Consider the following 144,179-nt stretch of genomic DNA (forward strand, 5'->3'; position numbering starts at 1 on the left):
AATTAGGATATAATATCTTGGCCAAAACAAATAGGGAAGTCTTTACTTCTAAATATCTATGCTAGAATAAGGATATATTACCCAAGGTAGGGGCCTTTGCATGGTTAGCTTATAAGGGAATAATTTTAATGATGGAAAGACTAAGGAAAGTAGGCATAATAGGTCCATCAAGATGCCCTCTGTGTGAGAAGCATGAGGAAATAGTAGATCACCTTTTAATTCAATGTTAGTATGCAAGGAAATGCTAGGATTTGGTTCAATACAAATTAAGGTGGCAAGGCTCGAGAGCCCAAAGTGTCAAGGAGGTTTTTGATGGATGGCCAAGGGAGCAAAGAAAATCAACTCTCTCAAGCATATGGTTAGTGGCCTCATTATTGATTATTTGGGAACTATGGAAGGAAAGAAATAGAAGGATTTTTCAAGGAGAAAAGGAAAATATGAGAAGATATTTAAATAGAATTATAACCACAATAGAGGAGACAGTAAGTGCCTCAGCCACAAAAAAGACAAGCAATGCAGATTCCTTACACAAAAGAAGATAGTGTGTTACAATCTTCATGGCTAGGGATAAGATTCAAATCCCCCTCGGGGGTATTGGTAACCAAAAAGAAAAAGGTTAAGCTAGAAAAGATAGAGTGGAGAGCTCCATAGGAAGGATGGGCAAAATAAATTTTTGATGGAGTTGTGAGTGGCAATCCAGGGATCTTAGGTGTTGGGTTTGTGTTGAGGGATAGTGAAGGACACATTATTTTAAAAGGAGCAAAAAGGTTATCCATTGGCACCAACAATACAGTAGAATGTCAAGCAACATTGCTAGCAGTAAGGTTAGCAAGAAAGGAGGGGATTAAGAAGTTGCATTTAGAAGGTGATTCACTAATAGTAGTGCAGGCAATCTAAAAAATGCAAATTAATGCTTGGCATCTTCAAATGGTAATTGATTTAACTATGCAAGAATTAAATACATTTGAAGATTTTAAGATCACGCACATCAAACATGAAGGAAATGTAGAGGCGAACACTTTGTCAAAATGGGCACTGTCATTAAATGATGAAATAGTAAGGGTTAAGCATTCAAATAGCGAAAAAGATTTAATATATAATTTAGATGATGAAAGAATATAAGGAACCTCAAAGCCGACCTATTAAAGGATGGGTAAGTCAGAAAAGATGATTTAGTTATAATTCATAAAGATTATAAATCTTTTGTGGAGCATGTGTGCTAGGGAATATGTGTGGCAGCAGGAGTTAATAACAAAGGAGAATGTTATGGCAATGAAAGCTTGACAGTGATGGCATCAACAAAAGCGTGCAAAGGACTTTAAAACAAGGAGGAGGGTAGCCTTTCAAAGCAAAGTCTGAATTAAGAAAATAAATTTGATCAGGTTTCATGGAGTCGAATTTCACCTTTAAGATGATGAAGCGACAAAAGGCTTTGTTTTTGTGCGTGGCGGATCATCGGCTAAGGAAAATGGTGAAGTGCCCCTCTGATGCAGTGATTCAAGCAATGCAAGAGACTTTAGGCCCTCTCTTTTATGAAGCTGACCATCATTGGAAGGTTCAGCAAGATATTGTAGCAATGTTAATGGTGTGGGGTCTGCACATGGGAGACCATGAACAAAATGTGGCATGGGTTATGAAGCGCTCTTTGAAGAGGCCTTAATACCAGATTTGGAGGCACTGCTGGAATGAGCACATCTTGGATGGGCCTTTGACTTTAGTGAAGGCTATGGAGATGATGAAGAAGGGATGGAAAAAGGGGTTTTTCCCTTTGTAAATTGGTCACACAGGCAAATTGACAAAGAAACCTACACAAATGAGTGTCGCCAAGCATGGGACAGTCTCAAGTCTACAAGCATGTCTTCCCATGACCAAAAGAAGGGGGCCACTTTCTCAATGGATTTCCCAAAGAGAAAGAGGTCGGCTAGAAATTTTTGCAGAGATTAAATTGAAGGAAGGCAACGATGAATTTTGTTGTAGTTAGTGAAAATCTTGTTTTGAAGGTTTAACGGAGTGGGAGGGCAGTTTTTTGGATGACAGTGATTGCATGAAGATAGAAGATCAATGACATTTTTTGAAAAATAGGAATGTTATTTTTTGACAAGTAGGAAGATCCGCAGAAAAGTGAGGCAGCACAAAGAAGGATATTTAACCTTGCAAATGGTAGAACTCGATTTTAACGATAAATTTCAAATATGGATGTTTTTGGAGGATTGAAACAAAGAAAGATTTTGGCAACAGTGAGGTCATAATGAGTGTAGGATTAGATATTGAGTTTCTTCAATGAAGGAAATGCCTTTTTTTAGTAAGTTAGCCTAATGAAAGGGCTTTTTGTGTAATAGATGTAAAGGGAAACATATCATATTGTAAATGATGGTCCTCTAGATAGAATTAAGGACCTCTTATCTTGATGTAAACATTATTATACTAATAATAAAATACAAACCTATTACCGACCAAAAAAAAAGTACCCTCAATATATTATAATGGTATGTATGTATATATATATATATATATATATATATATATATATATATATATATATATATATATAAAACATAAGTTGATTATTCCATATATAATAATTTTCATATATTATTTATATATCTCATATATATAATATAATTTATCCAATAGAATTATAACATTAACACTCCTTAATGAAGAAGGATAAAATACATAGATATTACACCATAGGTAATATTTCAAAAATAATACATATAAGAAATCTTTGATGAGAAGATTTCTAGAATATTAGAATATGATATCATGTAAGTATTGACCTATCAGAATATCAACACATGATATTCACCAATTACTATTTGATATCATATTAGGTAACAATGAGCATTGGTCTATCAGAACATCAATCAAATGATATTCACCAAGTAATCTGAGTAATGGCCTATTAGAACATCAACTAAATGATATTCACCAAGTACTCAATGTAGTAATGCCCTATCAAAATATCAAGGCAAGATTTTCACCAAGTACCTAAAATATATCTATACAAACAACTTGTAGATAGTCAAATTAATGACATCTAACACCTAGTTGTTAATTTATAAGATAAAGCATTTCATGATTTATTTGAACATTTACACAAAATGTATATCATGATACAAGATATTGTAAGGTTGTTACCTTTCAATAACTTCTTCAAATATAAGTGACATCATTTGGAAGTCATCACTTCCTCATGATGTACACAAGGGGCAACCCCATGCACATATTACAATAAAAGTTCACATGAAGTCACCACTTGAACTTTCATGTGGTGTTGTCATAAAATCCACCATGAAACATATCAGAGAATAAGGTTTTCACCTCAAACTTATCTCTCATAGATAAGAATGTGTTACAAGGTATTGCACTTGGAACTTCTTCTTCATGAAGAAATATTAACCTTATCACCCCTGATATCATCTTTTCAAACTCTCTTTGAATATGTTCTCACCTTTCTAACCATCTAGCAACAAGTCATGTCATGCTTCCCTAGTTCAAGAAGTATCCTGATAACATAAGGTCTTCTAATTGAAGTATACTTTCTATCTGCTCCCTCTCTTTGTCTAAGGTTGCCTCTAATGAACTGTTAGACTCCCTCTCATAATCTCAATCATCAAGGATATTCACTTCAAGAAACTCACATTATCCAACCTAATCATTAGATGATTCATGAATCCTAAATCACAGCTTCTTTGGAGCTGCTATCATAAGATTGAGTTTGCATAATATTTGTTAGCATGCCTAATGTTCCAATCTTCTTCCTTGCAAGAACATTCCAGAGAAAACAAAAAAAGATCAAGACAAATAGCTTCTTATAGTACATATAGAAATACAAATAAGATAGAGACTAAATCTTCAAGGAGATAAATACTTTAAATCTACACACCAACTTCTTTGATACAAGTTTCTCCAATCAGAAAATGCCTTCATATAAGCATTTGTCAAACAATGGGAATGGTACATTGGTTAATATTCCACCGCACAATGCAAGATTCCCACTTACACTAGTACAAAACTAGTAATATATTACTAAATAAACTACTAAAAATTGTAGATATGTGACTAATTTTGATCAAGTGACCAATGCTAGTTTATTGCTAGACATTTATCTCCCAACCAAATTTATGATTAAACTATTTTAATCATTGATTAGGTCATTGATTTAGTTGTTCATTGTTGTTACTTGGTAGTTTATATGGTAGTTTATTTGGTAATTTTGGTACTTTATTTAGTAGTATATTTGGTAGTTTTTTGGGTAGTATATATGGTAGTATATTTGGTAGTTTATTTGGTAATGTATTTGGTAGTATATATGGTAGTACATGTTTGGTAATTATTAATTTAGTCATATTAGGGCACGATGGAATTGAACCACCATCCTCCTACTTATAAAGCAGGTGCTCTTCCATTGAGCTAGTACCCTTTAAAGAATAATGCAAAAAATTGACATAGTTGTATTCCCAACATTAGATCTACCATGATCATAGTCATTATAGCATGATATACTCTTCTCAAAGAACACAAGTTTTAGTTATTATGAAAAACAATAATCTAAATCTTTATCAATAACAATTCAACAATTTTAAATTCAAAAGAAAAAAGACATCAAATCAGATCTGTTTAACTTACAATAGCGGACTAAAAACATTGTCATAGCACCACCTCAATAAGAAACTCTTATCATGAACAATAAGGATTGCAAATCATGTAGCAACAAATAAGAATAAATAAGTCTAAGGAAGCAATCTTAAGTCAGCAATCAAGTGAAAATGAGTAGTGAACAGACTAATAATAAACAACAATAACAAATAGAAAAGGTAATTAGAGTTGTTAATAGACATGGAAAGTGTTTTTTTTGTGGTTTTATTTTCTTTAACTCTTCTATTGTGATATTGAGTTTTCTCTTGTTATGAGTATAATCACTCTTATCCAGGATCTATTCTTTAACCAGAGAAGGGAGATTTCCCTGCAAGGTCATGTATCATTAGTTAGAAGGGCACCTATTCAGATGAAACCTTAAGTGCTCATCAATTTTCTTGCTTGTGAATTCATTTGCTATAGTTATAGTTATTCAAAAATTCTCAAGTTAAAAAATTGAAGCTATTTCCTTTCAGTTTTGACTCTCAACTTTTGGGGACAAGCGTATGGAAGAAGGAAATGCAGTCTTACCAAGCAATGGTTTTCAAGTATACTTGTGTCTGCGGTAATGCTTCAAGTTCTTTCTCAGTCTTTTTAACATCTTCTTGTAGATGTATAATGTGATTTCTCAACATTTGAATATTCCCCTATATTTCAGAAATGACAACTTTGTCATGATTCACATTTGTTGTCTCACCAGAATAATCTAAGCACCTACCTTCTTTTTCTCTCCTAACCTCTTCAATTTTTCTTTCAGTGTTTGCAAGTTGTTGTGCAGGTAGTTGAAGTTCATCCTGATAAGCATGCATAGATTTCACCAATCCACCAATACATAGAACTTCATTCTACAACTCTATTTTCTCCATCTTGATCTTTTCTTGTTTAAACAATGTTTCATCAAGAATTCTCTGAAGGAAAGCCTCATCATCATTTTTTGTTTTAAGTGCAAACTTCAAAACCTTTGGAGTATCAATACAATGATCTGATTGTTTTATTTCATTCAATTTCTTTTTGCTTGTTTCATTGTCACTACTAAGAAATGCAAACATTTTGTGGTTCTCTTCAGGCTCAATTTTTCGTTTGTTATCTTATTTTCAAGCTCCATAATCTCCATAGGAAACGAATCCTATTAATTGAAATGAACAATAAAAAAATCCTTACATCATTAACAAAGTTTGAAAGCAAGGAACTTACCCACTTCTCGATATTGTTAATCACTTGGTGTAAATCTTCTTTTTGTCTTCTGTGAGTTTCAAAATTGAGTGATGACAACCCAAGTTCTTCGAGTTCCTATGATAAGAGACAAACTCTCTATTACAAAAAGGGTAACCTAAATGAATGAAACAAAGAAGATAAATGGTTGAAGAGGTTGGGGAAACAAACAAAATATTTGAAACTCTATTTGCAAACTGTGAGATGCACATATAGAGATCAAAGTAACTTGTATTTTATTAGCTTTTTATGCTTTTAATATTTAAAGCTAATTAATAGGAGAGCAGAAAGATAAAACATGCTCTTCCTTGAATAATCTACATTTTTTTTTCTTTGAAATCATTAAGTTTGAATCTGAGTCCAAGTCTGAAAGCAACCTGGCAAGTCTAAGTCTCATTGCTATGACTACAAATAAAGGTGATAAGTAAGGGAAGCAAATCAACCTTAATCTTCAAAGTGTTTTTTTTATTCTAAAACTCGTGGAATACAGTATATAGGTCATCAAAAACAAAAGTCACATGGAGCAATGAACTATGCCAGAATGACCCTGTATCACTCATCCCAACATCGCTAGCTCTACAATAGATCCTACATTCACATCCCAAATTGGTGACCGATGTTGTTACAACCATAGTTGCATAACAGGGAATTGGGATTGAATTGGCAAACCAAATGGATAATTGTAATTCAATTACTTAAGGTTTAATCAACAAAGCCTTGGGGAATTATAAATAATGTTGACATCACACTCTAACTAATACTAACATCATCAACCCAATATGTAGCATAATAAAGAGGCTTACCAAATTCTGTTCACTTTGGAAATTGAGAGAATTAATCATTATTGTTGATATTAGATATAATGTTTTATTAAATATTGTACTAAAATATATCTCAAACGCACAAAAACCTCAGTTGCGTTTGAACTTTGTACGCATGTTGCTCAAATGTGGAAGTTGTGACTTTTTACCCTTATAGGATTTAGGGTGGGTGTGGTTATCCTTTTTTGGTCATCTTCACAAGTCACACCTATAAGAAAAAAGTACTATATGTGTTGACTAATAAAACTACTAATAGTCCTATTATTACATCCATGATGCTATTTATTTTCATTTTGTCTCATTACTCATGAGGTACTTGAGAAAAAAAAGGAAATTTAAGTTACAAAACAGTTCAAATCATTCAATATGGAGCCAACTTTACTTCTATTAGAAAGGCCTTGGGTGTGAATTAAATTTGACAAGTAGCAACTAATGAAAATTTTCAAGCACCATAGACTATTTTAAATCTATAAACTCGATGCCTATCCTTTTATACTCATATACTAGAAAGCTAGTGATATTCTTTCTCACCCTCCCACAAGACAGTAAGTTGAAAATAATTCTATAGTGTTCATAATGTTGCATTCTGCATGTCTTAGGTGAGATCACATAGATATAAAAACATTGTGACATCCTGACAGGTTTTCTATGTAGCAGTCATTGACTAATACATTCTCCAAAAGCATGACAAGCATCCAAAATACATCCTCTTCATTTTTCATGACAAGTAGTAAAAGTGCAACAACATAATTTAGGCCCTATTTGAGGAACAATGTTTCTCCCTTAAGTATATCATGAAGACAATATTTACAATACTTTCATAATTTAAATATATTTGGAAAAATTACACATGGTTGGAAACAGTTCCTGTTAGCATTGTCATAAAAGCATAAGTATTAAATTCAAAAAAAACTAGCCATACTTGACAATAACTAATGTGAGAGTCACAAAAAGAGTACCCCACAAGTACCCTGCGCAATGTTTCATGTCCATATGGACTATCTAGCCAGGGATGTGAAGGGAAAGTGCATGGGAGATCTTGCAAAAATATAGAAATAAATACTTTGCATTTAAAATCTAATAATTCATTTCATAAATGTAAAGATGGTATATTTGTGGACATACATTTAGTTATCAAGCCCCTTTGCTTTGTTTTATTTAGAGTGAGACCCCTCTTATTGGCTTCTTTCATTTTAAACATGTTATCAAAGATTACATCGAGAGTTTGACTTGGGGAAACATTAGAAGAGGCCATGCTTTGGAGGGAAATTCTCAGAATAACCTCTCATTTAGCCTTCATTTCAATTGTTTTTGCACTTTAATAAAAAGGTTCTCCTGCATACTACATAATTTTTTTTGTTTTCTATGTTTATGTCAATAAAAGAGAGTAACTATGAAATGGGTAACTAAATTTGGAGGCCCATAGCTTCAAAGGCTATTACAGTTCTAGGTTCGTAAGGCCTCTCTTTTGTGCAAGTTTATGGAATTGTGTTGCATTTCTTTTCCATGCATAAGATGCTCCATGAAAAAAAAACTACAGCGACAAAACACCTCATATTACAATGTGAAATCCAACTTCTACAACACTGCCACATTGCTTACTTAGTGAGCACCATCCTTTTCTTAAAATAAAAATGTAGTAACCCTGTGGCCTTCATAGCTTCCATTTTGGCACAAGCAGGGGTATGCCAATATAGGTGGTAGAATCTAGCCTTAGGCCTGCTAATTGCATTTTCTTTAAAGGTTTTTATGACTTTCCATAAATTCATTTTGTACATATCTTGTAATCATTTCATTTCCTTAGATGTGATATCTTTGAGGCATTTTGTCAAACAGTTCATTGCCTTCTCAATGCTTCCACATTTTGCATACAAGAATACTCCTACAATTGCAACATCTAACAAAACTGCAATGCGACGGATGCTTGTTCCCTATTCCAGAGCTGCCATTTTGAAATGAGCGAGGAGGATACCGACAAAGGATGTGGAGTCCAACATTACACCTATGGATTGCATTTTCTTTAATATTTCTAATTTTTCTATCAAATTTTATGCATATCCTCAAATAATTGCAATCTATGTCAGCAAACTTCTCTAGGGCATTCTATCAAAGAAGTAACTCAAACGGGAAATCATTGCATTCCATTAGATGAGATATGTTTGAGGCATTTTATCAAACAACTCACATGCCTACTCAATGGTTCCACATTTCAGATACATGCAAAAACTATAATATTTTTATTGCATTGACAGATGCCCATTCCCTGTTCAAGATCTCCCATTTTGAAATGGGCAAGGAGGATATCGAAAAGGGTTGTGGAGTCCTGCTTTATAGCTCTTCAATGTTTCTAATTTTTTTTACCCTAAAATAATTATAGTCTATGATGGTAAACTTCTTTTGGGCATTGTGTCAAACAAGTAATTCACACGAGCAGTTTCGATGAAGGATGCAAAGGCGACACAATGGTTGTAGTGAAGGAAATCAAATTGGATAATAATAAAAGAAATAGAGAACTTGTATTACCGATTCCAGGTGAAAGCATTGAATGCAAACACAAGTTGATTCCAACGAAGAGTGAATTTGATGGTAACATAGAAGACAGACATTGAGCCCCTCAGATATCGGTGAAGGAAGAATATACAAGTCAGAGAATAACACAAAAATAACAAGTAGTGTTGGAAATGAACCCAGAAACACGATGAGTCTGGGATATCTGCACATTGAATCTCAAGAATATCTGTTGAAGCCCCCAGAATGGAGGAGCCTCAAGTCTAGCTGGGGTCCCATGAGAACCCGGTTCCTTAAAAGTAAAGCGATCGTTGAGTTTTTTAGACATATTTAAAAAGGAAGCAGTCCTACAAATTTGTATGTGAATCCGCTTTCAAAATTAGTCCCTTAATTCAAGGAAGATGATTGTGTCATGAATTTTCAAAATAAAAAATATATTTCTTCATAAATTTTTTTAGTGGGATTATTTCATTTTGGTGGGAAAATGAAGAGTAGGTTTGACAAATGATAGAAATCTTCCCTAAGCTCCCCATTTTCACCCGTTCAAATTGAGAGGGCTAAAAAACCGAGGCTCATATTTTGTAGGAAAAGATTCCAATTAAAGCTTTAGCCCCCTCTAAAATATTACCATGGAGCCACTCGCTCCACAAAAATAGAGCCCAAGCCCCTCCCATGGGACCCCTACCTAAGAACTATTTCAACGACTAATTTGTATTTGTTGCAGGAATGACGAAATTCCCAATATGCCAATTATGGACAATTTGGTTTAAGATTTCTCACGGAAGGAAGCAACCCGATAAAATGACTTGTAAAAGGAGTGACTATTATAATTTTAGAAATCATAAGATATGATTAAGGTTTCATATATAAAGGGCAAATCAAAATGAAAAGAGCCGATGGTTTGAAGGGATTTTAAGGATTTGCATAAGATTAGTTTCTTTTATGAAGAGGTATGATGGTTGAGTTATGTCTCTCCATTTGCTATAAATATAAGATGCAAAATCAAATAAAATATAACAAATATTCATATAAAATTTCTAAAAAAGAAACTTTACATATTGTATAAGCACTCTAGATATCTTATATTCTTTCATTGTCAAAGGAATGAATTGTTAGTTCTTGTTGAAGGCCTGGAATTATAGGCATTGAATAGAACTTAACTCATTATTAAAAATCTAAATTTGAACCAATCAAAATGAACTAATTAATTTAATAATAATACATTCTTCTATCTTAGGTAAGAGCCTACAACACATCAATAAATTGTGAACCTCTCATTAAGGAGGTCTTGGGTTCGAATCTACTCGTGAATAACACATAATAATAACTAATCTTAATAATAATAAAAAATAACTAGGCTTGGGTCATTTACCTATCAAAAAAATAAAACAATTTAGGCTTTATGAGCCATTTTCTCAAGTTAGTTAAATTACTATTCAAATATTCAATGATGTTGAGGGTTAAATTTACACTTGATGAATGTAATTAGATTTAATGATGTTGAGGGTTAAATGTTTCTATTAAAAATTCATTTTTTGTTAATTGTTTATCTTTTTTTAAAAGAATTCAGATTGTATTGTTCAAATTATTCTATTTCACATTTGAAAACCATATTTATATTTATATTATTTTATAATATATTATAATTTATTTATATTTATATATTATTCAATAATATTTAAATATAATATTAAATAACAATATAAATATTTATATTTATATTATTTTATTAAATACTAATATAAATATTTATGTTTATATTATTTTATACTATATTTTTACATTATTATGTTTTTTAAAAATTAAATTAGATTTATTATAACATAATTATATTCATGTGTCTAATTTATGTGTCAAAGATTTACAAAAACAATTTTTTAGAACAATCTACTAATATTAAGGAGTGTCTCTAGTGCAGTTTTATTTCCTGCATGATCAGTAAGAAATATTTATTTTATTTTATGTGGATGAAGCCTTAGAGTTAAAATATTATATAGCTTCATCCTTTATAATTATTATTAATTTTATAAATAATTTATATGATAGATAAGTGGATAGGATCAATTATATCATTTTAAAATTGAACATCATAGATATTGAGAAATATTTAATTGTTTCTGAATCTATGTTTGGTTTGTCTCCCAACCACATGAGTTAAAATACATTCTAGCCTATTTTAAAATTGCTTTCATATATTTGATCTATTGCATCTTGATTACTAAATTGTTTATAATTAATGTGTGTAGAATTTTATAAAGTTGTATCTTTTAAATTTATAATACTAATTCTATCGCCCTTCAACATTGGTCTTTATATTTTTTATAATTCACAATCCATATGTTGGCAATTATTTCATATTTTCCCTTCTAAGAATTAATATATTCATTTGTTGCATTAATCTATACTTATTCTTATTTTGAAAACATCCATATATTCATTGATTATTCTTAATTCATAAATTGCAAGTGTGAAGTTTTCTATGATCCCGATTATTTAAGAAACTTTCAATACATTTGCATTCTAATCAATCTACTATTTAAGTGTCTTGGACCTAAGTGTTTCGTTCCAAGTGAAAGCATTGAATGCAAACATTCAATACATTCGCATTACAATTCAATGCTTTCACCTGAAATCGATAATACAAGAGCCCTGGAATGCTAGTAATACATTAGTTTATCTTTTTTTAAATTCAAATATGTATGTAATATTTAAAATGTTTTTCAATTAAATGATAATTTATGTAATATATCTCTTTGAAATGAATATCGTAAAGAAATAATTTCACTAAATATCATTGCATCAACATTTCTAATGTGTTTTTATTAAATAATATTTTAATGATTATAAAATTAAATATGAAGAATTATAAATAAAGCTCCCTATAGAAATGAAGAGTCTTGTGACCATTTTTACTAAAATAGAGACTTTATAAAATCATCAACTTTAATAGATAAGGATGTGGAACATAGTTACCTCTAAAAAGAAAGAATTGGTGCCAATGAGGATGGAAGGGGTATTTTGTGCAATTTGTGATAGTAAGAGACCTTGATAAGGTTTAAATTATTATTGAGATTATATAAATTAAAATATAAAATAATAACTAACTACAACAATTAATGTGCACAGGTCTAATTGATTCACTATGCATAATATAAAAAGTTTCCAATAATCAAAACAAATAAATTCCACACACTAAAATTTAAACAATAACAATTGAAAATCTTACATCTATAAATCTACAAAAAGGTTGAAGAGTGTATTAATATGATTAAAAATTCATAGATCATTCATTTAGTCATTTGTTTGGGTGATTGATTATTAATGACCCATTGTTCAGCCATTTATTTGATCATCTATTTAGTCACTTGTCTTTGTCTAACCTTGTGATTTTACTCGATGATCAAAGTAGTCATTTATTTAGTCACTTATACTTATAAATTGAAAAACATTACTAGAATTTGATCACTTTTAGTCACGTGACTAAAAATTTTAGTCGTGTGACTAAAAGTTTTAGTCACGTAGTCATTTATTTGCCAAAATTCTACTAGTGTTATATCGAGTTATTCAAAGCTTTCTAGGGATCCTTGAGACCATAATATGCTTGTAAAAAAATGTTTATTAATATTTAAGCATATATTCTAGATGACAAACATACCACTCCATCAAGGATTTGAACTATCATGATTTTCCTTGTAGTGTTCACATAATAGAGCACTTGTGTTAGATAAAGGGACCAACAACTATTAGAATGATGTATGTAACTTCATCATAGAAGAAGAAAACACTCAATATGCTCCTTAATTATTATTGTATTTTATATTATTTTGTATATTTATTTATTTTTTTGAACAAAGTCCTAAACATGAGAAGATATGTTGACTGCAAGATATGTTCTGTAATCCTATTCACATTCTTTTAAACTTTATTTGTAAGATATAAGTTATTGCAATATATGTGAAGATAGGAAAAGTTATTGTGCCATGGACAACATCTTTCTTTGTGACTAATGTAGAGTCAAGTGATCTGCTAGCATTGAGATAATAACACATTACATGCCTTGCTTGGGCCATGTAACAAGTAAGGGGGATAATTAAAGAGGAGTATTGGCCCTATGGTAAGACTGGAACAAATATAGTGGACACTCTACATTTCATGCCAACTAAAGACAAGGAGAAATAGAATTGGTACATTGGCAAAATATGTTGATGATAAGAGTCTCATTTGAGGCTCATCGTTACTGACTTGTGCATGGTTTATGTAAACCTATGACCCCTTGGCAGAACAAACAAAGTGCATTTGGTCAATGTTGAAGCCAGAGCAAAGAAGATGTCACCAACTGCATAGATGGTCCTAACAAACTATATATTTTTTTATAAAGAGATGCAAAATAGGGAGCATAGCTCAGTTGCCAACCTCCAATATTTTCACACCTTGCATACATACCTATACAGCAACCCGAGGCATTCTAAAATTTTCTTTACCCACAGGTCCCCTGGTTTCTTCACAAGCTTACACCACAGTCAAGGACATGATAACTATTAGACACAATGTCACAACACTGTGCAATCTCAGGGACTCTGAGTATGCATAAGATAACCTCGAGAAAATGCAATTTATAGGCAAAATGCCAAATATGGAAACCTTTCTCTTATCCCATCGACATGTTAAAAAGGTTATGAACATCTATCAATACACAATATAGACATGAGTTTCACTAAATGTTGTGGTCCAATAGCATAAGTACACATGCTTGCAAAATGTGGAATCAATGGAATTCACTTGACGACAGGTGGATGCATTGATCGTCTCATTCCTTAGTGGATGCTATTGAATATCGATATTTTCATTTAGCAATCTCAAAAAATAGAAAAGTATACTTGTGAGTCGCTGGTGAAGATTGTTGGACATTGCACCATTGAGGTTGATGTGAGAAAACCCCAAGCTTCCTTGTTAATCCAACTCTCTTGATATTCAAATCCTACTATGAGCATTGAGTTTTGAGATCCATCTAATCTGGGTTCACTATCATTGATCAACATGGAGAAAAATAGTGGCATAAAGCTTGTAGTGATTACATCAAGAACCATTTGTATTGACTCCATTAACATTAAACATATATTCAATGCAAATTTTAATCCCCAATTTAATTTATTTTTTACTATTATTTTATTCTACCAAACCTAACAGTTAAGGTACTCTATCTTATCTTCCATTCTCTATCTTAAAGTATTTATGTTCATTTATTAAATTCAATGGCATGGTATATCCCATCACTGATGATTGCATATGTCTCTTTAAACAATCAACTCTACCACATGATTGGAGGAAGATATCACATTGAAATCCAAAATGGGCAAGCTATCTCGTCCACCAATCTGAGATTGTCAACAAACTGTGAGAGGCATCTAAACTATCAACCCCACCTTGACAGTTCGAGTAAAGGCTCCATATTTGACTTGTTTGTTACATATTTTAATTTTCTCCTTGTAAATCCTTCCTTATGTGTTGTTTGATCCCTTGAACTAAAGCTACTACTCACACTTATCAATGTCTTCACTTGCATATAACATGGCTCTACATTCTGGTAGACTTATCTATTAATACTGACTGGGACTTACTAATGTTGGTTGTTATCCTTCATCTTCGATGACTAATTCTTGCTAAAGACTCTTGATGATAATTAATGTTAATGTGCCCCCCGATGCGATATGCAATTACATATAAAAAAATTTGTGTCTCATACAAGGTAAGAATTTATTCGGTAATGCTCAGTTCCATGGATCACAATCTCCATTTTTCATGCCCCAATAGAGGGTGTTAACGTCTTTTCCATGCTCCCTCCATTCCTAACATTCAATCATATGTTGACTGGATCTACCAATAGTGTGTCTTCTAATGTTGAGAACCGTTGCATATCAAACTCCCTACCTATGCTTCTTCGACGTTGGGTGGGCTTCCCATAACATAGCACTGGATACTCTAACTCATTGCTCAACAATAGCTTGTGAATTCTTCTCTGCTGCACATCAGGATTTGTGTTACGTCTCCAATGATTCTCTTATTCATTGGATGACAATGTTTTAATTTCAAGATTATATATCGATTATTCTATTTTGTCTCATTTACCTTCAAGCTATTAGACTTTATAAAAGGAACTAAGCTCTAATACCATGTTAATGAATGGATCAATTAATCTATTATGTAACTTGTAATAACACTTGTGGATATTTTATGTGCTTTCCAAGTTACTATACGAATAAATATATATGTGATATAAAGAGTCATGTCTCTTTAATATATTAACTTACATTTTTTATAGTTATAACACAAGTAATATACCCTCAATATATTATAAAGGTTATATAACAAGATATATATATATATATATAAAACACAAGTTAATTATTCCATATATAATATTTGTCATATATTATTTATACATCTAATATATATATATATATAATATAATATATTTGACAGAATTATAGCATTAACAATTTTTAATAAAAAATTCTACAAAGAAATTGGAATAATAAAAAACAATTAATACTAACATATTATAATAGTTTAATTGAAATCCTATTGTTCTTGCCACCAAAATTTAAATATCATCTATTAAACATTTTTATAAAACAACATTAACTGATCCATTAATAACATTAAGACTTGTAACTTCTCAAAGGAAATCTAAGATTTTTTCCAATTAGACTCATAAGTTTCCCTCAAATGAAATCTATGATTTTTTTCAAACATTGTGATCTATGATTTTTTTGTGTGTAAATTTAACTAAAAATGTTGAAGTAATAATTATGCCATAGGCATTCCCAATATGAAGAGAATGAGCTGATTTTGAAGATCGATGGTCACAAATACAACATAAGGTTGGACAACCATCTAAGCGATCTCGACCATTCAATTGAGAGCGCAAGAATTAATGGTGACTTGACATGTTTGAGTTGGACAAAATTTGGTCCCTTGCTAAGTTTCGATGTCCATGCACTTCATCTCTATCTAGGCACATATGAGAGTGTGATCTCTGACTCGAGGGTAGGAACCATAGATTGCAAGTTAACCTACCATGAAACACGATGATAGAGTCTAGCTGGCATGGGATAAACTCCATGGGAAAGCAACCATTAAACAATGATTCTTAGAATATGTGGGGGAATCTGCATGACAAACCACCATTAACGACGGTAAACAAAGTGTGGGTAGTGTTAGGTGGAATCATTTGGAGGCACTCTATCAATTGTTGGAAGATAGAGATGTTTTTGACAAATTCAGGGGATCGAATTACTTATAATGTTTGATCCTCAGCCTTTAATTGTGCAGTGACCTTATTCATAGAGATCATTGACATTCTTAAATCCAACTAAAGAATTTATTTGACCTGATTAAAATCAAAGCATGAGAAACATGCCATAAGAAATTGTTCATTTCACCAACTATTCCCTTGACAACATCGAGCATTTGCAAAGTTTTTCATTGATTCAATAAGCGTAGTAGGGACGGATTGTCTAGATTGTCATTTATGTATTTTCCAGACTAGCATGAGAAGAAAAGTTCCCTACCACCATGCATGAGCCACTTAGTTGCCTCCTTTGAATAGATATACAATTATATCCATATGAAAGATATGAAATCATTCAAAGATTTGCAGGAAGCAAATGTATAGCAAATGTGAAGAATGTAAAATACCTTCCGATGCTTGCAGACATTGGAAGTTGAAGAAATTAGCATTATGCAAATGTTGGTGTTGGGTCGTATGGATACAACATCGACAACTGATTGAAGAAAATGTGTTAAGCTTTTTCCCTATGTAGCCTGGCTAAGAAATGAGAGCTTGAGCTTAGAAATCAACATTGATGTTGGAATTGCCATGAAGCCAAAGGAATGGGAAGAATCCATCCCAGAATCACAACAATCCTAATGTTTTTGCAGGCAATAATATTGTTAAAATAGTTTAGGTTTCAATTTTCGTAGTGGTTGAAGAACACAGTTTCTATAGATTATGTTGTTGTGATGAAGATGGATGTGGAGGGCACTGAGTTTGATTTGGAGTCAAGAATGAACAGTTATGAAGATGTCATTGGATAGTGTAGCATAGTATGCATTGTGCAATGATGTGTCAAGTCATCTTGTTTGTATGAAACTTGTTATATTTTTGAACCCAATCAAATTTGAGGCCAAGGATTCCACATATTGCAAGTGTGGATCTCATTTTACCGCTATATGTAGAAGAGATCAAGAAATGAGTCTCAAATTTCTTATGTTCAATTTCTATTATCTTCATGTATTAGTTAAAGATGAGAACACTATGAAGGCTTTATGTAGATGTGGAAAGGAAAAACCTGCTCTTGGGAAAACATATGATGTGAGAGAGAATTTCCAAAAGCTCATAAATTTTTTCCTAGAGATAAAGCAGTGGTAAGAGAGTTGCATCTCCTTGCACAACATGACAAGGAGATGAATATGAAACAAAATTATCTCTATAAAGGCATGTTTAGGCCAAGGCCAGAGCCAAACCCCCAGAGATCGAGCTGGTTATTCATAATGTAATTTAGTTAATTTATTATATGATTATTTTGATGATGGATTACATAGATTAATCTATAATCTTGATATAAAATAAAATTTACACAATCAAATCTAATAATTACAAGTACTAAGCAATATATATAGTTAAATATAATGTCTTTAATTTATTAAACCTTCTAACATGTTCATTTCTTATGTAGCACAAAGGAGTGTGGAACAAAGCTATTTGGTTTGCAATCCAATAAGAGTGAAAATTAGAACAAATTCAAATGTGAAAAAGGGTGGATACATGAAAGATCTATAAACATTTTAGTTTGCAAATAGATATATATGATAGCCAATATGTAAATGTTAAGATAGTAGCAAAGTAAGTTTGTGAATTACCATTTTTATAATTGAATTAGTATCCTCTGTTTAATCTAAACATTAAATACTATACTATATTTAATACTAATGTAACATAACAATTTAATTGAAATTAGTAAAATATTTGAAACTAAGCAATTTTATAAATTAATGTACAATTAAAAATGCGCAAAATATGCTTATCATCAATTGACTAAAGTATATAGAACATGTCATTTATTTACTATAGATAATGATTATTTTATTGGTTAGTGTATTCTTAATAGTCTCTGTCCACTATATTCCTAATAAAAATGCATTTAGTGCCTTGTTACAAATTTTCCCATATTATTAGCCTATTAGACATTATTTGTATTTTAAACGAGCTTTATGATCATACTTATAAGCATCAAAATAGATCTCATTCTCTTATAATGAATATAGATAATTATCACTATTTTCTTCTCTCCACATGTCTCTTTAATAATGATATGTTGTTGTTCACAACCAGGTATCGATAAAAATGGTGGGTTTCATTCTTTCAAATTATACTCGATTTGCACTCTAGAACTGACAAAGACCAACCTTGCAATAGAAGACAAAACTCTTGCCACGTCATACTCAAATGGTGTCGATTTTATTCCTTGTCTTATTTGACTAATCAAAAAGGTTGATCATGGTTTAAGAAGACACACCACACAATTGAATAAGTTTAAAAAGAGATAGGAATAATAGGAAGGGAACACTAGAAAATACTTGGGAATCATTGCAGAAAATATTGTTTTGATTTTAATAACTTGAGTTGTTTCAAAATTCTTATTGAGATAGAAAGAGATCAATATATTGAGGGAAAGTAGAGATAATATGATAGACATGAAGTGAGAGGAATAGAGTGAAGTCAAAAGGGGGAGAGTGGGGGAGAGGAGATATATTGAGATAGAGATGGAAAGAGAAATAGAGGGAGATGGATAGACAAAGAGCGATATTACAAAGAGGAGAGAGAAGGGGAGAGAAGGGAAGAGACAAGGATAGAAAGAGGGAGAGGTGTAGAGGGAAGAGCAAGAGAAAGGTATATAGATGGAAATTGAGAAGAAAAGGCATATGAATACAAGAATGAGATGTAAAGGGAGATAAAGAGAGAGAGACTTAGATGGGAAATATAAATAATAAATATATAAAAAGGATAAAATGTGAAAGGAAGATATGTAAAGATAAAGATAGGGATAGAGATAGAAAGCGATATGTAGAGCAAGGAAGAGATGGGGCATATATATGAAAAAAGAGAGGCATTGAGAGATAACAAGATAGACAAATAGATAGAGATAGAGATAAAGATAGAGGGAGAGATGGGGGAGAAAATATGAAAATGTAAAGATTTAATGGTATAGGAAGAGAGTGATGGAGAGATGAATATAGAGTGAGATGACGGGAGAAAATTACACAAAGAGATAGAGATAGATTAAGAAGTATACATAGAAAGAGATCTAGGGAGATAAAGAGTGGGTGCTAGACAAGAAGATATAGAAAGAGTAAATTTGATTCAACTTGTGCATATTCTATGATCGTAGAAAGCAAAACATTGTGGGGAAGATAATTTGACACAATCAAAGAGAAAGCAACATTTTATAGACAAATATTCTATGATTGTAGAAAGTAATCACAATATATCTTTAGGGAATTCTACCAGAAAAAATTCTCCCACATAATTTCATCACTTTGAATTTAGGTCAAAGCAATAGCTATTATATTAAAGTTGACAATATGAATTGTCTCATTACTCTCCATAATGTACATTGCATGTTACAAAGCTTCATTACTTCTTGCCGAAAACAAATAATTGTTGGAATCCTTTTTTAGTCAATGTATCACTAAGAACCTCACTGGGTTGATATGTAGGTAAATCATACAACATAGACTCATTTTTTCAAAAGTATTTGTAGTTGTGAGCTATGGTAGGTTATACATTTTAAATTAATATCTATACAAATTTATGGTAATAACAATATACCATTTTAACTCTTAGCTAAATTTGGTAGCGTGGATGCTCCTTAGTCCTTGGCTCTTAGCCAAAGAGGTTTTAGGCATGCGTGGGCCCGTATCGGGTACCTAAAACGTCTCTATGGATGACCTCCATCAAAAAATTCTAAATCAAAATTATTAAGTATTTTAAACTTCATACATTATTTTCTAAATCAAAATTAAGTATTTTAAACTTCATACAATATTTATCAAAAATAATTAATTTAAAAGTGCATTTAAATTATTTCACACCTTTACAACGTACCTATTGCACACTAAGGTGTGATGGCTAGTAATAATATAATAACAAGACCAGATTTGTGCTTTCTAGCTCTACTTTAGGAAACTGGTTCCAAACCCTACAATCTAAAGAAGCGAAATCAATGAAAACTGGCTTAAATCCATGGGCCAGACAAACCATCATGTAGCCTATATAGGATAGATTTAACCGTTATTAAAAAAAACTGTTAATGTCAAGGTGGTGATGTGGAAGGTCACATGTACCACAATTGTTAACTCAGCCCCAGTCCATGTAGGCCTAGTTTTTCAATTTTATCTCAGAATATTCTTCTCACGCTAAGTCAATTTCCTTTCGATTCATTCCTCGCCATACACATTCTATGGCGGATAAATTTCTGCAATCACATCATATATAGCCAAATGCGTGCAATAAAATGGGGATCGCCTCCACTTCGTACAGGCTGCACAGAATGGCCGTGGCAGCGTCCATTTTATTGCATCCAACATGTGCCCACAGTTCGAATCCTTCCAGGTAACCAATAATTTGTTTTTAAATATCTCAAATAGTGCAGCTTTATAGACTGAAAATTCCATACGTATTTCAGGATATTGCTGTCGAATTCGAAGGTTGTCACATGGAGTGGGCGACACTTAAACAACAGAGGGCTTTTGGGAAAAAACTCTAGCTTGTCCTGGTTTAGGGTTTTAAGCAGTAGCCGTTTTAAGCTTAAACGACTTGCAGCTTTTTCCTCGCTTGCAGCTCCTCAGGAAGCACCGACGAAGATTGAAGCAGATGAAGGGTTTAAGCGGGTTGTTTTGCCTACCAACGAAAACTCTGAGAGGCTCCTTCGCATTCGCCACACGGTATGTTTAATTATCTTTGCATTCTTTGAAAAAGCCAGCAAAACATACTCTGCAAATTTCACAACTTCTAGCCTTATCAAAATTTGAATGAGTTTACTTGATATAAGGCTTATGTGAAGCAATGCTATGGCAATTTCAAATTCTTCTATTAGTATGGAGTGGACAAATAAGAAGCAATGTTATGACGATTTCAAACTCTTTTAGTAGCTTGGACATCAATGCTACACTCTTTTGAGAAAATTCCCGTGGATTATTTGGAAGCAATGTTCCGTCAATTCCGCGGACAGTTAAAGCCAATTTTATACTTATTTCAAATATCTACAGTATCATTGACATCAATACCACGCTAGTCTAGAAAAAAGTTTCTGGACAAATTAGAACCAAAACTACACTGATTTTAAGTTTTTGAATGCTGTTGTGTTTAGCACTGGGCTCCAATCATCATAGCCCATGATCATTTCCAAATTTTTCTTCAGCCTAAGATTAAGAGTCATTGTAGTCAGTTCTTAGTATTTCATGTCATCCACACTGCCAAACTGATGATCTGTCCTGTCATCCGGCTTTGCATCCCTCATGTTATATTTTGTGATTTCAGGATGAAATGCTGATATTGAGTTTGCCGAGGAGCTTGTTTGTACAGAGGGGGACAACATTACCTTCATTTGTTTTCTGTCATCTCTCTTCGGTGGTGCTTCATTAATCTCCATTATTTTAATTATAATTGTAGTTAGGATGGAATACCTTATAATCTAAGTTGCTGGTTTGAATTCCAGTTCGGATGTGGGTTTGAGGTTTGGGTTCAACATTTGCTCAAATTTTTTTGGGCTGGGTTTGGGTTCATCTGTACAAGTTTTTAATTTTTTTAAAAATATATATACACATGTAAAAATATGCTACAGTAAATAAGTTCATACACCGCTATGCTAATATTAAAGCAACTTAGCAAAATACACCACCACATATATTAATGATTTAGTTTGAATGACAAAAGGAAATGTCAAAATACACCACCATATCAATGTTTCAGTTCAAAAACAATAATGTCATCATTACTAATCAGTCATATGTGATCAAATATCATAAAAAATCATCAAACAAATCATCATCATTATGTTGATGCAGATTAGAAGCACAAATAAGGCCACTAGCCATCAGTATAGCAGCCTTAGGCCCAACTTCAGGATTAGCTTTAACATCACTAAGCATCTTGCGATATTGCAAGTGCATCAAAATGGGCTTCCAACTCTGTAGACTATGGTTCAGCATCCCAATGTTTTGCCTTCCCTTTTTTGTAAGTATTCTCTTTGTGTGTTGTGAGCCTCAAGTTTGAATGCACCATAGTTCCAAGAATCACAGCGATTCATGCGATTCACGCGATTCGGCGATTTGATTCAAGCCAAACGATTTTTTGTGAATCGGTGAATCGAATCAGCGATAAAGGGTTTATGAAATAAGTTACTCACTAAATTTCAAGGGTTTTTAAAATTTTCCGATTCATGGCTGATTCGATTCCGATTCATGGCCGATTCACGATTTGTTTCGGCCTTGCCGATTCCGATCCGATTCCGATTCTTGTTACTTTGGAATGCACAAAGACCAAGTTATCTGCCTGCTTGGAGTTTAGTCGGTTGCGTTTTATTGAGTGGATGGAGAAGTATGTGCTCTAGTTCCTTTAGATGGTGATGAACTAACAACCTATCAAGATTTACAAATTTGAAATTAGAGAGTTGAGAGTTTTGAATATTCATCAACAAAAAATTAGAGATTAGAATCTTAAGATTTAAGAAATTATTTGTGATAAAATTTTGATCACAATGGGTTGCAGATGCTAGTACATTTGTCCATGGAAGTACCACCATTTATGAACATCAACATTGTTCTTGTTTTCAAGAGCTTCAAGACCACCATCATCAGCGCTCACGAAACTCATAAATTCATACCTCACTATAGATTGTAGATGCTTGGGAAAGAGTCTTCAAAGGGCTGTCTTGTACTCTTGAGCAACTTCAGGATCTTTGTATGGGGTGACTCTAGTGGTATATTGGCTTTGAATCCGAGGTTCAATTCAAAGGCAACTAGATGCAAAGAAGTAGTCATTTTGTTCCATCTGTCTACCATGATTACCTGTAGCTCTTTGAAGAACTTTTCATCAAGATCTTTCTCTGTCTCATTTATGATATTTCTAATATTCTCAATAATGGAGTCAGTGCCATCATATACCTCACCCAAGCAAGGCCTATCCATGTTTGTGTATTGGATCATGCTTAATATAGGCTTGGTGAACTTTAAAAGGTACTCAACATGACCCTACCAAGAGCCATCTAGTATTAATGCCTTAATGATAGCTGCCTTGGCACTATTATATTGCCTCCATATGCTCCAATTAACATTGATTACCATTCTAGACAATGCGTCTTTAATCTTGACAACGCATCTCAAAACAATAGTGTTGGAGTCAAAGTGGGTCTTGGTAACCTAGTTTAAGATCAAAACAATAATAAAGTAAAATCAAGATTAAAATTGAAATTTAAAGGCATAGAAAGTTTACTAAACTAAAGTGAGGTTATTTCTAGAACATATTTAAATTTAAATAATTTAATTTACTTTCAAGAGCTCCAATTTCGAGAATTGTCTAAGTATGGCTTGTGTCATATGGTGGTTTGTGACAAACATTTGGATCTCCAGTGCCTCTTTATACATTTTTTTATCCACTCAATCTTAGTACCAATTTTTTACAGCATTAGGTTGAGTGAATGTACAACACAAGGTGTCCAATAAATGTGTTCAAAGTGCTCATCAACCAAAACATGGACAACCCTATAATTCTTGGCATTGTTGGTTACTACCTGAACAACATTCTTAGGGCCAACTTGCTCAATGACTTTGTAGTGCCTGCCCCTAGTTCGCATTTCTGTTATCATTGCCAAACTCTTTTAGGCCAATTTTATGCTTGATGTTTAGTAGCATTACTTTTAGATTTTCAGATATTGTTTCAGATTTAGTTGATTATATGATGAGATTACTTGTTACTCTACATTTCATGTATGCATGATGATTATTCAGTAATTTTAGTTATTGATGATGTTTAAGTTAAATGGATTATAATATGTGTTTCTTATGGATGCTCACCCCATACTGCATGTGTATGGTGTGCGTATTTGTTTTTTTTATGTATGACGTTTCTGATGTTGTTAAGGAAGGGAGTCTTAGTCACCTGCTAGGCGGGATCTACTCAATGCACCACTTCCTGCCATTGCCTGTTTAGCTTAGAATATTGTGTATGTACATGCGTGGATTTTATGTAGGTTGCAGGTATCGGGTATCGACTTCCCTGAATTGCCAGGATGAGCGTACCCTATCGCATTATCTCAATGGTAAGAGAGGGGAGATAAATTCTCAAGTCCAAATCCTAGACCCTTAAGCCATTTGTCCTAATTGACAATTAGGACAAGTATTTGAGTCGTGTACCCTCCGAACGTGTCAAATGATGTTAATTCGTGATTATTACCCTTTAGTTTGATTTAGTATGTGTTATGCTATGATGGGTTTTCGTATGTTGTCTTTACGAGTCTTTGGTGTATTTTCTATTAATTAAGTTTAATTAAAAGATTAATTAATGATTTAATTTAATGAAAAATTATTATGACATTTTAATATTTAATTATATTTAATTAATTGAGAAATTAATTAAATAAAAAGAATTGAATTTGAAGATAAAAGTTTAAGGATAAATTTTGAACGTGATAATATTTAATTTAATAATAATATATTTAGAGTTCATTTTTAAATAAATGCTAAATATTATTGTTATTTAAGTTAATTAAAATTTTTATCAATTAAGTTTCTAAAATAAATTAAAAGTAAAAAGATATTAAATTATTAAAAGATTCTAGATCAAATGATGCGAGCATGAGTTGAAAATAAAAGAAATTAATTAAAAAGATAAAATAAGTGAAAATAATAGTGTTATTTTAATTTCATAAAGTGCACATGGGATTAAAAGTAATTAATTAATTAAAAATAGAAGTCAAGTGGAAAATTAAATAAAGTTATTTAATAATTCAGTTAATGTGCATGAAAAGATAAAACAAAGTTTAATAAAAGTTATTTTGGAGTTTGAGTCTTGTGAGCAAGGAGTCCTCTCGGGTGAACGTACAATTAGTGCCCTGATTTGAGGAGAAAACTCCTTATCACAACTTTGGGGTTCATTTTTGAGGGACACGAATTTGGACATGAATTTTGGATAGCAAACTTGGAAGCAAATTTTGGAAAGAAAACTTTGGAAAAATTGTTAGAGAGAAGTTCTTGGATAAAAGCGAATTCTCTCACAAACCTTAGAGTGGTTACGATTTTAGCATCAGAATCCAAGTAGATTCTTATGTTTTGAATTGTACAATTACTTACGTTATTTAAAACAAATTCTGTCTTCTTCGTGACTGTGGATTTTAGATCTGAATTTTCTCTGTAGTGAACTTGTGAAAATTTCAATATTGTAGGTTACTGAATGTTTGTTAATATCCCTGTGTGTTCGTGGAGATTCAAAATATAGTAAAGGAAAACTTGTTCTATAGATTTGAAGAATCAAAATAAGCTAGGAAGGGTTGGAAGTCATAGAGGAAATTAATTGAGGAGGGTTAGAAATTTAATAAGGAAATTTATAGATAAAATTCGATTGGTTGGTCGAATTTTCTCTATCAAATTAATGTTGAAAACAATTATAAAAAAAACAAATTATTTTAATCAAATTTAAAATAAAATTTGAATTATAAATAATAAAATTCTTTTGAGTTAATTTCTTAAAATTTTAAATGAATTTAAATTAAAAAAAATTATATTATACAAAATATATAATATAAAACAAAAAAAAATTATTTTAAAGTGGGGGGGGGGGGAACCACATCCCACCCCCTTTTTCTTTTATTACTGCTGCCGCATGCATATGTAGCGGACTCTGCTGCTGATGCAGCGTACTTTGCTGCGGTAGCAACAGGGTCGCTACGCAGGCCGCACGGCTTGTATTAAAAAGCTGGCGGGCTTTTCAAATATACGTTGTTTTATTTGTTTATTAAAATTTTATTATGGTTTTTAATTATTAATTTATTAAAAATAAATTATATTTAATATAATTTGTTAAATGTTAATTTTATTTAATATTAATTATTAATGTTATTAAATTTGATTTATAATGAATTTAAATTATTAATTATTAATATTTTTAATAAATTTTATTAATACATATTGATAATTAATTAAATAATATTGATATAGTTTTATATTTAATAATTAACTTAATTAAATTTAGTTTAATTAAGATTAATTAATAAAGGAGATTGTAAAATGAAGTTTTAATTTATTTAATTATTATTTAATAATTTAAATAAATTATTACTTTTGAATTATTTTGGAAAAATTTACTATAATCAAGTAGGGGTAATTGCACAATATATTTTAAAATAAGAGTGGGGTAATTTGTAAGGGTAACTACAAGCTTCATTTACTTAAACCATACATCAAACTGGGAACCGAAATTTTACATTGACTCAACAGTGCGTTTTCAAGATCAATTTCAACTATGAAACCTACAATAAAATGAAACCTTTGTGTTTTCAAAATGTAATGTTCTAAGGAAGCTGCGTGGTCTGTGTTTTGCATGTGATGCATAATTTACGTTTTGGAGTTTGACTTAGTTTTGACCAGTTTAGGTTGTTACTAGAGGCTTGGGAGTTATGCGATTGTGATGATATGATGATTTGTTCTCGATCTTTTTAAACCCAACCATGGTGATGTGTTAATATGCTCTATGATGGATGTATGTACTAGTTGTTATTGCTTTCCAGTTTGCTTGTGTGAATCTGAGGTGTAGGTTTATGAGATATCTGACTTAACCATTTATGAGTCCTCAATCAATTATACTTGGGTTGCTTTCTAGTCGCCTTGATAAGACTGAAGTGTTTTGCTATGCTCTCGATGATGTCATGTTGTGACATGTTTGACTTGACCATTTTGGAGTCTTTGATCAATATTGTGATTTATTTTGGGATATTTTCTGGTTGCTTGTTAAGAACCGATGGATATTGTGATTTATCATTGATGCCTTCAGTTGCTGATAGAGAACTGTTGTGATTATTATGATTATCATTTGGTGCTTTTCAGTTGCTCGTGGAGAACTGATGTGATTATTGTGGATTATATTTTGATGCTTTCTAGTCGCTTGTATAGGGCTGAGGTGATTTTTGTGATTTGTGATTTCATGAGCCTAGGTAGGTTATCTATGTGTAGTGTCGGGAAGTGGCTTGCAATGGGGGACGGGAGACCTGAAGTGGCTTTGGGGATGACTCATTGTAAGTTGTTTTTAATAAGTGATAACATTACACTAAATACTGACTTAAATGAACCTAATAAGATTAATTTTATGTTCTCACCCATGCCTTGAGTGCTAGTACAGACTAGGATGGGAGTTGAGAGAATGCTTGGTTACGACCTTGCATTCCATAGTATGCCTTGTCAGTACGAGAGGATATTAGTGGCCGCAAGATCTCTGGGGACTTTGGATTCCTAAGGGATTGCTCGGGTAACTTCCAACGTGATTTGTGCGATGACACTTTCCCGCTTGCATAGTAGGTTTCCTACATGTCTTGTGTGCCTCTGGGTCTAGATGTCTATCTATGTTGGAACCTTTGAGTTAGTATACTTTTAGGATTTCTTGGACTTAGAGAGTAATTGTGTTATATGAATTGATATCTTGTTTGGGACTTGAGACTATCTCCTCAGTGGGGTGGGAGTGGACCATTTAGGTTCCACGCGGTTGGGTGGTAGTGCTTTTTCACTCTTACCATTGAGATCCATCCGTAGTCACCATGGCTGGAGCATTCTTTGTTGGCATTTACCTTCATTCTGTTCATGGATCATTATGATAAATGGTTATATTTTATGATGGATGTTATATCTTTTCGATGTATGGATGTATCATGTATGGTGGATGATTTCTTTTATTTTATTGTATTGCATTTGCATCATGGATCCAAAGAGGATGATGCATTTCTATTTTTACATATGTATATTCTTTTAAGCCTTTCATACCTTGTGACATGTACAATGGATAATTGAGCATTCCAAATTAATTTGCCAAGAGGCATTCGGAACAAATGTATATTATATGGACATTGGACTTTTTGATTATTCTTTCATGTGGATGTGGTAGTTGTTAGACTTAGGATTAGATTAAATTTAAATATGACTCAACGTCTTGGGATTTTTAAGGAATGTAACCTGTTATGTATGTTTGTTGATGATTACATGTTATTGCTTCCGCCACTATGTGTTTGATGTGTATGTTATACTTTTTTACTTCAAAAAAAAAATGTTTAGCAAACTTAGTAAAACTTTAGGTTAATTCTTTTGGATCCCTTGGCGGGGCGTTACAGACTTGGATGAGAATGTTTGCAATGTAAGGACCGTCCTTCACCTCTCCTTCACAATCCACAACTTTTAGAAACATTGCACCTCTTGTGGACATTGCAATAACATTCACCAAAGGACGATTTCTTGCATGTTTCCGTCCTTCAAATACTATTCTCACACCTTGTAACATCCAAATTTTCCCGGTCTAAATTAACATCTAACATATGCATAGAATACGGTTATAACTTCGATTTCATAAGAAGGCAGTTACATCATTCATGTTCATGCGAAGAAGATTTACTGTTAAAGTTAGTTAAACAAAAAATTTCTTAACTAAATACTTGAAATACCTTTTAATGAAATTACTTCAGAAATTGAAATCACATACCTTGGAAAAACTGAGATTGAAAATCATCTAAGTATGCTTCTGCAACCACCCGGGTTAGTCCACAAATACACTATAACAATTTCTCAAATCGACTGCTAGCTCAAAAATCATTTGATGAATACCACTAAATACCAATATAACTTAAATTAGGGCATCACCTATCATCTTACCAATTAGGGCATCAATTACCATCGATTTATTTAGGGCTTCTGGTACCGCTTACCACTTAGGGCTTCCACGACCACGGATTCAATTTAGGGCTTCCGCAACCACGGATTCAACTAGGGCTTTCAATACCACGGATTCAGTTAGGGCTTCCAATACCATTGAATCAATTAAGGTTCTAGCTGTCACACAATCATTTAGGGCTTCAGATTTCTTTTCCTTCTGATTGCTTATTTGTGACAATTTCTCAAGATTAGATAAATTTTTATATTCAATATTCATTTATATGAAAGTAAAAATGATGATAACAATGAGATACTTCAATTTAATCTTTACCTTCTCATAAACAAAAAATGATATTACCTGTTTTCGATAAACAATTGAATGCATGACTTACTTCTGTCTGACTCATATTTGACGTCTTGAGAGAGGTAAAACATTGTCAGGGGCTTAACCACCCAACCTCGGACCACAATATATCCTCACACGATCTCTATCGAGAAAGGCCCTCCCTACTCGGAATTGGCAGGTAACATCTTATCATCACAGGGCATCAAGATAAATAACATGCCATACAACTTGGCAGCAGGAGATCACCATAGCAGGAATATGCATGAGCTATTAATTAATTAAAATATAACTGTTACTGGTTCATAGTATTGATGATTCCTTTCTCACACGTCATCACCCATCTTCTTATTACAATAATAGAGAAGACGTCTATTATTAGTTAATGGTTATCTATTGTAAATATTTAGTTAGCTTTCGTTTTTTTAGTTTTATTTGTTAGAATAGAATATTTCTATTCTTTTTGTTTTATTCTTTTGTATAAATTGACCTCTTGGTCTCTGTTAATAACAAGCAAGTATTTACCTATTACCTCGTAATATGGTATCAGAGCGTATTTCTTAATTTTTTTCCGAAATTATCAAAGCTAATTTTCGAAATTATTCTGTGATTCTTGCTTTCTAAAAAAAATCCTCAGATTTTCGACTTGGGTTTTTTTATTTTTTTTGAGAAATTCATTTGTAAAAAATCCGAGTTTCAGCTAGGTCTTTTTCTGAAAAATCGTGATTTTGAGAACTTGCGTTTTTTCCTCCAATTTGCGACCTGCAAATCGCGTCCGATTTGTTGTTGGAAACTCGCGATTTCTTGGCGGAGGGGCTCGACCTTGCTATAAAACACGATTCTCTGCAAATCGTGGTCACTCTGAAAATCGTGGTCGTTTGACATTTGTTTTACAACTCGCCTATGCAAATCGAGTCATTTCTTTGCAAAAAATTGGGGTTTCGAACAAAACCCTAGCCGTCAGATTGGAGATCAAAAAAATGGCAAATTTCTTTAAAAAAAATGGTCGATTTTGCTTCCCAGAGCACGATGACAGACTGAGATGGTGCTTAAAAAATCGTGTTTGACCGCCAAACGATTGGTAGATATGGCAGGAGTCGTCATTTTTTTAAAACGCAGAGCTGGGTCCTGGATACAAATCAGATGGTACTTTGGATAAGTATAAAGCTCGTTTAGTGGCAAAGGGCTTTTCTCAACGTTAGGGCATTGATTATGAGGACACCTTTGCTCTTACTGCAAAGATGAGCACCATTAGATTAGTCCTAGCCATGGCAACACAGTTTGGCTGGAAGGTCCATCAGATGGACGTAAAGAGTGCTTTCCTGAATGGTGATCTTCATGAAGAGGTCTACATGATGCAGCCTTCTGGTTTCAAGGTTGCTGGTAAAGACCATCAGGTTCTCAGATTGGTAAAAGCTCTTTATGGTTTGAAGCAGGCCCCTCGGGCATGGTACATCAAGATTGATAAGTACCTCAGTGATCAAGGCTTCAAGAGGAGTTCTTCGGACTCAAATCTGTACATCAAGACTACTGATAGTGACATCATCCTTCTGGTTATCTATGTGGATGATTTGATCATCACTGGCAGTTCGGCATCTTTGATTCAGGGAATCAAATAGAACCTATGCTAGTCTTTTGATATGACTGACTTTGGGCTCATGCATTATTTAGGTGTTGAGGTTTGGCAACAATCTTTTGGTATATTCATCTCTCAGTCCAAATATGCCAGGGCTCTGTTAGACAAATTTCGAATGCAGGATTGCAAACCTGCATCTACACCTATGGAGAAAGGTCTCAAGTTATCAGCAAAGTCTGATTCTCCTTCCGTTGATGATACTACCATACAGGCAACTAGTAGGCAGCCTCATCTACCTCTCTGCTACTAGGCCTGATATCAGCTTCGCAGTCAGCTATACTTCACGCTTTATGACAGCTCTTAAGGCTGATCATTGGATGGCAGCAAAGCGTGTGCTTCGTTATGTGAAGGGCACTTCAGATTATGGACTTCTGTACTCTCGGAGTTCTAATCCTAAACTCAGTGGGTTCATAGATTCAGATTGGGCAGGCTCTGTTGATGATAAAAAGTCAACATTTGGATATGTGTTTAGTTTGGGCTCCGGTGCAATCACATGGACCAGCAAGAAGCAGTAGGCAGTTTCTCTCTCTTCTACAGAGGCTGAATACAGGGGGACTGTTAAGGCCGGATGTGAAGCTGTTTGGCTTCGTTGGATGCTTGGGGATATGCAGATGTCACCAGCAGGACCGACTACTCTGTTTGTTGATAACGAAGGCATTATCAAGTTAGCACGGAATCCAGTCTTTCATGAATGAACCAAGCATGTGGATGTTCATTGTCATTACATACGACAACTGGTTGAAGATGAGACTATAGATCTGCAGTATGTTCCTACCACAGATCAGACTGCAGACATTCTCACCAAGCCTCTTGGTCCTGATAAGTTTGTCAAATTCAGAGGACAGCTTGGTGTGTTAGATAGATTAACCATTAAGGGAGGGTATTACAATAATAGATAAGACGTCTATTATTAGTTAATGGTTATCTATTATAAATATTTAGTTAGCTTTGGTTAGCTTTCGTTTTTTTAGTTTTATTTGTTAGAATAGAATATTTCTATTCTTTCTGCTTTATTCTTTTGTATAAGTTGACCTCTTGGTCTCTGTTAATAACAAGCAAGTATTTACCAATTACCTTGTAATACTTCTTGGCTACACAACCGGGTGAGTCTCAGGTGTTCAGAACAGACGGCTTTGCCAATTATTTGAGAGGATTATATGCATTCAGCATGTCACAATCTGTGATTACTTAATTATGATCTTTAGATATTTCAAAATTGTTTGTGTAAATCTAACATCCATTGATATATTGATTATGGATCGACACTAAGTTTTTCTGTACTTTCACTTGCCATGATCAAGGAAGAGAAACAAATCTACAGTATTAACATTACATCAATGCAAGTGATAAATGTACTTACATACTGTGATTAATTGTTGGGTTAATCTATACCTTGTTATGTAAAGAGCTCTTTAATGTTCAATTAATACCCCAATGTAACCTTGGCCTGAATTTTCTTTTGTTGAAGTCTCTGATTCAGAGTGAATATGCTGCTAAGACTGGATTAGATTTAGCAGTTCCAGATAATGAAGTCAGTTCAGACTATTGAAATCTACGACTCCCATCTGATTGGTTTTCATTTAAGTACTTTGTCTTTGTAATCCAAATGAAAATAGTTTAATCAAACCTCAAATTTCTTCACAACCAGTGGTTGACATTTCGTTGAATGCTTGACGCACAATTTCCTGTTATTTCTGTATATGATGCATTTGGTTTCATTTTAAATTTTGAATTATGTATATACATGCAAACTTAAAAAAAACAAAGCTAGACTGATTATGATAAGCAATAGATGTATAACAATTTTATTTATTGACTTTGTATTTGTTGCCACTAAATGTTGGGGAAAGTAGTGCATCTTTATTTAATTAAAGGATTTCACCTGTTCAAAATCTTGAGACAGTATCACAAGAAGTGCAGAATTCTGCCCAACTGGATCTCTCCTCTCCACGTGCAGCTACAACAGCCTTTTCAATTCTCTCCAGCACATCCTAATCTGAACGCAGGGCCTTCTACTTTGATCACAAGGATCAAAACTCATACGCAGGGCTTATGGACAATTCACAGTCTTCTTTAAATGAAACACATGCCCTCCAATGACATTCGTGTGCCACCACAAGACATAAACACAGGTATGAATAAACCCAGGACGTTGGTACAGATGAAAACTTAGCCTCAAGTAAAAGAACGAAATTCATGAACATATGACTGTTCGATTTTATGATAGACTTAGTATTTCGAATCATCAAGGGAAGTAATAAAAAAAAAAAAAAAGATCTTACGTGACCTCTGTCACTGTGGTCTGAGATGGCCTCTCTACTCGATTGATTCTGCCTTCAAGGCTTGAAGTTCCACAGTAGATAGCTTTGGTACAGATTGATGTAAATTAAAAATAAAATAAGGACAAGACAGGGTTCAAACGGCTCAAATTACTGATTAAGGAATTCGGAAATCTAGTCAAAAGTGTTTGAAAGATTATTGAATAGCAAGCAAGGATGGATGTCCAAGTACGTTTAAAGTTTTCATATAAATATATTAAATGTTCTTACGACTTCCATCAGTTACAAGAAAACCTCTGCGAAAACCCAAAATGACCATTCGGATTCCAAATATTAAATTGACTAAGAAGAAAAAATAAATAAATAGACAAATAGATAAAATAAGAAGTTGGAAAGAATTGGAAGACTAAAATTCAAAGATTATAATAATACAATTATTATAATCTGAACATTATTATAAAGTGCAAGCATTAAATTATTAAATGATATTGGTGCCAAAACATGGTTATATTTAAATGAACATTTATAAATAATTATTAAAAATACTATCATAGAAGGTAATTTAAAATCCTTTAAGATACGTTTAATATTTTATCCCAATTATTTAAATGAAATTATTAAATAACTCATGAAAGTCTCACAGATGTATTCTGGCTAGTTCGTTTACGCGTCTGCTCAGTGATGATGATGCCCTGCCTAATTCTTTTCTGACAGTTCTTTCACCCTTTCGACATGCTTCCTGCAAGAAAATTCTTTGTAATTAATTTATATATTATTTAATCATAAATAATCATAACAGTTAACCTTTCATCGTAACTCCATGAATTCGCGATTAATGATCAACTAACATGTCATCTTCACTTGAAATCATAACGACTGACTATCTTACCATTTTGCCAGATTATACCGCTAATTGACTTCATGTGAACCTCTACGTCTATATTTCAAGCTAGGTCAAAAATTGGGATGTAACACACCTATTTCAACCCATGAATCTTTGATGGGTTGTACAAAAACCTCTAATAAAGTGGTGTGTACCTTCTCATAATCAAGGCCCTTGAATCCCTTTGGAGCCTGATTAATTGCTTTCACCATTTGTTGCTAATATAGTGAGCAAACAACATTAAATGACAATCCATTTGCATAGATGCATCTTGGTGTGGCGTGCTCGACAATGTCTCTAGCTTCATGTTTCCAAGGGCCCTATTTCTCTCTTACTTATAACCGATAGTTGAGGTGAATGCAAGAATGGATGGCCCTTTGTGGGTGGTTCATTAGGATTAGTAGTTGAAGCCATAAATGATGTTTTTCCATTTTTTGAAAGCCTAGGATTCTGCAACGGATGAGAAAATTTGCCCTCCTAGCCTTTGTTTGCTTGTTTTTGTTTTTGAATGTATTTTGTTCACAATGTGGTTTGGAAGGGGGGTTCTTGGCTTCCTTGTACAAAAATTAATGCCTTTTTGAGGAATAAAGCATGAATGTGCTTTCACTCTACTATAAGACCTGCTAGATTCCTCTTTGTAGTGGCTGCAAATCCAATCATAACGTTCTCCACCCGACATTGGTCAAACCATGTCCACATATTTCCATAATAGGGAGCATCTGTCTATTTTGAAGCGGGGTTTTCTGGTGCTAGAACCCCTTGCAGCCATTCCTTGAAAGTTGAATCTACAAACAACAAACAAAGCAACAAATCAAAAAAGAAAAAAAGAAAATCAAACTAAGGAAATCATTTAATTTTGTACAAATTGCAATTTTTTTTTTTCAGTCACAGATAGCAGATAAGTATGCATCTTTTTTAACAGATCTCTTCCGATATCTAATACAAGGTACTCTATCCTTGTAAATACCCCAACACACTAGTTTAAATTCCACTACTTCGATGCTAGCTAGAATTTTCAGTTCATCTAGCGCGCGTGCACACATGCGCGCACACACACACACACATATATATTGTCAACTCATTCCAGGTCATCTTCTATTTTTTTTTGTAGGTGACTGAAAAAATCACAAACAACGAAACCCCGATGGAACCAACATTTACCTATCCTCGCATTCTCCTAAGTCCTATCTAATTACAACCAGCAACAACATTGTTGAGATTGATAATAGACAAAAAAACAATATTAATAAACTAATCAAAGCTGAGAAACAACCAGCAACAACTTTAATATTTTTTGTCAAAGCTGAGAAACATTAAACTTACCATTGCTATAGTTAAAGTGATAATATTGATTTGTATAAATATTTGTATTGGGGAAGAATCAATTGATGTAGAAAAAATGCCTGCATTTCTTCCTTTGATGCTTCCTTGATGCCTGCGTTTTTGCAATGGATGCTTCCTCTTTGTATTGGCTGCAAATCCAATCATAACGTTGTCAACTAGACATTGGTCGAACCATTTCCACATATTTCCATAATAGGGAGCATTTGTCTATTTTGAAGCGGGGGTGTTTGGAGCTAGAACCCCTTGCAACCATTCCTTGAAAGTTGAATCTACAAACAACAAACAAAGCAACAAATCAAAAATGAAAAAAGAAAATCAAACTAAGGAAATCATTTAATTTTGTTAAAAATGCAAATTTTTTTTTTTCAGTCACAGATAGCAGATAAATATGCATATTTTTTAACAGATCTCTTCCGATATCTAATACAAGGCACTCTTTTCTTGTAAATACCCCAACACACTAGTTTAAATTCCACTACTTCGATGCTGGCTAGAATTTTCAGTTCATCTAGTACACGTGCGTGCACACACACACACATATTATATTGTCAACTCATTCCAGGTCATCTTCTATTTGTTTTTGTAGGTGACTGAAAAAATTATGAACGATGAAACCCCAATGGAACCAACATTTACCCATCCTCGCATTCTCCTAAGTCCTATCTAATCACAACCAGCAACAACATTGTTGAGATTGATAATAGACAAAAAAACAATATAAATAAACTAATCAAAGTTGAGAAACAACCTGCAACGACTTTAATATTTTTTGTCAAAGCTGAGAAACATTAAACTTGCCATTGCTATAGTTAAAGTGATAATATCGATTTGTATAAATATTTGTATTAGGGAAGAATTGATTGATGTAGGAAAAATGCCTGCGTTTCTTCCTTTGATGCATGCATTTCTTCCTTTGATGCTTCCTTGATGCCCACGTTTTTGCCATGATGTGTTTTTCCTGATGCCTGTGTTTGAGAATGCAAATGGCCACGTTGAAACTTGAGAATGCAAATGACTTTAGGTTTCACGAAAGTCATAGACAAAAAAATGACATTAAAAAACTGTAATGAAGGCAAAACAGACGTCACCCAAATTCGCCCAAAGAAATTCATATTTGTTTCCAACTCGCTTGGAAAGCTGTGCTTGCCATTTGTCCAGGGGTCCCGTGTTGCGACTTGGCAACAAGTTACACAAAAAAATTGTTATTTGGGACCAAATTCACACCGACATCAAATATTGAGCTAATCAACTTTCGATTTCTAGGCAAATCCAACGAATATGGTAACTTAGCTTATAGTGTTCTACGTGCCAATGGAATATTAACAGACATCAGAGGGAGATTGTCTCAACTTTGGAATATAGATGCAGCTCCAAAATCACTATCCCTGTAGTGTTCAGCTCCATAGGCCCTTACTCCTCTTCATTTGGACACTCTTCTCCATAGGGTGAATCAAATGACTCCAAGGAGGTTGTTTCCTCGCCTTCACACAACGATTCCTTAGATCTATTATATGTTTCCTACCTCTATTTTTTAATGAGAGGAATTTCTTTTTTCGAATACAGTGGCCTTTCCTTGGGAAATTTTGCTTTGACCTGTGATGAATTCACACTATTTATCCTTAAGCTTGCTCTTCAAAATGAAATTCTGATCAGATTCACCTTATCTCTATAGGAAGATCTCTTTTTAAGCACCTTGAGCTTGGCTTAAATTCGGATCAAAATTGCAATCTTACTCTCAATTGTTTTAAAAATTAAAGTTAAATTATGCATTTTAAACCTTCCCCGTGAGTGCTCAACTTGAGAACTACCCATGGCTGACCTTGACTTTTGCTTTGCATTTTGAGTAACTTCTTGTCCTCTAGGGTTGGGATTTTTGGTTTTAGGTGGCGGTTAAAAATGTCTTGGGAGGGATTTTCAATTATAGGTGGAAATGCAAACACAAGGTTGGTGAATTTGAGATTTTAAGGTGGAAATGCAAGCACAAGTTGAGGAAAAATCTTAATTTTAGGCGGCGATCCTCAATTCTTTGGTGTGCAAATTCATATTTAGTTGGAAATGAAAATGCCTTGGGAAGATTTGAGAGTTTTAGGTGGAAATGTTGAAGGAAAATCAAGTTTTAGGTTGAAATAGTGAAGGAAAATCAAGTTTTAGGCGGAATTGGAAGTGGAAACTTGATATTTAGGCGGAAATGGGAGGAAAAAGTTGAATTTGAGCTAGAATTCTACTTATCTTTTATTTTTCTTGGAATTTTCTTGAGTTCTTCATTTCCAACTAAGGATTTTTAGAATTTTTTCCTCGTTTTCCTTTTTTAAGTTTTTTAATTATATTTTTTTTTACCTAACAAAACGTGAATTTTCATTTCCACTCAACATTCCATTTAGCATTTTGCAAACTTCACCCTTGACACCTTGGTTCCCAACCTTGACAATATTTTGACATCATTTTTATAACTTTTTATACTTAGTGAAAATTTCAGAACTTTGCCTTCCATTTGCTACCTTGATACAACTTTTTCAACTCTATACTTATCAGATAAATTTCTCAGTAATATCAACTTATGTAAGGATTGAATGGGGACATGTACCTAGAGGGGGATTTCCTTAAGGAAATTATCCATAATCATGGATTTTGCAATTGATATTCAATCGTTAGGACATTCCACATCTCAACCTAGGAATTATTGACTTCATCCCCCTATCCCTAAAGAACCAAGAGACTAAGAAACCCTAAAGTGTTGCCAAGCTAAGGACAATTACAATAACTCTAAGCTAGAAAGCAAAAAAATGAGGGTCTTGTTAGTTTGTGTCTTATGACACAAACAACTCAATAAAAATAACAAGGGTACTCTATTCTCTAATGTGCTAAGAAGACGAATTGTGTGATCACAAAGCCGACACTAAGGTTCCAAATGTGTGTGATTTTGTTGTTCAGGATAAGCTCTCATGGTAGGATGATTTGCTGAAAAGCTCCAAGGGGACTTATGTTGTCACTCAAGACCTCGTCAACTTTTGAATGATGAATTTTTATTTCTATTTGTATATTGTTTTTGGATTTTTTTGGGTTTACCGCTTACGAAGATTTCCAAAGAAAAGTGCAAAAGAGGAGCACTTGAGAAGATAATGCTAAATTTAAATTGATCCTATAAACTAGTCCTATGAGCTTTGGAGACAAAACAGCAAAAGCGTAATCTCAAAACTATCCTTGTTTCACCAAATTCAACAATTCCACAAGAACAATGCAATCTTCTAAGGTATTATAAGGATTTTCGCATCAGAGATATTCACCAACATTCAAACAATGAATATGGTAATGGAAGTTAAACTTTTCTTCACAAGTTCAGACTAACTTTGCACAATAGTTAAAAATTATCTGACTATCAAAATTATGAAGTATGAACATAGTGATTCCACAATGAGCATTCTCATCAAATCCTTCATTCAATTTAAGAACCTGAGAATAAAATCTATTCTAAGAGACATCAACCTTGCAACTTGCAAAAGATATTTAAATTCACCCACAATTGAACAATGAATTAACTTAAGCACTTTTCATGGAACAATATCTTAATCTCTCTTTACAAATGAGAGGAGTGGGGTTTATATAGGAGTTCACAAACATATGAAGAGCCTTGATAAATTTGAGATTGAGGACCAAGATTTAAACAACTATACCCTAATTAGGGTTTACAATGATTATCTAGTGAGATGCAATGAAATTGAACAAGTTAGATGGAGCATATCTTGATGGAAGAAAAGGTCAAGTTCATTGAACTTGGACCCCTTGTCTTGAAATTATCTTTTTGGTGGAAATAAATGTTTGCCACCTCAACATGCTCATCTCTTTGAATGAAGTTGCCTTTTTGAACAATTCTTCAATCTTGGGAATTTGAGATTTTGGAAAAATATTTCCAAATTGCATCATCTTTAAACCTCATTGAAGTTAGATTTTTTTTCCCTTTTGAATGCTCTTCTTCGATTCAGGATTTGGGAATTCCTGGTGTGAACTCTGAAATCTTCTCTTGCCGATCCATCCATCCTTCTTCCTGTCTTGAAATTCTTTATAGGTGATGAAGTTCTTGATTGTGTTTGTTTTCCTCATCTGTGAATGCCATCTTTTCTTATACTACTTGAATTCCTTCCTTTGATCTTGATTTTTGGAAATCCTGGGCTGTTGTAGCATCACCTTCATCTTTGCCTGCCCTTGATTGTTCACTTTGCATAAGACCTGCAAAACAACATTGAGAAAATGACTTCACCAATGTCACCTTTAACTTATAAATGGCCTTTTGAATTTTGGAAAAGATGAAGTCTTGTCCTTGGGAATGCACTTTCAGGTATGATTTTTCAGGAAATTTCCCATACTTTAAGCAATTTTCACCATTGCTTCTTTACTGATTTCACCCTCTAAAAATACGCTCTCCAAAATTCATACCTTCTCTCTCTAGAAAGCTTATACCTCTTCTTTTCTATGCATAAACTTAATGTTTTCCCTTCTAAACTTGATCTTTTCCTCCTTCCCACTTGGAATTTTCTCTGGATATTTGGTGATTTCAACCTCAAATGGCTTTAGACTCCACAGTTCTCCAACTTTTATTTGGTTTCAGAGTGTGAATTTCATCTTTTGGTCTGCATTCTTCACATAGGTTGTCAACGCCTAGCCAATTTTTTTATCATGAGAGGGCAAACTTTGCTTCTGTATATGGATCTTTTCTCAACCTTCCTTGGCAGATTTCATGTGGATTGAGAAATTTCTCAACACTTGTCAATTTGAAGTCATCCTATGTTGGGAGGACTTTGCTTGTGCTTGTGGATTTCCAACAACTTTCCTTGTTTGAATTGAGGAATATTTACAACTTTAAGAATATTCTATAGCTTTGGAAAATTTTCACAAGTTTCCATGGATTTTTTCACAGCTTCCCACGGATAAAATCAGGAATTTTCCATGGATTTGAACTGGGAATTTTTCTTCTACTTTGGTGGAGTTCACTATAGATCAAGGAATTTTTTTAACCAAAATTTCTCCCTGGAAATTTCTCACTCCATGGAAAACTTTTGATGATACTTGTCACTTGAGGAATTTCCAACACACTCTATGGGCAGACTTTATTATGCTTTGAGGATTCTCTATACTCATCATGATCAGACTTCTCTTGGATTGTTCCTCAACGCTTAGCTAAGTTTGCAATCATCCTCTAGGCTGGGCAGACTTTATGTGTGCTTATGGAATTTCAAACACCTACATGACTTTTTCCTTGCCTTTCACTAGCACTTCTTATGGTGAAATCATTCAATAAGGCAGACTTGATGATGTAATGACAATTTTTTTTGACACTCAGCCAATTTCAAAGCTTCTTAGTTTGAGAAGACTTCGGCTTGGAATAATGAATTTCTTTCTTGATAGGAGTGGCCTTCGTATTAGTTTGGAATTTGTCAACACTTAGACAAATTTCTCATCCTCCTTATAAGGCCGATTTCATGTAGGACTGTGGGATTTTCCTCCTCCCTTTCAACACTAGGCTGAATCTCAACATCATGAGTGAGGGCAGACTTTAGGTTTGCTTGTAGAAATCTTTAATTCTTAACCAAATTTTCATCTTCCTCTGTCATTGTGGATTTTTTTTTCAACATGCTAGGGTGGGGTTCATATTGGTTTATGGATTTTCCTAGTTAGACAAATTTCAAGGCCTCCAAACTTGGGCGGACTTGATGTCCTCTCATGGATTTTCCAAACACTTGTCACAATTTGCAATCTTCCAAGCCCTAAGCGAACTTGGTCTTCACTTGCTGAAATACTATGCCTTAACCATATTTTCAGATCATCCTTGCTAGGGCACAGTTTTTCATGACGTGGGGAAATTTTCAAACACTTGACCAAATTTCTCATAACTCCCAAGCTGGGTGGATTTCCTATTTGATTCAAGGAATTTTCTATGCCTTACATATTACGATAATAGATAGTTTCTATTATCATTATTTATCATTTAATGGTTATCTATTGTAATCTCATGTAAATATAAGAATGTTTCTAATATTTAGTTTCCTATATCTAGAGTAAAATGTTTCTATTTTTTACGATTGTTTCCTAAGGAAACATTGTTCATTCTTTTGTATATATTGACCTCTTGGTCTTTGTTAATAACAAGCAAATATTTACCAATTAGTTAATAATATTACACAGATATCATCTTCATTGTATTGGCATCTACCTCCTCCAATGCTTTGTAAGTATGGTCCAATTGTATGATTTGCAGTTTGAAATTCTGAATTTGGAATGAAAAATTCTTCAAGTCTGCTAGAAATCGTCTTGACTCTGCAATGAGATTATAAAACCCTTGAAATCTTTCAAAAAAATCACCTGCAAACTTGAGAGAAATTTAGAATTTCAAAAGACAATTGTGGTGATTCAATCCGTGAAGAAATTGTCTTAATATTGTCCTCTTTGACAATCTGAAAGTCATTCCACTTTCCAAGTTGGCTCTGAAATCAGTAGAAGAAACCAAAAGATTCACTCCCCAAACCCTGTAATATTATTTATGAAAGAATGTGAAGCCAAAAGTTGAATTTACAGATGTTCTGAAGAAGAAAGTGATAAGCTTTTTTTTTCTTCTCAATCTCTACTAAACTTAGCCTTGACTTCCTTATCAACATGTTTATCAGCTTTAAAGCAGCTTTTATGAATTTGGCTTTGTATGCAAACTTGGTCGACTTCCTTGCCTTTTTATAAGCACTTTGGTTCTTTCTTTATTACTTTTACTTTTATTTCTTCTTCCTTTGAGTTGATTTTGCTTTAAAGCATAAGTGGGCAGACTTGATGATGATTCAAGGAATTTTCACAGGTTTCAAGTCAGACTTTATGTGTGTTTTGGAAAAGTTTTGAGTCAGACTTCACATGCGCTTTGGAAATCTCCATGTCTTAGACAAATTATAAGCCTCCGCATGTTGAGTAGAGTTCACTTGCAAATGAGGATTTTCGGACTTCCAAATCGGACTTCTCAGGTCTTTCAAAATTATTCGTATTGGAGAAGTCGGACTTTGCCATGACTTGAGGATGTTCCTTGAATTATTGGGTTGAGTTGGGGTCTTGATGAGGATTTTGAAGCATAAAATATAACATTTTAAGTAGATATATTGATAGGATGTTTGAGAGTGATTTCAAATTTCTAAGAGTTACTGTGGAGATTCTAGATTTAAGAAGATCCTAGAAATTTTCAGTCTCAGCTAAATTTCAGAAATCAAAATGCTTCCATTAGTATTCTTTTCCATAGCTTATCCTGACTTTTCCAAGATGAAATTGATATTGAAACAGGGGTTTTCCAAGAATTTTTTATATCTTTTCTTGGATTGGAATCAGGAATCTTCTCAACTTTCCACACTTTTTTCTAGACAAGCTTGAAGTTGACAACAAGAATTTTACACGTGGGCAATTTCATGTTTCTCAATTGCCAAAACAACTTTTGGCCTTCCCAAAATAGGAAAAACAAAAAGCAGCTTTCTAAATTCAGAGAACAAGCAAACAAAAAAGCAGATTCCTAGATTGGCCCCAAAATGGCAAAAATAGAAACTTCCGATAAAGCAAAAAGAAGAAAAACCATCTTTCCCTAAAAATAGGAGTTGTCAGAATGAACCTCGAACAGTGGCGATCTTTGTCCCTTGGCTCTTTGGAATACCTTTGTGCTAAGTCATAGGATATGCGGAATTTCATCCATTAAGTTTGAATTTCAGTGAATTTTTACCCTTTAAAAATTTCATCTGAATTTTATGATATTTAATATAATATTGTTATTTATAATGATATTATTTTATTTTAAAATAATATTGAGTTATCTTGTTTAATTTTCTAGCAATTTCAAACTATTTTGACAATTTTGTGGATATATTACTTATATTTACAAATAAACAAATTTATAAATTAAATTTAATGTCGTATTTTTTTCCGAATTTTTACCGTTGTTGAACTTCATCTGAATTTTATGACCGATGAACTCAAATTTGAATTTGAACCTTGTGAGTTAGCCTTTGTGGCAACAAAATACTCATTTGATCATGCTTTCTTCCTTTTACGTTTTGACGACAGTCAAAAACTCGGAATGAACTCCTAAACTTGAAAAACTTAGACTTTCACTGGTAAAAGATCAGAGGTTGAAGCAGAGAAACCTAAACAAAACCCTAAAAAATGTGAAAAACTGGGGGTCCCCATTTGCGATGGGTCGATTGGTGATTATGTCACAACAGGTCCCCATTTGCAATTGGATGTGTCTGTTTACAGCTCAGCAACTTCTTCACTTCCATCATCTTGTTGTGCTGTCAATTAATATTGGTTGACTTTGATTCTATATAAAGTTGATCTGGCTTCACAAAGGCAACTGCGCCATATGTTACCTAATGAATCTACATGACCAATGTAGTTATTTGTAGTTCAAGATAAGACTAGCAATTCATGCCTCTAAAGGTTGCTCAAGGATGTAACTGTTGATGCTTTATTCCAGAAGTAGTGTTTAATTACAATTACAATGTAAGCAGTATACAGGGAGGACCTTGTATAAATCAATGCCCTTTCCCTCATAGTCGAATTACTGTATGAAGGGCCAACTTCTGTCAATCGGGTTCAATTGTTTATAGCAGTGTTACACCAGTATGGGGGTACTTTGGGACACTGGGGCGAGTTTCCGGGATGCGGGGAAAGTGGGCCTCATTTTTGGGATGGCGGGGGGATGGCGGCAAGGGGAGGACAGGGCACGGAGGGGTGTTGTATAGTATACATATAGATCTTGAAATGCTAGTTATGAAATGATGTTTCAGTAATTCAGTATAACATACCAAATTAAAATACTTGAACATAGCAAAACTGCAACATGAACTAGAACCATTGACATTCAACATAGTAATGTATTAGATACCCAATAGTAACATTCAAAAGTCGAAATTCAAGTACACATCCCAGCGATGGCATGGTTGCAGAATGGCGGAGGTGGGCATGCTTGGGTACTCAAGTACTCGGTGCGGGGACGTCTTGGGGACGGGTACTTCAAGGTTTGGGAGGTGGGTGTGAGTCTCTGGGTTACACTGGTTTATAGCCATGTGATAAGTTACACTAGCACAGCCAATAATTAGAAAAACAAACTAAGTCAGCATCACATGCATTATATATCATAATAAAAATACCATCCACCTTCCCATTTGGGTTTAATTTTCATATTGTCAGAGCCAACCTCATTTTATCACATAGGCAACTGAGATTTACATTCTTCTAATTGTATGCTGTGGAAATTGAAATTCAAATGGGGTATCTGAAGGTTGAATTCAGACAAGTATGGGTCCGTCCAATTCATGTTTTTCTAAAAGGTAGAGCTTTGTGGAAAAGCAGGGATTTCAGACAAGTATGGGTCCGTCCAATTCATGTTTTTCTAAAAGGTAGAGCTTTGTGGAAAAGCAGGGATTAACTTGTCAAAACAGGCATAGCTAAAGTGCAGATGTTGTTTTGTAACATAACCATTTCTTTCTTCTCTTTGGAAAACTATTATCTGTGCTTTGTCTGGAGTCATAATTAAGTTGGTCGCTCCAAATTTTGTAATTTTCTTACGACTAAGGAAGTGTTTAAATTTAATTTAGCAAGCTTGCAATATCATTTTTAGAAGCTGAAACAGTAGTTTGTAAAATACTGACCAATTTCAATTTTTAATAGTAAGGTTGCATAACTTTACAAAAGCTAATATTAACAGTATATATGATTGCAGAGTGCTCATGTGCTGGCCATGGCAGTGCAAAAAGCTTTTCCAGATGCTAAGGTTACAATAGGTCCATGGATTGAAAGGGGTTTTTATTATGATTTTGATATGCAGCCTGTAACAGACAAGGATCTAAAGAAAATCAAGAAAGAAATGGTAAATGTGATATTGGTGTGTTAGTAGATTATTCTTAATTAAAAAAATTATTAACTGGATGTTGCAGTGTCACCTGTTTTTACATATTTAGTGACTTATAATATCACTGATTTTGGTGCAAGGAAAAATGAAGCTAACAGACCCTAAGGACTGCCATTGATGTGACGTTGCTTGTAGGATTATATTATAAAGAAAAACTTACCTTTAATAAGGGAAGAAGTTTCCAGGGAGGAAGCAGAGCAACGGATAAGGGCCATCAATGAACCATACAAATTGGAAATTCTTGAAGGCATTAAATCTGAACCAATCACTATCTACCATATTGGTAAGAGCTAAAGTCATATTGGTTCTTTATTTTCCTCCTTCAATTGGATTTTCTAATAATAAGAATCTTTTAAAATTTGAATTCTAGCATGGGGGTGAAACATGTAGCCCTCTTTTTTTCAAATAATTTGTTTGATTCCCAAGAAACACTTGGTCAGTTTTGTTTGATGCATTTAATTGAAGCCATGGCTCAATATATGTACGCAAGTGTCATGTCAGACTATCAGCATCAAAAGGGAAGTAATCTACTAATTAGCCTTCGGATTGAGTTTTTCTCACACTCTTCTTTAATGGGATTTAGTGCTGTAGTGCAGTAATCCTTTGGAATTGTCTCTGTCATAGTAATCAGGCATCCAGAACTTTGGATGGAAGTGGTAAATTTATTTTTAGCTTGTATTTTATTCAAAGGCATATGAAAGTGAGGGTTTTGCTTGGATGAAAATTTGTGATATAATGGTTCAGTTCAGTTCAGTATGCCCATTTTGGGATCAACGGCATTGTAATTTGTCTTTTCAACACAACAGAATAACGTGTGAGTTAATTTTGCCCTTCAAATTAGGAGGAGAAGCTCCGCAAGCTCCAACTAAGTCTAAAACTAAATTAAACGAACCCTAGCCTAAAATTATAGGCAATATATACGTATATGCATGAAAATTTCATTGAGGGGGGTTGCATAAATTTAAATATCTTTTCTTCAGCCTGGGATACATAGTCTAAATTGTTAAGAATCAAGGCCAGCAGACGTGATTTTCAGATACTGGACAGAAAGAAACTATCCAGACACAAACACAACTTCCTATTGGCTAAAACAGAGATTACTATTCAGCAACAAACAAGGTTAATCTAGGAAATGAGGGGCTATGTTCCATGCAAAGCTACAATCCAAATACATGAATATCATCAAAACGAATCCTAATAATGCCTTGTGTAGAAGGCATGTATTTATAGGCTACAATAAATAACTGCTAGGTATTAGAGAATAATAATTAAATATCCCAAAAAGAAAATCTTTCGTAACTCTATTTTTTTTGTATTTCATTTCTAAATTCTAAGCAATACCAAGGCAACATTGCAATACCAATCAATATGTGAATACTAGTATTACTGATCAAACTTCCTGCATAACAACCATTCAATATTACGAAGGAGCAATTTGCTTTCAAAACAGCAGATTAATATTTATTGATTTAAATAGTTACATACAACCAACAGTTATGCATTTGTAATTCAAAATTATATAGATAAACAAGTAACAACTTCCTACTTGTAGGAGTGAAGTCATAGTGATCAAGGCAGAATAGACAGCTCAGTACTAACAAATAATTACTGATAGAAACTGCTGTTATGAATATAATAATTGTTGATACAATTTTTTGTTATAAATACTCCTTGATAACAAGATAATGTAGCAAATTTCTGGGGCCCGACCAGGTATTGATTCTTTAAGGAATATGGTGAAGAGGAAATGGGCCCTCCGGGGTCAGGTCGATATTGCGGCTATGTCTAGAGGTTTATTTTCCTTTATCATTACTTGTAAGGAGGACAGGGACATGGTGTTATGTGGGGGACCGTGGTATTTTGGAAGAAGCTGCCCTACGGTGAAGAAATGGGAACTAAACCTGGAATTATCTAATGCTTTCTTCCTTACCATGTCAGTGTGGGTTCGGTTGCCTGGACTCCCTTTGGAGTTCTGGCATGAAGATATCTTTAAAGGGATTGCTGGATCCTTTGGGGAACTCATTGCCATTGATAATATGACAACTGCTAGGTCAAGACTTCTATATGGCAGGATTTGTGTGAAGTTGTCTTTGCTTAAAGATTTACCCCAGAAAGTGGATATTTTTTCTAAAATGGGGAAATGGATACAGTAGGTAGAATTTGAAGATCTTCCGAATGCCTGTTTCTTTTGTAAGAAATTGGGTCACTAGGCCAAAAAATGCCCTAAGAAACCTAAAATGACTAAAAAAGTGGTCCCTAGAAAAGAAGAAATCTAAAAAATTGGTATGGAAACCTAAGGTTCCATAGGGAGAAGCTATCACCCTTGGTTAGGATACTCAAGGAAATATTAGAAAAGATGTGATTGATGATATAGGGGGAGCGAATGAAGATGAAGGTAATACTGCCATGAGGCTGGAGGAAACTCCTCTTCGTCCTCCCCTCAAGAATCGTGTGGAGGAAGAAATTGTGCCGGACCAGCCAAATCGTCTATCCCAAACCAAGAACAAGAGGCAGGAATATAATGGAATGGAGGGTTACTTTGAGGAAGGAGAAATTTAGGAGGTGGATAATGGTGATCTAGACAAGATCTTGGAATATCGTGTGGAGGATTCTCTTGAAGAAGGTAACCTTCCAATCTCAGAACCTATCCTTGATGATACTCTGTCAGTTGATATGGTTCCTGAGACTAATCTTGACTTTTTTCTTAAGCAAGAGGAACAAAAAGTTGTTAAAGAAGAAAAAAAACACAAGACAAGAATTAGGAAGAAAACTGAAAAGGAAGGTTGTTCTTTGGCTTCATTGTCCGGAGTTTCTACTAGGAGGAAGAAAATGGTGTTGACCTCTCCTATAGTGAAGGTGGATGTTGGACCTCGAGGAAAAGTGAGAAGAAAGAGTCTCAAGAACAAGAGGGAAATAGAGAGTTTGCAAAATGTAGCTGATGGGAAGCAAGCTACTATTCTGGAGTTCACTCCTAAGAAGAAATGAAGATAATATCTTGGAATATAAGGGGGTTTAATAGTCTCCATAAGATGGATGTGGTTAGGAATGTAGTTCGTGATCATAAACCAAATATCCTGGTGATTCAGGAAACCAAAATGGAAAAAGAAAAGGCAGAAAAGTTTAAGCCTTTTAAAAAATGTGGTGTGTTGGCTGGTAACTTTGAAGGTGCCTTAGGGGTACTTTGATAATGTGGAATCAATCTATTGTCTCTGGCCATCTTATTGATTCTAATAAGAATTTTATAGCGATCAAGTTACAACATTTAAAATTGGGAACTTGCTGCAATCTGGTTAATATTTATGCCTCTAATGGCTAGAGTGTTAGAAAAAAGTTTTGGTACAAATTATCTAATCTTAAAAGTAAAGATTATAATTGTAGCTGGATTCTGATGGGGGATTTCGATGTTCCTCTTTAATAGTAATCCGAGTTAGTTAGAAGGGAAAATGGATTTAACAAACTTTATTAATGGGGAAGGCTTGATGGATTTGGATCTCCAAGGTATCAGTTTTACATTGAGCAACAAGAGAGTAGGGGAAAATTGTATACAAGCTTGATTGGATAGGGTCCTAATTTTCCCTGATTGAGCCCAAGATTTCATTTGCTTTTTATCCTCTATACCCAAGGTTGCCTCCGACCACTTTCCTTTGGTGTTTGTGGCTGATTTGATTAAAGCTAAAAAGAATTTCTCCTTTAGATTTGAGAAAATGTGGGTTCAACATCCAGATTTTTTTTAGGTGTTTAAAGGATGCTGGAATTTTAGGGTGGATGGGACGGCCCTCTTCCGTATTGCCATAAAACTAAGGTATGTTAAATAGAAAGTGAAGGAGTGGAATAAGAGTACGTTTGGAGATATCTTTAAGGAAAATTCCAAACTGAAAATGGAGTTAAAAGACATTCAAGATAAAATACAGACAGATGGCTACTTGAACGAGCTTTTAGTGGAAGAAAATGAAAAGTTGGTCAATTATCATGATATTGTATCCAAGGAAGAAACTTTTTGGAGGTAAAGATCTAGGGCCATTTGGCTGAAGGAAGGAGCCAAAAACTCTAAATATTTCCACTTAACTACTATGAAGCATAGAGCAATTAACTGCATCTCTAGGCTGAAGGTGGGGCTGAAAGATATCACTAATGAAAATGAGATTGCTAGAGAACTGGTCTCTTTTTTCTTATCTCTTCTTTTGTCAGATCCAAATATTGATTTGGATAGGCAAGGAGAGTTGCTTGAGTTTATTCCACAGATTATTTCTGAAGAGCATAATAGAATGTTGACTTCCATCCCCTTTGAGGATGAAATCCACGAGGTGGTCCTGTCATTTGAAGGGGACAAACCACCTAGCCTAGATGGTTTTCCTTTGTTTTTTTTCCAGTTTCTTTGGGATGTGGTAGGGAGAGATGTATGTAATGCAGTGAAGGAGTTTTTTGGGGCTAGAAGAATCCTTAAGGAGATCAATTCCACTTTTTTATGCCTGATTCCTAAGAAGGTGGGTGCGGATTCCCCAGAGCACTTTAGATCGATCGGTCTTTGTAATTCGATATATAAAATTATATCTAAAATTTTGACTTTGAGAATTCTGAAGACTCTTCCTAATACGATTTTAGAGAAACATAATGGCTTTGTCTTGGAGAGGTAAATCTTGAATTCCATTATTGTGGTGCACGAAAACATTCACTCTATGGCATCCTCTAATTCTCAGGGCTTTGTGATGAAGGTGGATATTGCAAAAGCCTATGATAGAGTGGAATGGTGTTTCCTCCTGAGAGTGTTGAAGGCTTTTGCCTCTGGTGAAAGATGCTTACAACTTATATCCCAATTGGTCACTACGACCTCCTTGGCGGTGCTGGTTAATTGGGCCTCATCTAGTTTCTTTAAACCTTCTAGAGGCCTAAGACAAGGTGATCCCATTTCTCCGATTTTGTTTACTATAATGGCTGAATGTCTGGGTAGGTATATTGGAGGTCTTCTGGAAAAAGGGGATATTCATGGCATATTGCCTTCTTCTCAATCTCTATTGTGTTCCCATGAACAGTTTGTGGATTATAATATTTTTTTGGGTATGGCATCCGTAAGGTAGGCTAGGAGCTTGAAAAGGGCACATAAACTGTATTCTAGTGCTTCTGGACAATTGGTCAATTGAGAGAAAAGCTCTTGTTTTTTCCTTAATACGCCCATCCCTAGAAAAAGGAAGATAGCTAATATCTGGGGTTGTTCTATTGGTGCTTTGCCCGCGGTCTATCTTGGTCTTCCCTTGGGTCAAAAACCCCCTGATTCCTTTTGGAAAGGGATCTTGTGGAGAAGTTTAACAAGAAATTGGCTGGTTGGAAAGGAAATATACTTAGTCAAGCTGGGAAAGTGACTCTTATTAAGTCTTCTCTTCAAAGCCTTCCAACCTATGCTCTAAGCCTTATCAAAATTCCAGTAAAATATGTAGAGGCTATTGAAAAGATCCAAAGGAATTTTTAATGGATTGGTACCAAAGAGAGGAAAAGGATGACTCTTATTGCCTAGGAAAATATCTGCAAGCCTAAATGCGAAGGGGGGCTTGGTATCAGGACTATTAGAAGTATGAATAAGGCTCTTCTTGCCAAGTAGGGGTGGAGAGTGTACCAAGATGATAAGGAATGGAGCTCTATTTGGAAGCACAAATACCTTCATAGTGCTCCTTTGTTCGATTTCCTGAACTCTCTAGTGATTGCGAACTCCTTGACCATTTGGAGTGCGGTTCAAGGGGCTAAAAACACTCTTCAAAGAGGTTGTAGATGGAAAGTGGGTGATGGTAGAAAGGTGAGATTTTGGGAGGATGCTTGGATTATGTTTTATCCATTGCTAATTATATATAATGATGTCTTTTCCATTGAAAGATGCAAGCAGATCTTTGGGTGTTTTGTTTTCAACTATTGGAGAAATGGTGGCTGGGTGAATCTTGTGGAGATCAATCCTAATCTTAAAAGTATCCAAATCTCTCAATGCTTACTATCTTAACCTGGAAGATTGTATTCTATGGAATTTATCTCTCCCCCATCTATGTTGGGGTCTTTGGAAAGAAATAAATAATAGGATCTTTAGAGATAAAGAGTGTCTTGCTTGGGTGGTAGACCACAAAGTTCTAAGGGCTATAAAAGAGAATTTCTTATCTTAGAATGAAAACAAAAGGGACTTTAACATCTCTGATCTTGCTAGAAACAAAGTGCTCAAGGACAAAACCAATAGAGAGGGAGTTATCTAGAAATCTCTTCCAATAGGGTGCCTCAAAGCTAATTTTGATGGGTTTGCTAAAGGGAACCCGGGGAGTGCTGGGTGTGGTGGAGTTCTAAGGGATCATAATAGCAAGTGGTGGATGCGGTGGCTGTTCCTATAGGTTCCTCTACTGGTCATAGGGCTGAAGTGTCAACAACTTTGTTTATTGTTAGAGAGGCAGTGGAAACTGGTTATTTGAAGTTATGGCTTGAAGTGGATTCTTTAAACATTATTAACATGCTGAATAACATGCATAATAATAATTATTATGCTTAATAAAATTAAAAAACTCCTTAATAATTTTGAAAAAGTTTTATCTCCCATAATTATCGTGAAGGTAACAAGGTTGCCGACTGGATTGCCAACACAGCTATTGGTATGAACAAGTTGTTGACGTGGGTGGATAACCTAAGCAAAGAAGCCGATTTAAAGGAGCTTATTCATTATGATGGGATAAATGCAGTGGAAGAAAGGATTAATTAATTATTTTGTTTTACATGAAGGTTGTTGTGGCACTAATGATGGAAATAATCATTTCCGGAGGGAGTACCTCTTCATTATTGCCCTCTTTACTTGGCACATTTTCTGGGTGATTTTGGAAAGAGAGTTAAAAGGTTGCAAGTCCTATTTTTGCACAACGTTTTTCTATTGTAGAAATCTTTTTCTTCATTTGGTGAGCAAGATGGGTGGTGAGCCGAGGAAGCAGGAGCCAACGAATTGCAAGCACTGGAAGGAGAAGGCTGCGGTGTGGGATATTCTTCAAAAGGGTAAGGTTACCGTTTACCTTGAGAAATTGCATGGCTTTAAACTTCATATCACTAAGGAGTTTTTAAAAAATTGGGCGGGTGAGAAAGTGTCATTGCATGGGGTTACTATGTCTCTGTCCAAAGAGTTTCTAACCGAGATTACAGGGCTTCCAATGGGGGGAATTAAATTTAAAAAAGGAGACTAAAATTTCGAATGCTGCAGTTAAGAAATTCCCAAAAACCCTGAAGAAGAAAGGAAATTGGTGAAGGATGGGGATTTCTTTGATCTTGACCAGAGTAAGGAAATTTGGCAAGATGTGTTATCTTGCATTCATGAGTACTTCATATTGGATAGGCGGTCAAAACGCGTGCATAATTTCCACTTTGTCAAGGATATGGTTTCCTTCCCCTTTTACGTAAAATTCCTTGTTAAACAACCCTAGTGCTCATAGGAAAAAGGGGAGTGGGCCTGCCCTTCATGAAGGGCTAATTCTGTTAATTGAAGAATATTGCAAAGAGAATGCTGTGAAGCCATCTCCTTTCGGCGGGGAAAAGAAAGAAGATTTCTGGGGAGGACACTCTAGATAAATCCAATGTGAAAAAAATAAAGACTCATAATGTGAAGATTAAGGAGATAAGCGAAGAGGGAATGAAAACAGAGTTGAATAGCGACTCGGAAGTGTTGATGTATAGCGTCTGTAGAAGTAATTTGTTATATGCAAAATTGTGTCATACTTATCTGAAAGTCATCTCTGTGGTTCTCTCTCTCTCTCTCACACACACACAAATCTATATATATATATGTATGTATGTATGTATGTGAGTTATTAATGATCTCATGAACATACAATCAATACCATTGATGGTAGATTAAGTATTGATTGACTGCCTTATTATATTGTCAACGGCATTAGTATAAATGCATCACCGACTGCTTGTGTTAAGCGGTGGTTTAGTGTAAATTCATCATTAGCTGTGCCCCATAGAGGCATGACTACGTGGCCAAAGGTCACGTAGAGTCATGACTCTACGGGTCACAACCATTACTCAACTATATATGTGTATTGCAGATCAATGGGTAAGACATCTATCTACGACATCCATGTAGAGTCATGCCTCTATGGGTCACAACCATTACTCAACTATATATGTGTACTGCAGATCGATGGGTAAGACATCTATCTACGACATCTCTATCCCAGCGATTTGCATTACAATCTCTATTAAATACTTTCAGTACTTCTCTCTGTCATCTAAATTTGTAGGATCATTAACTAGTATACATTCCATTTGGATCTGTAACACACACAGAAGATTCAGCAGAGCAACAATTCAAAGATTATCATTATTTGAAGGACTACTTTTGCATTATCGTGGAACAATCAGAGATTCATAAAACTAAGATGGTATCAGAGCCATTCTGATAAGAAAAACTATTACTCAGAATTAAAATTCTAAATTCTCAGAAATTCTAAAAAGAATAAATTTTAAAACTAAAATGGTGAATCATGTGAGACTAGAAGATAGGCTTGAGGGTGCATCTAATTTCTCTTCATGGAAAATTAGAGTAATGATAATATTAAGAGAAATGGAGTTAGATGAATATATTGAATCAAATATATCCATGCCTGAAAATAAACCAGAAAAGGTAATATGGAAAAGACATAATGATAAAGCAATGAAAATCATAATAGAGTCTGTAAAAGATCATATTCTTCCATCCATATCTAATCTCAAGACTGCATTTGAGATGTTCTCCACCATTTGAGATACATTTGAAATTAACAATACTAGTAAATTATTAACTCTGAAGCAAGATCTACTATATATAAAGATGAAAAATGGAGAATCTATAACTTCATATTTTCTAAGGATTTCTGAACTAAAAGACCAACTTGCAACAATGGAAAATCGAGTTGATAACAAAGAACTCAGCATGATCGCTTTAAGAGGTCTTCCTTTATCATGGGAAACATTCATCTGAGGTTTAAGCTCTCGACTCAAACTCCCTAAATTTGATTTATTAAAGAATGAATGCACACAAGAAGAATCTAGATTAGTCTCAAGAGGACTAGGTACAAATCAAGAGGGAGAAATTCAAGCACTTCATGTGAAATCAAAGAAGAAAAGAAAATTCAAATACAACAAAAGGGAATCTAACAAATCATCCAAGCAATGTGATTGGTCCAAAGTTAGATGTTTTAAATGTGATAAAATTGGTCACTCCCATAGCTTCTGCCCCGAAAAGAAGAAAATTCAAGCAACCTTAGCAGAAATCAAAGGAGAGGGTGTAGAGGAAGAAGAAAGAGAAAACTACGCGATTTCGAGTGAATTAAACTCTAACCACAACACTTGGTTCATAGACAGTGGAGCATCTAGGCACATCAGCGGTTTTAAAGACAAATTTGAAACCTTCTCTGAACAAGCCTCAAAGGAAGTTACCATTTGAGATAACTCTACTCATCCTATTAAAGGAATTGGTTCCTATTCAATACAACTAAATTCAGGAATTACATTACAACTCAAAAATATTTTATATGTACCAGGAATAAAAAGAAACCTAGTGTCTATTTTTGGTCTTGTTGATCAAGGATTCAGAATCACATTTCAAGAGGACAAAGTTCTATCTTAGCCCAAGAACTCTAATATTAAGAAAGCCATTTTCATCGGATTTAGAGATGGAAGTCTTTATAAACTTTGTAATAATCAAAACCTAGCTCTTAGTCATGAAACTTCAAATTTCGCCGAAATTTGGCATAGGAGGCTAGGACACCTTCACTACCGTGCATTATCATCCATAGGAAAAATTGTACAAGGTTTACCTAGTCTAAAAACTGATCATTTAAGTATTGCCAAAGGATGCGCTTTAGGCAAAAATACTAAACAATCTTTTCCTAAAAGTGTTTACAAATCTAAATCCATTCTTGAACTTATCCATACTAATCTTTACGGTCCAATGTCTATACCTTCTCTTAATGGGTGCTTCTTTTATGTAATTTTTTATTGATGATTACTTTAGAAGAACCTGGGTCTATTTTTTGAAACAAAAAGAATCAACTAAATTTTTAGCAAAATTCAAAGAGTTCAAAGCCTTAGTTGAAAATCAATCAGGACATAAAATAAAAACTCCAAGATCAAACAATGGAGGTGAATATATCTTTGATATTTTAAAGAATTTTTGCATTGCTGTTGGGATTAAGAGGGAGTTTTCTGTACCTTATAATCCTCAACAGAATGAAACTGTGGAACATAAAAATAGATTAATTGTTGAATCAGCCAGAGCAATGATGCACGATCAAAACCTTCATACTTCCTTCTGGGCTGAAGCATTTAAGACTTCAGTCTACATTCAAAACAAATGTCCACACTCAGTTTTAGAGAACACTACTCCAGAGGAAATATTCACTGGCATTAAACTTGATCTAAGTCATCTAAGAATATTTGGATGTTTAGTTTATATCCACATACCTAAAGAGAAAAGAACAAAACTAGAACCTTCCGGGAAGAAGGGAATATTTATTGGATATAGTGAAACAACAAAAGGATACAGGGTCTTCATTCCAGGTCAAAGAACAATTGAGATTAACAGAGATGTGAAATTTGAAGACGATATTGCCTTTAACATTTTTAGAAACAGTGATGAATCCATTACTGAATCTGTTCCTGAAATAGATGAAAATCAACAAGCATTAACTGAGAGGGAGAATGATATTGAACCATCTTCGTCCACTAGGTCTAATCATGAAGATTCTAAAAATGTCAATAATAAAAAGAGACCACTTTGGGCTAGAAAAATGATAGAAGAAAATCAAGTTGAACCTAATGAAGTGATTCGAGAGAGCAAAAGAACAAGAAATCAATTGTGTTATGTTGCATTGTTAATTGAACTTATAAAAACAAAACCTTCTAGTGTTAAAGAAGTACTTTCAAATCAGCCTTGGAAAGAAGCAATGATTGAAGAATATAACTTTATATTAAAAAATGATGTATGTGATGTTGTACCAAGACCTAAGAACAAATTAGTTGTTTCTTCCAAATGGTTGGTTAAAATTAAACATGCATCTGATGGTAGCATTGAAAAGAACAAAGCCAGGTTTGTAGCATGGGGTTTCTCACAAAAAGAAGGCATTGATTATGAAGAAAAATTTGCTCTAGTTGCTAGATATACTTCAGTCAGAATCACCTTGGCTATTGCAGCATCCAAGGGATGGAAGGTTCATAAAATGGATGTCAAAACAGTGTTCCTTAATGGCAAGATTGAAGAAGTCTATATCGAGCAACCAAAAGGATTCAATACTCATGACAACAAAACTCATGTTTGTAAATTAAAGAGAGCACTTTATGGTCTCAAACAGGCTCCTAGAGTGTGGTATGAAAGGATAGACAACTATCTAATGAAGTTAGGATATTCCAAAAATGAAGCTGATCCCAAGTTATACTTCAAAATAGATAGTGATGACATGATTATTCTTGTGTTATATGTTGATGATTTGTTGATAACAAGTGAGGAACATCTCATAAAGAAATGCAAACAAGAACTCACTACAAATTTTGAAATGAAAGACTTAGGTCTACTTCACTACTTTCTTGGATTAGAAGTCTGGCAATAGGATAACTACATTCTTCTGAATCAAGGAAAATATACAGTTGACATTTTAACAAAATTTGGAATGATGGAATGTAAACCGGCGGCTACTCCTATGGAAGTAAATCTACACAAGTTGAAGGATAATATGATCAAATCAAAACCTATAGATTCTACTTACTAAAGGTAGATTATTGGATCTTTAATGTATTTGGTTAATACTCGTCTTGACATATGCTATGCTACTAACGCTTTGAGTCAGTTTATGTGTGCACCAAAGAAGATACATCTACATGCAGTTAAATAGATTTTGAGATATCTAAAGGGTACTATTGGAATGAGAATCAAATATGATAAAGTCAACATCGAACTTCATGGATATTCAGATTCTTATTGGGTAGGCAGTCCTATTGAACGCAAGAGTACTTTTGGTTATTGCTTCAGCTTAGGATCTGGTATGGTCTCTTGGTACAACAGAAAACAGACTTCAGTTGCGTTAAGTTCCACCGAAGCAGAATACATTGCATCTTCTTTGGGTGCTAGAGAAGCGGTATGGCTACGAAAGTTGTTAGTAGATTTGTTCAAAAGACCTTTGAAGCCCATTTCGATTCATTGTGATAATCAAAGTTGTATCAAGCTTTCAACCAATCCGGTTTTCCACAATCGCTCCAAACATATTGAAATTCCTTACCACTGCATTCAAGATATGGTGAATCGAAGAATCATTCAATTGGAGTACATCTGTACTAATGAGCAAATAGTTGATATCTTTACCAAACGTCTTGCTAAAGTGAAGTTGAAATACTTCATAGAAAAACTTGGTATGATTAATTTGTAATATTGAATATTTAATTAAATTTTTTTCATTCATGTGAGTTTATGCTTCTATTGTTGTTTAGTTGCATCAGATGTGTAATGAAAAGTGACGATCTTTCATGGACATATTTATTTAGAAGGTAATTATTTGCAAGGTCGCGATCTTGTAAATGATAGGCCTGTTATCAGGGACATCTCTAGACATTGCTTCGGGCAATTAGAGATCATAGATAACAAACTCATGTTGTTATCATGGACATCTCTAGACATTGCTTTGGGCAATTAGAGATCATGAGTAACAAATTTTTATGTTATTACTATGCACATCTCTAGACATTGCTTCGGGCAATTAGAGATCATAGTTAACATATTTACTCTAGATATTGTTTCAAACAATTAGAGATTATAACATATGTTATGATAGTGTTCATAGCTTGGTGATTTTTTATTATCTGACTAGTCACTGGTTTAGAGTGTTAATATCAGATAAAGTAGTTAGATATTCTGTTTTGAAATCTAAGGTATATTACTTCTCCATTGCTAAGAGGGAGTGTTGATTTATAACGTCTGTAGAAGTAATTTGTTATATGCAAAACTGTGTCATATTTATCTGAAAGTCATCTTTGTGGTTCTCTCTCTCTCTCTCTCTCTCACACACACACACACACACACACACATGTATATGTATGTGAGCTATTAATGATTTCATGAACATACGATTAATACCATTGACGACAGATTAAGTATTGACTAACTGCCTTATTATATTGTGCAGTAGTATAAATGCTGCACCAACAGCTTGTGTTAAGCAGTGGTTGTTTAGTGTAAACTCATCATTAGTTGTGCCCCGTAGAGGCATGACTATATGGGTCACAACCATTACTCAACTATATATGTGTATTGCAGATCGATGGGTAAGACATCCATCTACGACATCTCTATCCCAGTGATCTGCATTACAATCTTTATTAAATACTTTCAGTACTCCTCTCTATCATCTAAATCTGCAGGATCATTAACCAGTATACATTCCATTTGGATCTGCAACATACACAAAGAAGGTTCAGCAGATCAATAATTCAAAGATTATCATTATTTGAAGGACTACTTTTGCATTACCGTGGAACAAGTAAGAGCACCTATTATTATCATATTTATTGTAGTAGTTTTATCTATTAAAGATTCATAAAACTAACAGGAAGGGGATGAAGAATGGGTCAAGAAAAAGAAAAATAAGAAGAGGAAGGAGGAAGGCAAAGTCAAGATGAGTTAGAAGGATGTCAGACCTGAAGAAATCTCCAAGGATGACAAGGGTACTTCAGAGACGAAGAAGGATGAGGAAGAGGAGAGGGAGACAAAGAGTGGAAGTTATAGTTCAAACAATGAAGAGTATTATGTTAATCAGGGTGAATCTTCGGTTAAATCTGGTGGTACGGGAAGCAATGTGGGTACTCCAAATTTGGGAACAAATGAACAGACCAAGTCTTTGAACTCCCTAAGGACAAAGACATGACTGTTAAAGAGAAACTGTCGACCCTTGAAGGTAGTTAGGAGAAGGGGCACTTAGGAGAAACTAATCTTGACAAAAATGATACGAATACTTCTCCTATTACTCATGAGCCAAAAATTGATAATGCTGATTAGAAGTTTGAGAATGAGAAAGGGGCTTCAGCTATGGAGAGGGAGGTAATGCTCGAAGATGTCCACGATGACATTGATTATCCCGAGGATAATACTATTGATGAGGATAATGGGGAGGTGAAGATTAGTAGAAGAATTATGTTCCTCCATAAAGCCAAATTGAAGGCGGATGCCTATTAGGTTGATTCTTGGCTTTATAATGAGATCATCTCCCTGAAGAAAAATGTTAGAGAATTGCAGGACAACTTGGAAAATGAGAAAACCAAAAGAATTGAGTTGGAAAATAAAGTTGGGAACATCCGAGAGAAACTCATGGCCTATGAAGCAAGGCTGAGGCAACTGGTTAAGGACAACGGACAACAAATGGACATGGTTACATCTAGCTTGTGTGCGACGACGATGAGTATTGGTAGGAGAAGCAATGAGGAAATCATCTCCCCTATGGCTGCCCAATTGATTGGTGGACCAAGCAAGTGGACAAGGCAGAGCACGAAAATGGCCATTGAAGCTGCTCCTGGTTCAACTGTCGAAGACCTCCTTTAGGAGGTTGTCAATACTGGTAAAGAACTGACTAAGGCAACGAAGGAGCCAGTGTATGTTTGCTCTATTTTATTGCAGGTTTTGGTTGCTGTTCGGGGTTTTTGGTCCTGGCTATTTCTACTGGATGTTTTGTAGTTTTTTTTTTCTATCTTTTATACTATATGTTTGATTGTATTTAGGTTCTAGGTCCTTGTAAAACCTGGATTTTTGTCTTGTTGCCGTTCTTGTAGGTTCCAAGTCCTTGTAAAACCTGGTGGGAATTTTATCTTGTTTAGCTAGCTTTTTGTTGATTGTATGGGGTTTCGAGTCCCTCAAAACTTGTATTTACTGTAATCCAAAACAAGATAACATAGCAACAATACATACTATAGGAGTGTTGTCACTATTGAAAACTCGAAAGAAAAATCGTAGTCTTCACTACACAAGTATGTTTCCTGTGTGAAATTGCATCAAGGAACAAGAGGATTTTCATTCTCCAAATTCTTGCACTTACGAGTTTTTCTTCCTTGGGTGAGAGGATGAACACAAGTGCTCAATTTTTGAGAAAGGGTTTGATTTCATTGAATGATGGATGTTTTTTGTAATATTCTCTGCTGGAATGAACAATAATAGAACACTAGAATTGATGGAAATTTCGTTAAATAATTGTTGTGTAACCAGTATTTCTTTGAATGAACATAATACAGTATCAAGATGTTTTACTGTCTCATAAACTAACACCAAGAAATGGTTATTTCAATCAATGACACTAATACTCCAAGCAATTCGAAGCTAGAGGAATTAACTCAAAACTCGATACTAATGGCTTTTTAACTATAGTTCTGAGAGTACAGTACAATTTCAACAATAACATCCAATATACGCAATAAGTAGGGATAAGTGAGTAAATGTGCATAGACCTGTACTGCTAGTGAACACCATTAAGAAATCACAATTACAGGAGAGTATCGTTACTTCACTCCTCCAGACGGCTTAACCGGTCAGCCGACTCCCACTCTGATCTGCTCTCCCCTTCCGCGATGCTGGAGAATACTGTCCCGTATTGGAAGTAAGTCTTCTCTCATTGCGGTGGCCCAGTACTGATGCCATGAGTGCCTACTTCATCTTTCAACCAAATGCAATATCATACCCTGTGGACGACTATGATGCTCGTGAGCTATTTGTGATTATGTAATGTTGTTACCTTTCTCAATGTTACCTGTGCAACCCAATCTGTAGCAGTGGTTTTGGAGTGCACTCTACCTGTATGAGAATGTTCTCCTGCCGCAGATATCTATCTCTTATATTGTATTGCCACTGTTAAGAGAACAACTTGTTACCATATGCCAAAGTCTTGAAAGAAAGATTGACTTACAAAATTTTCACCTTATTTTATCTTGAGGAGTTTATTTTCTTAAATTGCTGCTTCACTATTTCGTGGTGACTGAAAGTGCTAACACCTAATTTCTAAATAGTTTCCTCACCACCACTATTCGTATGTTAAGTTAATAAATCTTCAATCACCTACTTTAGTTCCAACTGGAAATAAATATCCTATGAAGATTGGGGCTATGTCCAGCTTCAAATTTTCTCAAGGGTTTCATCCCTGAGTTTGCTCAGTCACATTCAAGCAACTGGAGTTTCTGAATATCTGAGTTCATATAATCTTGTGTGTTCAAATCCCAAGGCAAATCGCTTATTTATGACCTCGGAGTGAGGGAAAAGTGTTGGAACAAGAGATGTGGGATAAAACAACAATTTCATCCTATAGTCACTTAAGTCACTTTATAAGTAAAAGACTTTTAAAACAAAAGTAACTTTATCAAAGAACTTTTAATTTATTAAAAGATGAACTCAAGATAAATCTCCCATGTGACTAATAAGCATCCTGACTGTTGATGCCATTAATCTATTCGGATGTGGAGATAGATTAACCCGACGCCATAGAGCCAGTGCGGGGAAAGGGACATGACATTTTCCTTTGAATAATTCTCTCTTTTTTAATAAGCTCCATTTTGGTCTTGTTTAATTTGAACTCTCTATTTTCTCCTGAAAATTTCCTCCAAAACTGACACTTAAAACCCTTTAATAAAGTACTACATATATTTATCATATCCCATTTAGATGGCCTACATTATTATTGAATAATTTCCCTAACTTTTTTCCTTAGTCTATACGAAATTCAAATAAAAAAATAGATGTTATCCAATTATTTTAATTTGGAAAGGGGATTTGACAAGGAATTATGATGTAAATATATCTTAAAACAACTAATTAAAATGATTTACCATCACCCATAGTAGAACATGGCTAAAAATGATTATTGCTTAATATAACCATTCGTAAAATTAGCAATTTGTACAATTGGGCCTCCATGATTTTGAAACATGTTTTTCTTCAAAAGGTAATGAGCCGCTTTGACAATAATTGAATCCTAGCCATCATGGATCCATCTACAAGTTCAAAAATGTTGAAAGTTGAGTTTGGATTTTGTCAATTATGTCCACTATTTTCTTTGTCAAATAAGATATTCACAACCACAAGAAACAATTCCGGCAATCTTTTTTCTATTATTTTGTTATCTCCCCTGCTACTTATTTCAGTATTATTCAGCTTAGTGTCCTTTTTAGTTTGTCACGAGTCTTTTAGAGATCATTAAGGAATCAGGACACTTTGAATCAACACTAGTTTTAATTTTTGAGGAAGTCACCTGGATGTTTTGCTCATACTTACTATTTATAGTAAGTCATTGGAGTGATGAGTTGACATCATTTATATATTTGGAAAGTGGACAGATATTCCCATGAGTTGATATTGGAAAATATCAAGGGTCTAATGATTTAGGTTTATTCTGAAGTTAAAACAATGACTTCAATAATATTAAGAGTATTAAATGACTTTATAATATGACAACATAAGGTGGGTTAAAGTGTATTTAAGTCGTTTGCATAAAGTGACTTAATTTTGGCACCTAGGGAATAATTGAGTTATAAATAATTTAAAAAGCATTTTATGGAGATAAATGCCAATATTGGGAGATAAGGTGAATCTACAATTAATTTTGTACACTACGATTCGTGTATTCAAGGAACATTAGTGTTGAAGGTGCACAAACTATACCAGATTTGAATGTCTAAATGCTATGATCAAACAAATAACAAACTTCAAAGACCACCCCTTGTCTCCCTAACTAAAACTGCTAAAATGTCCCTCAGAAAAGCATCATAGTGACAGTTCTAAGTGGGAAATGACATGATAATGCTAAATGGATGCAGATCTTTCAATAACTATGTGAATCTAGATGCAAGATGGATGGATTAGCTAGAGGTGAGATGAATAAACTAACCAAATATGATTCTAAACATGATAATGAACTATGATAATGCTAAATAAATGCTATGGTATCTTAACCAAATGCTATGATAAATGGTCTAGCTTAATGCAAAAACAACTATCATTTTCATGCTTCTAGAACTTGGGTCCCTTTGCTCTCAATTTTGCCTCCTATTCATAGGCTTTTGGAAGGGGTTGGGATAAAGATTTGGGATGTACTTTTTTACTAAGGGTAATGGTGAAATTGGAAGTATCTCATTAAACTCCATGAGGAAAAGTCTAACAGAATTGAATTGTGAGGATAAATAGGCTTTCTCATTTCTCTTTACATCCTAAAAAGATGGATTTTCACTTTTGAGAGGAGAATGCCTCTATTTGTTTTATTTAAACTTACATTTCTTTTCAAGTTTTGACTTCTTTTTCATTTGATTTTTAATTTTTTGATGATTTGTTTGATTTGCTTTTTATTTGTTTTTGACTTTTTGATTTTTATTTGATTTTTGATTAGATTTAGTGATTAATTTCTGAATTGTTTTTAATGCCAATTTTAGGGTGTCTACAAATTCATAAAGCGACTTTAAGTTAATTAAAATTATATAAGGATTCACCTTATTATTATTCCCAATTGTAATTTAGTTTGTATTTTAAAAGAGAATTTTCTATAACGGATTTTCCGCAAACCTCATGAGAGGATTATAAAAGGGGATTTGAGGAAGTCATTTGATATTCTTGATTTTGTTAAATTTCTCTCTAAGAAGCTTGAGAGCTTCTGCTTTCATTTATAGGAAATTTGAGGACTAAAATCCTTGGAGTTTCTCGCTTGTGTGGCTGAAAACCCATTCAGCCTATTAGGTGGTTTCTTTCGTGAATTCATATCAAGCTTACTTCAGGCATTTGGCATTAGAAGGAGCTTGGAGTATCATTTATTTGCAGGTCTACAACTGCTAGGGTTTGTTCTTTGCTGGTTGTAATATTTTTTCCAGCTATGGCGACTTGATTTGGACTGACATATGGAAGCCATTGGAAGTGGAATAATATTTTATTATTGCCATAATATTTTTTGAGATTTTGGCATAAGGGTTTGCATATTTTGGAAGGGTTGAACAGGGGTTCATCTAGGGTTTTGAAGGATGGTGATTTATATCAGAACTTCAGAAGACATTTGTTGCTGTTAACAGTTATTTTGATCACCATACGAGACAGCCGTACCTTCATCAGACATTGGGCTTCTATCCTTGTTTCCTGGTATGTGTGCAACCATTTTGATTTGTAATAATCTTCAAATCTGAAGATATTTGTTTTCTTTTGTAACTATATCAGACCCATAAGAGGTCTGATCTTGAGGCTAATAAAGTGAGTTTTCATTGAGAGGCTTGTTATTTTTAATAATATATGCATTTTAAAGCTTGTGTTTTGACATCATTTGGCATTGAAAACAAACTTCAAATGAAAAAAAAGAGAGAACTTAGGAATCAGAAACCAGATCTTGCATGCATAGTGTTTGACAAAATGCCAAACAGCAAGGGTTCTTATAGTGGTATCAAAGCTCGAACCTGCCATCCCATTGGGTAAAATCGATGGATTATATTTGTGAAAAACGAGTTAGTCCGTTATGCGAAAATGTTTAGTTTGGAAAAGATCATGAAGAATCTTACTCGAGCACATCAAAGTTTAGCTCAGGTTTTGCAGCTTTATGAAGAATCTCTTTCAGCACAAACTTGGAATTCTGGCAACTCATCCACATCTACAAGTAAGAGTTCAATATAACAAGATAGAAGGGAAGAAATATTTTGCCTATTTGAGGAATATGATATTCTCCCTACATGTGTTAAGAGCATAGTTGAAAAACTTGGTCTCGGCAATATCTCGGCAAACCCAAAAAATTCAAAAACTCAGTAGTACCAAAAACTTGGGATAAAAATCAACAATAAATCGGTATTTTCATCTAACATTTGAAAATATATGATTTCTTAAAATAACTTATAATCTTAAAAACACACACATTTACAGAAAATTGGAAAAAACAACGGAGAAGGCACAAACAATCTACAATAAATCACGAGCAACCAAAAAATGAAGCAGCCAAAAATGATCTGCAATAAACCACAACTACAATATCTACCAAAAATGATATCTGCCACAGATAATATCACTTCAGCTCTGCCAAAAATGATGGCCAAACACCATCTCGCTTCAGCTCTGCCAAAAATTATATTGCTGTAGTTCTGCCAAGAATGAACAGCCAAAACGACAAAATAGAAGTCAGTGTCACTAAAAAGTTCGACTTTTAAAAATGATGGAAACCTAAAAACGTCAATTATTTTAACCAAAATTTTCTTTGGACTTTAGCAGTGATATAATGAGGAAAATTGCACATTTTTTGGCGAGATTAAGAGGTTGATATTATAGCACAATAATGAATGTAGCAGCAAAGATATTAACTGCGATTATATCGTTCAGCTTACTGTAGCGCAATATATCACACTATTTTCCAAATAGCGTAGATATTTTCAACTATGATTAAGAGAGATCTCCCTTTTATTGATTGCAGGAATTCACATCCAAGGCTACACTACAAGACTAAATGGGCAAAGCAGTAATACTGTAAGATAGCTCATGATCTATTTGGACAAGGAGTCTGCAAAAATCTGTATGAGAAGTTTTTTGTAGTCACTAATCAGCCTATGTGTACAAAATTTCAAACCAAGCATGGAAGGAAAGACTGGAAAGGAGGCAGTGAATGAAGGGAAACTTAGTTCGCAGGCTACAGGGTGTCCCAAAATGAGAAAGAACCAAATGAGGAGAGAGCAGATCTGTTTCACATGTTAGAAGACGTGGACGCCTCATCACAATTGTGGGGTTAGTGAGGAAGATGAAAAGATTTATGACAGCAAATTAAAGGACATCGATGATAACGAGCAGTCACATGAAGACATAGGTTCTAATTATGATGAATTAGAGGATGGTCAAAATCAAGGTCACAGGGGATATTGTCTTAAAGACAAATTAGATAGAGAAACTGAAATGAATAAGGAGAATAAAGAGCTAAAACTAGAAGGGACATCCTTGAAAGAAGAAAACTCATAAGTTGCAATGAAGAGAGGATAGAAAAGAAAGAGGAGTCAATAATTGGTGCCTTACAATGTACATATAGTCACGGGAAAGATGTTATTGATTGCACGAGTTTCTTGGTAGGAAGTTTGGAGGTAGAGGTATCCTATGAGGTTTATTGCTCTAGTGCTTATGATGGGCATGTTGGTTCCCAAAACCACAGATTGGAAATTCAAGAGCTTGCCACTTCTCTGATAGGATTCCGTAATCAGTTTTGGCCAACGAACGGGAATACTTCTCGATTCCCCTTTACTTCAGGCTCCGCTACACCCAGGCGGGTAAACCTTCACCTCAAATGTTGACTGTCTGGTTCAAGGCTTTTCTATAGGAAATTTAAACTTCTAGAGTTCTTCGGTTGGCAAGGTCCTCGAACTCAATTAAAATGAAAATTGGATGTTGGATAACGGTTGAATGTTTTGTATAATTGAATAATAATTAATTTGATGCTTGTTGGAAGGAAGTTATAGATTTTTTGACTTAAATAAAAAAGACTAGTGCCTTTGCTCATCTTAGCAATAGAGTCAACTGCAGTGAATTTCCACGTACAACTTCATAAAGTTCTTATGCACTTATACTGCCAACAATTAAATAATCAAGATGTGACAGACCAAATATTACACAATCTTAAATTAGTCCAAATTGAATTCTAACTCCTCTGGTAGGGAGACAAACTGGACACAGATACATAAACAATTTAATATTTCACACTATCTGTGATGATCAAATTTAAATGCTAAATGACCTTGTCCACTTATCTGATATTTAAATTGTATACAAATTCTAAAAAATAATTACAAAGGACGATTCATCTGCAGTTTAAATCTCCATGCCTTTAATAATAAACAAAAGACTTCTTATTTTATTATTAAAATAAAATAATTGAATAATAATAAAATAATCGAATTGATATTACAAAGTCATATTATTGCTCCTTATCCCTCCGTACAAGTAATATAAAATGCTTCTTCTAGAATTTGAATGTGAATGTTCGAATATTTTTTTCGTGTCTCTCCCTTTGCATCTTATATTTATATGCAAATGAAAAGTCCTAACTTTAAACAACATGCCTTTTCACCCTAATTATCATGTTTATGATTGTCATATCTTTAATATGCGATAATCTCTATTATTATAACTGCAGCTCTTTGAAGAATCAAATGACCTTAATTAATAAGATTAAAGCTCATTTTCATTTTGCCGATTTGGTTGCCGCCAATATTTATATCTTTTATGAGGCCCTTCGAAGTTACAAGACTCCCGATGATGTTGTTACTTGAAAAAGATTCCCCTTTGTCCACTCGCATGGCTCCAACACACGCTAATGTTCTTATCCATCTAATATCTTCCTTCTGTTCTTCATTCAACGCATTTCATTCAATGGTTTGGCCTCGTTTTGGAGTATTTAGGCACGATATTCTTCCAAGAATTATGTAGAAGCCTAAGTCTCTACTTTTATCTTCTCTATTCATTTTAACGGAACTTCAAAAACATTATTAATGAATTCATAATCTTGATTTAACTAAACTGTAATATATTCTTGACTCCGTGGGGTGATTTTGTATATTTCAATCATAACCGCATAGTTGTGAGTAATACGTATGTGTTGACTTCTCTGTTCCATTTGATCTTCTGACATGGACTCCAAGTTAGTGATGGTGATGGCTTTTTAAGTCTCTTACTTGACAGGGCTGTTGAATGGACGACATGGCTTTCGCATTGCCTATCCTCTGTGTACATGTGTCTTATTTCTTCACTCTGTGTTGGTGATCTGGATAATAATATCTCATCTTCATCGTTGTGATTTTTAACTTCAGTTCTCTTTCTATGATATTGCTCACTGTTCCTTGCATTTGGTGGGCATTATATGTTTACCATTCAAATACTTCAACGTCCAACTCCAGAAGCTGTTTGCTTATCTATCCATTGAATATGCGGCTTGTACACATCTCTGCACACAGTTTGACATCATCCTTCGAGCTAGGAGCCTTATGCTTGATATGACTTGTCCATTTTATTGTTGTGGTTTAAATTTTGGAAACAGGGCCCACTTGATGGTATTGACATGTAGTGGTTTGCTCTAATAACTCCAGAATTGACAACATGCGATATTGACTGGTTCTGATTTGTGCTCGTTATTCCTAACTGCATGCACTTTTTCCGTTTATATGTATTTTACACATACATGTTATGCAATTATTGATAATATTTATAGAGTCTTTGTTCTATCTGTTCTTCTAAAATTCAGAAACATATAGGGGATCTTGCTGTTGTCTGATTTGATTTCCAATCCCCTCACTCTCTGCTTTAGATGATACCCACATTCAGTTTTAAAATTCTTATCATGTTACTGGCAGAATTATCATATATATCCAGAGTCCAAATTTGCAAAACATTCAGGAATAAATGTTCCTATTGTTTCTTTAGTGTATGGAGTTGTTCTTTTTTTTTTTGTCAAATGGAGGCAAAAGAATTTTGAGCTCCATCAGTGCATATTGATAGCTCATATGATGTGTATCAATAAGCCAATGATGACTCCACATCTTATACGAGTGCTGATACTTATGTTGGTTGGAGTGAAATGGTCCTTGCGTATGGTGTGGGTCTTGGTTGGGATGGATGTACTTTTGACCGTAGTGTTGTTCCCACTTCATCTACACAGTTGGTAGTGAAAGATGGCATTGATGATGTTGATATTAACCTCCAAAGAAAATCCAATTTAGTGTTGCATGATGCTGCTGACCATAAATCAGAAAATTTGTTTGGGGTTGATAGGTCTCAAGATTCCTATCATTTGGCAGGACAACTGAAAGTAAATGAAGACCAGATTTTTGCAGCCATTAAACATTTTGATGACACCCATAAGCTGATGCAAAATGTTGTTGGAGGTCTTCATGGATTTATCTGGACCTTGGTGGAGAACTTTCCCTTTTAAATTCACAAGATCTTAGAGAAGCCTTAGTGATAATAGAGACAAATTACCTTCTACTACTTTCTGATAGAGATCACCTTTTCATGCTTGGTCAGATCTATGTTGATGCTCTAAAAGGGAAAGAAGGGGAGGCAGATAGGCTTACTGATGAGCTTAAGGTTACCCAAGATTCTTTGAAGAGCACTCAGATGGCCCTTCAAGAATAAAAAATGCAGACTTAAGAGCTTTGTGAAGGATTGAGCTTGGCTCAAGCACTGACACCCACAATAGAAATCCAGTCTTCTATGATTGCCATAACACTTGACGATGATAGTGACACCCATGGTTTTGTTGAAGTAATTGAGATCGTTTCTGCAAATGTACTTTCATTGCCATTGTAATTGATGATTTCCAAATGCAGATTTGGATCTCATATATGTATAATATGAGAGAAGGAGATATGTCTCTTCAAGAGACATGAAGAGACATCTCTCTATAGTTAATCACCATTTAGTTTATAAATAACTATATGCATAACTCATCTTATATATATATAATATTAATATATTAACCATATATGTAATATAATATAATATTATTATATAATAATATATAATGCATAATATACATAATACATTATATTACATATATCATATATATATATATTATATATATAAGATATATAATGCATAATATATAATATATTTTACATATATATTATCTATTACATATATAATATATATTACACATGTAAGAATCGCCAATAACAATTTATCTGAAAAACATAAACACAGATTAGTATATCAAATAATCAATGTTTTACTTCTACTGACGTTAAAACATTAACACTCCCTCTTTAGCAAGGGAGAAGTAAAACATCATTAGATTAGAATCAGAATCATTATGTAATCAACACAATGTATATTAAAATCTCTTAGCAACATAAAGTATTTCCTATGATCTCTACTTGCACTTATGCAATGTCTAGAGATGTCCATAGTGGCTAAAATTTTCATGATCTCTACTTGCACTTAAGCAATGTCTAGAGATGTTCATGATACACATATGATCTCTACTTGCACTTAAGCAATATCTAGAGATGCCCATAACACATTCATGAGCTCTATTTGCACTTAAACAATATCTAGAGATGTCCATAGTGATTAAAATTTTCATGATCTCTACTTGTTTGAAAACAATATCTAGAGATGTCCATGATAATAGGACTATCATTTGTAAGATTGTCACCTTACAATGATTACCTTCTGTTTGTTTGTTATCATGGTGTCTGACAAATTCAGGCCCAAAGAACCGTGATAACAGGCCTATCATATGTAAGATCGTCACATTACAATGATTACCTTCTGTTTACATATGCCAATGAAAGATCGTCACCTTTCATTACATATCTGAAACAACAATTATATAACCAGATATAGATTGAAATTAAAAATTCACCATATCAAACTTTACCTTTGAAATATTTCAATTTAACATTTCCCTTTAGAACTTCTCCTCATAGAGAAGATATCATCCATAAGGGATTGCATCTCAAAATTTCTCCCTCTGAATATTGATGTTGGGATGTCAGGTCCTCTTGTTACTTCCTTAGAAACTCTCTTTTCCCAAGGATGCTTGTCAAACTCATCACTCCCTCATGATATACATAGGAGTAGGCCCATCAACATCATGCAATCATCCACATAAATTTCTAGACTCTGAGTATCAATCTTCTAAGCTCCAGCATTGCCTTCGAAGAAGTGTCATACTCCCTCTTAATGTAGAAGAATCTCATAATCTCAATCATCAAAGATACTTGCATCAAGAGCCACACTTTATCCATCTTGATCATCAGAGTCTTTGAAACTACTATCATTACATTTACTCTGTACAATATTTAATAGCATATGTAAAGTGCCAACCTTCCTTTCCTCCAAGAATATCCTCAGACATAAAGGAAAAGATCAATGCAAATAACCCTTATGGTATGTAAAGAAAAAATAATAGAGAAACTATAAATTAGATAAATACAAAAGATAAGAATACTTCTCTGCTTAAGAAGATTCAGAAATTGTCTTCTTAGATTATTTGAGAACATTTCCCTTTTTAACGAAGGTTCAAGTGGGAATGAAACATTGACTATTATTCCCCCCACAATGAAAAATTCCCACTCATTTTTATATTGTTTAGTATCAAATATGCTGACTTCTTTCTATGTTAGAAAATCTAAACATTTGTTTAGCATAATAGTAGAAGTGAACACAAACTTGTCCACAATACGCCAATATCTTGATTGAGTATGATTGTGTTACTTGAATGACTCTACAATTCATACATCAAGTATCATTTATCATTTATCGTAGTTGATTAAGATCACATAGTTGCATGAATTAAAGTCCTCTTGACTGTTACAATTTATCGATCATTGAAGATTCTATCACAACATGGTTTACTCCCGTTGAATTAATATAATCGAGATCACCGAAGATTGATTGAATCATATTCTCTATCTTCTCCCTCTCTTTCAATGTTGCTTGAAATATTAACCTCCTTCAAAATCTCAATCTCCCTCTATTTCTACAAGAACTCTCTCAGAGGAAAAGATCAAGGTATATAGCTCTTGGTTGTATAAATTAGAATGTCAACATGCATGTTAGTAATTGAACTCATGCCCATTACTAACAACAACATAAATGATTATAACATCTCTCTTTATTTTCAATAATAGAATTAAGATAACACAATACTTAGTTTCTATGTATATGACTTTCCCTCATATGACATATTCTCCTCCCATTTCATTTATATTTCAATAACAATATCGGTATTTCACATTAATACTAATAACTTATATTGTTTAACATATTTATATGTAACAAAATACAATATTAAATTATTAAATATCATTAAGATATTCTCCTTATAAATTCTCATTTGTATACATATCTATATAAAAATGATGTATAAAGAAGACTTAAAATAGAAATACACCTTTTATACTTACCTCCCATTTTTTTTTTTTTTTATTAGACCATGCCATGTTCAATATTTGCATTCAATGCTCTCTTCAAATATAAACTAATGCAAATATTCTTTCCTTAAGTCACTGCTAGTATCATAATTGCATACTTGTATATCTTATCGCGTGTATTGTTATATACCAAATTAGATTTGATTTGATATCTCTCCTTATTACATTATCGATAACCCATATCGTTGTCTCATAATTAATATCACACATGATATATTTTCTATATACAATTCGTTATCCGTATTTGTGTGATGTTGGTCTCTATCAATGGTAACAATTTGATGACTAGATTTATTTGAATCATAGATGGATTTATCCAAGTTAGTAACAAATTTATTTAAATTGTTGATCTCTTTCAGTTTGGATTATAACCATAGTATCATTTAATGTCCCTCAAGTAGTTTAGTGACATGTTTGCCACATAATCACCTTTTATTATATATTTGAATGTCATCGCATATGATTCAATTGCCCTCTGAATACATCATTTCCTGTAGCGATGGTTGTATTGTCTTCTATGTCACATATCATTTCCTCATTTGTTGTCTTTATCTACTGACTTGTATTCCAATAGATGATTATGTGTCTTTCATAGACATCTACATCTTCGTTGACCACCATAGTGTATCCCAGGACGACACCTCTTGCTTGCAGCAGAATCTAGTACCTACTTTACAGTTGAGCAACTAATTCAACCTAGAGGCACCATGACCTATATATAAATTTGTGTTGAAATTCACCCAATTGTGATGTCCAGTCAGTTACAAAGGAATAAGATAGTGTGAGTGTATCTAATTCAATTTTTATTACTTAGAGTGCCCCAATAGAACGTACATGCGTTCTTTAGCTACTCATTCTTATCGTTGTGAATTTCCATGGTTTTTATTTTTTTTATTTTTTTAATAAAGTAGTCAGAGTAAATTGTTATATGCTATGGGAGGAAATGAGTGCATGTTATCACCGTCATAAGCCTGATTTATTAGATTCTATTTGACTGAAACTGAACACTGACCTAATGTTCGGTATAAACTTTCTATTTGTCATGATTTTGGATGGTGTTACCTAGTTGTCAGTTTCTCTTAATTAGAAGGTGATTGGTCTCGAATTTCTTTGATCACCCGGTGCCTTTCTTAATCCTGACTAGACCTCCAATATCTGTTGGATATCGTAATTTTCCTGTTCGTTGAGTATGCGCCTTTCTGTCTGAGTACATGAGTGTATTTATTGTGTTTGTTTGATGTGTCAGGAGACCATTCCTTATTTACATCTCTTATAGTATTTCGAATGTCAATGTAAGATTCTTTTCCAGGTCCATGTATCCGATTGAGTGTGTTGTTTAATGGTGAAAATATTTGTATTTGCCGAATACATTTTTTCTCCTGACGGTTTGATTGATTTTTTTATTTTTTTTTCGAAGTATTCTCTTCCATGTTAATTTGTTTCTTAATTTTGATCGCAATGTTTCTTTAGGATCAAGTAGTCATAACATTGTCACCTCCCTGTCTTGAATATTTCTTACATTTGCAGCTTCGCTTTGATACCATGTTGAAGTAACTGAGATCATTTCTGCAAATGTACTTTCATTGCGATTGTAATTGATGATTTTCAAATGTAGATTTGGATGTCATATATGTATAATATGAGAGGAGGAGATATGTCTCTTCAAGAGACATGAAGAGACATCTCTCTATAGTTAATCACCATTTAGTTTATAAATAACTATATGCATAACTCATCTTATATATATAATATTAATATATTAACCATATATGTAATATAATATAATATAATATTATTATATTATTATATAATAATATATAATGCATAATATATATAATACACATTATGTTACATCTTATATATATTATATATATGAGATATATAATGCATAATATATTATATATATTACATATATAATATATATTATATATGTAAGAATCACCAATAACAATTTATTTGAAAAACATAAACACAGATTAGTATATCAAATAATCAATGTTTTACTTCTACTGATGCTAAAACATTAACAGGTTTGAGGGGAGAATGAAGATAGTTATGATTCTAAAATTACCGAGTATATGCACAACTTGCATCCTAGAAATCATGAGCCACATTTGAGGGAACATACACCTGGTTGATATAGATACACAAGTGGTGCTTGGAAATGTTGTAAATATGACACAGCGGTATGACATCTATTCTGATTTTTGCAACAACAGATCTAATGATGAGGTAACACCCATGTCACACCAAGGTAATGATATTGTTGCATCTTCTAATGTTGGCACTCCAGGATGTCAAACATGAGTTATACCTTGTTGAGCAAAGCTACAAAGGTCTTGATTTTGTATACCGTACCACAAAACATTTAAAGAAACTTAAATATTTGTGAAGAATTGGTTAAGCCTTTGGTCATACATGATGAGTTTGACAAGTTATCTCTTCCAGAGGCTCACTTGGTAGAACCTATATCTTTTAGACCAGCTTATGATAGAGCATAGATGAATAACGACATTGCTCATTCATAGTTGTTTGACCATGAAGACATTCTTGGATCAGTTATTGATACACTACTTCCTAAAAATGCATATGGAAGTATTCTCCTTTAAGGTAATGTGGTATGCATGATCATTGTTCCTTCTATTGAGTAGCGTTTACATGCAACAATTGGTCGGAGGAGTTGGAAGGATTTGTATCATCCTTTCCCTGATAGAGGTTGGAATTTTTTGAGCTTCCATTATCAATTGACATTAGAGGTATCTGTGGCTTTAGTTCGAGTGAGGTTCTAGTTGGATTGAGGATATTCTCATTCATGATAGCAACACATGGCAAGTTGACTTGACTAATTATGCATGTGGGGTGATTTGAGATCTTGGAATCCACATGATTGGTTCATTGTTTTTTATGTACCATGATGAATTGCCTCACAACTCCGAGCACGGTGATGTTCGCATTAGAGCAGTGCAGTGGATTGGCGGATCAATGTTTTGGAGGTTGATATGGGATCCAAGCATTTGGTTCCAATGTGCAGGTGTAGATTGCTTGAGGGAAATCAATCTCTAGGAAGGGAGGATTATAATGTCCCCAATTTTTTATATAATTTCACTATTATTCAGCTCAATGTCCTATTTGATTTGTTGCGTGCCTTCCAAAATTTATTCAAGACACTTTGATTCACACTTACTGGTTTTAGTAAGTCACTTGGATGTTTTGCTCATATTTAATATTTAGTATAAGTCATTAGGGTGATTAGTTGACATCATATCTATATTTGGACAGTGGATGGATTATTCCCACGAGTTGATATTGACAATTATCAAGGGGGATTTGAGTTAAATTTGTTGGGAAGGCGATTTAAGTTAAATTACTAAAATTAAAACAAGTTCAACTTTAATAAAATTAATTATATTAAATGATTATTATTAAGGAAATAGGATCAGATTTAATACCTTTTTTTATATTTATCTATATATCTCTTGATGTGATAAATGAATTCTCACTTGAATCTCCTTGTTGATATGATTGATCAAATTCTTCTTGCAGATTTGTACAAGTAAATTGGGCTGCTAATCTGTAAGTATGTCTGCATGGTTGCTTTCAATATAAGATGCAAATACAAGGGTTAGAGATTGCTGCAACTTGTAATAACACTGTTCTTTTTCTGTCTGTTTCAAGTGCTACAGATCTGATTATCTATATACATATTAAAAGGGATGTCCCATGTAGAGACATGTCTCTACATGGCCCAAGCCCCATAGGGACATGTCTCTATATGGGACATGCCTGATAATGACAATGCCACTGGTTCATAACAATTTTCATAAGCACCATTTCATAACAGCAATAATCGCTGTTTGATAAGTGACTGCAAAATCAGGGAATACAATCCATTATTGTTATGTTATCAAGTTCTTATAAATATATCGATTATCAAGTTCTTATAAATATATCAGTCTCAATAAATCGATAACAGCATTTGATTATTTCTGTACACATTTTATATGATTGATTCAATCAGATCGATTATTCAGTTGATAAAGTATTGATCAATGATTTGTCATTGATTAATAACTATTAGATATTATAAATATTATACGATGCGCACATACGAACACACATGTGTATATGTATATGTAAATTATCTAATAATTATCAAGCAGTGGTAATAATGTTTAACTGGTAAGCCATAATGACTGATTAAAACAGTTTCTCTTGATCAAACTAATCTGACCAAAGCTACAATATTAACAACTATGATATGATGACATAAAGGGGGTTAAGGTGTATTTAAGTCATTTCCAAAAAGTGACTTTATTTTGGCACCTAGGGAGTTATAAGGTTTTAAATAATTTAATAAAGTGTTTTATGGAGATAGATGTCAATATTGGGAGATATAAGATGAATAGACAATTAATTCATAAAGTGACTTTAAGTTAGTTAAAATTATATAAGGGTCCCGTTGGTTCCCAAAACTAACGATTGAAAATCCAAGAGCTTGCCAATTCTCCAATAGGATTTCACAATCAGTTTTGGCCAACGAACAAGAATCACCTTGGTTCCCCTGCACTTTAGGCTTGGCTACACCTAGGTGGGTAAACCTTCACCTCAAACGCTGACTACTTGGTTCAAGGCTTTTCTATAGCAAATTTAAGCCTTGTGAGTTCTTCGACTGGCAGAATCCTAGAACTTGATCAAAATAAAGTTGAATGCTTGTTTGAAATAATTGAATGTTTTGTATATGGTTCTTAACAATTGGTTTGATGCTTGTAAGAAGGAAGATATAGAATTTATGACTTCAAATATAAACTCAATAATAATACTTCAATGATTCAAAAGACCCATGCCTTTGCTTATTCAGGCGATAGAGTCAACTACAATGAAGATTTTCACGTACAACTTTATAAAGTTCTATGCACTTATACTGTCAACAATTTAATAATCAAGACATGATAGATCAAATATATATATGCAATCTTAAAGTAGTCTAGATTGAACTTTAACTCCTATGGTAGGGAGACAAACTGGACACAGATACAGAAACAATTCTATCTTTTACTATATCTATAACGAACACATTTAAGATGCTAAATGACCGTGTCTAGTTATCTGACATTTAAATTGTTTATGGAATTTAAAGATGATTATAAAGGACGAAACAACTGCAGTTTAAATCTTCATGCCTTTTAAATAAACAAAAAGCAAAAAAGACTTTTATTTATCATTTAAATATAATAAACAAGTTTACATTAAAAAATCATCTTGTCACTCCTTATTTTTCCTTACCAGTAAATATAAAATATTTGCTCTGCAAATGCTTTTTGTTGAACATGTCTTCTTTTCAATGCCTCATTTTTCTCCTCTATTTATATTTGTCAATATAATAAATTGTGAATTTTCACAATTAGAAGTCATATTGTTTCTTGACCAAAGTAAATAAACTTTTGAAACTGCCCACTCAAATTTATCAAATTTAATTAGCTTCTATCGGATGACCATGTATTCGAATTTGACCTGTATAAGAAACTCCACATACACATCCTCGATGATTAATAGTGCACGATTTTTAATCTTCATACTTCACAGTAATATCTTTCTTTCCTGTCACATCTCTGGGTTTACTTATCTGCCGGCATATGTAAAAGCTTTGGAATGAAATACTTTAACAGTTGAGAGCATCCAGAAATCTCTTCTTCTTCTAACCTGTAATAGTTCCATGATTTTCCCCATATTCAATGAGTCTTCTTCTATGTTAGATAGAGATGATTATCATCTCTTGATTGCCCACTGCGAATGAACTGCAAGTATTAACTGTGCCAATACCCATTCTAACAATATGAATGAGTGACTGTGATTGGATGGAAAATATTATCACACAGGAGGGTCGAAATGTCCTACTTATGACTTGAAACACGGGAAAGCTTCCATAGATTGCCTTAGCTATATATTGGCTTCCAGAAATATGGGCATTAGAAACTTCATAGCGTGGATGAGAAATGAATTGTATCTGGACTCTTATGTGTTTTTATTATATCAATGATGATGTGGCAATTATTCCCTGTAGTCTTCATTCAACGCTGGGAAATAATTATCACACAATCATAAAGGAAAAATATGTTGGAAGATTGTTGATGTGAAACTTGTTCTCCTTCCCATCAATTATTCTTGGACTTGCGATAAGCATGGAGCACCTTCATTATCTTATGTTCACCTTTGAATATCTCTGTTCTTTAAGCGGGTGGGAGCCTTTTTCACCAAAAGCTCCATTGTATCGAGGTCTTTGCAAATCGTGGTTTTGTGAAGGGTTGTTAATCCACGCAAAGTCACTATACTGCAGACATTTGTTAGTGTTCATGAGTTTTGAATCTTGAAGAAGCACCTGTTTAGGGCCATTGGCTGTGTAAATGATCTTGCATTTGTTGACTCTTACGTATTTATCCTTTGAATTTGCGGCTTCTACACATCTCTGCACACAGTTCTCCATTCATCCTTCGAATCAGGAGTCTTATGCTTGAATTAAACATATTGTGGCATGTCCATGCTGACTTGTCTATAGGATTTGTCTCTGACTTACATGGCTGGTGCAGATATCCATCATGTTCCATATAAACTTAATACTCTTTTCCAATCTCAACATGCTGACTCTTCTCATTATCACCGTAAAGCCCAGACATGTCTGTTACTAGCATCATTTGCATTGAATCATTGGTTATACCAACTACTTCTAACTTGCTGCTGCACTCCCAGATTCTACTATAACAAACTTCTATGTTTCTTGGATAGATTCACAATACTGAGTATAATATATATTCAATGCCTGTAGTAAGATATGCATCAGATTTTTTATCCATTGACTTCATTATTTTTTGTTTGTATCTCTTCTGTTTATTCAATGATTATTGCCTAAACTCAGTTACTGTCATTAAATTAAATCCAGGTATACTGATTGTATCTACATAACATGTTTCTGGAGCTTGACCTCTTTATTTGTATTCTGAAAATCAAAATGGGAGCCTGTATTGGCGAAGAATTGGGATAGCTTGCATTCAACGTTCAGAACCAGTCCTCTTCTTCACATGCTTCTTGTCACAGCTCCCGGTGTTTTGAAACATATTGTTTGGATATAAGTAGTGTGTAAAATCTAAAGATTTTCTCTTTGCCATGGTGCTTGAGACTAAAATTTGCCAAAATTTAGAGATCCATCAGGTCCACCTTATTATTATTCCCAATTGCAAGTTAATATGCATGCTAAAAGGGAATTTAATAAAAAGGGTTTTTGGAAATTTCAGGAGTAGAATATAAAGGGGGATTTGAGGAAGTCATTTTATATACTTGGTTTTGGTTAACATCTCCCTGAGAAGCTTGAGAGCTTTTGCTTTCATTTACAAGAAATATTAGAATGGAGACCTTTGGAATTTCTCCGTTGTGGATGGAAACCTGTTCAGCCTATTAGGTGGATTCATTCCAGATTCACATTGAGCTTATGACAGGTATTTGACATGAGAAGGATCTAGAAATATCATTTATTTGCAGGTTTACAGCTGCTAGGGTTTGTTATTTGCTGGTTTTAATCAGCTTTCCAGCTAGGGCGACTTGAGTTGGACTGAGATTTGGAAGCCATTGGAAGTGGAATAATATTCTATTATTGTGGCAATATTTTATGAGATTCCTGCACAAGGGTTAGCATATTTTGGAGGGTTGAAGAAGGTACAGGTAAGGTTTTAAAGGACAGTGATTTACGTCAGAAATTCTTAAGACATTTGCTGTTGTTAACAGTCATTTTGGCCGCCATATACCATTTTGATTTGTAATAAACTTCAAATCTGAAGATATTAGTTTGCTGTTGTAGCTATGTCAAACCCATAAGAGGTCTGATCTGAGGCTAATGAAGTGAGCTTTCATTGAGAAACTTGTTCTTTATGGTTAATGCATTTTATTGCTTGTAGTTTGACATCATTTGGCATTGAATACAAACTTCAGAAAGAAAACAAGAACTCATAAATCAGAAATTAGACCTTGCATGCAAAGTGTTTGACAAAATGTCAAACATCCAGAATTGAAAAAAAGAAAATCAAAATTGGTAAGGGTTCTTACATATTATTGTTGTGATTGTTCACTTCTTCGATCTAGTCACTTGAATCTTGAAAACCATTAGGAGCTGTTTTGTATGTTGACGTTCACATCTGATGTGATTAGGCAACTTGAATTTTAAGAGTATCAATGCCATTTGAGAACTTTTAAGTTGAAGCACTTAAAATTTTTTCATGGCAATTACTGATAAACTGAAATACTCTTCTTCACTGATCCGGGGTGTTAAGCTGTAAAAAATAACCAATGAGCTGCTGGAAAGTGAAAAAGAGTAACTTGGAAGGAAAAATCAGTTAAAGACTGTGTAGCTGCCAGGAAGAGTTAGAAAGGAGGCAGAAATTTAGGAGTATGTTTTGCTGATATCTCTTTCTCAAAGACTTTGAAATCTGTACTCGAAAATTCTTCACAAAAGACACCGCAAACTACTCACAGACCCGCAAAATGAAAAATGCAAAACTATGTTTGTGCTATGCAGTGTGAATAACACAGATATTAATTTGTGTTTTAAGAATGAGCAACATTCTTGTTAGGACCTATGTGTCAAACTATTTCTTCCGGAGTAGTTAATTTTGCATTAAGCTTTCTTAATAAAAGCCTTGAGCTCTCATGGTTTGTAAATTGTCTCTTTTGCTAAATTGGTTTATCCCACATGCTTGGAAACTAGTAGTTCCTCTTGGTAGTATTAATATAAATAAACAGTTTCATAATCAACTAGTAGTTCCTTTTGTAAGGTTGTCTCATCAAACCAATACAATTTTATTTGTGTTTCCATTGTAGCATTAATTATCTGTAATTTGTGTTTCTCACCAATTTGTTGCAAGCAGGAGCAACACTTATTGTAGTAGAGTTCTTTTGAGGAGCATGTTCTACTTTTTATCTACACCTTCTATCATAGGAACTATTTCCAACTTAAATGGCTTATTTAACCAGTCTTGAGTACATTTGAGTACTTAAGACTAGGCCAAGTACTTATAAAGGAAAGAAAACTCCCTCCTTCAAGCAGGTGCCATCTACTTGCTTGCTAGGAGAGGCCTCCGGAGATGCTAGACCTGTAGCCAATACAGTGCCTGTTCAAGTTGGAAGGCAACAAAAGCCCAAGGAGAAGAAACAAGCAAGTGCTTCCACTACTACAATGTCTGCTGTTGCTGTTTCACACCGGCCTCTACTTGCCCCTCACAAGTCCTGTATCTTCCATGGCCACTCTAATCATACCGACTCTAATTCTCCCTCTAGCAGCATGCCTCAGTGACCCAAACTTGATTTCCATGAGGCTTGAACTTTTTGTAGTAAGATAGGTACTGTAGATCCTTTCCAGAAGCTATATCAACTGTTTACGGACCATATATTTTCAGGTTTGATAATTCCATGGGGTATAAAGTTCACTTTACTGCCTATTATCTGCTGGCAATTTATTGATGCACACATTTTTGATGCTGCTGCCTAGTATGATTGCAGTGAACTGGATCCCAGAAACATGCCACTGAGGATACGGGATTTCAAAGACAGATTGTAGCCTATGAAAGAAGGGTTTTGGATAAAAATATTCTATCTCTAATGATTGAGCAATTTTGCAGTTTGAGCCTTAAATTTACAACTATAATACTATTCACATTGTCACTCATCATCATATTCCTTCAACTAATAATGTGGGCATGGCTTGTTCATGTTGCATAGCTTTTTTCTTATTTTCAGTCATGTGTAGTTATTGGGATGGATTAACTCTGCCCGCTTTTTTCCTTCCATCTCCAATCATTTTAAAATTGACAAGATCTGGGGATCACACAGGGAATGAATGGTGGGACCTTTGTGCGGGACCGCATGTTGAGAGTACTGGGCAACTCAACAAAAATGCCATTGAGCTTGAATCTGTGGCTGGGGCTTACTGGAGAGGAGACGAAAAGAGGCAGATGCTGCAGAGAATATATGGCACTGCCTGGGAGACCGAAGAGCAGTTGAAAGCTTATCAGTTTCTTAAAGAGGAGGCAAAACGGCGTGATCACAGGCGATTAGGACAGGACCTAGATCTGTTCTCTATACAGGTTAAATAGACATCCAATGCTGCTTCTTGATTTTTTATAATCATGTATAATATTGCTTAAAAGTCTTGTTGACCCTTTTATTGTGCACTGTAAAAATATATTTTGTATTATCATTGTATATAACCAGAAACTTTTTAAACTTGGCTTGTTTCTGAAATTGAAGTTTGGAACAAATGACTGAAACTAGATTTGTTGGGATATTTCAGTCCTAGCTTTTGTATTTGTAAACATACTAACCAAAGGTTACATGAAGTGTGGGTGCAGGAATGGCAGGATTCCCAAAATCTAGGATTCAACAGTTTAGAGTTTACATATATTCTGAATTATTTAGAAAGTTAGATGGAAAAGTCAAGCTATAATTATTTAATCCAAACTTGCCTACCATTTCTAGAATCAACACAATATTACTTGTTGAAGCTCGATTCTTTGTTCATGAGTTTTTTCAATAATCTTTGAACAATTTTATTTTATTTTTGTTACCAAATTCGTTCAGGGAAACCCTTTGATCTAGGTCCAGTTCAAACTTGGTTTGGATTCCCTGTGGAGCTATCCAGGGGCAAACTGGACCCAGATTTGTCTGGGTCTGCTGTAGACAAAACTTGGGCAAATCTGGGTCCATTATGCAGGATCCACACAGAACCCGGCGTTGACCTGTTTGACAAAGACAGATTTTTCTTTTTCTTTTCAAATTCTTCTAGATGTCTGACCACACACAGCGAAAAATGAATGCTATTCCACAGTGTTGAACTCATAATCTGCTTCATGTCCAGTGCCATAGAAGGAATATGGTAATACATCTTTGATATCCCCTCCTTTAAATTCAGAAGAGCTAAAGCTGTTCTGTTTATGCTTTACAATCCCCGCTTTGCTACTGCAATAATAGACACAAGAATAAAAAAATAATAAAAATTGAAGTAGATAATAACCAAAGGAGGTTGATTATGATTGCCTAACTATACATAAAAAAGAAAAAATGTAGAGGTACATACTGATGAACAGTCTAGGCACCTGAAAATTATGATGTTATTTTTGTGGGTTTAGTGAGAGAAGCTGCCTCTGTGCTCATGTGGACAAGTGGATTATAAATGTTGTAGTTGCCCTAAGGCTTGAAAATTCCAGATGAGATTCACTTTCACTGTGCCTTTTGCCTTGGTCTGCTGTACCCCACAAAATTTTCAGTTATAAACCTTTTTGTGTATGTTTTGTTGTGTTTAACTATGAAAATGTTAACTATAGGAGTCATATATAATGATCTATCTGTTCTATTCTGGGTAATAATTTTGATTCTTGCGTTTGTGTTGTCTGTTGGCCAAACCACAAATGAAAGTATAAATGACAAAGGGCAGTTTAGGAGATTGGTGGAGCAACGCTTGTGGATGAGCACTGATGATTAGAGCTAAAGATGTGCCTAGACAAAGTTTGAATCATCCTTCCAGTCACAAGTGTGAGCCAAATAGTTACCTATGTGTAAGCAATCATATTTTAGTGACAAAAAAGACTAAAAGAGGGCCTGAAATGAGTTCCAGTGTCAGCAATGCCAGATTGGCATGCTTGAGGGTTTGTGGTGAGCAGGTTTTATGGCAAATATGACTGTAGCAGGTGAAGACAATGTTCAGTAACAAAAGCAGCAGTATGCTGTGGCTGGATAGTAAGATGACCTATTGGAGAGCAAATGGGGGTGAATGGAGAGTAGGATGCTTGGATGCACAACCTGGCTGTAGGTAATATTTCAGTTCAGTGGCAAATGAGGGTGAATGGAGTGCTTAGGCTAGTTGGAGTTCTGTTTCAGTGACAAACTTATCAAGATTAGGCACCAACAAACCTTACAGTTGTCAACACATGAGACTTTACAAGAGTTTCAAGTGCCAAGTGGAGGAGAAGTGCGCTAATGTTGATAGTACGAAAACAGGCACCTAGATGGTAGAAGGCAGTTTTAATTTTTAAGCAATAAGCATCACATAATTGAGCGCCTAGGCTGTAATATCCCTTAGGCAGTTTAGATTACAAGTTACAACAGAGGTTGGCCTATAATCAGGGGTTCCCACACGTCAGCAGAGTGGCTAGGGGACCTAACCAGGGGTTGTGGAGCTTAGCATGGAGCTTTACAAGCCAATTAAGACAATTTGAGGTAGTCTCCTATTTTTTAGGAGGGGGCTGTCAGTTCGTTTTCTGTATTTAGACATTATCCTTGGACTGCTGGGAGGACTTAGCTTTCAGTTTGGTGTTCAGCTAATGGATTTAGGAATAAATTTGAAATAATTATGTTATTGCATATCGTTTTAAATTTGAATAAAAATAAAATAAATTGTTTCAATTAAATCAGTTAATAATATAATAAAGTGTTGAGTGCCCCCCTTCCCCCATGCCACACATCCCTAGGAGTTATAAGGGTCAAGTTTTTAGAAGGTGGACATTTTATAAATGATGAATAAGACCCTATGGGGGTCGAACTCTCTAGGACGGAACATTTAATCATAAATTAGAAAATAGACATTATTAAAAATAAGAAAATGCAACCCTAAAATCGAATTAGGGTTTGAGATAATAAAACAACATTGGAGGCAGCCATGTGATTATTACAGCAGGATTAGAAAGTTGAACTACACCCAGCGCTCTTGGAGATCAGATTTCATCACTGAGCAAATTGGGATTATTCTTTCTGGGAAAAAACAGTGAATCAGGCATTGAATTGCAGTTACAGATCAGATTGCAGATCTGGGTCAATTGGACCTATATTCTCATCATTCAGCAGTACACCAGACCTGACTGTACCCTCCTCCAGCTAGCTGCAGTCACACTTCAGCCAGACATCAGGGTTTTGTAGCAGCGAACAGGCTAAAGATCAGATACATGTGGAATCAGAATCTTTAATACCATATGGCAGGAAGAAATGAGAGGAGTTAAGGAGGTTTCAGGTCATTCTTATATTCTGTCAAATCAGATCAGAACTGTACAGATCTGGTACACCGTACGGGTATGTAGAAGTCTTTTGGAGAAACAAAAGTTATCGGAATTTATTTATTTGGTGTGAGTTTATTTTCTGTTCATTACCTATCAGTGTTTATTGTTTCAAATTATGTTTTTGCATTCGTCTCTATAAAACCAAACAAAAAGAGAATACTGCAAAAACCCCAAAAAAGCAAAAATTCCATGAGAAAACCCCAAAAAATCAGAATAATCAGTCAACAGATTGGTTGGCGACTTTTCATAGGCATATAATAATATGGTTATAAATGTCGTAGATAATAGTGAAAGGTCTGTTTGGCAGCCTCAAAGTGTCTTTAAGTGTCAAGAATGAACACGTGAGGATTTCTTGTATTCTCCAAGTGAAAAACAAAAATAAGAGGTGCCAAGGGCCAATTTATATGATGAGAGAGAAAATATGGTGGTTAAGTGATAAAGATGGAACAAGGGCACCCCTTGATTGTTAGATTAGTGTTAGAAGGGAGTATGCGGTGTGTTAGACAGCCTAGCATGCCACTCAAGTGACAAAATTAGCTAAAAGAGGTGTCAAACATGAGTTAAATGGAAGATACGCTAGAAATAGGCACTTGTGATGCAGTCAAGGATAGGTGACCCAGTAAATGGTGGCCTTCTCTTTGCAGCTCTACACAATAGCAACTCATAACCACAGTATGGGAGCAACAAAGTTGCAAACTTTATTCATGAATATTAGATCAAAGCCTTGCATTAAAGGTACACACAGTCAACACAGTCATGCAGTCCTATAGGGACTGTGTAATGCCCCCTTTTTGGGATGATATGGTTTATGATTGGATTGGCATATTATTGGCCCTTGTAGGCTAAGACTGATGGTTAGAGGTTCCTAGTTGGCACAGCAGGAGGCTTTTTCCTGTTCGGAGATCAGAAGCGTTCAGGATTGTTCTTCCTTTGGTTCAGTTTGGTAAACTTATATTTGTAGTGAGTTATCTATACAACATTTCTATATTTGCAGGGCACTTCGAGCGGTCTCAGTTCTAGTGACATCCCTTGACACCATTGATTTGATCATGTATTTAGTGATTTGCTAATTATAGTAAGTTTGTAGTTGATAGTGAGGGACCCTTAAGATTTTTAGCAAGGCATCTGGTTGCACAGTGGACACATTCGTTGACTTCTAGGTTCAGATGGGACTGAGAAATAATGATTATTTACAAAGTTATGTAATTATTAACAAACTGATTACTTTATTAATAAAGTTCAATTATAATATAAGGTATTAAAATCACTTTATGTGCAATGGGGCCATAACCCTCAATTAAATGCCACTTAAAGTACATTATTAATTGCAGAGAGTGAACACCTAAGTTGAGGAGATAATATAAAGTTTTTATTAAAAACCTGAAAATGGATTTAAAAGTGGTTTTGGATGCTATTAAAGAGATTGGGGTGATAAATGTAAAGTTCTGCAAATTCTGTACTAAATAATTCAGACTTGTATAATATCCTTGGTTGCTAAAAATAAACTTCTTAATATTCTGAAGTATGGAGGAGTTGTCAACTTTTATTCTGAACTGAATGTTATATATCTCTGCAATAAATTCGAATTGGTACTATTGCTTGAGGGAGACTTGTAATTGTTGTGTGTTCCTCAAACTGCAATGATTCCTACCTTTAATACCATGACCAAAGGGCATGTCCCTCAAAGGGAAGTGACCCTTCCTAGGTTGGCTTATACTCCTCTCCAAAAATCGGCGACTTAAAGAAGATGACTAATCATAAACAGAACTAACATAATATGTTAAGTTTAGTTTAACATTAACTTATCCTAAAAATCCCCACTCATCCTAGAGGTGTATGACATATATATAATGTCTTGTAATGATATTAAGGGAAGAAGACTAAGTGCGATCTGCACTCTCAGACCAGCATATTATCATAGTTACAAACTTAACACTCCTTAACTTGATAATCATACTGAGAGATAACATATCTAGCATCATCAATTACAATGAATAAGCATAGATTGATACTCTATATCTATCTGAATCTTCTTGAGCAAATGGCATCATGGAATACATGATAGTGAATCATATAACTATCTTGTGATATGACTTATCACTTATACTAGTGATGTTAGTGTTGCATGTAATGCAATACACACAGGATAAAATCTGAAGAATGATTAAATTTTTCATTTATCTAGATTGTGACTCATAGGTGCTGGTAATCCTATATCATAACTTGATCTTGAGTTAAGATCTACTAGAGAACAGGATAAAGTCTAAAAAATAAATTCTTCCTTTATCCAAGTTGTGATTAATAGGCACAGAAATGCTTATTAGTCACAAATGATCTTGAACTCACCTAGATCTAACAGTAGTTCTGTATTGTTCAATACATTATCTGAGGGATTGTCATCTCTCATAATGTTTTTTATACAAGTATTCATTATTTCAGAGATTGTCACCTCTTAAATAATGAATACATATGGTGGAGCCCATAACAGTCAATAGCCTGATAATAAAATTATTTCATTAATAATATAAAGAATACAAATGAATTACAATTCAACCATACCAAGTCTTTTCTTGAAGTGATCTATCTTCACTCTAGAAAGAGGTTTGGTGAGTATGTCTGCTGCCTGATCTGCAGTGCAAATGTATTCTAATTTTATAGTATTCTTGTCTACCAGATCTCTTACATAATGGTAAGGAATTTCGATATTCTTGGACCTATCATGAAAAAATGGATTCACCGAAAATTTGATGGAACTTTGATTATCACAATGAATAATCGTAGGATTCATGTTTTACCCAAATAATCCCACAAGTAACTTCCTTAGCCAAACTGCTTCTGTAGAGGCCATCATTGCTGCAATGTATTCGGCTTCTGTGGAGCTTTGAGCTACTAAAGACTGCTTTCTGCATATACAAGATATCATTGTTGATCTTAAACTGAAACAACATTCTGAAATACTTTTTTTGCCTTTAACACTTCCACCCCAATCTGAGTTAGTGAATCCATGTAAATCTAAGTTAACTTTCTCATATTTGAGCCCAAGATTAAGAGTGCCTTGTAAGTGTCTCATAATGTGTTTGACTGCAACTAGGTGAATCTCCTTTGGCTCACACATAAACTGACGTAAGGCATTAACAACATATCAAATATTAGGTCTTGTATTTACCAAGTACATAAGGGACCAATCATCTGTCTGTAGAGAGTAGAATCTATGGAAGGTGATTCAGCTGTTGCTTCTTTAAGCTTATGTAGATTAGTTTCCATTGGAGAAGACATAGACTTGCAATTCCACATTCCAAATCTCTTCAAAATATCTGATGTATACTTCCCTTGATTAAGTATAATGCTGTCAAATTCTGCTGTACTTCCAGTCCTAGGAAGTAATGAAGGAGTCCCAAGTTTTTCATCTCGAATTCTCTAATTAGATCTTTCTTGCATTGATCTATGAGATGATCATCACCTGTTATTAGTAAATCACCAACATACAGTATCAAAATTACCATATTGTCTTTATCTCTTTTATAATATAAATTTGGATCAAATTCATTTTTGGAGAATCCTAAGCCCTTGAGATACGTATCAATTCTTTCATACCAAGCCCTTGGAGCTTGCTTAAGCCCATAGAGAGCTTTCTTGAGTTCACAAACAAAATGTTAGGATCATGAGTTTCAAATCTTTCAGGTTGCTCCAAATATTCTTCTTCTATAATCTTTCCATTTAATCATGTTGTTTTTACATCCATCTGATGTACTTTCCATCCCTTCGATGCTGCAATTGCTAGGACTGCTCTTACAGAGGTATATCTGGCAACAGGAGCAAAAGTTTCTTCATAATCAATCCCTTCTTTTTGAGAGAATCCTCTGGCTACAAATCTAGCTTTATATTTCTCAATGCTACCGTCAACAACATGCTTTATTTTAAATATCCACTTGGAAGAAACAATAGATTTTCTTTTAAGTCTTAGAACAATTTCTCAAACATCATTCTTCATAGTAGATCGGTATTCTTCTGTCATAGCTTCTTTCCAAGCTGTATGTATAATAGCATTTGAAGGATTGGTTGGTTCTGTTTTGGACAAATCATTCATGTTTGCTATATAACTAGAAAATCTTTTAGGTCTTTTTCTTTCTCTGACTGTTCCAGAAGGTGCAACAAAGTCTTGTGCTTTCTCGATTGTTTTAATGGCCCAAAGTGGTCTTTTGTTTGAATTTTGAATTTCTCCAAGATTTAGATTTTGAATTTCATCTTCAATTTCTTCTATGTTCTCCCCCTGAGACTTAGACTTGGTATTTCTTTCAAAACTAGGTAAAGGAGAACATTCTTTAGAACTTAGGGCTCTTTTGAATGCTAGATCTTTTAAAAAATTTAAATCCCTACTAAGTTCAATACTTTTTTGTCTAGGTATGAAAATCATATATGCTTTGGATGTTTCACTATACGCTACAAAAATACCTTTCCTCCCAGAGGGTTCTAATTTAGTTCTCTTTTCTTTTGGAACATGGATATATACAGGGCACTCAAAAATCCTAAGATGACTTATATTGGGTTTAGCCTTAGTAAAGACTTTTTTAGGAGTTTTAGCTCTAAGGTAAGAGTGAGGGCTTCTATTTTGAATATAGACAACAGTACAAGAGGCTTCTGCCCAAAGATAATATTCTAGATTTTGATCAAATATCATAGCTCTAGTAGCTTCTATAATTGTTCTATTCTTTCTTTCTGCTACCTCGTTTTGTTTTGGATTATAAGGACCGGTGTACTCCCTCTTAATTCTTGTTTCTTTACAAAACCTTTGAAACAAATTTGAGGTGTATTCTCCTCCATTATCAGTTCTAAGAGTTTTAATTCTATGTCCTGATTAGTTTTCAGTTAATGTTTTGAATTCTTTAAATCTCTTTAGGATTTCTTCTGATTCTTTGCACTTTAAGAAGAAAATTTATGTTTTCCTAGAGAAGTCATTTATGAACAAAATATAGTACCAGAATTCTCCAAGAGAAGGAACAGACATAGGTTCACATAAATATGAATGAATTAATTCCAAAACATTATTTGTTTTCTAGTGCTATCATGAAATGGACTTTTGGTGTTCTTACCTAGAGTGCACCCTTTGTATATGCTTGAGTGGTCTTTATTTAGTTTAGGTAAACCAATGACCATCTTCTCCATAGTGGATAATGTTTTGAAATTTAGATGTCCTAATCTTCTTACAACTTCATGAATTAAGGCTTGAATAGGTCAACTAGATTTTGAATTTAATTCATACAAATATCCTTTTCTTTGACCAATCAACTTCGCTTTCTTGATTGAGGAGTTTTTTGCCTAGGTTGTTACTTTACCATCCATGAGTGCAACATTATGCCCATTATCTTCAAGTGTTGTAACCGAGATTAGATTTCTTTTTATTCTTGGGACGTAGAGTACTCCTTTTAGCAAATTTCCTGATTTTAGTTTCAAGGTGCAGTTTCCAATTCCTTCGACAGAATGTGCTGAATTATCACCAATGGTAACTTTGCCATTTACCTTTTCTAATATAGAGTCTAGTGCTTCTTTGTATCTTGTTATATGTCTAGAAGATCCACTATCAATTACCCATGCTTTATTTGAGATTTTATTTGATAGTGACAAATACAATACACGATTCTCGGGATCATAGTTATCTTCTTCCCTTGTAACATTTGTACAGTTCACTTGTTTAGAATTCTCAGGACAATTAGATCTGTAGTGTCCAAACTTTTCACATCTGAAACACTTTATTTTAGAGAGATCTTTCTTGGGTTTGCCATTCTTTTGATTTCCCTTTTCCTTCTTGAAATGCTTCTTCTTGCCCTTATAGGAGTTTGTATTAAGAACATGAAGTTCTTCATCTTCTGTTTTCAATTTCCCACCTTTCTTTAGTTTTTTGGATTCTTCTTGAAGACAATCTCCCTTAAATCTATTGAAGTCAGGAATCTCTGGCACTTATTCCTTGTGCAAAAGTTTCCCATGAATTTGGTAATCCATCTATAGCCATCAGTGTTAATTCCGTGTCACTAATGATGGTTCCTATACTTGAAAGTTCATCTCTTATGCTGGCAACCCTTAGGAAGTAAGAATTCATTGTTTGTCCTTTCTTTATTTGTATGTGATTTAGTTGTCTTTTTAGTGTGAGAACTCTAGTTGCATTGTTGACCTCATATGCATTTAGTATTGCATTCATCATAGCAAATGTTGTTTGATGTTTTGTAAGCATGGGTACAATATCATTTTTCACTCCATCTAATATGATTTGAATAAGTTTCCTATTTCCTTTGATCCAGAAGGATTTGTGAGGTTCAACTGTAGGTTGTCTGGATGCTAATTCAACAAATTGTTTTACATCAGTTTCTTCAAGAATCATCATGATTTCGAATTTCCAGGCATCAAAGTGTTCTTTCCCATCAAACCTGTCCTCGGGTCTAATTGTGTATGCCATTGAAGATAGGAGAATGATGCTAGATATATTTAAGGTCTGATTACTTAATTTGCAGAACTTAGGTTCGACTAACAGAGCTCTGATACCATGTAAAGTTTCTGCAAATTCTGTACTAAATAATTCAGATTTGTATAATATCCTTGGTTGCTGAAAATAAACTTCTTAATATTCTGAAGTATGGAGGAGTTGTCAACTTTTATTCTGAACTGAATGTTATATATCTCTGCACTAAATTCGAATTGGTACTATTGCTTGAAGCAGCAGACTTGTAATTATTGTGTGTTCCTCAAACTGCAATAATTCCTACCTTTAATACCATGACCAAAGAGCATGTCCCTCAAAGGGACATGACCCTTCCTAGGTCGGCTTATACTCCTCTCCAAAAATCGGCGACTTAAAGAAGATGACTAATCATAAACACAACTAACATAATATGTTAAGTTTAGTTTAACATTAACTTATCCTAAAAATTGCTGCCCATCCTAGAGGTGTATGACATATATATAATGTCTTGAAATGATATTAAAGGAAGAAGACTAAGTGCGATCTGCATTCTCAGACCAGCATATGATCACAGTTATAAACTTAACAATAAAAAGGTCCCAAAAAGCAAATAGAGTGGTTTTAGATGCTATTGAAGATTTGACTTATGCTTTTGGAGTTCTTGCTTGGAGAAGGAACCAGCTAGGGTTTCAACCATATTTGATCATTAAGAATGAAAACACTCATTGATTCCAGCTATGAGAGTTTGTGGAAAATCAGCTGAAGATTGCTTGAAGGGTTGGTTACATACAATAGTCAAATTTGTGCTTAATTGGTGAAGTTTTGAAGATTTGGGGCAAGCGTTTCAGCATGTGTTTGAAGGTTTATGTGTTGCATATACTGAATATATTATTGCTGCAATTATAAATCAGATTACAAGCATTTGTTTGTTGAAGAAACTGCTGCTGCTGATATTCAGCCTTTCAAAGTCTTCAAGGCTTGTACTACCTGTGAGTTCATCAATTTCAACTCCTAGATTTTCTAGGTAGTTTTAGATAATAGGGGTTATTTATGTTAAATCCTGATAACTTGATCATATTAATGATCTGATTTTTCAGGTTAGACATATCTAAAATGCATGTAGTTTCTTTTATATAGGGCCTCATGATAAATACATCTCCCTATAACAAATTGCCGATTTGCTAGGCATACTTATATGCCTTGTATTTGACTATTGTAGTTAATTAACATTTAACTATTAGTTCATGGTTAAGACCACCGATTTGTAGAGGAGAAGGTGTTTTATGGAGGGCTGACCTAGAAAGGGTCATGTCCTTTCTAAGGACATGCCCCTTGGGTTTACTATAAAGAGAGGCAAGTATGTGGATAGAAGACACACATTGAAAACAAGTCTGCTCTTCTAGCATTACTACCTTGAGCAATTTTATATCAGGAATAAAACGATTTCCAGAATTATTCATCATTCTCCAAGAACAATTAATATTCTGTACAGAATATCTAAGAACCATTCCCAGCAAGGTTGAAGGTAATATATCAGTATTCTTACATCAGAATTTGCAGAAAACTTACAATTTAATGAAATGGATCATCATTATACTATGAAAGTTCTGAGTATTCAAGCTGGTATAAAAATCTGGAATTTTCAGCTGTGTATTTTCAATGCAATTTCAGTTTTGAGTTGGAAAAAATATTATTGCAATATCTTTTATTTGCTGCATTATATCGTGATATCAAAGATTGCAAATATACCACATTAATTCATTGAAACAAACACAAATAGGGCAGAAAATTTGCCTTTACAAGAATCTGCCTGGAGAGGGTTCTTACAGACTGATCATCTCATACAGACAGCCTCTCACACCTCTCAATCTATTAAAAGAAGGCAAAAGGAAAAAAACTATCCTACATTATCCTTTTTTTTCCATACATTATACTAAGTCTCTTCAGGGAGGAACTTTTTTTGGTGAATTCTCTGTTGCCCAACTTCCATCCTCTTTTCTCAGCATAGGAGGATTTTTTTCTTGTATTCCAATTTCCTACTCATCTCACCTCTCTCTCGTCATTGTATCTCTCAACATATGTATAGGTACGCAAACTCGAATTTCTAAAAACCACCCATGGAATGAAATACCTCATTCTAAAACAAGGACGTTGGTTAAAAAGAATAATTGCTAGTCAAAAGAGTAAATTAGTAATCACCCATGAGGGGGGAAGGGTGTGAGAGGGGAGGGGAACAAATTTCTTCCAAGTGCATTACTTAACAGGCCCAGCCACCAGCTAGTAAATGCAATGATGTTTGGAAACTATCCAGTAATGAGAAAGAAAATGCTTTTGATTTGAACCCGCCAGCTAGGAAATATTCATGAGACTATTCATGTCCGGCATAAAGGATCTCAAACCCCAAAAGAAATCTTGGAGCATCCAGGTAGGCAATATCCAGCAGTAATTTTTTATGCAATGATAGTGAGATGGTTGCTGGGCCCCAGAAGGAAATCAACAGCAGTATCAATTTTGAGTTTATTACGTGGTATTTGTCTGCTTATGGCTGCAGGATGTTTTTGTAGCAAATGATAATTTTCTTCAGATAATTTGTGGCTATGAAAATTCTTTTCAATGATAAATATATGTGGGCTGCTATTTCTTCCATCTTTTGTTGGAATTTTAAAGCAATTTCTCTGACTTCAATCGTATTTCTAAATTGATGAATGGTATTTTGAACTCCCTATTTCTTATGGCATTATATGCCCACTCATTATGTTATCTTTTTTGTATCCTAAGGTTTTCCAAACACTTGCCTAGCCTCTAACCAAATCTGCACAGATTAAGATAAGATCATAAGAGTAAATGGATCTATTTGACCCAGATTTATGTATTATAAATAATGTGTTGATTTAATGAAAGTATTTAACAAGAAAACTGTTTCTTAATTATTGATTTCATTAAAGATAAAGTTGTCCAAGTTTAGCTTAGTTGGTTGAAGCAATGAGCTCTCATTGGAAAGACCCTGGTTCAAATCCTAAGAGGGACATCTATATGGAATTCTCAGTTGAGACTCTTGCTCTTCCATTTGTTGTATTTGTTTCATTGTAAAAGGTGGATTCTAAGGTTAAATTTCTCTCATTGTAAAAGGTGGATTCTAAGTGGTTGCTCGTAAGGAGCTTGAATAAGCCTGTAAGTCTCGTGTTGTTGCTCGAATGAGCACAAGGTTTGTAAACAATCTTCAATATAAAGATAAAGTTTGAATACATGCACATACTGAGGTTGTCTGTTTCATCATTTTATGCTCTGCCAAACTGTAAAGTTCCTTTCATATTTGACCAAGATAGTATGGAATTGATACTGCATGGTTATTAGTGCAGAAAATGCATTTCTATCATCTGTTTGTTCAAGTATTCTAGTCTCGATCAAACTCCTTGCATTTTTTTCTGGTATCTAAGGTGTATGCCATCACTTTTGATACCAGGCTGTATGTTGCAGCTGTAGCCCTTGTGTTTTCCCAATTTAATTACAAGGAATTATAGATTATATTAAATAATAAATTTAACTTTGATGTTAAAAATGACGATTACCTGAGCTATTAGCAATTTGGTGATGGTTTTTACCTGTTTCTATAGTTCCTTGTGCAATATTGCTGAATGTAATTAATCGACAACTCTTGAGTTTAAATGTAACTTTGTAAGAATGGTTGTGTTTTTTATTTTCAGGAGGAAGCAGGGGGGGGCTTGGTATTTTGGCATCCTAAAGGAGCCATTGTTAGGCATCATATTGAAGATTTTTGGAAGAAAACTCATATACAGCATGGCTATGAACTTCTTTATACACCACATGTTGCCAAAGCTGATCTTTGGAAGATAAGTGGACATTTAGAGTTTTACAAAGAAAACATGTTTGATCAAATGGATATAGAAGATGAGCTTTATCAACTTAGACCTATGAATTGCCCCTATCATATACTAGTCTACAAAAACAGTCCTTGCTCATACAGGGATTTACCTTTTAAAGTTGCAGAATTGGGTACAGTATATAGATATGAGATGTCTGGAAGTTTGCATGGTCTTTTCCGAGTAAGAGGTTTCACTCAGGTGTGTACTCAACCTCTCTATTTCTCATAATCTAGATTCCAACAAATAATAAGATACTGACTTGCCTCATTTTCAGCAGCCTGGAATTCACAACTAATTTTATTTTTCAGGTTACTTCTTTGTAATGAACATTAAAGTTCTTGAAGTGATTATTGATATTGTGCCTTTGTCTACTGCTAGTTCCTTAAGATATGGTTTTTCTTGTTTGTGGGTTTTGAATATTTGGTCATTTCAATAGATTACATTCACATATGGATGCAAAAATGCCTGTCAATATAAACTAGGAGCATTTGATTTGATGGGTTTGTGCCACTTAAATGTGTGAAAAACAAAAATCATTTTATTATTATTTTGAGTACAAGATTAGTATGTTGATATTCTTAATATATATATGTTTTTTTACATTATTATAAATATATAATATCTAAAATACTAGTACAAAAATAGATTAGAAATAATATTATTAATTATGAAGATTGAAAATGTCTACATAAAATCCACTTTTTTTCTCAAGCATAAGGATGAGAATGAGAATCCAAATACCAAACAAAAATATAATAATATGATAATAATAATGCGGTCTTAGTACATCTTTTCGGCTTTTGTCAAGAGTTTAATATAAAAAATAAAATAAATATACAATATAATCATAATAATAATTTGGTACTATTTTTTTGTCTTTTGTGAAGAGCTTAATGAAAATATAAAAATATATTAATAACAGTATATAGTGAAGCATAACAATATAACCATAAACATTTATTTAATGTCAATTACAGTATAATAATATAATTATTTTTCTAGTAGAAAAACGAACAAATATTATATCTCTAGGTGTACTGCACCTATATTCTTGTGAAGATAGATATGCTAGATGGCTTTCACCTAGATATGGGATCATGATCCAAAGATTATACCACACATTTCAAGGTAGCATACCACATTCATTTTCCTTAGTGCAATCTAGTGATGGTGAACTTCATATTGTGAATTTGATGTGTTAGGGAATTAACTATGTCATAATGTCAATTTTATTTTTATGAATTTGGTATATTGTGGAGTCAATTGTGTTTTTAAATCCATTTTTCATGATTGATGGTAAAGGATCTCTCATGAGCTTGATCAGATCACCTGGCATGCATTTCAACTATTGCATTGACATATCCAAATTGTGGTGCTTGACCAACTATAGAGTAGAGAGGAAACCCTACTATCTATACTTAAGGCTCACCAGATGTTGAATCTTTGAAGTTGCTTGACCTATGCTGGTCAAGCCAGTTTGACAGTAACTCTAAATATTTCCTTTGATACCTTTAGTTGATGCTTGTTAGGGTGAGATACATGGGGATTACTTGGGAGGTCACTCATTCCAATACTGTTCTACTCAAGTGTGTGCAGCCATGCAACTTCTCTCACAACTAAGCTCTTTGAGTATAATAACTCATTTGTAAAATCTTTGGCAAGTTTTGTCTCTATAAACAATACAATGTTGAGATCACTAGTATTTTATTTTTATGCATCTGGTTTTCTATAGTTTATCATTTGATTTCAGTTTTTGGAAATCAGTAGTGTTAGCATTGAGTCAATCTACATGACAGATGATGAGTAGTGGCTCACAACAACCCATTTTTCTTGAACTTAGCTGATTTTCTTAGCGAGTTTCTTAAAGGTGAGACTTCATAAGAGGCAAACCATCTCAACACCGTTCTGGCCAAAGTGGACATAACCATGAAACTTCATTTAATTAGGCTCACTCATCTTTATATTTTGTCTATAAAACCTTCAGCAATCATTTTGCCGTATAAATAATTGATTGTAGAGATCTTGAGCTCATTCATTTTTGTTCATTTGGTGTTTTCAGGAATTAGCTATCTTAATGTTTGAGTCATGAATCCTTTTTTATGAGTGGAGGTCCAGAAGAACCTATCTTTCATGTCAATTGATTAAGTAAGGACATTACATTTCATGTAGGCCGTGCTCACATTGTTCAGGCACTATGCCTTCCTCGGAGGCAATTCATCCCAAAATGCTCTATCTCAAGAACACTTAGACATGGAGCTTTTACCACAACTAGGTTTACTTTGCTTGCAACTCTATTTGCAAAACCTTTAGTCAATATTATTTATTTATACTTTATAAACTATTCAGGAAGAGATTTTTAGCTTTTTTTTTTCATTTTTGGTGTAATGCAGTGCATCATTATGTATAATCATTTTTCTAGAATTAACTATTGTAACATTGAGTTGGATATATGGTCAGTCTTTTATGGGTGGTGGTTCTCAAGGATCCATCTCTTAGAAAGCTTGATCGATTCAATTTGTCTATAGTATGCTCAATTACCAATTTCTGTTGCTGACGGTAGGGCATTGTCACTAGACTAAGTAAGAACTATAGATTCCCAAGTATAGTTCCCTCATGCATGCACACCTGGGAATTTTAGTTAGTTGCCCCCTCTATTCAACAACCTACCCTGTCGTTGAGGATTTTCTCATAGTTTAACGTCACCCTCTATAAATCTCTGTTGGGGACTAACTTGGTAGGTGCTAATTTTGTGCCGTCTGGTCAATTATCTATTTTGTGTCTTCAATAAGAGATTGCACTGATTGCTAGAGTGGAAGGTAGCAAAAAACACACTTTTGTAATGCTGCACTGTTGTTATTACTCATTACGTTTTGGTGATATCCATCCTTGGGCTACAATTTGCTTCCTCTTCTACTATATATGAGTGCTTTGGCCCCTCACTAGAAGTGAAAGCTGTAATATCCAAAAAACATTGCGTTGAAATCGAGACATCACAGTTGGAAGTGACCTTGGAAGCTGTAAGTCCATCTTAGCATTCATGAAATGTGAAATGTAAGAGGTTGCTACTGAAGTTGAAGTCACCTTGTAAACTATTGATTTGCCCACCATCTTGCCATCAAATCCTCAATATTTAAATTCTTCCCATGGTGATAAGAAAATCATGGGATGAATTTTGTAAACGAAGTCTGGAAAATTTGCTATTTTTTTTAGTTTATAAACTTTATGATGTGAAAAATTGATTTTTTTAATTTGTTCTTTCACCTTTTTCTACCTACTATCAGCTTCTATAAATAGGTTATTGAATAATTGCTTGAGGACCAAAGCCCTAGTTGGTAAATAGTAATCTAGCATCTATCTAGAAAAAGAAACTAGCTAATGATGTCCTGTGCCAGTCCCTAAGTGCTGTTTGGCTATGGTGTTTTTACCCTACTATATTTTGTTCTTACAATATTAGTATTTTACTCATCATTGTTGATGTGAGCTTTTTGGCCTCTACAACATGCAAAATACTTAGTATTCTAGGATGAAACACCAAATTTCCAGCTCTCCTTTGAATAAGAATGCTCGTTTGCTAAACGATGTATATGGATTGTGTGATCAAATGAGACAAACCCAAGGTTGCTTCTTATTGTGGGATTTCATTGAGTTTTGATGATATGATACGTTGGGTATCACAAACGGACCTATACTGTTCAATCAATGGATATGAACAACTTCAAACACTTAAAGTATTTAGAAAACTATTCTACTCCAGGAATGTAAGAAACTATAGATGTCTTTGTGATTCTAGACTTAGTTTAGCCATTAACATCAAACAAGCTAGTGCAATCTCCTAAAGTAGATGTAAGATGTTCAAACCATAGAAGCACAAATCTGCAAACAATCCCAATTAATCTTGAATCCTAGGGTGTAATATCCCTTTCCAGATATTTTACCAAAAACTATGATATATATTTGCAGATTTAAATCCAAACAGTAAACCAATATTTGATACAAATTCCAAAACCTTAATTCGACTTGTAACCTGCAGATTTGCATACAAGGAAACTTAGAAAACTTTGTTTTACTTCACCAATATTCAAAAAGTACATATATGAACCTGGAATTAACACACATAATCACCAAATGCGTTATTGCATTATACAACAGCAATACAATAACATGCAACTATCCAATGAGCCAATCTTATAAATAGTAAAAACAGTCAGATTGGCAAATTTAGATAAAACTTGTAAGAAGGCTAGGTTTGCGTCTAACCTTCAAATGCTTCTTCAAAGGTTTACCTCCTCGAATAAATAACTAGCAAATGTTTCCAGCTCCCAGATTAATATTTGTTTTAAATATTATAATCTTCATAACTTCCCATGTGGAGCCTGTTGTACCTTTTATCACTTTTTCCAATCTGATGCACACTCTTTTAAGCAATGTGGGATAGAGCACTTTTTTGTCCTTTAGTCACTTAAGTGAACATAATACCTTTTTAAAATAAAGTGACAAGTTAAATGAACTTAAAAAGTCACTTAGTCAGTAAACCATATAATCGTTAGGCATTAAAATAACTGACCAAACGAACTCTTATAAGCACGTGCAATAGCTCATTGGAAAGCTCTCGATGAGACGCTTGCAAACCAACACTAAGATATCAAGAATACTGAGCTCTGTTCACTTACTAAAAATAGTAAGCATCTGGACAACCTACCAAAACTGCTCTGATGGGTTTGAAATTGGAAATGTCTAGGTCAAATCTCGAATGGAACCCCGTAAAAAACCTTCTCGCCCTCGAAACCTAGGCAGAGAGAGTCAACAACACTGAATTATAATGTCCTAGAAAAAGGTGACATTACAAAGCCTCCCTTCTCAAAGTTTGCTTGCCCTCTAGCAATTCACTCATACTTGTAGAAATCAAATGCTAGGATCCCATACTCACCTTGAGAATGAGGTTCTGTTGCTCAGTCGATGTACCTCGACATGCATCTTTCCAAACTCAGAATGGTAAAATAGTACAATAGGAATCAATGTGTCAAATAACTGAATGCCAGGATCCCAAGTCTCACCATAAAGGGACACAACTGCCATGTGTTGTTGCCGTATGTGCCAATACCCTCAGTTAGGATGAAAGCCTCACTCCATGAGTGATCTTATGAGTCTCTACTGTCAAGTGAAGGTGGGAGCCCAACAACATACCCATACCCACCCCTAGAAGATAGCAACCAAACTCTCCATCTAGCTCCCCAATGAAAAGCAATATCTAGGGATGCTCCACCTAGATCCCAAGTGAGGACTCATGTGTTGTCTAAGATATCGTTGACCAGTTCCTGTAATATCTGTACCACTGTATCACTATACCACTCTTGTAATATCTGTTTCGATGTCAATGATAGATCTGGCCAATTTGACTCCACCACCATATCACTCTGGTGGAAAATGAGTGATCCTAATATCTAGAACTTTGATATGTCAGAAAGATGAAACACACAGATCATAATCATGTGACTGTGTAGCAACACAACATAATCCGCTAGATGTAAGATACTATTAACACCTGGATTACCGACTACCCAATCAACATGATCCTGGGTAAATGAAAGAGTGGTTGGTGAATCACCAACATCATGAGTGCTAACACTGTCTTCAATACCCTATTGAATAAAAAATGTAGACACCTCCTGTGGAATGTAGGGTAATGTGTGATCTCCCCACTCACCTACAAATAACTCGTTGACCTTGGAAGGCCAAATAGAATCAGCGAATATATTACTAACATACACAGGCAAATCACTGATAGTGGAAATATACCAACAAGAAAAATCACTAATCAACAAGTAGGTTGTGGCCATCTCGCAAGAGCTAGGTGTTAAATCTCTGGGTAAGCTGAAAAATTCTTCAGTGCATGCGAAGGATAAATCTGAACTTCCTACCCCACCATAAGTACTCTCGCTTATGTCTAAGTCTTCGTAAGGGGATGGTTCACCATTAATTGAAATCTCTGAATTATCCTCGCTTGTTGTATCACTAACTATGTGTTCATGTGAAGATGCACAACTGCTATCATAAAAACTATAATTTTCAGACTCATCAACTGACTGATCCATAGAATTTTTCTCACCATAGAGAGTCTCAAACGTGGAATACGTGATTGAATCACATTGTTTGCCTTCACATCTACCCATTTTATGAATTCTTTCAATGATTTGCGTGATTTCTTGTGCTCTTGAACCTTGGTTATCTTCTTCATGAGTGGCTGCTCCACTCGTTTGATTTTCAGCTTTGTGGATGGAATAATGCGTTAAGCTCAATTGGAGGCATAGCTCATCCACCTCATTCTCCTTGTCCTTTCCAAATTTTATGGCTAGATCTCTATCCATTAATAATTGCAAGTAATCATATTTTATCAAGTGAAGAGAGGACTTGTGACACCACATACACTACCATGTCTCTCTTCTATCACAACCTTCCGCATGAGATCCTCAACCAATTTGGAAAAATCATCCATTCTTGTCAACACTTGGACAATCTTGTCTTCTTTGACCAAAAGCATATCCAATAAGTCAAAGAGCGATAATGGTTTTTGACCATCTCCTTAAAACACAAGTGGGCTGCTCTCCATAGAATTTTCTGATTTTTCAACACCTAGGGGAACAACATTTTCAGATGTGTCCTCTAACTCAACGCGTGCCATATCATCCATCCTGCCAACATTGCGGTCCATTTGCTCTTCAAAATTGGACATAATTTCCAGCCTATTATCACCATAAAATTTATCCAAGCTAAATTCCATGTCGCCAAATAAGATGCTGGAGTTTTCCATGTCTAAATAGGACTGGGAGTTGCCAATGTTGGCGGGTTGGTCAAATTTTTTATCTGGGCCATCAACATGCTCATTAGAAGGACTAGTGTAAACAACTCCATAAGATATTTCTGTTTCTCCATTACTTGTTAGTATACCCGAGCCATTACCAGTGCTACTATCTAGTTGATTGATATCGGCCCTATGCAAATTTCTGTAACTGTCCTCTGCAAGGAGATCTTGAGCCAATGCATGGTATTTGTTTCTCATCATATCTGTGTTGTTTTGCAGTTCTAGCTGAAAGTCCACATAATTAATGAAAGGAAATTCTTTTTGAAGCTTTGACAGGAATTTGCTATAATCATCGTATAGTCTCCTTTTTTTTGTTTAAATATCGAGTTGGAAATCTTGTCCCACTTCCTTTGCCATGTAGCTTACTATATCTGACCACTGAGTTCTGATTCTGGAATTGGGGTATTTTGACAAACAGTTATCATGAAAACCAAATCTTGAACACACTTCTAATATGTTATTGTATTTTTTGGAATGTGCGATGTTTTTGATTGATATTGCAATATTCTTTGTTGGAACGAAAACAATAACAAAACACTAGAACAAACCCGTATCGCTGGTGGACCTTCAAAAACTGTCATGAACAAATGCCCAAATTTTGGAAAATAATAATCTCTACTAGTTTTGAATAATGAGTTCAAAAGTACCTAAGAGCATTGTACTCATCTTACTGTAAGTTTCAGTTGTTTGTCATGTCCGCTGAAGACGTACCCATGTCATTTAGACCAAACTCCTCATTTTGATCCCATGACCTTTCATATTCTTCAAACTTCAATTGCTCAAACTTTCCCCTCCCGAGCCATCAATAATTGGGTTAATGCCTTGCAGTTGTCCTTCTTCACTGCTATCTCACTATTCAAGAAGTCTGGATATATTAGCACCGGTTTTTCTTGCACACTCCTTACCCTCATACACCACTGTAATAATCTTGATTAATTTTTGATCAAATTGCCGACTGTATAGTTGAGATGGATTTTTGACAAACAGTTATACCACGTTCTCTAATATATTCTGAACAACATTTGAACAGTCTAGGTTAACATGTGTGGAGTTTCTATACTGAAAAACATGATACATTAAGCACAATACTCTTCCCAAGGAGCTTCATAACATACTGATTTCCTTCCTTCACACTCAGAGCATAAACTTAAAATGTGGCAAGGAGTTGCTGTATTAAATCACAGAGTTCAATTTTTCAACTGGGCATTATATAAAACATTTATCAGGAGTTCCTTGTTCCAGCAAGCAACATATCTATTCAGATTAAGAGCACACGTATTCAGAGCAAGAACTAAGTGGTACCCTTAACATTCAAAGAATCGTTGCTACGAAAACTAACTGGTTCTAAGCATCAACATCATCATAGCAAATACATATAGTGGATGAACCTTCAGAATAGGCGGTTATTACAACCTACGAATGCAAATAATTTTAAAAAGAACGAATGGAGGAGTATCTGACCCGTGTTTGGATTCTGGCCATGAATGTATTGCCTTGTGTTTATTTTTATTTTCCTACACCCGACGCCCGAACTGGAATCTCCTCACAACCCGACCACCATTCCTTCAACAACCACCCCGCTGCTGGAGTGTAAGCAGTCTGCTTGAGGATGAGAATCTTTCTGTGTAGGTCTGAATAGCTTGATGCCCTGCTGGTATTACTGCGTGTACCTGTAGGTGAGTTCTATGCTTCCTCCCATACCTGTTCCTTCCAGAATGACGTGCCCAATGGGGTCTTCAACTCATGGCACCTTCAATAAAAGCTTATCCTCAACCTCGCCTTAGACTCTAAACCGTAGCTAACTGGCCATGACTATGAGCAACTCAGTCCGTACTTGTCAATTATTCTTTATTGCCAAATTGTTTGTTGTATGAGATTCCATGTGTGGCTTCCCATGTAGTTGCAGATGTGTCTCCGAGTGTCTGTGTTGGTTCATAGATTTCGGACTGTTAAGGTGCTCGAGTACCATCCAAAATACCGATTGTGCTCATGTCCATTTGAGCCATGGGAAATGGAAGATGCAGTTGGGCCCGAGTGTGGTGGTTTTTGCTTGCCGACATTGCCCTGACTGCCAGCAGTTATTACTAGGCCTCTGTTCCAACACCCGACTGGTGCCACCCCGTCAGACCACCCCCTTCACACAGACTGCACTTCCAGTTGGATTTCCGGCCGTGGCTAAACTCTATGCTTCACCTTTGAGGATGTTACGTGTCTCACTACCAACATATATTCCCTGCATAGTATGCTTGTAGGTATTATTTTCTTGGGAGCTCTGCCAACATAAAAAGGGGCATACAGACTAAGATAGTTTTTAGACTTTTGGAACGTAGTTCTCAGTCTAAGATAGTTTTTAGACTTTTGGAACGTAGTTCTCAGTCTCTCTCTGCCGGTGTTCTCCTATTCAGCAAACTTGGCATTTTTCTTTACTGTAGCTAAAGTTTGAAGAAGGCCAGTCTGCACAGTTTCTTTGTTTCTCAACAAACACCACAAGATGGCAAAATCTTTTGCTTTGATAAAACTTTTCTGTAGGCAAAAAAAATATTTCTGGAAAAATTCCACACAGGATGGCAGGACTTTTAGCTCTGATACCACTCTAATATGCCTTTCCGGATATTTTACCAAAAACTGTGATATATATTTGCAGATTTAAATCCGAATAGTAAACCAATATTTGATACAAATTTCAGAACCTTAATCCGACTTGTATCCCGCAGATTCGCATACAAGGAAACTCAAAAAACTTTGTTTTATTTCACCAATATTTAGAAAGTACATATATAAGCCAGGAATTAACACAAATAATCACCAAATTCGTTACTGCATTATACAACAGCAATACAATAACATGTAACTATCCAATGAACCAATCTTATAAACAGTAAAAACAGTTAGATTGGCAAATGTAGTTAAAACCTGTAAGAAGGCTAGGTTTGTATAATGCTTCTTCAAGGGTTTGCATCCTCAAAGAAATAACCAACAACTGTTTCTAGCTCCCAGATTAATATTTGTTTTAAATATTATAATCTTCATAACTTCCCATGTGGAGCTTGTTGTACTTTTATCACTTTTCCCAATGTGATGTACGCTCTTTTAAGCAATGTGGAATAAAGCACCATTTTGTCCTTTAGTCACTTAAGTGAATACAATACCTTTTTAAAATAAAGTGACAAGTTAAATGAACTTAAAAAGTCACTTAGCCAGTAAACCATATAATCGTCAGGCATTAAAATAATTGACCAAACGAACTCGGATAAGCACGTGCAATAGATTGTTGGAAAGATCTCGGTGAGATGCTTCCAAACCAACACTGAGATATCAAGAATATTGAGTTCTGTTCACTTACTAAAAATAGTAAGCATCCGAAGAACCTGCCAAAACTGCTTTGACGGGTCTAAAACTGGAAATGTTTAGGTCAAATCTCGAATGGAACCCCGTAAAGAACCTTCTCGCCCCCAAAACCTAGGTGAAGAGAGCCGGCAACACTAAATTATAATGTCCCAGAAAAAGGGGACATTACATAGGGCCAGCCAATATTTTTCCTTGAAAATCTCTAATTCATGAAAAAATCGTTGACAATTGTTGACTTGATTTCTAATGACCTTTTTTGCATTTAAAGCGCATTAAAATAATATTAAAATCTCTAAAAACTGGAAAAAAATGTAAAAACCTCTAAGACCCAACAAATATTTCACGTAATTGATGAATCACTTAGAAATGGGGTTAATTCCAATATGGAAGCAAAGTCAATGCAGAATGAGCGTGGAAATCACCAAACCCTATAGTTTATAATTAATATAATAAAGTAGATTCAAAAATTATTTAGCATTGACTATTAACATATATTAATAGCATAGAAGTAGAAAACAAGTTTTATTTGGGATTATACGCAATTAATCAGGAATCAGCATGTGCAGTGACTTATTCCCTCCAAAATTGGGATTTCATGGTCAACAACCTACAATGCTACTTTTGCAATCTATTAGGCAATTAATTGGAAAAAAGAGATGGTTAATTGGCAAAAAAATCGCGGGAAACTAGCAAAATCTCTGAAAGTGACACTGATGGGAAACACCTGCAAAAACGTGAGGCGATGCTCTTCGAAATTAACGTGCGGCACTGAAGATGCATCCAGGAAAGTTGGTTTGAAAGTGTTGCAAATTCCTGCAGCATTGCAAAGTTGAGAAGTAACGTGGGAGATAGATAATTGCAAACAATTTTTTTCTCTCTTTCTACATTGAATGTATTGTATAGGCTAATTAATATTGTTTCTTTTTCAAAATTGATTTTATTTGTATAAATTTCAAATATTTAAATTGTTGCAATATGAAACAAAAGAAGACCATAACAAGGTTGCCTTGTTTGTTGTGATACAATCTAAAAGAGCAGAGTAACAAAATTTTTCCTTATTTACTTTGGAGAAAACAAAGAACCCTACAATAATCATTATAATCCTTTTAGGTTTATCAAATGCAAGATATAAGTTCTTACGATTAATCAAATCGCTTGATATTTAAAACTCTTCTCTAAATTAAATTAAATAATTCATGTAATTCAGTCTCTATGTTCAACGTATATAAAGTTGTTTTGGCATATACGTGTATATATCACTTTAGACGTGTATATCACACCAAGTTTATATATAATTGTTTGTTGAGTATATATAATCAAAGGAACTTGAGAGAATTCTAGAAAATCAAAATCCTACTTATATGAATGTGAAGATTTTATTTATTGACAATGTCTCGTGAAGAAGCTTCATTCCGTTTTTTTATCCATAAACATGTCCTTTAATTAATTAAAGAGATATGATACACTATTCACGGAAAAAAGAGGAGGATGCAAGATCACTCCACAATAATTGCTCAGATACACACCATATTTTGGTGCTTTCAAATCATAGCTTGAATGAAATATCTACAAACAAAATCAAAGTTGAACTTTGAGACCTTCAAGTTAAAAATATATTAGGAGGTTGTGCAAGTGCTTTGAATCATTTATACAAGTCCTTTATTATCTAAATTTAATCATCTATGCTATGGAAGTGTCTTTTAAGTAAAAATAATAGTTATTGACTGTTTTCCTTAAACTTTTCACATTTAAATTTTTTTCTGTAAATCGGATTTTCCTTTTTTTCTTGCCGATTTCTTTCAAATAATCCTACTCCATTGGTTTTCTGATCCATTCCCCTAACGATTTATGCTTCTATGGGCTTCAAACTATCACTATTCCATCAACACCATCCATCAATGCATATCGATTTGGAAACAATAATCAAAGTAAAGCTCATAAATATGTCATTCGACCACACAAGGCATACTTACAATCAACAAGAAGCTAGTGTTTTGGTCTACGTAAGTTCACCAAAGACGCATCCAAAATATCTTCCATCCAACTAAACACTACTTCTAATCAACATGAAATGAAATCTACTTTGAGTGAAAACCATGCAATACTCCAAGCAACGCAAGTAATCCACCATGAAGACCAAACAATGAATTAGCAATTACTTTGATAACATTATGACGACAATTTCTCTAAGTCTCGTCTACTATACATCTAATGAGTTACAAATGAGAAGGCCTTGACCTTTTATATTTGTTCAATTACAATGGAGTCATGGACCAAGATTAAACAACAGAGTCCTAATTAGGATTTCCAGCTACAAACATTTAATACTGGCCAATTACAAAAGGGCACTCTTTTATGGGCCAAGATAAGATAAGATAAGATAATGATATTAATGTCCAACAAAAGACCAAAAAGAGGTCTATGGGACTAAAAGATTACAACAAATCAAGGCTGAAGCCAATAGGAGCACACAAAGGTGTTCGAAGAAAAGCAACAACATCAAACAAATACAAGCAACAAAAAGCACTAGGAGTCTTTCTTGGGTGAGAAGAAATCAGTCACAGAATGATACGCGTGTCGATGCGTAGAGGTACTACACTGTCTCCGACCTGTCCCACAAGAGGAAAATTATATTGCTTTTATTGGTCAATCAATTAATAGGTTAGGAAGAGGCATTAGATGCCTTCCAAATGTGCACTTGATATAATATGATTGGTTTATCTTTGGCACGTGCAAATGTGAATTTTTTGATTGTTTGGAAATGGATAGGTGCCACTAAAGCATTCTTATCTTTGTTTTAATTCCACTTCTCCATCTTTGAAATTTGGAAATCTTCTCATTGGCACGAACTTGAACTTGCTTGTACATGAAATTTTGGTGTCCATTTTGATAACTTGACCTTGATCTCGAACATCATCTCACTTGTACTCTTGATGAATGAACTGCAAATTGCTGTTGCTTGAAGTCTTCATTTTACACTTGTCATTGAAATCATGCACACACTTGATCTACTTAGCTACCTGCTATCTCCATTATGAAAGTCTTCCTTTTCTCACCTTGGATGAACAAGAAAATAATTGCATTAAATTCACAAAAATGCTGAGTATAAGCAATATAAAGCATTCCACCTAATCTTAGCATTAAATATGCATTTGAACTAATCTATGCACCAACATTAAACAAATTCCAATTCTACTTGAATTACCATTAGAATGCCATCATGTTTACCTTGCTGGCTGATATAAAAAATCTGGGGGTGTAAAGTCTGAGGATTGTACACGTGTTCTTCAAGTTCTGATTTCATTGTGCAGATCTGCATGTTCGCTCCTTTTCTCAAGTCCAAAATCTGAATTTGAAATTTGGAAGTGCTTGATTCTTGACATCCTTCCAAATGGGCTTCAATGTTATCCAGCTTCTTCACCAAAATCATCCTCCAATATGGAAATCCTTTGGTCTACCCTTAATAATCCGCTCTCCTCATGATCAAGTTGCCCAATTGAATGGTTTGTGTGTTCGAAATGAAGTCTCTAATTGCATTTGATTGAAACGGGATGTCCATCTAGAGGGGCCGACCTCATGCAAAACAAATTAGAATTGCACTTTATAAGTTTTACAAGGCATGCCAATCGACTTTGATGTTTGATCGCTAAGAATAAAGGAGCCTGAGAGGGTGAAATCCCAACCTCCGTCGGGCTCAAGAGTCCTACGGAGGTTCGAATTCTGCCCTCTCTTGGGCTCTTGGCCTAAGACCAGTATGCACTTGCATCGACACTTTGCAACTTTACCTCAAATTTCCATGCCTCTGCCCCATATTTTCAAGATTTTTGATTCATAACTCACTATTTTCCAACCCAGTTTCTTCAGTTCACTTCATGAGCATGTGAAAATTTATACCAAACTTCTCTCAATTTTTGAAGCATGGACCTAGAGTCTTCTCATGTGAATCACATTTGCAACAAATGTCAAACTCCTTATGTTCTAGTCTATCTTAACATACACATTGGTTGCCTTGTTTTATTGTAAGTTATGGGCGTAGAGCCCCAAGTAGGGTGGAATTCTGCCCATCTCTTGGGCTCTTCCCAAGTGGAGCATTAAAAAAATGAAGTGTAAACTCTCATCGTGGTTTGATCTTGCCAACTAACATTTGCAAAATTGATTTCTTGTTCTTTCATTCACCAATTAAAATATCGCATGCCTTTAATTTATTTAATATGTCCAGGCTTTGTGCAAGTGTTGGGAAAAGTTAGGGAGGCGGCTGGCTATGGCACCCAACCAAGGTTGAAATGCCGACCTTGCTTGGGCTTTGGAGCCCCACGGAGGGTGGAATACTTCCCTCTCTTGGGCTCAAAAGCCCCAAGGAAGGTGGAACTCTACCCTTTCTTGGGCTTTGCCCAAGTAGATACACAAATGCTAAATGTTGGTTTTTATTTCGCTTGAACTCCATGCTTAACTAACTTATCATCTGGATCTGGATATCTCATCAGCAAATCAGTTGGTTAAAACATACCTCTTTCATCAACAAGAGTTTATCTTCTCTGTATTTTCATTATCAGCAATGGTCTTCATTTTACTTCTTAACATATCACATCTTAGTCCATCTTCTTGACTTCTCTCATGGTTTGACTTGCAAAATTTTCTGCTTGGAAGCTGGGCAGATATCATCAAGTGTTTGGGCTAATGGGGCCCTGGTGAGGTCAGATTTCTGCCCTCTCTTGGGCTCTTGAACCCAAAGGAGTTCGGAATTCCACTCTCTTGGGCTCAACCTAGTGGTCTATCTAAAAGTTTTTTAAGTGTTAACTTGCTGCTTGGAGGACGGAGGATTTATGCAAAATATAGCATGAAGTATAAGCAAGGTTACATGGGTACGGGAATGGGAACGGGTACTGGTACGCATGTTTTTCAAAATAGGGGACGGGGGTACGTGTGTATGCCTAATTTTTTCTATATAATTAATATTTTATAGAAAATATAAAAATCAAAATATCTGTCATGAGTCATGACATTGAGCATTCAAAACAAGAAATTTGAAAATATGAGCCATAAGTCAAATATATATATGCTATTGCTGAATGTTTAAAGTATTTTTCATAATAGGGGATAGAGGTACTTAGGTATGTCAAACTTATTTAAAAATTATACTTTTATATTTATAAAAAATCTGAAATTATGAGTCATGACAATGGTTTTTGAAAACAAGAACAGTGATAAAGTTTGCAAATGTAATGTACTGTTTTCAGTTTCAGATTTGCTATATGTTTGAAATAATAATGCATGATAAATGGTTAGATGCATAACAAAGAGGGCAGACTTTAAAAATGAACAAGAAGATCCTAAACCATATGACAATGACATATTGCAAATGATAAACTTATGACTTGAACAGTGATAAAGTTTATTGTTAATGAGTATCAAAATTTCAAACTGATTTGGTATTGAATTAAGTTTGATAAACAACAAGCTAATACAAAAACAAAAAACCAAAAAAAAAAAAATCAGAATCTTAATCAAGGTCCTTAGCTATGATGCTCTCCACCGAGTACCCAGTACGTGGGATGCGTGTACCTGGTACTTGGGTACGTGGGTATGAGTACCAGGGGTGTGGGTACGAGTACCCATGCAACCTTGAGTATAAGATCTTATGCTTTAAGTTATATTTTATATAAGTAGTGTCAGGATGTTTGAGAGTGGTTTCAGGTTCATAGGAGTTATAATGGAGGTTTTAGACTTTAATAGATATAAAAAAAAATTCCAGACTCAACCAAATTTTAGGAATCAACACGCCTCCATCAGTGTTCTCTTCAACAACTTTTCTTGACTTTTCAAGGTAAATTTATTACTAGAACAAGTATCTTCCAAGGATGTTAACTCATTTCATCACAAAGCCCTTGACTTTAATTCCACATCCTTAACTATCTCAGTCCATCTCTCACTCATATCCCTGATTCACTTGACTCCCTTGCAAGCCAGAGTTGCTCAAACTCATCTTTAAGGCTTAGATACTTGATAATTGCCTCTGAACTAAGACCACCAAAGACAACTACCTATTTGCGAAGTGAAAAGAGGGGGTCCCCATTTGCAATGGGGTGATGGTGTGAAAAGGTCACTACGATTACTTGTGCAATCAAATGTACATTATACTTATATTGATCTAAGGCTTTCACATGCAATTGTATTTCCATGATTTTGATGTATTAGATTTTAAAGATTTGCATGGATAATGATCAGTTCTAGTTAGGGGTTGAGGTGCAGGTTTTTTCCTTTTGGCATGAAACACCTGTTAGTGCTCTAGTATTATGCATTTTATCAAGCTCCAGGGCATTAAGGACAAATTTCATAGGTCCGTTGTGTAATGACATAGGGTGGAGCCATTAGTAAATCTTAAAGCTAAGGACTAATACAAATTTTAATGTTGCCAACCTTGGAGATGCATCTTAGTGAAAGGCTTATGATGCTCATAATTGTTCTTTTAACAATGTGATTTAGCAAATATGGTAGGTGATAGTTTCAGTTTCCCTGATGTCTTCTTTTAACTCTTAGGCAGTGTTTCTCTGAGCTTCTGGGACTGAGGGATGCAGGGAAATAGTTTTGAGGACGGCAATTTTTTTCCAAAAGGTTATGGCTACTAAAGTGACTTCAAGAAACTAGGAGAAGCTGAAATTTTGAAAAGTAAATACAATGTACTGAATTTGCAATGACCATCTTCCCACCTCTAGCTTCTAGAGGCTTTAACTTTTAAAAGTTTTTCTTTAACAAATTAGCTTTTTTTAGAACATTATGCAGAAAATGATGCAGGCTGTCTAGTTCTGAGAAAGATGGCATCCTTTCCGAGTCTCTGAGCCTTGAGGATGTCTGGAACATCAGGAACATCTTCCACTCCCCAGGTAATGCAATATGCATTCCCATGGAACACTGCATTAAGGCCGTCTTTGGATGACAACTCTTTCTTCTGTGGGGTACTTGATGTCATGTTTATGTGTTGGGAAGATTGTTCCATTGGTAGAATTTTGTTGTTCTTGATGCACTTCCAGAGATTCATAAATATGTAAAAAGGCATTGACATACAAGAAACTTCATGATAGATGAGAAATCAATACAAGATTGTATGTAAGGATTTCATGTCATACCCACCCCATGATTAATCTGTTTCAAATAAAGTATCAATATGGGGCAAAGGTGCCATGGTCACAAGAAGTATATAATACTCAAATTGGCAAATGGATATTAAGTAAAGCTCTTGAAGAATTGACTATTTCAGAAACAACATATCATTGTCACTGATTATACAGAATTGATAAAGAATCTCCTATTGAGTTTGAGATTCAAATCACATGTTTTAGAAAATAACAAATATTTCACTGTCAGTAAATTGAATGCTTTTGTGATGTCTGGCAACTCGTTCGACAATTATTATGTTTGCTGGGCATGATGAATTGTCTCTTCTGCAAAGCTTTGTATATGAATTGGTTTTTCATGCAATAGATTTAATTTTAATCAAATAACCCATATTTAATAAAGAGCCAAAGAACAGTATTAGTAATAGAATAAAAAATCCTATGTCACACAGATCTGTCATGGCAGTTAAACTTTATATGCAGAAATCTACAGTTTTTATGACCGTTTTAAAAATAATTGTCTATAATACTATATTGAGGAACGCATGGTTGATAACTTATTCTGCCCCATTTTCAAGGCATGAAGCATTTAACATTCAAAGACGTTGAAAAAGAGTTGGTACTGCTCCCTAAATTAATCTTTAACAAGCAAGAGAAACCATGTTTACTATAGATTTTAAGCTAATCATTTAGAAATATCTTAAGAGGCATTCGGAGCATTTTTCACAGGCGAGAATAGAGAATATTAGACACTAAATCATTATTTTGTATTTGAACCCACTTTATTTTGGCCTTTGTTCATTTTCTTTTTTAGTATCAGTTTTAATCATTTCTACAAGGAGACAAGACTTGTTCTGTTATACATCTACGTGAACACCAATTTAAAACCTATAAAATGAATCTACCTTCAATCTAGTAGGTGTCAGGGGCTGCAGTTTCAAGATTTGTTTGAAATTTACAAGTCAATCTATCTCTTTTACATTGCTTAAGAGTTTCATTGTTTGTCACAGGATGATGCACATATCTTCTGTTTGCCTAGTCAGATCAAGGAAGAAATAAGATCTGTTCTAGATCTTACAGAAGTAATATTGTCTCAATTTGGTTTTAAGAGCTATGAAGTCAACTTATCAACAAAGCCTGAGAAAGCAGTGGGTAGTGATGATATTTGGGAGAAAGCGACTTCTGCTTTGAAAGATGCTCTTCAAGACAAGGGTTGGGATTATTCTGTTGATGAAGGAGGAGGTGCATTTTATGGTCCAAAGATTGATCTTAAGATTGAAGATGCCCTTGGAAGAAAGTGGCAATGCTCAACAATTCAGGTAAACATATTTGGTCTATACCCATGAATTTTAATTAGTATAATCTTGGGGAGTTGACTTTGATTTTTCTAATCGAAATAATACTGTGGACATCTGTATGCAGGTGGATTTTAATTTGCCTGAGCGATTTGATTTATTCTATGTTGATTCAAACTCAGAGAAACACAGGCCAATAATGATTCACAGAGCTATCCTAGGATCTCTTGAACGCTTCTTTGGCATATTAATAGAGAATTACACTGGTGATTTTCCCTTGTGGCTGTCTCCTGTACAAGCCCGTCTTTTACCTGTAACAGACACCCAGGTCTGTAGATTGATTGCATGTTCATATTTTGTTTTTCCTACAAAGGGTTTCAGGTTGATTGATTAATATTGGAATTCAACAGGTACCGTACTGTCAGAAAGTGGTGGAAATGATGAGGAATAAAAATATTAGAGCAGAAGTATCATATGGTGAGCGTCTTAGCAAACTAATTCGGAATTCAGAAACACAGAAGATACCATTAATGGCTGTTGTGGGGCCAAAGGAGGTGGAGAGTGAAACTTTAACTGTTCGTTCAAGGCATGGTGGAGAACTGGGAATGATGACCGTCAATGAGGTTATAGAAAAAATTGAACAAGCAGTAGCTGCCAGAAGTTTTGTGTAGTGGATGGTTGGAAATGGCTGTCATGACAGTTTTGCAGGACAATAACCTTTTCTTGTTTTCATTATCTTTTTTGATAGCTGAGAAAATCAGTAATGAAAGCCAAGAAACCTTTTTCCATCTAAAAAATATTTTTTTAGGCAACATATTTCAGTTCACACATCCGTATTCCCAACTGTTGTTGGTATCAATTTCCTATGCTATTTCATGTTGTATTTAAACCTCCACTATTGGAAGATGTGTCAATATTTATTTATTGTAGGCACAGATCAATCTGTCCAGATAATTACTGTGAATATTCATCATACAAATGCTAGATATTAAAAGCTGATAAGATTTTTATGGCCTCAGAAACAAATGTAATAAATTTGATTAAATAACCATTGTGACATGTGTCTAGGCTTCTTGTTGGTGTGAGCTTTATGACAGACAACACAAAATAAAATACCAAGGGGTACTTTATCCTCTCTTGATCAAAATCTTCTAAACAGACGAATTGTGTGATCACAAAGACAACTCCAAGGTTCCAAATGTGTGTGTTTCTAATGTCCAGGATAGACTATCATGGTAGGATGATTTGTTGAAAACCTCCAAGGATACTTACATGGTTATTCAAGATTTGATCATTCAACTTCTGAATTTCCCTTTTCTTTTTTCTTTTTTTGAAATTTTGTGGGTTTAACGCTTACAAAGATTTCTGAAACGAAGTGTAAAAGAGGGTTTATGAAGATAATTTTAACCTTAAACTAATTCTATACTAATCCAATGAACTTAAGAGACAAGATTGTAGAATACAAAACCTATCCCTGCTTTGCCAAATTCACCTCTAAGAGGACGGTGTTATTTTCTAAGGTAAATCAAAAGATTTTCACAATAAAAGCTAAGCATATTTCAAGTGATCAGACTAACCTTGCAAACTAATTGAAAACCATCCAACTATGAAAGGTATGAACATATTTTTTCACATAATGTGTTTCCATCAAACCTTTCTTTCAATCTAACAACTTGGAAAATTAGATCTGGTCTAAGTGAGACATGAGCCATGCAACTTACAAATGATATTTAAATTTATTAACTATTGAGCAATCAATTTACTTGAGTAGCTTTATATGCAACAATTTCTGAATCTCTCTTACAAATGAAAGGAGTGGATTTATATAGGAGTTCAAAAACAAACGGCTCAGGTCAATTTAAAATTGACAGCTAAGATTACATCGATGTAAGATTGATGACGATGAAAAAAAATCACTCATTAATTGTTTTTATCTAGAAGAAAGCATCGATTATCCTTTTCCTTATTAGCAAATTCAATGAATCGAAACACAACATGATCGAGTTCACACATAATGACACTTGACATAACATTAACATTGTACTTAATCATATCTAATTTACCAACTATAACATAAAGATAAGGGAGCAATGTATGTACATAAATGTATGTGGTGAGTTATCCCTTATTTTACTCATTACATTAATGAGAGTGAAGGAGTAACACTTGAGCATAACCCTTCAAAGGACTCAAACTAAATTGACATAATCCAAAGAGGATGCCAATTCTAAATCCAAGACTCTTTTCAAGATGTATACTCAAAGGACTACTTTCAATAGGATGTCCTTTCCCTTAACTTAATGATCGATTTGATTACGTGTTTATTAAGTGCAAGTAAATTGATTACTTGATATGCAAGTAAATAAGGAGCATGCCTGACAACTATGCACATGAATGGATAAAATTTGATACATCAAAATAATCACAATGAATTGACAAATGAGGGAATAAACTCACCTTGTGGGTCAATGAGGATGAAATCAAATATGAGAATCAAGTAGTAGGCAGTAACCAAAATTGAAATGAATTTGGATTCAAGACCTAAGAACTAATATTTGCAAATTTTGTGAATCAAAAAGTCATTGGACAAGGACAACTTAGAGGTTAAAGATGACCTAGATGTCAGGGGCGACTTAGAGGTCAAGGATGAGGTTGTCCTTGACCCATTTTACACAAAACCTTCAAATTTGGAGCTTCACCCACAACTTGAAACCCTAATTTTGAGATCCGAGTTTGTTGCTTTGAAAACTTGCAAACTTGAACTTGCACACAAGGAAAATGGTGTTTTGTTGGGATGGGACTTGGGAGGGTGGCGGGGGATTGCCTTGGTCAAGCCTAGGTTGAGGAATCAACCTTAAAATGAAGCATCTTAAAACAAGACAAATGTAATGATTCACCTTGCTTGTCAAATCTCCATGGATGGATCCAAGTATGCTATCCACAAAGACATAGGAATGCTTGTTTGTGAAATACAAAATCATAAATTCATGAATGTAGATATGTTCTTAAATCTTTGAAGTATTGAACCTTGAATGCTTCTTGAAAGCTTGCTTGATTGGATGATGACTTGAATGGATCTCACTCTTCAAATGGACGCTCCTAGATCATAATGGATAGCTTGCATGTGTACTTGATTATCGTGGATGTTAATGGATGTTAGTAAACCTTATTTTATAGCGATTTTATAATCAAAATTGAAAGGGTTGATTGCATTAGGTGGGAAAACTAAGTGAAAACCTAAAATGGGTTGGGATTCGAGGCAAAATGCCTTAGGTAAAGGATGACCTCATCCCTTACCAAGGGATTAGGGGGGTTCGAGATGATCTTGACCTTAACCCTGAGGATTCTAGACCTTAGGATGTGCACTAGGATCTCAAGGATGCAAAAATAATGGCAAAAAATGGGCAAAAATCGAGGACGAACAACATTTTGAGCATAAGTGCATTTGTGGACCTAGGAGATCGTTAAAGGGAGGGCTAAAAGGTCTCACAAAGAAAGTGTACACTTTTTAAGACAACACACTAGCATATGTATCAAACACATGACTAGTTGAATCTCTATTTTTGAAAGCTATCCTCAATTGATAAGGAAGTTGATGCCTTGTTCAAGTGCTATCGAAGGATAGATCATACAATAGAGAAAAAATATCCTCTTTAGATTTTCCAAATTTATCTCTTTGTCGAAGTTCTTTCTAATCAAACACTTATGCAATTGCAATGAAGATTTTGTCTTGAATGCTCTAATTATCTCCTCTATCTTGACATAATCTTCCTTTACCTTTTCAAGCATCTTAGTTCTAGCCATCAATGCTTTGGACCACCTACTTACATCATATGCCTACCCCGCTTATATTATCTTTGCAGCCACTAGTTTTTGTTTAGGAATTTTCTTTAAGGCTCCCAAGCATGTGATTGTCTTATTTTGAATGTTTTTGTTTTCATAACTCTATTATATCATGGATTCTGATCAAGAAATAGGTGATTTGATTATATACTGCTGCTAATTCCTCCTCAAATCCAATGGCTCTAACATTGTTATCTTTAATTGTAATGGGCACCTTGGAAATGCCCAAGAACTAAACCAATTGCTGAAATAGATTTTAATGTCTTTGCATAGATTTAAAACCACATAACATGAACAAGAAGGAATTTATGCAAACTAAAGATTGAACTACTATTGAAATAATATTGGTTTTCAAACTAATAAAATTAAATACATAGCAAACTCTTCAACTCACAAATTACTCCAGCATTATAACATGATATTCCAATAATGACTTCCCATCTTGCTGCTATAATAATATGAATAGTGCCGCGCTACAGTGCTGCTTTGGTAAAAATTACCTTCAATCAGTCCAAGATCCTCATAAAATCATCCCTCCACAATGGCATGAATGATATGGGCAAACACCCAATCTGCCTGTAGCTGGAAATGCGCCCAAGTTGTCTGTTAATAAAGATGATAGCAATGAATTCCAAAGGCCAAATGCTAAGGGAATGACATCTAGAATGTCACAAGAGAGGATAGACGTCCTTTAATGCCAAAAAAAAATCTGTAACTCACACATCCATTTTCTTTTCATATCCAACCTGCCTAACAATAGCCACAAGCTCTCCTTTTATTCCTACTTCCTAGGGTCGACCACTTTTCACAAGCAATGTGGGATAAATAAAATAAAATAAAATAAAATAAAAGAAAAAACTAATGGTCACACAACTGGACAACTACTAAAGTGGGGACATTACAGTTTGTGCCCCTTAAAATTGCTTGTCCTCAAGCAATCTGTTGATGTTAGTTTTGTACCACTACATAAGATATAGTGATTGAATACTTGACATGGAATGTCGAACACTCAATCCCTCTCTTGAAAAGTTAATACTCATGAAGACATGAGAAAAAACTCCAATGTTCCTTACACCTATGGATACTAACTCAATTATTGATGTGATTTGCTGGTAATCACGTAGGCGGCCTTATGTTGTTCATTCAAGGATGACTTGAATTTTGGATGTGATGGTGATGACAATGGGTTTGTAAAATATACAGTACCAGATAATGTTGATGGTGGAGGGTGTAGTGCCAAATAACGTTGATTGCGCGAGGAGGAACAATAATGCTTCTAATGACTTTTACCTTCCTCACTTTCTTAAAATGAAATCCAACTACTCAACTACTTGCTATTTACTCCTACTCCTATGTATGGAAAGATTAGCAAATGGATGGGAATCGAATCTGATGAAAGCTAACCAGCAACTCTACCTCCATAGATGCAATGATTCAAGGGAAAAGACTAGTTTACCATGCAAGGGTTCCCAACAAGTCGCTAGAATGCTAGTGGCCTAGTTATAGATCCCTATCAAACATCCACTAATAAAACAATGCAACTATCCATCTACTCTTACCTAACACTTCTTGAAATAAAATCTACTTTAGCAACTTCAAAGGAAATCTAATTCTAACTATTGGAAGTAGAAACCACACAATAACACCAAAAATTCTTAATCACCGTGCAAGTCACAACAATGATAGAGGCAATTTTGGTATTATCTTAGCAACAATTTTCTCTGACCCTTTACAAATGAGACCAAATGGCCTTATATAGAGGCCAAAATTATAACCAACGATAGAGATAACCAGGTAAAACCAATGATCCAGATTGGATCCTAGAAACCCTAATTAGGGTTGCAACCCCATCGACCAATGAGAAGATGCTACCTCATCAATGGACCAATGAAAAAAAGGAAAAGTGGAAACCAATGAGAAGGCACCAAAATGGTAGCCAATTAGAATCAGACACTTATCCTACCCAAGAAGAAGGAGAATTTGCCACTTGGGCTTACATCAAATGATATTTTAATATAGTTCTACCCCTTTCTTTCATCTTTTTAGCCAAAGCAATGAACTTGGCTAGCTTGTCGTTGACTTCCTTCATGAGAGGGCAAGGTGTATGTTTCATCTTGAGCTCAGCTGAATTCATCATGTTGCTCACTGCTTGTAGTGTTTTCTCATGATCCTCATATTCTTTCGAATATCCGATAAAAGCATTGAGGGAGGCAAGGGTGCCCAAATGTTTCTTCTTGATGATAACCTTCCCTAACTCATCCACTCTTAATCCAAATTCTGTCTCATTGATGTTCTCCTCTTGTCCACTTGAATTATTCCTTTGGTCTCTAGCCTTAAATATTTTCAAATCACTTCCTCCAAATTTTCTCTTAACTGTTCCTTGCTGCTGGCTATTGCCTTCACCTTTCTGTCTGACTGACTCTATTGGACTTTCCTTTGGTTTCATCTTCTCACGATTGCTCTCATCATATTTACTGACAATCTTGGGTAAGCTAGCTTTCTCACATGAAAGTCATCTTGGGCGTTGGCCCAAAAATCTTCTATAGTGGGAACATATTTAAATTTATTTTCATGAGATGCCTTGATTAGACCATTATGATTGAATCCTTGCCTTGCTCTATACCATCCTAGATGATACCATTCTAATTCTTTCTCTGTAGCTACAAAGGCGACAGGATTGGGGCAACTATCATTGCCAATTCCAAATGAGAAGGTAATCCCTGTCTCACCTTTAAGTTTCATCATTTTTTCATAATGCTCAAGTTGGCTAGCCAATTTCATCAAAACTACCTTGTTGGGCGGGTACCTTGGAAGTCTCTTGGGACATACTATGCTTCCTGCTATTCTAATATAAGTGAATTGTGAAAATTCGATGAACCAACTCCCATACTTCTTAACTTTCACTTTTGCTTCTGATGAGAGTCTCTTAGCAGGTGTCCCTTGTAATATCCTTACCATCTTCATGGAAAAGGAGTCACAAAACATCTTATAATCCTTGGTGTTGTGCAAATGAAGCTGTGGTACTCATGCACCAAACATTGCCCTGACCCATTGCCAATTACTCCTAAGGCCTTAAGTCCAGGATTTTCATAGAATCTCACAATTAGATAGAAAGGTAGGACCCCATATAGAATTGCTTTTAATTTTGTACAGTCCTAAGTTGCAATTCTAAATTCTCGCTTATAATCCTAGCCCAATCAAATATTCTCTTTCCATTTTCAATTTCATCAATAAAATAATACATCCAATTTTCAAATTGCATATCTTGAGCTAAACCCATGATCCAGCTGAGAAGTACAATGACATCGCCAAACTCTAATTTGAAATCTGACTTAGTGAGCTTTAACATTTGGTGACTCCCTTCTTGCCTTCATGTAACCAATTTTGCTTTAGGTGAATGAAGAAAGCCTTCTGATTATCTAAAAATAACTTAGCTGGTTGATCCATCATTACCACTGTCATGCTTGTATACTGGGGAATATTAAATGCTTCTTTGACCACTTGTCCACTGATGTTAGCTAACACTCTCTTCCCTTCATAAAAAATGATGGATTTAGTAACAATATCAAATTGGGATGCACAGTCCATTACCAATTCCAGACAAGGCAAAGTAGGAGGGAAAGCTACCACGTGTACAGTTCCACTCTTGTAGATCTTCTTTTCCATGGGGGATTTTCCTTCCTTCAATCTGTCCTTTGACTATATCATGTTCACTATACTGATATTGGTATCACTTATCCGCCTCACTTTTGAGAAGAAGGTGGTCTTAGGCATTGTAGACACCTAAAAATCCTTTAGAAAATAAAGTATTTTTATTTTCTGAAAAATTCTCGATGACATCATCATTTATTAATTAATTAATTAATTAATTAATTAATTAATTAATTATTTAATTAATTAATTAATTAATTTTTATGCCATTAAATCCTTTTATCTTAATTAAAAATATTTAATTAAGGAATCCCTCCCAAAAATGTTTAAATCTTATTTAAACATTATTTCCTTATTTATTAATTATTTAATTAATAAATTGACCAAAAATCCTAAAATAAATAAAAAATTTATTTTTTTCTCAAAAGTTGGCCAATTTCCTTATGACCAATAACCTCTTCCAAAATCTTCTAATCCTTCTTTAATTTTGATTAAAGGCTAATCCCATCATTTCCTACCCCTAATCCCAACTCAAAATATTTAATTAAAATTAAATATTAATCCTCATGTTTATTAAAAAAGTTTTAATAAATATCTCCTCAACCCAAACCCTTGAAATAAATAAAACTTTATTTATTTCCTAAAAATCTAATTTATCCTCATCCTAAGAAGTTCTAGACTCTTCTAGAAAGTCTTCATCCTCATCCTAGGAAATTCTAGACTATTCTAGAAAGTCTTTATCCTCCTCCAAAATCTAGACTCTTCTAGAAGATGTCTTTAAACCTAATCCTAATCCCCTCCTAACCTTGTCACATTCCCTAAACATGGGTTAAGACTTACTAACCCAAGCCAAAGTTAACAAATATCTCCTCCTTCACCCACCCTCATTAAATGCCATCCACTTGCCTATCCCTAAGCTAATCCTAAACCATCCTAATCCATCCTCTAATCATTTGCACAAGCCTAAGCAAGCTTAGAACCTTCCTAATCAAGTCCAAGTCGAATTTGCTCTCATCACCCTCAAAATATCTCAACCATAAAACTTTATGAAGTCCACTAGGTCATAAATGACTCTTACAAGCCCTTTTATTGCTCTTACAAGTCATTATGAGGGTCTTTATGAAGATTTTATCTCTTGAGCCTCCTTTGTTGACTCATCCTTGCCCTTTCCTCCATCCTCTCACCATGTGACATGTGTCACTCCTTGATTGGCTATAAGGAAGCACAATCCATGTGCTCTCCTCTCATGCAATCTGAGCCTTCCATAAGCTTTTTCCCATCCTTGCATCTTAGCCCTCAATCCCTCAAGCCTCTTGCCTATAAATTGGATCCTTCCCCTTTGCAAAATAACACAATCCATGAAGTAAAGTTATAATGCTATTTTGAGAGCCAAATCCATACTAAAGCCATCTATCCACACCAAAAATCCACAATCATCCATTGAAGCCTTTGGAAGCATATTGAGCATACATCCTATCCCTTTAGATAAAGCTACTCAACAAGAGAGCTTCTTATTGAGAGAGTCCATTAATGGCTCATATTCTCAATTGAGAGCTCATCTTAGTCTATCTTGAAGTTTATGAATTTTGTTTAGTTTGTAGAAGCTTTATTTAAATTTGGTTTCTATTAGCATACTAACATTGCTCATATACATTTTGGCACGCCCGGTGGGACCCCGCATGGGTCATCTTCATTAGCTTTTTTAGTCAAGTTTTGTATGTCATTTGCTGATTTTGGCTAATTTTTCTTGTTTTTGTGATTGGTAGGATTGTATAAATTGGTTTTGTAGGTCTACATGAGCATGAAGAAGACAAAGGAACTCATAGTCAATCTCATAGTGTTTGCAGATTTTTCAAGCTTATAGGTGGAGAAAGCACTTGGGATTATTCTTCCTCTTCTTGTCTATATTCTTCTTATTCCATCTACTTCTTCTTCTTCTTCTTGTGGGAGATCTTGGCCATTTTTTTTTGTTAAGGAAGCAAAATCATACACACTTCTTTTTAGTGCTTAAAATGAACCCCCAAATCATACTTAAATCCATTGAAAAACTAACAATTTGCAAAAAAGAAAAAATCTTTTAACAAGTGAAACTAAACCAATCTAATCATTTGCATCCTTGCAACATCAAGGTTTTAGATGCATTCATGCAAAATTAGGAACACTTCATTTTTGGGAATTTAAAAAGAACTTCAAGTTTCTATTTCAAAAGGTTCAAAATCAACACTAAGTGCACACTAAAGTTCTTTTAAAAAATTTCATGAAAACTAAGAGTCCTAAATGGTTGCCAAAAATTGTCCTAAAAGCTTTGTTATTTGTTCCAAACAAATGTCTTATTGCAAAATCTTGAATGTTTCTTAGGATTTTCATGCATCAAAACAATCTAGGAATATCATTTTTGGGCTTAAAACATGCAAACTAGAACACAAAATTTTGAATGAAAACCAAAGTCCAAAGAGTCATTTTCACTTTTGAGTCCAAAACAAAATCTTGAATGATCTAAGGTTAAAACAAAGCACTTCAAAGTTCTTAAAAAAACACACAAAATCTCAATCTTGAATGCTCAAAAGAAAACACTTGAATGTTTAACCACTTGTCTTTGAATGCATGTTGCTAAAATCACTCTTGAATGCCATGGATTAAAATCAAATTTTCCTTGAAAGCATGATTAAAACAACAAATCCAATCTTGAATTCTAAGGATCAATTAACCATTGCAATATCAAACACTTCATTTGGAGCTTCTAAAAATTGAACAAAACAAATCTCTTTTTGCAATCTAGGTAAAGTTTGATTTTTGGACATTTAAGAAACCTTGTTAAGTTAAAATACAAATTTGCAAAAATCAATTTGAGTAGTTCCTTGGACTCACCTCTTTTCTAATCACCCATCAAATATTAACCATTGGTTGCAATCTCAGCGCCATTTATGGGGATGGGTCTACTTGAAAAAGGTGTTAAATGTTCCACAATCTAACTCACTCACTTGGTCTTTGAATGTTTGCTTTAACTTTATCAAAATTCTTAAATGATCAAAACTCTAGATTAAATCGATCACACTTCAAGTTTGGGCACTAAAATTGAACAACAACTGACGTGGAGAGCCTCCGGGCGCGCGCTTGAAATCGAATCTCACACACTTTTGTTTTGGGCTTAAAACAAACTCACACTCAATCTTGAATGCCTTAAAGAAAATTAATCGATACTTGACGTGGAGGGCCTCTGGGCGCGCGAGTTTGCTTTTGTTGACCCTAACTCTTCTTATTGTTTGCATTCTTCGATCGATTTACTTTTGTTGGCACTTCAAGTTGGAATTGAACATTGTCTCTTAAACATGAGTGCTTGCAAAGTCTAGATTAGCACACATAAGAGTCAGTTGGTAAAAGAACAAGCGTGTTTTTTAGCCCAAGGTCATCCAAGTCTTCTCTCCCCTTGTCGTCTTTCGAGGCCATCTTGGGTGCATAAGATTAGGATCCAAAACCTTGTTTCTTTTTAGGAGGCCTGCTTGGGGATTTCATCACCCCTTGGACGACCTCAACTCCAGCGTTCTGGCGGAGTATAAGAATTGGGAGGTGAATCGAAAGACACCTCTCTTGGGATCAAGATTTTGTCACTCGAGCTAAGCCTCAAGGAACTTTATACCCTTGAGAAGTGAAAGAGGAGAAGTGGGTTACCGCTCCTCTCGGCTGTGTGACATCTTTTTGGTCTCATCTACGGATTTGGGCCTCACGTACCTTGGGTATATCGAGGACTCCTTAGCTAAGCCAACTGTCAACCCTGTAGACAACCATTTAGGATGTTAATGTGTTTGAGGTGACTGATCGAAACATTTGTAGAACATACACACTCCTTGGCGCAAGTATCACTTTCTGAGAATCAAAAACTTCTATCTGGTTGTTTCTATCTATTGCTTGATCTTTTATTTGTTGAATAAATATTTACCAAACTTGGTCAATCCTAGCTTAGGGCATACTTAGCGTAGTCACTGCCTATTTCAGAAGTTGAATGAGTTGAGGCAAAACAACCAAGATCTCTCAAAGCCAAGCAGATTCAGAAATTGATGTCAGAGCAACCCAAACCCAAACAGAAGTTCCACAAAGTTAAACTCAAACCATCTCTAGCATACCAAGAACTTTCAGCCAAGAGAAAAGAAATAACACCAAGCCCACGAATTGCCAAACTCCACAAAGTAGAGGCAAAAGCTACCGACGAAGCACTTCAAGAGGCCTGGTTAGAGCGCACCATCAAATTTAGCCAACATCCAGGAGTTAATCCTGCTTATGCCTTACCAACTAGGCATGATTTCTATGATTAGACACCCTTGTTTCTCCACATCTTCTTGGATAAGCTTCACTTTAGAGTCATTTTTGTAGAAAAGCCAGCCATCTTAGGTTATCCCCTTAAGCATTATTAGCTCATCCATATCATTTAGAATCAAACCATCTAGCCAGCAATCAAAACCTCACATCCAAGCCTTAAAAATTGTTGTCACTTTTGCCAAAAGTTTGCCACTCCTAAAAATCTTCCAAATCCATCAATCTCACCAAGGTTATCCCTTTGACAGAGCTTTGTCTAGGGTAATCCAGCTTTGTCACTTGTTATCCCTCATCACCTTGAGCTAAAGGTTGGGATCCACAAGTGGTCAATCTTGTGTTCTTCCTAAAGGATCATCAGTCTATCCTTAAGTTGACACAATCACCACTGAGCTTGCACATAGGAAAGCAGACCTTTCGTGCTTTGGCAACATATCTTTGAAGTTTGAATCTCCAACCCAATCCTCCTTAGGTTTTGTCATATAGCTTTGCCTTAACCTAGGAAATCATTTGCATAGAGAAGCCTTCCCGCTTTTGCATCCATCAGCATTATTGCATCTCATCCCTAGGAGCATTTTTCATGCCACCCGTCACTCGCTTAGCCAAGAAGAAAGAAACAATGGAGCCCTATCATTTGGATCGAACAACCTCACCCCCCTTGAGCACTCAGCCATCCTTCAGCCCAGAGAAAGCTATGCCATCATGTACTGACATTGAAGCTTTCATGAACCAACCAGGAAATGCAGTATTGGTAAATGCCATTATAGACAAGAACAAAGAGACAATCATGGCTAATTTTCGAAGGGAAAATGTAGGAACCTTTGACTTTGGAAGACCCCCTCCATTATCAGATCCATCTCGCCCATTGTTTGGGCAGCTACCACCACCCATAGGCTCTTATGATCCAAATTATCCTCAATATATGCCAAAAGAAGAGCCTCCAGCCAATCCATATGATCCAACAGACCCAAACATACCATCATCCACCCAAGTTGAAATCTCCATGCCACAAGCCAACCCAGCCACCACCACTCCATCCTTGGTTCATACCTCTCTGCTCCAAACCCCCTTTACCCAAAATAGCTCACCGTTCACCCCCTTCACTATTGCTGCTGCTGCTCCCCAACCCAGCCTTCCAAATCCACCCATCTCCCAAATCAGTGCTAGCATCTTTGGCCAACCTCAGCAATATACAACAGGGATGCCACCCATGGGGCCAAGTAATCAACCTTTCATCACCCCCAGCTTGTTCACTGTAGCCCAAAGCACAATCCCATCATTTCCATTAGGTCTTGGGAGCTCAATACCATTAGCCACAAATCTACAAGCTACTACCCTCACTCCACAAAGCTATCAAATCCCACAAGCTACTACCAATTTTCTACCAAGCTCCCAAGTGACCCCAGCCCCTGCCACCACTCTACCAAGCTTCCAAATCCAACCACAAAGCTATCAAACCCCATCAATTCCATTCCCAAGCTTTCAATTCCCACCACCTCCACCACCAACTAATCCATTACCTCCAATTACCAACTACTTTTCAATGCCACTTCTAGGAGGTAATCCACCACCCCAGCCAACCACCAATTATTTGCAGATACCATCCCAAATGGGGGCACAACCCACATATATTGGTCAAACCCCACAAGCCCCCCGATCCTTTCCCCAAGCCTCTCAACCATCTTATACCTTACCTCCACAAAGCAATCCATTTATCCCACAGCCAGCTTATGTTCCTCAATCCCAACCTCAAATCCCATATCAACAGCAAGCCTCGCAGCACATGCAGCAATATGCGCCACCTCCCCCTCAGCAACCTGTCATCCATCATGCAACTGCCCAAACAATGTACAATCCCTATCAGCAAATCCCTCATAGCCATCCATATTCAGTGGCCCCATCCAGCACATACCTACCTCAAGGCACTCCTACATTGGGGGCACCCCAGCCATCACCTATCAATTCAGAATGGGAGCAAATGAAGATAGCTCTGAAAGCCATCCAAGAAGGGAATGATCCGAAGACATTCAAGTTTGAGAATGTGTGTCCTTACCCATTTGACAGAGCCATTACCATGACACCATTTCCCAAACACTTTAAGGTACCCAAATTTGACAAATTCAGAGGAAAAGGAGACCCTGTCACACATATCAAAGAATTTTACATGCACTGCCAGGACGTAGCATACAATGATGTCTTCCTCTTGCGCCTTTTTCCCAAAAGCTTAGCTGGACCAGCTCTTGAATGGTTTTATAGAATCCCCTATGGCACAATTAAAAACTTTGCTGAATTATCTGAGGCATTTGTAGCCCAATATGCCCATCTTGTTGAAACAGAGCTATCAATAGTTGATCTTGTCCACACCAAGCAAAAAGGTGGAGAAAGCCTTGCCGAATACCTGCAAAGATGGCAAACCCTTACCACCCGCATATCCTGCACCTTGCCAGAACGCCATGTTGTGAAAATGTTTATTGATAATGCCCATCCTAGCTTGGCTCACCACATGACCATGAACTGTTTGCAAACCTACAAAGATATCAAAGAGAAAGGAATGATCCTTGAGCAAGGACTCATTAAAGATGGTGTGGTCAAGCTTTACAAGGAAGCCAACCAAAATCAATCACATTCCAATGACAAGTCTAGGTATTGGAACAAAAACAAGCACGTTGCAACAGATGGCGTCACTGACACCAGACATGTGAATATTGTTGGTCCTTCTCACGACCAGTCCAACCCACCATATCAGCCAAAAAATCAACAAGCTATCAACTACCAACAACAGAATAACCAAAGCTATCAAAACCACAATCCAAGACCCAACTTCCAAGGGACTAGCAATCAAGCTAATGCCATCAATGTAGCCGCAGGACAAAAGCCTAGATTCCAACCTACACCTAGAAACTATACACCCCTTGGTGAACCATTGGATGTCATTTTTGAGAAACTAGTCAAAGAAAACCTCATCAAATTTCCTCCTACCCAGCAAATTGACCCAAGCCAATCCAAAGTTGCATGGTACAAAGATAATGAGTACTGCAAATTTCATAGGGTAAAAGGTCACACTACCCTCAGATGCATGAAACTAAAAGACTATGTGCAGGACCTCATTGATCGGAAGGAAATCACTGTTGGTGCCCAAACCTCTCCCAATGCAGGCTTACAGATCTATCAAAATGCTTTTCCTCCACACCACAACCAAAATCCTGGAAAAACACCTATCCAAACCAACAACAACAACACCAACAACCGTCAGCCAAACCAACAGCATGGGAAGAACAATGACCACACTTCATCCTATATAGACTATGGTAGCCTTATAGGTTGTATATCCGAGAAAGAGCCTTCCGTCAATGTTATCAATATCCAAGGACCAAACAATGAGTGTGCAGTCACCACTCGAAGAGCGCGATTTAACATCGCAGGCCCACCTGTTACACCAACACCATCAGCTCCATCAAAAAGCCAGTACAATATCTTGGAACACCTTGGGAACATGCCAGCCCAAATCTCCATTTTAGACCTTCTTCGCACTAGTCCTGTGTACAAGAACATCCTTGATAGTGCTCTCATAGAATCTCGTGTCCCTTTCGATATCAATGCTACTGATTTTCGTAATCTTGTTGGACACCTCTCATCCTCATGTGCCCTATCGTTCAAACCCACCGACATACCCGTGGTCGAGCCAGATCACACCCTTCCGCTTCGCATAGCCATCATGGTATCCAACTTTGCTGTAAAAAGAGTAATGATAGATAATGGACCAGCCTTGAATATTTGCACCCTAAAATTCATAAAACAAGCTGGGTATACTGAGGCAGATATCATCAGTGAGGTTATCACCATCAAAGCTTATGACAACTTGGAAAGAACCACAGAAGGAACTATTTTGCTGCCAATCAAGGTTGGGCCAGTCATCCAAGAGACACTCTGCCATGTTATTGATCTAAACCTACCATTTAACATCCTCCTTGGTCGCCCATGGATTCATGCCATGAAAGCCGTTCCATCCACTTACCATCAGTGCATCAAATTTCTGCATCAAGGCACTGAGGTAACCATCCATGCCGATCCAGAACCCTTTGCTTACTGCAATGCGGTTGAAGCCTCATATACAAACCATTGCCCTGGAATTGATATCGGCACATCCATCGCCAGCTCATCCCACACTTATAATGACCCAGAAACCATCCTCGCCTCTACCCTGTCTACCGTGAAGATCAATAACAAAGGTTGTGGAGAGTATAGTCTGTCAGATGCATTTGCTGTCGGGGCACTCCCACTTGATCCACATGCCCATGGACGACCGACATATCACAAAGCTAAGGAAATTCCACCTCCTCGATACAAACAGTTTGGCCCAACAACCTTTGTATCCTCGAAAATCCCTCTTCATGAGGAGCTCACTCCAGATATCAACAAATGGTTACATAAGGATGCACCTCAAAGAAATCAAGCACGCCTTGATCACTTTAGCCAAAAGTATCCCCAAGAACATAAGCTCATCACTAACAAATGGAACTATCAAGGTGGTGGTCTAGGACCAGAAGAAAGAGGCATGCAGTGCCCCATCGACGCACACAAGTGGGAATCGAAGTCAGGTCTTGGCTTTGGCATACCCACAACTGGGGGCACCAATGAGAACGGTCACGCTTTTTCAAACATTCACCGCGACCTTGTTGAAATTGAAGACATTCCTGAGGAAGTTGAAAAGAGAGCCTACGACGATATCCTAGACCAAATCTCCCTCGGAGACTCTATTCTCCAAGAACTATCCATCCACCTCATTGACCTACCACTCGCCCATCCACAACTCATAGATTGGGACCAACCAAGTGTCATACACATCGATGAGTTCACATCAGAGGAGGCACTTCTAAGATTCATGGGAGCTGAAACTCCTCACAAGAAAACAAAGCCAGATTCTGCCTATATCTACAAGCTAGATCCCAAGGGGTATTTTGGAGAAAATCCCCAACCTAGTTCCGATACACCCAAAACTGGAACTAAGGTGAATCTGAGACTAGCTAAGGCAACGAAGAGAACCCCTCAGCAAGAAAATCCAGAGCCACAAGAAGAACATGAGGATTTAGCATTGCCTCCTCAAGATAATCGACCAGAGGTGTCTTCTATTCTAATTGAGGATACTCGAGAAGTCAACATTGGTTCTTCAGAGATCCCCAGACTTGTTCACATTGCTGCATCCCTATCACAAGACCAAGCTGACCTCCTCTTTGAGGTCTTAAGAGAGAATATTGGCCGATTTGCATGGTCATATCAGGACATGCCAGGACTTGATCCAAAGCTTGTAGTTCATCATCTTGCAGTTGATCCAAAGATCAAGCCCGTCAGACAAAAGCTTAGAAAAATGCACCCCAAGGTGGCATTATTGGTCAAAGCTGAATTAGAAAGAATGTTAGCTGCTAAGGTTATCCGACCTATTGACTACTCAGAGTGGATCTCCAACATGGTCCCTGTCACTAAACCTTCCGGTGACATCAGAATCTGCACTGATTTTAGAGATCTTAACAAAGCTTGTCCAAAAGATGATTTTCCCTTGCCCAACATAGATATGATTGTAGATCTTACAGCTGGACATGAAATTTTGTCCCTCATGGATGGATTTTCTGGGTATAATCAAATCAAGATTGCAGAAGAGGATCAGCATAAGACAGCATTCACTACCCCTTGGGGAACCTTTTGCTACAACATGATGCCTTTTGGCCTAAAGAATGCTGGGGCTACCTATCAAAGAGCTATGACAACCATTTTTCATGATCTCATCCATAGCATTTTGGAGGATTATGTGGATGATATCTTGGTCAAGTCTCATACCTTCATGGATCATCTTGCTGACTTGGAGAAAGTCTTTGATAGGTTAGCCAAATATCATCTCATGCTGAATCCCAAGAAATGTGTCTTTGGGGTCACATCTGGCAAGCTTCTAGGCTTCATAGTTTCTAAACGAGGTATAGAGATCGACCCCAAGAAGGTCAAGGCTATCTTAGACATGCCTCCTCCCCAGACACTGCGACAACTTCGCTCTCTTCAAGGAAAGCTCCAATCTGTTCGGCGCTTCATCTCCCAGCTTGCAGATAAGTGTACACCATTTTCACATTTACTAAAGAAGGATGAGAACTTCAATTGGGATCCTTTATGTCAGCGCAGCTTCAACCATCTCAAGCAGTATCTCATCAATCCCCCTATCTTGGTTCCACCAATTCTTGGTCGTCCCCTAATTTTGTACATATCAGCAACACCTACTGCTCTAGGGGCACTTCTAGCACAGCTTGATGACTACAAAAGAGAAAGAGCCATCTACTACATCAGTAGAACCCTAGTTGGTTATGAACTCAATTACACTCCTATGGAAAAAGCTTGTTTGGCAGTTGTCTTCTCAACTCAAAAGCTTCGCCATTACATGCTAAGTCATACCATCCAACTAGTCTCCAAGATTGACCCTCTCAAGTATATGCTCTCTAGAACAACACTTACAGGCCGTTTGGCCAAATGGGTTATGCTCCTTAGTGAATTTGACATCCAGTATGTGGATAGAAAGGCAATCAAAGGGCAAGCTATAGCAGATCACCTAGCTGATGCACCTCTAATAGATGCTTATCCGTTGATCACAGAATTTCCAGATGAGCATATCTGTCTAATTGAAGAACAACCACCATGGAAACTTTATTTTGATGGCTCATACACATCTCATGGATCAGGGGCAGGAATATTGTTGGTCACACCTCAAGGAGATTACATTCCAAAAGCCTTCAAGCTACAATTCCCTAGCACCAACAATATAGCTGAATATGAGGCCCTCATAGCAGGATTAAAGATAGCTGTAGAATGGAACATTGTTGAGCTACAAATCTTTGGCGATTCTCAGCTCATCATCAAGCAAGCCCTAAATGAATATCAAACCAAAGATGAAAAGCTATTACCCTACAAAGAGCTAGTTGATCAGCTAACCCAACATTTTACAAAGCTTCAGTTTACACAAGTGCCTCGAATACAGAACAAAGTAGCAGATGCTATGGCTACTATAGGCTCGCTCTTGGAAATTCCCCAAGCAGCTACACAGTATGAGTTTTTAGTGGAGCAGCTCCTCACACCCGCCTATGCGAATGAGGATTCAAACCGTGTTTGTATCTTGGTTGGTTCCCAATCCCCTTGGTACCATGAGATTCACGCTTACCTTAACGATGGTATCATATCCCCTCACCTCACACGTACCCAACGCCAGAACCTCATCCGAAAATCATCCCGCTATGTTATCATAGCCAATACCCTATATCGTCGGGGTTATCACGATACTCTCTCTCGATGTTTAGACCAAAATGAGGCCGCAATGGTGTTAAAGGAAGTACACTCTGGACTTTGCGGTGCCCACACGAGTGGTATTGTCCTAGCGCGAAAAATCCTTAGAGCAGGCTACTATTGGCCTACCATTGAAGAAGACTCCTGTGACTTTGTCAGAAAGTGTCTCCCATGTCAGCAGCATGCAAATCTTGTGCACGCTCCAGCACAGGATCTACAGCCTATTGCACCACCTTGGCCTTTCGCTTGTTGGGGCCTTGATCTAGTTGGAACTATCACACCCCTCTCATCTGATGGACATAAATGGATAATAACAGCTACAGACTATTTCACTAAATGGGTGGAAGCAGTCCCCCTAGTCTCAGCTACAGGAGTTCAGGTCTCCAAGTTCATCTTGTACCACATTGTTTGCCGCTTCGGCATCCCATCCACCATCTTCACTGACCACGGAGGTAACTTTGAAAATCTCAACATGGAAGAATTATGCACTTCCCTCCGCATCCATCACCGCTTTTCTAGCCCATATTTCCCACAAGGTAACGGCCAGGCAGAGGCAACTAACAAAACCCTCCTCAAAATTCTAAAGAAAGTTGTCAATGATTCCGGCCGTGATTGGCACCTACAAATAAATCCAGCCCTATGGGCCTATCGAACTTCCTTCCGTACATCCACAGGCACAACTCCATACTCCCTAGTCTATGGTGCCGAAGCAGTACTACCTATAGAGGTTGAACTTCCCTCCTTGCGCATATCTTTGCAAGGGCAAATATCAGATGAAGAATATAGAGTAGCTCGGCTCACCCAGCTAGATCTCTTAGATGAGAAGCGACAACAAGCCTATGATCATCTCACAGTCTATCAAACTCGTCTCAAAAGGAATTTCAACAAGAAGGTGCTTCCATGACACTTTCAGCCAGGTGACATGGTCCTTAAAGAAAACATGAAAGTCCAAGCAGATCGAGAAAAGAAAGGCAAGTTTGAACCTACATGGCTTGGTCCTTATGTTGTCACTGCTTCCTTTGGCTCTGGAGCTTATCAGCTATCTACACCAGAAGGAGAACTCTTGAATGATCCTACTAATATCATTCATCTCAAGAAGTTCTATGCTTGAAGATCCTTGGTATACCAGGCTTTTGAAAAATACAAAAGAAAAAAAAATAGTAAAGAGAAACAAGCGTCCAATGGTGAAAACTTGGCAATTCAAGCACCTTGGATAGGTACCTTGGTGAAAACCTGGTAATTCAGGCGCCTTGTGTACTAAAGACTAATCCATTATCTATCACTATCCTATCCCTCATCCATTTACCCACCATCCCATAAGACACACTTTCTTGTTCCCTTGGTGTTCCAACCAAATATCCAAAAATCTGATGAAGCTTGTAAATACCTCCTATACACCTTGTAAATCTTGTACCAAAGCTTGTATTATACCTTGTAAATCTTGTACCATACTTTGTCTATCCGAATCTTGTCCAAGGTTTATACCATATTCCAGCCTATAAATAATCTTGTATCCTAGCTTGTATACTATCACGTGCACACACAAAACCCCATTTTCACTTAATCTTTTTGCAAACCATCTACCTATCCACCTATCACCTATTATAGACATCCCATCCTTCACAAACATTTCCATCTCACAAAAACCAAAACATGAAAAAACTTGTACATTTGTAACATATCTTGGTCCATCATCTTGTACATCCTCTTTAGCTTAGTACCATTGTATCTATCCAACGTTCATGTCAGTTCGTCCTTGGTCAACATCTTGCACACATCACACACTTTGGTTAGATATTTCAATGCATCCTTTAGCTAGATTTCCTATCACCAAAGTGTTATCTTTCTTAGTTCAGCTTGCCAGATGCATCACTCATCCAAATCCACCAGCTTAGGTGCTCTCCGATAGGTCCTTGCAGGATTTAGCTTTCCTCATGTCTGATCTTGGTCCGTTAGTACCTCGTCCTACCCATCTCGTTGGCAAACGGTTCTCTTTTGGATTTTCACTTTCTTTTGATTTGGGATCTTCCCTTTTGGGTTTTGAAGTATCTTTTCCAAGCAATCTCCTTGTTCCCTCCTCAAGGTTGCCACGATCTTCCATATCATGGTATGCTGCGAATGGGGCAATTAGAGCGTAAGGTCTTGATCAGGTCTTTTGTTTGTTTTTCTTTTCTGCTTGTGGGTTCTCCAGTGTCGTTTCCACGCTGCTTCCTCTAGGATTCATGTGTGATGTTGGGGCAATCCTTGTGTGTTTGTTTTGAGTTAGTTTGTCAGTCCTTTGGACGGTTGGTGAAAAGGCCTTGATGTTCTTGGTAACCTTGGCAATTAACCAATAGTCCTATAGCAAATCTAGTGCTCAACTACATGGTGGTACTTCTCTTTGAAGTATCCCCCCGCTCAAAAAGCTTCAATGGTTTTCCTTCATCTCCATTATCCCCCATCCATATCCAGCATCCGTCTCTCCTACCCCAGCTGATGCATCAGTATCTCTTTGAATCACTCATCACTCTTAGCTTTATTAATCCACAATCCTAGTCTTAGGGATCCACCAATCCAAATCAACCCACCAAGCCTCATCTTTCGAGATCCACAATCCTAGTCCTAGGGATCTCCGAAACCCATCTTCCGCCAATCTAACTCTTTGAAATCCTGTTGCATCAGCTTTATAATCCCCTCATCCATCTCCCTATCTTGGATTCCTTTTTATAGCACTCTGCTCCTTCATCCTCCACCTTCCCTAAGGTCTTAAGCTTGCTTCCTCTTGTGCATCTGATTCTCCTTTATCATTCTCCCATAGTGAGAGTTTGAGCTAATTCAACCTCTTCTCTTAATCCAATTTGAGTCTCCTTGCTCATCCTAGATTCTTGTATTTTTTCAAAAAGCCACCAAGCCTCGCTTTCTCTCCCCGCTGCCTTCTTGAGGGGGCATCTCATAGTCCATTCTCTCCTCTTCTGCTCTAGCCTTGGGCATCTTATTTTCTTATCTTTGATGTCATGCCACTTGCGGCATCACATCAAAGAGGGGCAAAATGTAGACACCTAAAAATCCTTTAGAAAATAAAGTATTTTTATTTTCTGAAAAATTCCCGATGACATCATCATTTATTAATTAATTAATTATTTAATTAATTAATTAATTAGTTTTTATGCCATTAAATCCTTTTATCTTAATTAAAAATATTTAATTAAGGAATCCCTCCCAAAAATGTTTAAATCTTATTTAAACATTATTTCCTTATTTATTAATTATTTAATTAATAAATTGACCAAAAATCTTAAAATAAATAAAAAATTTATTTTTTTCCCAAAAGTTGGCCAATTTCCTTATGACCAATAACCTCTTCCAAAATCTTCTAATCCTTCTTTAATTTTGATTAAAGGCTAATCCCATCATTTCCTACCCCTAATCCCAACTCAAAATATTTAATTAAAATTAAATATTAATCCTCATGTTTATTAAAAAAGTTTTAATAAATATCTCCTCAACCCAAAGCCTTGAAATAAATAAAATTTTATTTATTTCCTAAAAATCTAATTTATCCTCATCCTAAGAAGTTCTAGACTCTTCTAGAAAGTCTTCATCCTCATCCTAGGAAATTCTAGACTATTCTAGAAAGTCTTTATCCTCCTCCAAAATCTAGACTCTTCTAGAAGATGTCTTTAAACCTAATCCTAATCCCCTCTTAACCTTGTCACATTCCCTAAACATGGGTTAAGACTTACTAACCCAAGCCAAAGTTAACAAATATCTCCTCCTTCACCCACCCTCATTAAATGCCATCCACTTGCCTATCCCTAAGCTAATCCTAAACCATCCTAATCCATCCTCTAATCATTTGCACAAGCCTAAGCAAGCTTAGAACCTTCCTAATCAAGTCCAAGTCGAATTTGCTCTCATCACCCTCAAAATATCTCAACCATAAAACTTTATGAAGTCCACTAGGTCATAAATGACTCTTACAAGCCCTTTTATTGCTCTTACAAGTCATTATGAGGGTCTTTATGAAGATTTTATCTCTTGAGCCTCCTTTGTTGACTCATCCTTGCCCTTTCCTCCATCCTCTCACCATGTGACATGTGTCACTCCTTGATTGGCTATAAGGAAGCACAATCCATGTGCTCTCCTCTCATGCAATCTGAGCCTTCCATAAGCTTTTTCCCATCCTTGCATCTTAGCCCTCAATCCCTCAAGCCTCTTGCCTATAAATTGGATCCTTCCCCTTTGCAAAATAACACAATCCATGAAGTAAAGTTATAATGCTATTTTGAGAGCCAAATCCATACTAAAGCCATCTATCCACACCAAAAATCCACAATCATCCATTGAAGCCTTTGGAAGCATATTGAGCATACATCCTATCCCTTTAGATAAAGCTACTCAACAAGAGAGCTTCTTATTGAGAGAGTCCATTAATGGCTCATATTCTCAATTGAGAGCTCATCTTAGTCTATCTTGAAGTTTATGAATTTTGTTTAGTTTGTAGAAGCTTTATTTAAATTTGGTTTCTATTAGCATACTAACATTGCTCATATACAGGCATCACGTCTTCCTTATCTCTTTTGGTATTTGTTCCCTTTGGGTTCTTGCTTGCACTAACATCTACCATCCTAAACACTTACTTTTGCCCCTTCGTTCTAAATGATATGGACTACACTTATGAATCTCGAACCTTCTTTCTGTCAATGGAATCTAGCTTATTTCTACCTCGCCAAGTCCTATATCTACACTTATCTATCCAAACTTCAACCTAGGGGTAGGACTACCACTTATTTCTACCTTTTCATTATCTTAGGATGGACTACACTTATATCTCCCAACTTCAAACCTAGGGTGCTCTAGCTTATTTCTGTCTCTCCAAGTGTTCTATCATGAAATCTACACTTATCTCTCCAAACATCAACCTATCAATGGAATGATGAAGTGGTGGATGATGAATGCAAGAAGAATATAAGGGAAATGAAACCAAACAAGAACAAGAAGTCGAATCTGCCTTTAACAATCTTCACCTTAATTTTGTCTTTAGTAATAATCGAGCCCTTTTCAAGTTTGGATCAGGCTTTGGAAATTTCAAGCCTCCTTGCAAATAATGATTCCCTAGAAAAAATCAAAATTTTGACCTCTTGAAATTGGCCATTTATTTGCCAAAAATCAGACCTTTTATCATGTATCTCCTTCAACAAATAAAATCACCCAAATCTAGGGCAGAAAATTGCAGCCTTTAGCAAAAATTAGAACTTTGAGAAATTGTCCAAGCAAGAGAAAATATTCAGATCTGCTCCCAAATTGCCTAGGGCAGAAATTCGCCCAAATTTGAAGAAGAAAAAGAAATGCCAAGCAAGGGAAATATGCTCCAAAAAGAAAATCGTGTAGGTTGAAAAATGCCTCCCCAGGAAAATTCGCCCAACACATGAGGAGGAGGATGATGGAATGAGGAGATAAGAGGGGGAGGAGCCCCTCTTATACCAAATTTCCATGTCCCTCCAAGCTGGCTGACTTGCACTAGAGGAAAGCAAAATTAAATTAGCATCTTTTATTAATGGTCCTTATTTAAATGCCGCATTAAAATTACTTAGCTCATAGTGAAATTAGCCCATTTAATTGCTAGTTTTGATCAAAAATTTTAAAATAAAACAAGGGAAGCCTAGGAGATGCCAAAAATTTTATTTAAAAATGTTTTAGCAATTAAAATATCATTAAAATTGAATTTAGCAAGCCAAAATCAATTTTCAATTCCAATTTACCAATTTGCTCTAACATTTAAAAAATCTTCTAGGCAATATTTTTACTAAATTAATGCGATTTTGCAATTTAATCCAATTTCAATTTTGTAATACCATCTCAATTTCAGACAAAATAAATCATTTTTCTAGCAGTCAAAATTGATTTTCCCATTTCAATTTCACTATCAAAATTTTTTTTTTTTTCACCAAAAAATTCAAGATTTTCTGAAATAACTAAATCTTACAAATTCATTTTGAAAATGTTCAAGCTTATACTATTATTGTAAATTTTCAAAATCCATCTAAGTCCAAAAATTTGCAAATTTATCCTGCCAAATATTGTTCTAAATATAAAAAAAATGTTTTTGAAATTTGTTTGGCCTAAGGATAAAATTACATTTTCAGGAAATTCAAGTTTCACACAGAGTGAAAAATAAAAAATAAAAAATCACATCCCTCCTGGCCTAAAGGCATCTAAGGTGTAAAATTTTCAAATCCAAAACATTTGGACAACTCCAAAAAACTTGCTAAGGCAACCCAAAAAAAGGGGGTTCCCAAAATTTTGGGGTGATGGTGTGAAAACCTCACAACACAATCTCACTCTTGTTTGATGTAGCACCTGCTCCCTCTCCCAACTAGCATCTTCCTTTGGCAGGTCTCTCCATCTGACTAAATATTCTTTAATCACCCTATTCTGCAGAGTCCTCTCCTTGGTATCCATAATAGCTTCAAGAATCAACACGAGCTTCCCCTCCTCATCTAATGGTGGAAAATCTACATATGGAACAACTCTCTGACTGATGACTTTGTTAAGCCTTGACACATGAAACACATTATGCACCTAACTATCCTTTGGAAGCTCAATCTTGTAGGCAACCTTGCCCACCCTGCAAATCACTTTGTAGATACCATAAAACCTAGGCTTCAACTTCTCTACTCCACTCTTCTTCTGTGCTGACTGTTTGTATGGTTGTAGCCTCAAGTAAACTATATCCCCAACCTCAAAGCTACGCTCTATCCGGTGCTAGTCAGCATATAATTTTTGCTGATTTTGGGCTTGCTATATATTCTCCTTGAGCACCCTCAAAATATCCTGACTATCCTGCAAGAAGTTTTTTGCTTTGGGCACTCTATTATCCCCCAAAACTAGATTCATGAAACTAGGTGCTTCATAACCATACAATGCATGAATGGAATCATCTTGATGGACATATGATAAGTGGTGTTATAACAATACTCTCCAATGTGTAGTCATTTGACTCAAGCCCTCTGTTGTGCAATCACATAGTTCCTCACATATCCTTCCACCCATTTATTCACAATATTTGTTTGCCTATCTGTCTACGAATGATAACTAGTACTAGTTGTAAGATCTATACTAGACAACCCAAACAATTCCTACCAAAAAGTACTCATAAATTTACTATCTTGATCACTGACAATGAAACTAGGTAGCCCATGTAACTTGAATATCTCTCTGAAGAAAAGATCAACCACCTATGTTGCTATGTAGGAAGATGGAATAACAAAGAAGTGAGCAAACTTCATCAGCTAATCAACTATCACATAGATGCAATCTCTCCCCTATACTCATGGTAACCTAGTGATGAAGTCCATAGAAATACTTTCCCATTTCCTATCAAAAATGGGTAAAGGCTATAAAAACCCTGTAGGATATGTGCGCTCTCCCTTATTCTACTGACAAACTGCATGCTCCATGACATGCTTCTGAACATCATCCTTGAGCCCTTTCCATGTGAATTGCTCATAGATCTACTTGTAGGTCTTAAAAACCCCTGAATGTCCAGCTATAGGTGCATCACGAAATGCCTTCAGTATACCTCCCTAAATTGTGATGAAGGAATCTTGGATATATCCAACCCTGGAACTTGATCAATCTGTCCACCACCACATAACGATCATCTTGTATAGTGCCTGCAATCACTTTAGAAGTCCAAGTGTCCTTGCATACTCTATGGTAATCCTATTTCTCCAATCTCTGGTAATCTCAGCTAGAGCAAAAATATGAGGTCTCTAGGATAAAGCATCTGCCACCACATTCTTCTTACTTTTGAAAAACTCAATGTCAAAGTCATAGTTCTGCAACTTTCTAATCCAATTGTATTGTCTATCATTCAAATCACACTAGCTCATGAAGTATTTGATGCTATTGTGATCAGTCTTGATAAAAAACTTCCCTCTAACTAGGTAGGACCGAAACTTGGCCAATGCATGCATAATAGCCAACATCTCCCGATCATAGATGGAATAACTCCTTTCAACTCCACGAAGCTTCCTACTCTCAAATGAATGGGATGCTTCTCCTACATCAAGACTGCCCCAATCCCATCACCCAACGCATCACAATGAAGCTCAAATGGCTTTGTGAAGTTTGGTAGAGCTAATACTGGACATGATGACATCACCTTCTTGAAATGATTGAAGCATCTCTGAGCTGCTCTTGTCCATGCGGAGGCCCCTTTCTTGGTAAGGTCTATTAAGGGTGCAATAGTCTATGAAAATCCCTTAACAAATCTCCTATAAAACCAACAGAGACTAAAGAACCCCTTAAGCTGTGTGAGGTTTGTAGGAGTAGGCCAATCAACAATAGCTTTAATCTTTTCAGGATCTACCCAAACTCCATCTGCACTGATGATATGCCCAAGATATAGTAACTTAGTCAACCCAAACTTGCACTTAGATTCCTTGGCACGTAGTGACTCTTTCTCCAAAATAGACAACACCATCTCAAGATGTTGTAAATGCTCCTCCCAAGTCTTACTAAAGACCAAAATGTCATCAAATAAAATTAGGACAAATCTCCTAAGCTGTCCCCTGAATACCTGATTCATGCAACTTTGGAACGTAGCAGGAGTATTGGTTAGACCAAATGGCATAACCAAAAACTTGAAGTGGCCATAGTGACAATGAAAGGTTGTCTTCTCAATGTCCTCTGCCCTCATCCTGATCTGATGATACCCTGATTGTAAATCAATCTTCGTAAAGAAGCATGCACCATGCAGCTCATCAATCAACTCATCTATTTGCAGGATGGGATATTTGTTCTTAATGGTCTTCTTATTTAATGCCTTGTAACTAATGCACATGCACATCATCCCATCCTTCTTCTTCACCAATACTACTGCTAAAGAAAAGGGGCTCTTGTTAGGATTGATATGCCTCATCTCCAACAACTCCTTGATTGCCTTCTCTATCTCATCCTTGTATTTCTTAGGATGATGATAGGGAGTAATCATAATTGGTGTGGCTCCCTCCTCAAGCTCAATAACATGCTCTATCCCCCTATTAGGAGGAACCCCATGTGGAATCTTGCCAAATACCTTAGTGTGCCTATCAAGTATCTCCTGGATATCTGGTGGATGACTCTTCACCTATGGCTCTCGTGAAGCTGACATAGTGAAACATTTTGCTACCAACTCTATGTCATTATGCTGAAAAAGTCCTTGCATTCTCCTTAGGGAGACTACTTTGGAACTCCCATCTGAAAGTCCTCTAAGTACAACAGTTCTACCCTCATGCTGAAACCTCATCTCCAATTTTGCTAGGTTGAGTGTGAACTCGACTAGTGAGGCCATCCATGTCATGCCAAGGATGACATCACAATCTCCCATGTCTACTACATAGAACTCATCCTCCAACTCATAGCCATCTCCAAACCTAATGTACAAATTAGATATCTTTTGAGTGCATAATAATTTGTCACAATTAGCTACCATGACTCTAAAATCAACATGCTCCTTGATTTGTAAACCTCTCTTGGCTACCAATTGTGCATCTATGAAATTATGTGTAGCCCCAGTGTCAATGAGTGAGATCACTTTCTTCCCCTGGATAGTATCCCTAACCTTAAATGTGATTGCCTTCTTATCCCCTATTAATCGTGCCAATGACTTCTCATCCTCAGGAATGTTTCTCTCCTCTATAGTGCTATCCTTGTTTGAATTAGAGCGCTGATCCTCCCTCTCTAACTATGATTCCTTTGCTAAGAAATACTCCATTTGATTTGCCTTAGCCTTGAGAGGATACTTATAAGTCCCAAGGCTCTCTATAATGAAAACATAACATCATCCTATTCAACTCATTCAGGGTGTCATTATCCAACTTATTATTCCTTTTCGCTTGGGTATCCTTGTGAAAATATTTTTTGTCCTTCTCCTTGTCCTTCTTCATATGTGAATCCCTATGCTAAAATCTTCTCCCAAAAGAAGAAGGTGCTAAGTCACGAGCCTTCTTAGTAGCCTCCTATAATGTAGCTAGTCATGCCCCTTGACCCAACCCCTCAAGAGATTTGAGAGTCCATCCATAAACAACACTACTAATCTCCTCTTTGAAATATTTGTGACCAACATAGCTAACCTCTAAAATTCACTGATATATGGCTTAACTAATCCCCATTGCTTGAGTTGTGCCAACTCCTTAAACTATAACTCGGGATCCTTGGTATCAAATCTATCTATTAGCTTCTTAGTGAACTCCTCATAAGATGTGATCTGATTATGCCCCAAGGTTACCATGCCATGGTGCCACCATTCATGCACTGGTCCATCCAAATGAATAGCCACATACTTTATAGCCTCCTCCTCAGGCATAGGATTTAGTTGCAAGTATGTATCTACCTTCTGCACCCAAGCTCATGCAAATATCTTCCCTGAAGCATCATAATAAGGTAAAGAAAGTTTTCCAACTTTCTTTCTCAATTCAAAGTTTTTATTCCTCCCTCTTGCTCTAGGAATGTGTCTCATCCTCAAGTCCATATAATCCCTAAGGGAAATGTTCGCCTAAAAATCTGGTCAACTAGCCTCCCAG

General features: G+C 35.3%; 1 protein-coding gene and 1 non-coding gene across 2 annotated transcripts; one reads left to right on the forward strand and one right to left on the reverse strand.

Annotated features, from left to right (window-relative positions):
* Positions 1-4,354: 4,354 nt before the first annotated feature.
* On the reverse strand, positions 4,355-4,426 carry TRNAI-UAU (transfer RNA isoleucine (anticodon UAU)). The gene has a single exon. It is a non-coding gene; the product is annotated as a tRNA-Ile (tRNA).
* Positions 4,427-20,544: 16,118 nt separating this feature from the next.
* EMB2761 (threonyl-tRNA synthetase, putative / threonine-tRNA ligase) lies at positions 20,545-115,575 on the forward strand. The gene is made up of 9 exons (XM_089812806.1): positions 20,545-20,856; positions 20,930-21,188; positions 45,366-45,512; positions 45,690-45,837; positions 82,353-82,606; positions 95,723-96,100; positions 114,232-114,540; positions 114,644-114,844; positions 114,927-115,575. Exons 1-9 carry the CDS (start codon positions 20,759-20,761, stop codon positions 115,185-115,187), a joined length of 2,055 nt encoding a protein of 684 aa, XP_089668932.1. The 5' UTR covers positions 20,545-20,758; the 3' UTR covers positions 115,188-115,575.
* Positions 115,576-144,179: the final 28,604 nt, after the last annotated feature.

This window comes from Cupressus sempervirens, chromosome 2, assembly GCF_028749045.1.
Source record: "Cupressus sempervirens isolate cs-2001-9-10 chromosome 2, ASM2874904v1, whole genome shotgun sequence".
Lineage (NCBI taxonomy): Eukaryota > Viridiplantae > Streptophyta > Pinopsida > Cupressales > Cupressaceae > Cupressus > Cupressus sempervirens.

Excerpts from the sequence above, each read along its gene's own strand:
- EMB2761 (XM_089812806.1), top strand. The coding sequence starts at position 20,759 with ATGGGGATCGCCTCCACTTCGTACAGGCTGCACAGAATGGCCGTGGCA. Across the intron at positions 45,838-82,352 it reads AATCACTATCTACCATATTG|GGAATGAATGGTGGGACCTT; the intron begins GTAAGAGCTAAA and ends GGGATCACACAG. Across the intron at positions 114,541-114,643 it reads GGCAATGCTCAACAATTCAG|GTGGATTTTAATTTGCCTGA; the intron begins GTAAACATATTT and ends ATCTGTATGCAG.